This window comes from Schistocerca gregaria, chromosome 9, assembly GCF_023897955.1.
Source record: "Schistocerca gregaria isolate iqSchGreg1 chromosome 9, iqSchGreg1.2, whole genome shotgun sequence".
Classification (NCBI taxonomy): Eukaryota; Metazoa; Arthropoda; class Insecta; order Orthoptera; family Acrididae; genus Schistocerca; species Schistocerca gregaria.
In genome coordinates this window covers 208,512,569-208,656,747 of record NC_064928.1, presented here as the reverse complement: position 1 = coordinate 208,656,747, position 144,179 = coordinate 208,512,569, and the positions used below count along the sequence as shown (strand labels likewise).

Genomic DNA, 144,179 nt, shown 5'->3' with positions numbered 1-144,179 from the left:
AGCAGTATTCAAGCATTGGGCGAACAAGCGTACTGTAACCTACTTCCTTTGTTGTCGGATTGCATTTTCTTAGGATTCTTCCACTGAATCTCAGTCTGGCATCTGCTTTACCGACGATGAACTTTATATGATCATTCCATTTTAAATCACTCCTAATGCGTACTCCCAGATAATTTATGGAATTAACTGCTTCCAGTTGCTGACCTGCTATTTTATAGCTAAATGATAAGGGACCTATCTTTCTATGTATTCGCATCACATTACACTTGTCTACATTGAGATTCAATTGCCATTCCGTGCACCATGCGTCAATTCGCTGCAGATCCTCCTGCATTTCAGTACAATTTTCCATTGTTACAACCTCTCGATACACCACAGCATCATCTGCAAAAAGCCTCAGTGAACTTCGGATGTCATCCACCAGGTCATTCATGTATATTGTGAATAGCAATATCTCAGGATGTGTGCGTGTGAACAGTTGTAGGTGCCAAAAATACGAATACCAGTAACAGTAATCTTTTCCAGGGCCGGTTTGAACTGATCTGAATATTATGTGGGTAACTACAGCTCAGTAAAAGATCCTGATATGTTCCTGATTGTAAGTTATTATAATGAGGAAATTGCGAATATCTGTTTAAGCAAGTAAGTAATTCTGATCGATTCAGCTTTGGGAGAGAAACATTGTATGTTGTATTAACTAAACGAAACTCTTTTTTACCGCAAGTTTGTGAAATGTAGCTAAAAAGTGTTTTATTTAGTCAAGTAAACAATATTATGTCCTCAACTACTGTTTACTAGAATTTAAGTGACAGAGTGATGGCAGAAATGTTAAGGGTCATCCTTCAATTTCGTGTTCAGGAAATCGTTCACGCGGGAGAATCGTACAAACGTACCGTCATTTGACCATCGGATAGTCTTGTATAGATGTATAAGCACCCTTGGCGTAGAGAAAAACTGAAAGATTTGAAAGCAAGTAAGTCACCAGGTCCGGTTGGAATCGCAATTCGCTTTTACAAAGACTACGCTATGGCATTGGCCCCTCATCTAGCTTGCATCGATTGCGAATCTCTTGCCCAGCAGGAAGTCGCAAGCAACTGGAAAAAAAGCGCAGCTGACTACTGTCTTAAAGAAGGTTACTACAACGGACCCGCAAAATTAAAGACCAATATCTAACTTGGTTTGCTGCAGAATTTTTTGAATATATTATCAGTTCGTATACAATACATTTTCTTGAGACTGAAAAGCTTATGTCCACGAATCAGTATGGTTCTACAAAGCATCGCTCGTGCGAAACTGAGACTGCCGTTTTCTCACATGATATACCGCGAACTATGGATGAGGTCAGATTCCATATTTTAGATTTCCGGAAAGCATTTGATACGGTGCCCCATTGAAGGCTGTTAACGAAGTAACAAATGTATGGAATAAGTTCACAGATATGTATGAGTAATGGAACCCGGTATGATGTCCTCGAAGGCGAGAGTTCATCAGAGTACAGTACATATATTCGCAAATGGAATTCGTCATAAACAATCCATCAAAATTTGAGAACAGTGGTGTCCATAAGCACCAAAAATGCTCTTTATCACGCATTGTTAAAACTTGAGTTGTTCCGAGAGGAGTTAAAAGTGTAGCAACAAAAATTTTTGATAATTTGTCCAGTAACATTAAATGTCTGACGAATCGCGAAGCAAATTTTAAATCTAATTTAAAATCATATCTCTTCGACAACTCCTTCTATCCCATTGACGAATTTTCCTTAACAACTGGTGGGTAGTAAGAATGAATAAAAAAAATGGCGTAGTTGCATGAGTGGGACTAAATATAATAATTTGTTAATTAATATTAAATTAATCGTTCAAATGGAACATGTTGCTAATTGATTAAGGATGTAGCTTGTATCGACTAGTTCGATAGGGAAGCTTGATAAAAAAAGATTGCATAAATATTTCTTTATATTCGTACAAAAAACCTGTTTCGATTGACTTTTGTGTCATCTTCAGGTCTTCAAAAGTTTATATTATAAAATGTTGTGGTTTTGAGTTGGACCTTACGACAAGTTGTCATGTAGAAAAAATGTAGCACATTACATATGGGGCTGTCTTAAACAAAACATTTGAAACCAGAAAGCACCTTGTGCATAAGGCCATGTCCGTATACAGATAATTGTTACACTGTAAAAGAATACAATACACAATAAAATACACAGTAGCACATCTGTTAACGTTGGTTGCACACGTTATGATCGTTGAAATTCAACCTTAGACGGCTTATGGGGTACAATCGTCTCTACATTGACATGCCCACGAACACAAAAAGATTTACGATTTTAAATGTTTTATTTATGAAAATCCCTATATGATGCGCTACGTAGTTCAACCATGTCAAGACTGACAATACCGCGGTTCAATCACGTCCGCATTGTTACTTTGTGCCAGGAAGGGCTCTCAACAAGGGAAGTGTCCACTCGTCTCGGAGTAAACCAAAGCGATGTTGCTAGTACATGGAGGAGATACACAGAGACAGCAACTGTCGATGACATGCCTCGTTCAGGCCGTCCAAGGGCTACTACTGCAATGGATGACCGCTACCTACGGATTATGGCTCGAAGGAACCCTGGAAGCAAAGCCACCATATTGAATAATGATTTCCGTGCAGCGACGGACGACTCAAACTGTGCGCAATAGCCTGCATGATGCGCAACTTCACTCCCGGCGTCCATGGCGAGGTCCATCTATCCAACCACAACACAATGCAGCGCCTCACAGATGGACCCAACAACATGCCGAATGGACCGCTCAGGATTGGCATGACAGTCTCGTCACCGATGAGTGTCGCATATGCCTTCAACCAGACAATGGTCGGAGACTTGTTTAGAGGGAACCCGTCAGGTTGAAAGCCTTAGACACACTGTTCTGCGAGGGCAGCAAGGTGGAAGTTCCCTGCTGTTTTGGATTGGCATCATGTGGGGCCGACGTACGCCACTGGCGGTCATGGAAGGAGCCGTAACGGCTATAAGACACGTGAATGCTATCCTCCGAGCGATAGTACAACCATATCGGCAGGATATTGGCGAGGCACTCGTGTTCATGGACGACAATTCGCGCCCCCATCGTGCACATCTTGTGAATGACTTCCTTCAGGGTAACGACATCGCTCGACTAGAGTGGCCAGCAGACATGAACCATATCGAACATGCCTGGGATAGATTGAAAAGGGCTGTTTATGGACGATATGATCCACCAACCACTGTGAGGTATCTACGCCAAATCGCCGTTGAGGAGTGGGACAATCTGGACCAACAGGCCCTTGATGAACTTGTGGGTCGTGTGGTGTCACCGCCAGACACCACACTTGCTAGGTGGTAGCCTTTAAATCTGCCGCGGTCCGGTAGTATACGTCGGACCCGCGTGTTGCCACTATCTGTGATTGCAGACCGAGCGCCGCCACACGGCAGGTCTAGAGACACTTCCTAGCACTCGCCCCAGTTGTACAGCCGACTTTGCTAGCGATGGTTCACTGACTTCTACGCTCTCATTTGCCGAGACGATAGTTAGCATAGCCTTCAGTTACGTTATTTGCTATGACCTAGCAAGGCGCCATTATCAGTTTCTATTGATATTGTAAATCATGTAATGTCAAGAGCGACGTTCGTCATTAATGGATTAAAGTTAAGTATTCCACCAGCTACGTCCGTTTTTCTCAATCCTAACTCCCTTGTCATGTTCCAGACCTCACGCCAGCCTGCGTGAGCTAAAACGCGTGCATTTAGGCCTCCTTTATTGACCCTGTGTTGGCTCTCCAGCCAACCAAAACATTGGCGACGAGAGTAAAAGTGTTATTATCTAAATTGCCCTGATTTACTTGTGTAATGGCTTCGCCACAATCTCCAAATGTACTGTCCGAATTTTATCGCTTACAGAATCAGCAGATGCAGGCATTACTGTATGCCCTTGGACAGTTCGTCCAGGGTCAACGTGCGATGCAAAACGATGCGGCAGCAGCCACTTCTCCGCTAACGCAGCCATAACACGCGGTTGCTCCCACTTTTCGACCTTTTGATGCTGTACTGGAAAGCTGGATGGAGTGGTCACGCCAATTTGGATTCCATCTCGCTGCCTACAGAATTCAAGGTAACGAGCGGCAGCCTTTTCTCCTTTCTTCAGTAGGAGTGACCTCGTACCTTGTGATAGTCAAATTATTTCCCCGACGTGACGTAGCAACTCTGTCCTGCGACGAAATTTTATCTGCATTAGATGCATATTTCAAAGAATCGGTCAATGTAGTTGCGAAAAGGTGTACCTTCTTTCGTACAAAACGTACGGCAGGTCAGACTAATCGGGAGTGGGTTGCAACCTTGCAAGGCCTTACTAGGGATTGTGCTTTTGTCAATGTGGACTCCCTTATTCAGATGCTATGGTACGTGATGCAACTGCACAGAACGTTTCTGATGTTCCTATAAGGGAACAGATTTTGAAACTACTAAATCCCTCCCTTCAACAAGTGATGGACATATTGGATCGGCAGGAAACACTTGACTTTGCTCAGGAATCATTTGAAACTTCGCCAGCAGTGTGTCAGGTTAACCGGCCCGCCGGGCGAGCTGCACGGAGCAGTAAACAGCCCTCGCGCCCGGCCGCGCCGTTGCCGCCAGGCTCTCAGCCAGATGTGCCGCACAGGCAAGCAATGCAGTGATCAAATCATGGCCGCGGTGTGCTACTAAACATTCGAATGAGAACTGCCCGTCAGGCCAAGTTATTTGCTTTTATTGTAATAAAAAAGGACATGTTCAGAGTCTTTGCCAGAAAAAGCTCAGATCGGAAGCTCAAAACCACTCCAGGCCCTTTGCTTCGCGCCGGAATCGGAATCGAACCAAGGATACTCAGGCTCGCGAAACTTCGCCCATGGAAATTCATGTAGTTCATTCCACTCCGCGCAGTGCCACTCTCCCTACCAGTGACTGTATTCGTCCCTAAAATAGAGTGCGTCGACATCGCCGGAACTCCCGTCAAGTTGCAAGTGATTATGTACCAGTGTTAGTTCACGTTGCACGAGACAGTCGCTCTTGTCGTCAGCAGGACAATAAACTTTTTGTGGACTTGGACATTAACGGCAAAGTGATACCATTCCAGCTCGATACCGGAGCTGCACTTATAAGCTGCTGGGCACACCTCCGTTGCGTGCCGCAAATGTTAAATTACGTATTTATTAAGGTCAGGTATCCCTGTGTTAGGACAGTGCGCCCTTCTTGTAACATACAAAGGACAAACCAAACTTGTGTCATTTTACGTCCTTCGTTCTTCTTCTGCAGTGAACTTGTTTGGTTTCGATTTATTTCAGTTGTTTAACTTGTCTATAGTCAATCATGTCCTATTAGTGAACCAGACTGTGCCTTCAGACAGCGTTTCTCGTCTATGTGAAGAATTTGCAGACATTTTTGCACCTGGCCTCGGTTGCGCTAAGAACTATAAAGCACATTTGGAACTGAAAGTAAACGCGCAACCGAAATTTTTCAGAGCGCGCAATGTTCCCCACGCATTGCGTGATGAGGTCGCAAAAACATTACACGAATTGGAATCACAAGGTGTAATTGCACGTGTGCAGGCTTCTCTCTGGGCATCACCCTTAGTAATTTTGCCAAAACCTTCCGGAAAGTTGAGACTTTGTGTAGACTTCAAGGCAACAGTGAATCCACAACTAGTGATTGTAACTTTTCCTTTACCCCGTCCGGAAGATCTTTTTGTCAAACTGTGCCCGGGTAAATATTTTTCGAAGTTGGACCTCGCCGATGCGTACTCGCAAATACCGGTGGACGAAGAATCCCAACGCGTTTTGGTGGTTAATACGCATCTTGGGTTGTATCAATTCAAACGACTGCCATTCAGGTGTGCATCCGCCCCTGCATTGTTTCAGCAATATCTACAAACTGTTTGTGCGTCGGTCCCTACTGCAGCAAATTATCTGGACGACATTGTGATCTCCGGAAAGACGGAACAAGAACATTTGGCCAATCTACGAAAATCATTTCAGGTCTTGCGATAACATGGTCTTTGCTTGCGGAAGGACAAATGTGTGGTTTTTGATCGGGACTTTCCATACTTGGGACATGTACTCAATGTCCAAGGCATACATCCCAGTCCCAAGCACCTTCGTGCCATACAAGACTTAACGTCGCCGCCGAATCTAAAGGAGCTACAGAGTGTGCTGCGAAAAATAAATTACTACCATCGCTATGTGCCACATGCCTCTTCCATTTCAGCTCCGCTTCATCGCTTACGCCGTAAGGGTGTTCCGTTCGTCTGGACGACGGAATGCGAACGCGACTTTCGCCAGTTGAAATCGGTGTTGCTTTCCAATACTTGCCTTACCCCATTCGATCCCCAGAAGCCCCTTTTGTTGATGGTGGACGCATCGGATTTCGGGTCGGTGCTGTGCTGGCGCACAAAGATGGATCACACGATCGCCCTATTGCCTTTGCGTCCAAATTGCTCTCGTCTGCGAAAAGAAATTTTTCACAGATCGAGAAAGAAACATTGGTGTTACAAAGTTTCATGATTTCTTGTATGGTCGTCACTTTACCATAATCACAGACCACAAACCTTTGACATCGCTTTTTCATCAGACCAAGCCTGTACCTCCACGTACAGCGCAGAAATTCATTCGCTGGTCTATTTTCCTCTTGCAATACCGCTACGATATCTTGTATCGGTCCACTGCTAAGCACGGAAACGCCGATGCGTTGTCCTGCTTGCCTGTTGCTGAGGATAGGGCATTCGATTCCTCCGAACTTGCTTGCATGTTCCTTGATGCGGAAACCGATGATGTGGTCGAATCGTTTCCGATTGATTTTCGTCGTGTAGCTACAGCCACAGCTGCCGACACTGTCCTTGCTCCAGTTCTGCGTTTTGTTGCTACGCAATGGCCCTTGTCAAAGTCATTGATCGGGGACCCGTTGGTTCGCCGATTTTTTGCTCACAAGGAGAGACTTTTTGTACGACGTGGTGTTTTGCTGTTGCGTTCTGATAATGATCAGTCCAGGGTCGTGGTACCACGTTCGTTACAGTCCTCTGTCTTACAGCTTTTCCACGAAGGACATTGGGGTATAGTGAGAACGAAACAACTTGCTCGCCAGCACTGTACTTGGTTCGGAATCGATGCCGCGATTACGAATATGTGCTCTTCTTGCATGGTGTGTGCCGAGCAACAATCAGCACCACCGCGGAAATTATTTCCATGGCCAAAAGCCACTTCCCCTTGGCAACGCTTACACATCGATTTTGCTGGTCCATTCTGGAATGCTCGATGGTTGGTTGTGGTAGATTCATTCAGTAATTTTCCTTTTGTTGTCAGGATGTCTTCCACAACGTCATCTGCCATCGTCCAAGCGTTATCCGCTCTCTTTTGCATTGAAGGTTTTCCACAGACTATTGTTTCCGACAATGGCCCACAATTCATGTCCGCAGAATTTCAGTCATTCTGCAAGGCCCATGGTATTCAACATCTGACGTCCGCGCCGTTTTAGCCACAGTCAAACGGTGCCGCTGAACGATTAGTCAGGACTTTCAAGTCACAGATGTTGAAGTTAAAAGAGTCGCATTCTCGGGAGGACGCGTTATTGCTCTTTTTGTCCTCGTATCGCTCTCAGCCCCGAGATGGTCGCTCGCCGGCTGAGTTGCTCCACGGTCGTCATCATCGAACCTTGATGTCTTTGCTACATCCGCCGCATGAGGTTCCTGTGCAGCGCAGACACCTGCTTTTGCTCCAGGCGACGTTGTCTACTATCGCCACTATCGAGGTTCACGGCGTTGGCTCGAAGGGCACGTTCTTCGCTGCCTCGGCAGCGCTATGTATCTGGTTTTGGGGGGCCTCTGGTGAGGTGCGTCGGCATCTCAATCAGCTGCGCCTCTGTCGTCGCACGGGATCTGCCGTTCGCCGTCTGCTTTCATCGACGGTGCCGTCCGGTCAGCGCCCTGGGGACCCACCTACTGGCTCGCCTCAGCCCCAGGTGTTACCGACGCTGCCTTCCATTTTGCCCCATGGCGACGCGCCGCCGCCACCGCCACCGCCGCCGCCGCTTGTTCTCCCGCCGGCGAAGCCCGAAATGGACGCGTCGCTGCAACCGCCGGGCGCCTCCCTGGGTCACGCGCCGCCGATCGCTTCCCGTGACCGGTTGTCCTCCGACATGGAACTCTTGCCCGCTCCGGACCATATGTCGTCTTCGCCCGTCGGGTGCCCCGGCCCGATGGAGGTCGACCCTTCGGCCCCTCCTCTCTCTCTACGGTCGCATACACCACATGTTGGCGTGCACCCTGGAGCAGGTTTTCAGGCGTTTCCTAGCTCCCCGCGGTCCGAATGGCAGGGTGCGGGTGGCACAGCCTCACCTGTTGTTAGGCTCCCCACCTCGTCACATACGTCAACATGCGGTCCTCTCCACGGCGGGCGGAAGCCTTATGCCACAACCGTACGCCGATTTGCGGGGGAGGAATGTGGTGTCACCGCCAGACACCTAGGTGGTAGCCTTTAAATCGGCTGCGGGCCGGTAGTATACGTCGTACCCGCGCGTCGCCACTATCAGTGATTGCAGACCGAGTGCCGCCACACGGCAGGTCTAGAGACACTTCCTAGCACTCGCCCCAGTTGTACAGCCGACTTTGCTAGCGATGGTTCACTGACTTCTATGCTCTCATTTGCCGAGACGATAGTTAGCATAGCCTTCAGTTACGTTATTTGCTACGACCTAGCATGGCGCCATTATCAGTTTCTATTGATATTGCAAATCATGTAATGTCAAGAGCGACGTTCGTCATTAATGGATTAAAGTTAAGTATTTCACCAGCTACGTCCGTTTTTCTCAATTCTAACTCCCTTGTCATGTTCCAGACCTCCCGCCAGCCTGCGTGAGCTAAAACGCGTGCATTTCGGCCTCCTTTATTGACCCTGTGTTGGCTCTCCTGCTAACCACAAAGTAGAATGCCACGACGAATAGAGACATGCATAAATGCAAGACGTCGGGCTATTGGGTATCAGAGGTACCGGTGTGTACAGCAATCTGGACCACCACCTCTGAAGGTCACGCTGTATGGTACATCAGTATAAAGAGTGGAAAAGATGTTTATGTTGATCTCTATTCCAATTCTCTGTAGAGGTTTCGGAGCTCACAGAACCGAGATGATGCAAAAGTTTTTTTGATGTGTGTACGATGACTACTACGTGCCGTTACTTCCATCTCAAAATGAACACAAATTATAATGTAAATTTTTGAATACCTGAATACGACCAGAAAGCCTGTCGAAACTGATTGCTTTTAATGAAGAAAATATTTATGAGGTCTGGGATTTAGAAATATTTTAGCAAGTAAATAAATCGACATTTACATCTACATGATTACCCTGCAATTCACATTTAAGTGCTTGGCAGAGGGTTCATCGAACCACAATCGTACTATCTCTCTACTATTCCACTCTCGAACAGCACGCGGGAAAAACGAACACCTAAACCTTTCTTTTCGAGCTCTGATTTCTCTTATTTTATTTTTATGATCATTCCTAACTATGTAGGTTTGGCTCAAAAAAATACTTTCGCATTCGTAAATAGATCTCGCCGAGACGAAAAACGTCTTTGCTTTAATTACTTCCATCCCAACTCGCGTATCACATCTGCCACACTCTCTCCCCCATTACGTGATAATACAAAACGAGCTGCCCTTTTTTGCACCCTTTCGATGTCCTCCGTCAATCCCACCTGGTAAGGATCCCACACCGCGCAGCAATATTCTAACAGGACGAATGAGTGTAGTGTAAGCTGTCTCTTTAGTGGACTTGTTGCATCTTCTAAGTGTCCTGCCAATGAAACACAACCTATGGCTCGTTTCCCCACAATATTATCTATGTGGTCTTTCCAACTGAAGTTGTTCGTGACTTTAACACCCAGATAGTTACTTGAATTGACAGCCTTGAGAATTGTACTATTTATTGAGTAATCAAATTCCAACGGATTTCTTTTGGAACTCATGTGGATAACCTCACACTTTTCGTTATTTTCCAATTTCTCAGTTTGAGAAAATTCAATCTATAGGGAGTCATTTTTAGACTGCCAAGGAATGTCACCAACGACTCGCCTCAGAAGGAAAGGGGACAGTCCAGGCGCTGTGTCCTCTCGGTGGGAGGGAAGGCTGGACTGTGGAAATGCAGTGGCGGTGTCAGCTGAGGGGTTTCCCCGGGACGAGGAATCGCAAGGCTGCGGTCGCTGGCACGGCCCCGCCTCAGAGTCTGCACTGGCTAGCGTCCTCCAGCCGCACTGCGCCGCCTGCTGACCGCCCAAGGTCAGGCTGGCCAACCGCTCAGGGATCCCGAGAGCGGCGGACACTTCTTACTCAGACAGCAGTTAGTCAGCGGATTTCGTGAATCACGTTTGCGAAATCTTGGAATAGCTTCAAATATACCAAGCACGACTGTGATTGCAAAAAAATGGTCAGGGAAATTCAGGAACGCAGAAATACAAGTCACTTAGGAGCGGAACAAATGAGAAGCGCAGGGAAGCTAAAGCGAATTGGCTGCACGAAGAGTGTGAAGATATCGAAAAAGAAAAGACTGTTGGAATTACTGACTCAGCATACAGAAAATCCTAAATAACCTTTTCTCAAACTGAAAGCAAGGGTGGTAAAGTTAAGAATGCATTGGGAATTCCGCTGTTGAAAGTAGAGGAGACAGCGCCTAGCTGGACTGAGAATACTGAACATCTCTATGAGATGCAGAAGGGTTAGAGGATGCAGTATTAGAATCAGAAGTTAAAAGAGATTTGAACAATTAAGATCAAGTAAGTTGTACTTGAATGAAAAGAGGAAGCCGCCTGGTAGAATTTTGCACAGAGCAACAGCTAATACTTGGTTCAAGAATCATAAAAGAAGATTCTATATATGGAAGAATCCTAGAGATACTAGAAGGTATCAGATAGATTATACAATCGTAAGACAGAGATTTAGGAACCAGGTTTTAAATTGTAAGACATTTCCAGGGGCAGTTGTGGACTCTAACCACAATCTATTGGTTATGAACTGTAGATTAAAGCTGAAGTAACTGCAAAAAGGTGGGAATTTAAGGAGATGGGACCTGGATAAACTGACTAAACCAGAGGTTGTAGAGAGTTTCAGGCAGAGCATAAGGCAACAAGTGACAGGAATGGCGGAAAGAAATACAGTAGAAGAAGAATGGGTAGCTCCGAGGGATAAAGTAGTGAAGGCAGCAGACGACCAAGTAGGTAAAAAGAAGAGGGCTAGTAGAAATCCTTGGGTACCAGAAGAAATACTGAATTTAATTGATGAAAGGAGAAAATATAAAAATGTAGTAAATGAAGCAGGAAAAAAAGAATACAAACGTCTAAAAAATGAGATCGACAGGAAGTGCAAAATGGCTAAGCAGGAATGGCTAGAGGACAAATGTAAGGATGTAGAGGCTTATCTCACTACAGATAAGATAGTTACTACCTACAGGAAAATTAAAGGGACCTTTGGAGATAAGAGAACCAGTTCTATGAATATCAAGAGAGGGTCTATACAAGCGTGATGTACTTGAGGACAATATTATGGAAATGGAGGAGGATGTAGATGAAGATGAAATGGGAGATACGATACTGCGTGAAGAGTTTGACAGAGCACTGAAAGATCTGAGTTGAAACAAGACCCCGGGAGTAGACAACATTCGATTGGAACTACTAACGGCCTTGGGATAGCCAGTCCTGACAAAACTATACCATCTGGTGATCTAGATGTATGATACAGGCGGAAGTACCCTCAAACTTCGAGAAGAATATAATAATTCCAATCCCAATGAAAGCAGGTGCTGACAGATGTGAAAATTAACGAACAATCAGTTTAATAAGTCACGGATGCAAAACAGTAACTCGAATTCTTTACAGACGAATGGAAAAACTGGTGGAAGCCGACCTCGGGGAAGATCAGTTTGGATTCCGTAGAAATGTTGGAACACGTGAGGCAATACTGACCCTACGCCTTATCTTAGAAGGAAGAGTAAGGAAAGGCAAACCTACGTTTCTAGCATTTGTAGACTTAGAGAAAGCCTTTGACAATGTTGACTGGAATACTCTCTTTCAAATTCTAAAGATGCCAGGGGTAAAATACAGGGACCGAGGGGCTATTTACAATTTGTACAGAAACCAGATGGCAGTTATAAGAGTTGAGGGGCATGAAAGGAAAGCAGTGGCTGGGAAGGAAGCGAGACAGTGTTGAAGCCTCTCCCCGATGTTATTCAATCTGTATATTGAGCAAGCAGTAAAGGAAATAAAAGAAAATTTCGGAGTAGGTATTAAAATCCATGGAGCAGAAATAAAAACTTTGAGGTTCGCCGATGACATTGTAAAACAATGTTTTTCACCTTTAGTCCACAGACGCTTGAGTCAGTCACGACCTCGGACACACCTGTAAATATGTCTTGCCCCGCGAAATCCAGCTTTTGTCCCTCTTCCGGCCAGCAGGTAAACGGAGCGCGCTCGGTCCTACAGGCGGCCACAATGGGACGGACCGGTTCCGGCGGCGGGCTCTTTGTGGCCCACGCGAACGCGCAGTCGCTAACGGCTCACTTCGACGAGTTCTGTGACCTGTTCTGCCAATCGCTGTTCCATACTATCCTCGTCTCTGCAACTTGGTTGAAACCAAACATTTCTTCCGACGCTATCCGAATCGCTGGTTACTCTCTCCTAAGGGCAGATCGTGAAACACGACGCGGGGGTGGTGTGGGTGCCTATGTTCGCTCTGATCTGACACCTACTGTGCTATGCACATCGGATGCAAAGGGCGAAGGAGAAGCAGAGTTCTTGTTTTTCGAAATAAATACATCAAATCAGAAACTGCTAATTGGAGTAATCTACACTCCTGGAAATTGAAATAAGAACACCGTGAATTCATTGTCCCAGGAAGGGGAAACTTTATTGACACATTCCTGGGGTCAGATACATCACATGATCACACTGGCAGAACCACAGGCACATAGACACAGGCAACAGAGCATGCACAATGTCGGCACTAGTACAGTGTATATCCACCCTTCGCAGCAATGCAGGCTGCTATTCTCCCATGGAGACGATCGTAGAGGTACTGGATGTAGTCCTGTGGAACGGCTTGCCATGCCATTTCCACCTGGCGCCTCAGTTGGACCAGCGTTCGTGCTGGACGTGCAGACCGCGTGAGACGACGCTTCATCCAGTCCCAAACATGCTCAATGCGGGACAGATCCGGAGATCTTGCTGGCCAGGGTAGTTGACTTACACCTTCTAGAGCACGTTGGGTGGCACGGGATACATGCGGACGTGCATTGTGCTGTTAAAAACAGCAAATTCCCTTTCCGGTCTAGGAATGGTAGAACGATGGGTTCGATGACGGTTTGGATGTACCGTGCACTATTCAGTGTCCCCTCGACGATCACCAGAGGGCTACGGCCAGTGTAGGAGATGGCTCCCCACACCATGATGCCGGCTGTTGGCGCTGTGTGCCTCGGTCGTATGCAGTCCTGATTGTGGCGCTCACCTGCACGGCGCCAAACACGCATACGACCATCATTGGCACCAAGGCAGAAGCGATTCTCATCGCTGAAGACGACACGTCTCCATTCGCCCCTCCATTCACGCCTGTCGCGACACCACTGGAGGCGGGCTGCACGATGTTGGGGCGTGAGCGGAAGACGGCCTAACGGTGTGCGGGACCGTAGCCCAGCTTCATGGAGACGGTTGCGAATGGTCCTCGCCGATACCCCAGGAGCAACAATGTCCCTAATTTGCTGGGAAGTGGCGGTGCAATCCCCTACGGCACTGCGTAGGATCCTACGGTCTTGGCGTGCATCCGTGCGTCGCTGCGGTCCGGTCCCAGGTCGACGGGCACGTGCACCTTCCGCCGACAACTGGCGACAACATCGATGTACTGTGGAGACCTCACGCCGCACGTATTGAGCAATTCGGCGGTACGTCCACCCGGCCTCCCGCATGCCCACTATACGCCCTCGCTCAAAGTCCGTCAGCTGCACATACGGTTCACGTCCACGCTGTCGCGGCATGCTACCAGTGTTTGCGATGGAGCTCCGTATGCCACGGCAAACTGGCTGACACTGACGGCGGCGGTGCACAAATGCTGCGCAGCTAGCGCCATTCGACGGCCAACACCGCGGTTCCTGGTGTGACCGCTGTACCGTGCGTGTGATCATTGCTTGTACAGCCCTCTTGCAGTGTCCGGAGCAAGTATGGTGGGTCTGACACACCGGTGTCAATGTGTTCTTTTTTCCATTTCCAGGAGTGTACATTAAATATTAGTCAAACATAACTTTACAACAGTGTTTTGACTACGACTGCTAGCACTGTCCGTCAACTGCTGACCTCTGCCGCCTACTAGTACAGCTACGTGCACCTCTGTAACTCAGGTCCATGTCAGCTGTTGACATCTGTCGATGACTCATGCCTATAACGATATCGTCCTAACAAGTGACAGGAGCGATGCGAAGGCGCTACGCCTCAAGTCACTCGCGGATTCCATGGTGCTAGCAGCAGCCCGTTTATCACAGTGACTGAGCGTAGGGAGTTAGGATTAGTGAGTTATGATGGTCGAGGAGCTTAACGTGCTCTAAGGCTTGGCGCGACACTGGATGACTGGAAACGAGTGACTTGGAGGGATGAATCACGCTATACCTCGTGACGTCGAATTTAAGGGTTTGTGTTTGTAAAATGCCTGGAGCCCATTACATGGCATGGGGGTAGTTTTCGCTGTCAGGATGAAGTCCCCCTATTGCGTTTAAGGAAACGATATATCTGGGGCGGTGTTCATATATTTTACAGCATCGTATAGTTCGTTCAAAAATGGCTCAAATGGCTCTGAGCACTATGGGACTTAACATCTATGGTCATCCGTCCCCTACAACTTAGAACTACTTAAACCTAACTAACCTAAGGATATCACACAACACCCAGCCATCACGCGGCAGAGGAAAACCCTGACCCCGCTGGGAATCGAAGCCGGGAACCCGGGCGTGGGAAGCGAGAACGCTACTGCACGACCACGAGATGCGGGCGTATAGTTGGTACCGTAGTGTGGAGACGATGGTTGTTTATATTAGTATGACAATGTCGTAAAGCAAAATCTGTGGGCAATAGGATTCCTGAAATGGACTAGTCTGCCCACAATCCAATGGAACACCTTTGGTATGAGTTAGCACTTCGACTTGGCTCCAGATCGCAGCGTTCAGCGTGACCATCCTCTCTTGCTCTTGAGCAACAACGGGGAGCCATTCCTCCATAGACATTAAAACATTTCATTGAAAGTGTCCCAGCAGAGTTCAAGAGGTCACAAAGACGAAGGGTGGACACAGCCCGTATTAATTCCCAATAACAGGTGTGCAGATATTTTTCATCAGATAGTGTACGTTTCCGTGTCCTGTCGTATTCACCTGCTCTCAACGTTCTCGACTACAGTCTGTTCATTTCTAAATGGATCTCGTTTAGCACATCAGTGTTTCTATTTGGCTTCTATTTCCCCCTATTCTTATCGACGACTCACTTCCACTAAGCAATATAGGGACAACTATTACAATACTGACCTTGAGCTGCACGTGTTTCAATTTTTTTTATTGTCCTTATGGTGCCGTATATTTTCGGTAGAAGATGTGTTACAACCAGCTTCTTCATTTAGTTGGTTATTTATCATTATTTTGTTTTTTTGGGGTTTCTCCCAATGAAGTCTATCTTGTTTATGGAACTATTCAGTTTGTTTTGCATTAAGCACAAATGCAACTTATGTAATACTCTTTCAATCCATCTTCTATTTCGTTTATAACCAGCAGGTGGTCAACAGTTTATGAATTCACTTTGTGCCAGTTTAATGATTTGTAGAAGTGTACTTTACCATATACGAGTGGAATCGTCTATACGTACAGGTGTTTCCGTAACAGCGTGCAATAATGTAATAGCACATACAGAATGTTCCTCTGAACAATTTGAGGTAGGAAACTTGGGGTCGGAAAAGCCAGCTTAAGGAGATAAGGAGTAAACTTGTCTACCGCTTTGTCTAGCATTAACATTTTTCAGCTTATTGACAGCTAAGATACGTACAAGTTTACGTGCACTGTGCTTCTTTATCTTCTGCAAGTAAACAAGGAAGACGAGCCTGATTAGTAGGAAGTCATGAGGCAGGTTTTGTTTACTTTATTCGTCCATAAGGTGGCTCTTTTGTACCGTATTTACATTGTCCTATGAAACAAACGCTCTATGACACAACGACAGACCTATTAATCACTCAGTGCTACTCAAAGGCGTACAATGCAATACGATAGAGCAGTTCGGGTACAATATTTCGTCGTCGCTGGATTGGAAGAGAAGGTCTTATTCTTTATTATTTCATATGGGGTTATCTAAAATCAATTGTGTATCAGTCCCCAGTGAATACGGAGATGGAATTATTTGTGGGAGTTGTAGCTGCCTGTGATTTGATACGAAACACAACAGCCAAACACACCAGGGATATTAGTCAGGGTGAGTCAGAATCTTGTTCGCCGATGTCATGGTTTCATTGAGGTTGATGGCCGTCAGTTTCTGCACGTGTTGTAAGATACAATGAAAATGGTACGTTCATTGTGTCAGTGATGGTATTTTCAGTTAACTAATGTAAATAAAAAGTAATGTGATTTTATTCCTATTATCTCCTTAAGCTGGCTACTCCGACGCCGGGTTCCTTACCTCAAATTATTCTGTGGGATCTTCCTGTCATGCCCTCACCTACTGCATCGTACTGTCTCTTAACACGCGCCAATTGATACTGATAATTCTATCATTACTCTGTGCCTCAGGAGGGATATGACCTGTGTGAAGATTAATGACTAGTTAACTTCACTTCAAAGCATATTCTTCATTTTAATTATGTTTTTCTATTAAAATACTAACGCGAATTCTTTACAGGCGAATGGAAAAACGGGTAGATGCAGACCTCGGGGAAGATCAGTTTGGATTCCGTCGAAATGTTGGAACACGTGAGGCAATACTGACCTTACGACTTATCTTAGAAGAAAGATTAAGAAAAGGCAAACCTACGTTTCTAGCATTTGTAGACTTACAGAAAGCTTTTGACAATGTTGAATGGAATACTCTTTTTCAAATTCTAAAGGTGGCAGGGGTAAAATACAGGGAGCGAAAGGCTATTTATAATTTGTACAGAAACCAGATGGCAGTAATAAGAGTCGAGGGGCATGAAAGGGAAGCAGTGGCTGGGAAGGAAGCGAGACAGTGTTGAAGCCTCTCCCCGATGTTATTCAATCTGTATATTGAGCAAGCAGTAAAGGAAACAAAAGAAAAATTCGGAGTAGGTATTAAAATCCATGGAGCAGAAATAAAAACTTTGAGGTTCGCCGATGACATTGTAATTCTGTCAGAGACGGCAAAGGACTTGGAAGAGCAGTTGAACGGAATGGACAGTGTCTTGAAAGGAGGATATAAGATGAACATTAACAAAAGCAAAACGAGGATAATGGAATGTAGTCAAATTAAATCGGGTGATGCTGAGGGAATTAGATTAGGAAATGAGACACTTAAAGTAGTAAAGGAGTTTTGCTATTTAGGAAGTAAAATAACTGATGATGGTCGAAGTAGAGAGGATATAAAATGTAGACTGGCAATGGCAAGGAAAGCGTTTCTGAAGAAGAGAAATTTGTTAACATCGAATATAGATTTATGTATCAGGAAGTCGTTTCTGAAAGTATTTGTTTGGAGTGTAGCCATGTATGGAAGTGAAACATGGACAATAACTAGTTTGGACAAGAAGAGAATAGAAGCTTTCGAAATGTGGTGCTACAGAAGAATACTGAAGATAAGGTGGATAGATCACGTAACTAATGAGGAGGTATTGAATAGGATTGGGGAGAAGAGAAGTTTGTGGCACAACTTGACTAGAAGAAGGGATCGGTTGGTAGGACATGTTTTGAGGCATCAAAGGATCACAAATTTAGCATTGGAGGGCAGCGTGGAGGGTAAAAATCGTAGAGGGAGACCGAGAGATGAGTACACTAAGCAGATTCAGAAGGATGTAGGTTGCAGTAGGTACTGGGAGATGAAGCAGCTTGCACAGGATAGAGTAGCATGGAGAGCTGCATCAAACCAGTCTCAGGACTGAAGACAACAACAATTAAAAATGATAGAATCCATCTTAATAATTAAGCACAGGGAAGAGCAGAGTAACAAAATGTTGCAGATGGTAACATACTAACGTAGCCGGACTACTACTTGCTTGTACTTGGATATCGCAATAGTCGGCTGAGAAACGAACTAGCTCTGCTACTACGGGAACATACGATTCAGAAAACGGAGAAGTCTCCGATAAAATAAAAAGTAACGTGAAACGTGTTTCCTGTACTGCAGTACAAGGCTTATTTAAGCAAAACAACAGATTTTTCAGCATTTTGTACTGTCAGCCAAAAAAATATACTTGTGCTGATGCGCTCCACGCCACCTGTACACAGGGACGAATGGGTCGCACATGTTAAATTACCATTTAAGCTGTTCAATTTGGTTAGAGAGAGATGTGCGCGGGTTAATGGTTGTACAGGAAGGCGATGGCTTGACTACCGTAATCATTGTCCATATGCGTGTAATCTGCAGTAGTGAAGCAGATATCAAGAGACTTACACAAGACGGACTAACTTGGGGGACTGCAGCAGACCAATCTTCCTCCTGATAGTTACAACAACAACAGTGACAAAGACCAATTCGGAAGTATGCAAATCAGCAAAAGGTTACGTCAGAAGAGTGTAAAATAGGATTACTTGTTGTGCATATCATTTTAAAAAATTGATGCAATAATTTTCCGCTGGACTGTAACTATGTGACGCGGTAACTTTGATGGAAACTGTTGTTTACTAATTCAATGACGGAAGTGGATATGCTATATGTAGTATACAGTGTTCATCACTCAAGCAAAAAACGGATCTCACTGTCTTTCACGTTGTTGCAGCGCGAGTAGCTGAAAGAAGTGTCTAGACGGCTCTCCCCTGAGCACAGAATACATGATTAAGACCCGTGTCTATACCTTATAAGTGAAGTGTAGTATTGGTGAGAAAAGTTATTACCTCCGATTAGAATTGCCGAATATTCGAAAATATCAAATAATCGTTTCATAAGGCGTTTACGGTCCCCAAAGAAGAGATATCAATATCTAATGTGTAAAAGTATTCATGGAAGTAGCTGCAGCGACTAAATTTCAGGTATTGGAGGTCTCAATGCTTCGTGGGGAAACGAACTCGCAACTACGAGAGCATACTGCGTGTCACACGGGAATAGGATTTTGAAAATCTCTACCTAAATAAAAATTTATCTAAAATATGCTAACTAAAACAGACTACAGTGATTACGAAACCGGTACAACAGATTTTTCTGCAGCTTTTCTCCCTATACTAAACAATGTAAGTTCCTTATTTTTATTAATGCGCCACCATTAGGGGATCCAACGGAGCGTAGATATTCAGTGCACATTCCGAGTCTACAAAATGCTACAGATTCGCTAATGTTTGCAAAAGATAAAAAAAAAAATCGTAACTTGCAAAGGTGTTACATTCCTCGTTCGAATAACTGCATTGTGTGATCAATGGTACTGGGTCATACAGCGTGACTACTGTTGGCAATGTACTCCCGATACACCTTCGTAAAACGTAAGACGCTTCAATCCGAAGATATTCATCAACATGAACAGAGGCTTGGAGCTTCCCAGTTTAATTTTAGGTGGTCAATAGCATTCTGTTCTATCGCTTGCGCCTTGTCCCACGCTGACGCAGGATCGGCCATCGTTAACCGAAAAAATTTTAAGGGGTGACCAGATGCTCTTCCTGCCACCATCCCATACCCCCCAGGACGGAATTAGTGTACCCCAGCTGTCTGCGTCTAGTGTAAATCTTGAAATAGCGTGAATGTGTTTCAGATGCCTGCGACGTGGGGACCAGCCCGGTATTCACCTAGGAGGATGTGGAAAACCGCCTAAAAACCAAATCCAGGGTGACCAGCTCACCGGCTGTCGTCGTTAATCCGCCGGGCGGATTCGATCCGAAGCCAGCGCGCCTACCTGAGCCCACAAAGCAGCGCGTTAGCGCTCTTTTTTTTTTCTGTCGCGCTGACCACTTTTTTCCCCCCTGAAGCATCTAGAACCACTTTTTTTTCTAGCTGACCACTTTTTTTTTTGGCCGTTCACAAACACTAAATGAAATGCATCCTCTGCAAAAACAAAAACAAAAAAAATCATTGTAAAACAAATCACGAATGTAAAGGAACAGGGATACAGGGATGTTGTTTTTATTTATTATATTTATTTATTTTCCACAAAGATCACCCTGTTAAAAGGAACATGTAGATCATGTAGATCATTTCATGGTATAGTATGTGCATTACATATGGAGCGGTGAGAGAAGCGTGAGGTTCATTATCAGCTGTCAAATGTGCACACCGACTGCACCTGGCACATCCCAATTGCGTGGGGGGTCGAGGAAGACTGCCTGAAGATAGTTGGCAAAGGTTTTCCGATAGTGTGGGCTTGCTGCAAGAAATACCAAAAGTCGAGTCGTGACTTAGCAGCATCCCCATAGAGGTACGCGATCGTCCAACCTTTGACCCAGACGATCGAGTATGATTTAGTCTCCGGAAAGTAGTCACTCTCCGGATGTAAGAAGGAAGCAGGTGTAATATGTAGCGGGGTCACACGGAGGTAGCAAGCCACCATCTGTCGTCCTAGGAGCCATACGTCCTCCACCGCGATAAAAGTTAAGCGATGATGGTCGTCATCCACTTGGCGACATTTCGGGCACAGTGGAGTGTCCACTAGTCCAATTGCATGGAGTCGTTGGTTGGTGTTGAATTTTCCACAGATGACCGAGAACCACAGTGCCCGAACGAAGGTAGGAAAAAATTTTTGGTGCACATGTCTCCAAATCTTCGGTCAATGCAACGTGGGGTGTTTCAGTTCAATGACATTACGACTTATCCGTCGTAGCACCCAAACATAAAAATCCTTCGCGCATGGTGGGCTCGTGCGCGGAAGCTCGTCTCTGATATAACTAAGTTCCACGATAAATGTTGATAAATGCGCAAAATGTGGCGTAATGTTGCCCACCGCCACCGGAGGTGCGAGGGACGCTGGAACTAGGAGATCCAGTAGGCGGGATGTAAGGGAATCACGCCCACTACGCCATTGCTTGTACATCGCGGCTAGAAGGAGCGCCGTCGCTCGGCAGCGAACATTCGTAAGTCCGAGTCCCCCCTTGTCCGTAGGGAGCGTGAGCGTTGCGTATCGCACCTTGAGGGGCGACCCAATCATCACAAAAAAGCCTAGTGCTGATTGAAGTCTATGCCCGAGCGTGAGTGGTAGGGGCGAGATCTGCGAAATATGCACCATTCGAGAAATCACAGATATTCGACTCGCTGCAAAGGATCAATGCGCCGTAGGAGATGTTGGCGGACCATGGTACGTGTTGTCTGTAAAATACGTCTGTAGTTAACTGCCGCAGTATGTAAAGTCTATGTCGAGATAGCGGAATTGTTGCACAACTTTTTTTTTTCAAATTTTTGCAACCTACGTAACCCACTTTCTGACACTTTTGAGTGGGTGTTTTAAAACTAACTATCTCTGGTATTAGCGCTACAGAAGTGGTTTATACATGCATGGAAACAATCTGTTTATTCTGCTACTTTGTAAACTATATATGAAAAGTCGGCCTCTTAGCCTCTCTGGTATTTTGCCACGTGGAGGCGGGCCGCTACTACTAGAAGAAACCACTCCATTGTGCTACTCTTTTATTCCCCCCACCACCGTACTGAACTAACTACAACTACTAGCTACTACAACGTAGTATTTACATATTTACAATTGCGCATTACATCTGAAGCGCATTTACCCTCTCCCAAGGTAGGCTCGCTGGGCCTCCCTTGAGATTTTATTCACTAACTTTGCGAAATTTCTAAATGATTCGCCATTCGTTAGTATATCATTTATGTCTCTTGTCTGGAGAAGCTGTCTCTCAACTGAGACAGCCTGTTCATATATTGGACACTCAAACACTGTGTGTTCTGGCGATCCTACGTGGGCACCACAGTCACATTCCGGTGTTGGCCTTTTACCTATTTTATGCAGGTACGTGGGGTAGGGGCCGTGGCCTGTGAGGAAGTGGACTAGGCCCTGTGAGGGCTTCATTATCTTGTTCCTTAGTCTTTCCCTTACTGTGGGTAGAAACCCATGGACTCTACGGCCTGTACTGGACCCATCCCATTCGTCCTGCCAAATGTCGAGCATTTTTTCTCGGATGGATTTGACGCTAGCCAGAGGAGTGCCCATTATATTTTCCACCATGCCAATGTTTTGTTTGCGGAGCCAGTAGGAGGCTGCGTGCTGCCTTATTATCAGGTCTAGTGGACATAGACCCATAATTACCAACAGTGCATCTGTTGGAGTTGTGTTGAATGCACCAATGCATCTCAACAGAACATTCCTCTGTATTCGCCTGACAGCAGCCGCAGGCTTCACCAGAGCTAGCCTGTGGGCCCACACACTGGATGCGTGCCCTACTACAGGTGCCAATATACTGTTATGGTAGATGTTTATTGCCTTTGACGGCAGATGAAACCTTCTTTGTCCTATCGATATTATCTTGTTGAACAGGGCTAAGGACTTTGTCGCTATTTGTTCAATATGCGGAATGAAGCTCCAATTCTCATCTAGATATACCCCTAGGTAACGGGCATATCTCTGTCGCGACATCGCCTGGCCATTAATTCTGACTGTTGGGTCCCTATTTAACTTGCCTTTTAAGAGCACATATAGCGATTTTTCTGGTGCAATAGACATTTTAGTCTTCTCACACCAGTCAGCTAACAGTCCAACAGCCAGTCGTGATCTGTCTTCGATCACATTGCGAGTGTCACCTTCCACTAGAATTGCGAGATCGTCCGCATAAGCAACAACACCCAGAACTGCAGCCTCTCCCTGCAGAACGTTCAACAATGTTTCCATGGTGATATCCCAGAAAATGGGACCACACACCATCCCTGGGGACAGCCACGGGATACTCTTTTTGATACGACGGCTCCGGGGGCCGTTATTTTAGCAGTTCTTGCATCACAGTAGGCCACCAGACAACCATACAGCGGCTGCGGGCACCCAATCTCTCTTAGTCGAGAGAAGAGTGCCGGCCACCACAGGTTGTTGAAGGCCCCTGCGATGTCTATCATTATGCCAAGGAGATACTTCGATGTCGCAGAGTGAACAATCCGTCGAACCTCATTGATCGCATCCTGAGTGGAGCGACCCTTTCGGAATCCGAACTGCCTATCACTCATACCATGCAGTGTTCTGTGCCTCAAAAGTCGGTCAGCCAGCAACTTCTCAAATGCTTTGCCCATTACATCTAGCAGACAGATAGGCCGATAGGATCTCGGCATCGTTGGATCCTTATCAGGGCCTTTCCTGATGATTACAACTTCTGCTGTTTTCCACCTCTGTGGATAATAGCCCGTCTGTAAACATACATTGTAAATACGACTTAGTGCTGGGGCGACAAAGTGCGCGAGTCCCTGTAATATCTCCACAGGGATCCCATCAGGACCAGGTGCCTTCTTCCTTGCAAAGCTGTAGATGGTTGCTTCCACCTCCTCTGCAGAGAAAGGGCTCACGTTCGTATCGTTAAGATACGGATTCGAGAGCGCCTGACGTATTTCCCGCTGCTCTTGCGAATCCTGGTCGTCGTTGTCATCTGGTAGTAGTGTATCCAACAGCAGTCTTGCTGTTTCTACCCAATTCTTGGTCATGCCCCCATCCCCAGCATGTAGTGTAGACAACATCATGGGTGACCTTATTTTTTCTCGAACGATTTTGTAGGGAACTCCCCAAGGGTCTATTCCCAACTGATCGTTAACAAATCTTTCCCAGGATTGGCGTCTAGTGATGTCCAACTGATCCTTGTATCTCTGCTTCAGACGACGATAAATACCTAGGTGGTATTGTCGTTCGTCGTGGGAAAAGCTTCTTTGATAGTTGCTTCGCGCCCTTCTGACCGACCGTTTAAGCACAGTCAATTCAGGGGTCCATGGGGTGGACTCCCTGCAGATGTATCTCGCTATCCGAGGTACAGCCAGTGTGATAGCTGTTTGCACGGAGCTTACCAGCTCCTCCACAGCTTCATCATTGTTACCTGTGTCCTCCCCGAACTCTGGAGGACTGAACACCTGCACGAGACGGTCCCAGTCTGTTCGAGCATAGTTGAATAGTTCCACCCATTCGCCTGGCACATCCGTGATGGTTGTCGCTATTTCAAATGTGATACAAATATGATCACTGACAGTTAGGAGTCCCCTTACTTGTCAGTTATGGACGTGGGGTGCTGCCCTCTCGCTTGCAAGTGTGACATCAATATTCGATGTTGCACCCGCCCTCCCTGAATAGGTCGGGGGGTACCCAGGCAAGTTTAGCACATGCATGTGCGTTTCCATTATCAGATCAACAAGCTGCGCACCCCTACCGTCCTGTACATCACAGTGCCAGAGTGGAGATTTAGCATTGGCATCCAGAGGTACAATTATAGCCTGCCCGGCTAAAACTCTTAGTATCCAATGCAACTGTTCAAGATAGATCTCTATGTCATGTCTGAATTGACAGTAGACGTTAACAACGTACATACTGTAAGACAACAAATTAAGTTGTACAACTGTAATATGCTCGGTACAGAATTGGCTTAATATCGTAGTTTTTATTGTTTTGTTCAATATTATAATTGCACTCATAGGGTTCCCACCCGAGGAAATCACTTGTGCTGTTGCAGGAAAGCCAGGGACTCGACTCGCACAGGAGTTCGGTTCTTGTATCAGAAGAACATCTATTCCATCTCCTTCCGCTAGTTTCCTCAGCTCATGCGCAACCATCTGGCTGCGCATTGCGTTTACTTGTAAAACCTTATACATCGCCGTAATCTGTTCTTTGAATAAGTCTATCGAGGAACATGTTGTGGGTTGGACAATCTTTGGTTCCACCGCACTTACGGCCTCGTCTTCTGCACGGTACGCATACTCCTGCTTTGTCCTTATTAGGGCAACCTTTCTTAACATGTCCGGATAGGCCACAATGGCCGCATATGACTTCTGGTTCAGTACAATACTTATTAGTGTGGTTTATATCCTGGCATTTAGTGCATCGTGGCACCGCCAGATAATCTTTTATGTTCAATGCAGAGTAGCCAACATAAAACCGACCCATTCTCGTTAGTGATTTCCATAAACCTGGCGAGACTTCTACCACATGGTGTACTGTCAACTTCTCATGTGGTCCTACTTTGAAGCGCAGCTTGAAGTGTTCGTCAAATTCTCCTCTTGACATTTCTCCATCAAAGTTTTGTGTATATACTGCGTCCACCAGACTGTCTGTTGTCATGAATGTAGGCACATCATACAGACACATCAAAGGTCGACGCTTGCGAGGAGGTTCACACTTCACTTTATTACTGTGTTGTTCATTTCTTAAAATCTTTTGACAGTCCTCTTGTGAGGCTGTTTCTACTATCAGTACATTCTTTGCTGTACGTACATTGTTAATTTTTATCTTATCCTTCTTAGGATCAATGCACTTCTCAAAAACTGACTTAACAGCCTTAATGTCATCGCCTGGTTTAGGTTTTAAGAATACTGTGGGAGTAACTTTTTTGATATTGTCCTATATAGTTTGTTTCGCTGTCGGTGCTTTGCCAACTGGGGCTCTTGCAACCGCAGCATAAGTCCGGGTCGGTTGACCTCTGAGTCTTTCGTTTTCTTTCTCTAACTCAGTGACCCTACCCTCTAACTGAGAGTGGGCCATTGCCCAGTTGGCTACAAAGTCCCTAATATGGTTAATAGCATAATTGCTTATCTTACCGTTTTTTTATTCTGGTATCCAGTAATCTAAGGAATTTCGAGTGACGCTCAGCGACAGATACATTCTCGAGGCTCAATATTACGCCAGTATCCAACGCATTAACACTCTCTTGATTTTCTCCCATTTTAGAAGAATTAGAGAGTGAAAAAATGGAGGCCAGTTGCCCCGGACCGGCCTCTCTGGCATGGGGGGAGGCTATATGCAGCCCGCTCACCGTTCCCGCCCCTTGACCAAGAGCTATCAGTAACTGAGCTGCCATGTTTAGCACGCCATGGGTACAGCGCACTAGTCCTCCTCAACAGCCACACCACCGCAGTTTTCACCCGCTCCCTTATCGGCGAATGCCACCCGCATTCCGGGAGAGCGGATTCACTCTCCGTCCTTCGCCCCCTACTAGGCCAGGTTCCCACCAAAGGCCAGGGACCCGGTCCTACTCAGGTGCCGGGCCGGTCCCCCAGACGTTCGGGGGTCTGGACCCATCTAACCTGACCGAGGACATGTCACCACGCCCCGGCTTGGCAGAGCATGCCCTGGAGTCCAAGACAAGGCGAGTGGCCTTCGCCGACTTGGGGCAGGATCCCACCACAGCAAATGCAGCCATCAGAACCAGTGTACAAGTTGTGCAGCACACTGTCGCGCCCATACCTTTCAGTTGCCCGAAGGCTTAATAGCTCCACCTCAAGAAGGCAGGTAAGGGCACTTGGGAAGGAGAGGCTGTTTGAGACGCATCCTTCCCCACACTGCCTTTTACCAACCGAGAGCCCGCATAGTTTGAAGGCCCACAGTATGAGACAGCCGGAGCTTTAATGAAATGATCGTATGGCATTGCTGACCGGGAGGCCCCATTCAGGGGAGTTCAGCCACCGCATTGCAAATCCTTTTTAGGTGAAGCCGCATCGGCGACTTGCAAGTCAATGATGATGAGAATGACGATGAAGGACACACAACACCCAGTCCCCTGCCGGGAATCGAACCCGGACCCCCTGCGTGGTAGGCGGTAACGTTACCGCTACGCTAAGGAGGCGGACATAAGGAAACGGACTGATTTCTTCCGGCGAAAGGCCCCTTCCAACCGGCACTGCCGCCGATTTGTTCATGTTCGCTGCACTACCCGCCGTCACACTGTGGTCCAACCACAGTTCAAGGACCGTCTTCACCTTTCCTCAGAACGAACGAGCAGCAGGAGGTCGTCCGCATAGGCACGACATTTGAAGGTGTAGCCCCGCAGTTCCACCCCAGAGAGAGAATTTGTTAGCCTCCCAATTAATGGTTCCAACGCTATCGCGAACAGCAGCATCGAAAGAGGGCAGCCTTGGCGAATGGAACGTCGAATTTGAATGGGCCCTGCTATACGCCTATTAACTTGTACCAAGGATTGTGCGCTCCCATAAATCGTTCTAATGAGACCAGTAAAACAGTCTGGAAATCCCATTTGTTCCAGTACAGCGTACAGATAGTTGTGGCGCACCTTATCAAAAGCACTGTCAATATCAACCGCCACCATAGCCGCTTTAAGCCGGCACTCCTCCGCCAGCGCTATCACATCACGGCATTCGCCAGTAGCTGTTTGCACATTCACCGATCCACCCGGTGTCGTCTGTTCTGGAGAGAGAACGCTACGAATTAACATACGACATCGGGACGCTAGCAACCGTGCAAAGATCTTATAGTCTACATTAAGCAGGGTGATGGGGCGATAATGTGTGACCGTAATTCCTGGCTTCGGTTTATGTACTGGCACCAAGAGGCCTTCCATAAAAGCCGGTGGAATAGGCGCATCGGAATTTAACAACTCGTTGTACATTTCCGTCCATCGCGGTGCCATTTCGTTGCGAAATTCTCGATAAAATTCAGCGGGAAGTCCATCAATGCCTGGGGACCGATTCAACGCACCCTTTGCGATCGCATCATGTACTTCCTCACAGCTAATAGCTTCCAGTAAGGTTCCAGCGGCTTCCACCGTTAGTGTACGGGAGACGTATGTGGCTATACGTTCGAGGTCATCAACACGGGCTGCTTCCTCCCGATAGATGTGTTGGTAATGGTCGACGAATGCAGAGACAATGTCCGCTTGACGCGTCACTCTTCGGTCTTAGCGGGTAATTAATTCCCGTACCAAAACTCGTCGTCGGTGTTTTCGTTCATTCACGACGTGGTGCATGGAAGGAATCCCGTGCCTTACCGTATCGTGACATCTGGCGCTCACCATGGTTCCCTGACGATGTTTCCGAGCTAAAGCCACTAGTTTAGCTTTTATCCTTTTGCGTTAGATCCAGACGTCCGGTCCCGGCGGACCATCGTCCAGGTCGCGCAGCGCTGCAAAATAAAAGTCGGTCGTACGGCGGCGCCATTCTGCCATCTCCCTGCTATATGAGATGAACGTACGGCGAAGCGCTGGTTTAGCACAAGTCAGCCACCAATCAAACTTCGTCGCATACCTTCCAACCCTTCGCTCGCACATCGTCCATGTCTCAAGGGTTGACGGCATTCAGGATCATGTAGATGTTGAATGTTTAATTTCCACGGGGCCTTGCTGTTCCACACCTCTCTACGGGGAAGAAGCACCGTACAGATGTAAGCGCTGTGATCGGAAAATGCCAATGGCCAGCGTTCCGCGTCCTGGACATCATTTGCATGAGCCCGTGAGATATAAATGCGATCTAATCTGCTCGCCGAATGACTTGTCACATAGGTGTATCCCGGTGCAGCTCCATGTCGTAATTCCCACGTGTCACTAAGTACAAGGTCGCTGACAACGATTCGCAACTCCTGGCTGATGTTTGCTTGCGGCTATTGGTCTTTCTGGCTGAGAACGCAGTTGAAATCTCCACCAATTATTACACATTCATAACGTCCATGGAGAAGTGGGGCAATGTCTTCTGCATAAAATCGCGCCCTTTCCCCACCGCCGATTGTTTCCCGACGGTGCATAAAGATTGATGATGCGTGTCCCAAACGTCGTGAAAGCCATTCCCCTGGCCGACGGAAGATAACACATGTTTTCCACGGGGAAGCCATCTCGCACGTAAACTGCCACCCCACTCCCATTGTGATCTCCATGTGACGAATAGGATTGGTAACCTGCGATGTGTGGGAGTGCAGCTATGTGGACTTCCTGCAGCAAAACAATATCCACATCAGATGCCCAAATCGTTTCCTTCAGTAGGTGTATTTTGGCCGGTGAACGCACGTCATTTATATTTAATATAGCAATACGGTTCGCATGGCGTTGAATCCCACTCTGTCGAGGCGCAACAATATCTCCCTGCATCGGCGCTGGGGGCTGAGTTAGAAGACGTTCTCTCACCCCTCTCCCTTCACCTTCAGCAATTATTAGGCCGTCTTCGTGAGTGCCTGCTGCCTCTGTATGACGTCCGGCGCCTCCTCAATATCGTCATACCACATCTTTGCAGGCAGTGATATATTCGTGTCCATAGCCACAGCATCTGCGTCTGGAGAGCCAACTGGTTGTGATTCCTCTTCAGCATCACCACGACCCGCTACCGTCAATGTGACAGACCGCTGCGGGTCTGATCGAACAGTTTCCATTGCCTCATCCTGTTTCGTAGAGGCTGTTGTGTCGTCTTGGTCCACAGGCACATCGTCCTCGGGGCAAGGGGAGTCATCCCTAGGAGATGTCGTGCGACGATGCCGTTTGCTCCTTTTCGGGGAACGTTGTTGTGAATTAAATTAAAATTTATCTTAAGCTATTTGAGTTACTTTTTTTTCTTTTTAAGTGTGTGAATTGAATACCTATCTGAATTCTCTGAAATGATGCAATTAACTTCAGGCTTGGATATTTGAATGAAATGTCAAGTGTAATTTCAAGCAGTTGTTAAAAAAAATTTCTCAACTTTCATTTCAAGCCAGTTGGAAACGCAAGCACTCTCTGGTTTTAGAAAACTACGATAAGAGAGAATGATATTGAGTGAATTAACTTGGACTAGAAAGAAGTGTCTAATCCTTAAATACTTTGGTGAACTAAGCTTGAACTGCGCCCTTCTTTAAATATCTTGAGGAGAATAATTTTGGAGCAGATTTTGGTATACTGTATGAGGTCTAAGACTTTGACTCAGAAATGCAACCACACTGAGTTACCACTCAACTTCAGGATCCCTGATCAATTCTTGCCATGTGAATTTACTAGGAAGCCGAAATTAAAATATTGCATGTACATCTCAGGTTCCGAACTCACGTTAGTACCTTCAAACATGGAAATGGAGGGACATATTCCCTTGGTTGGATCCAGAGATAATTTGAGATTAAGTTTCAAACCAAGGTATTAAGTTTTATTGCGGACGCGGCATACAAATACACGTAAATCAAAAGTGATCGCAGGTAGCGATGGCAACAACGACAAGCAATATTACTATGACAGCGAACTGAACTGAAATTGAAGACTGATTTATCTCTTTCATCTCCATATGCTATTGACCACCCAAACTCGCCAGTGTAGCCGAGAGCGGCAGTTCGGCGCTAGCGGCCGTGCGGAGCGGAGGTCCGATACTTCGCCCTGTGCGGCGTGCGCGAGTGTTTGTTTACTTGTGGACTTAGTCTGCGCGCAGGCTAGTAACAACGATCATGGTGAACAAGTACAGGAAAACTACTTTACGATTCAATTTCTGCAAAGACTACGAAAGACCAAAGGCTTTAGCAGTGGAACGATTCATACGAGAGGACGTCAAGATACCGCCAAATGATATTGTCGGAAACTTCCTGGCAGATTAAAACTGTGTGCCCGACCGAGACTCGAACTCGGGACCTTTGCCTTTCGCGGGCAAGTGCTCTACCAACTGAGCTACCGAAGCACGACTCACGTCCGGTACTCACAGCTTTACTTCTGCCAGTATCCGTCTCCTACCTTCCAAACTTTACAGAAGCTCTTCTGCGAACCTTGCAGAACTAGCACTCCTGAAAGAAAGGATATTGCGGAGACATGGCTTAGCCACAGCCTGGGGGATGTTTCCAGAATGAGATTTTCACTCTGCAGCGGAGTGTGCGCTGATATGAAACTTCCTGGCAGATTAAAACTGTGTGCCCGACCGAGACTCGAACTCGGGACCTTTGCCTTTCGCGGGCAAGTGCTCTACCAACTGATCTACCGAAGCACGACTCACGTCCGGTACTCACAGCTTTACTTCTGCCCGTATCCGTCTCCTACCTTCCAAACTTTACAGAAGCTCTTCTGCGAACCTTGCAGAACTAGCACTCCTGAAAGAAAGGATATTGCGGAGACATGGCTTAGCCACAGCCTGGGGGATGTTTCCAGAATGAGATTCTGGATATTGTCGGAATTCACCTGTCCATCGTTAGTCCCACGGTGTATGTTAAGATGGTAAATGACGCGGCGTGTGAGAGAATTCTGCAGGCGACAAAAGCAGGTCTCCGATATTGCCATAGTGACGGGAATGTCGGCACGGTAACTGTAGAACATGCTGGTCTGGGTGTACGGACAATACGTGTTTTTGAGCTGCCATTTGAGCTCCCGGCTGACGAAGTTATTGAGGCTTTTAAGCCATACGGCACGGTACATGGTCACGCAGCAGAACGCTGGACACAATTCGCCATGTACCCCGTGCTTAACGGAGTGCGACAGATCACTATTGATCTTCAGAAGCATGTACCGTCCTATCTGACAATTGGTGGTTGTCGGGCGGTGGTGATTTACGATGGTCAACCACGTACATGTTCTGGCTGGGACGGACACCTAGGTCGAACTGTATGCAACGGCGGATTACGTAACTGCCTTCAGATGTGAGGGAGCCGTCGCCGGCGATGACAGTACTACCGATCACCTATGCCGAAGCCCTCACTGCGTCCGCTGATGACCGAAAGGACACAGCCCCGGTGGAAGATGCCGATGGCACTCTCCGAAACCTTGTAGCAGACGTCGGGATGACAGACGATGCTGCTCCACCGAGCATAAGTCTACGGTGACAACATCAGATGAGACCGAACTCCCACCAAGCACACCGATAGTACACGAAGCAGTTCCAGCCACTACGGATGCTGTTCCGTATGGAACGCACTCTGTGACGACAACATCAGTTTCGACCGAACTCCCGCCAAGTACGACGATGGAACTCGAAACACTTCCAGTTCCTACGGATGCTTTTCTGTCGGGCAACCGTGATTCCCTACAATCTGAGGACACGGAAGGAAGATCACGCAAACAACGTTCCCCGAAAAGGAGGAAACGGCGACGTCGCACGACATCTCCGAGGGATGACTCCCCTTGCTCCGACGACGATGTGCCTGTGGACCAAGACGACACAACAGCCTCTACGAAACAGGATGAGGCAATGGAAACTGTTCGATCAGACCCGCAGCGGTCTGTCACATTGACGGTAGCGGGTGCCATTGGTTACTAGTCTCGGTCACCTCTTGCTGGCATTGACGATGGGTTACGACACGTGGCTCTACCGTTCATTCGATCCCTGCGAAACCAAACATTTCAGCAGAATAATGCAAGACCGCATGTTGCAGGTCCTGTACGGGCCTTTCTGGATACAGAAAACGTTATACTGTTGCCCTGGCCAGCACATTCTCCAGATCTCTCACGAATTGAAAATGTCTGGTCAATGGTGGCCGAGCAATGGCTCCTCACAATACGCCAGTCACTACTCTTGATGAACTGTTGTATCGTGTTGTAGCTGCATGGGCAGCTGTACCTGTACACGCCATCCAAGCTCTGTTAGACTCAATGCCCATGCGTATCAACCCCGTTATTACGGCCAGAAGTGGTTGTTCTGGGTACTGATTTCTCAGGATCTATGCACCCAAATTGCATGAAAATGTGATCACACGTCAGTTCTAGTATAATATATTTGTCCAATGAATACCTGCTTATCATCTACATTTCTTCTTGGTGCTGCAATTTTATTGGCCAATACTGTAAATATGTTAAAAATATTTAAAGCGATTTTAATAACAGTTGGTACACATTTTACAAATTCAGTGAAAGTACGTCAGCATCGAGCGAATTTGATAAACAGAGAGAGATCAAAGATGTCTATCTCACTTTTGACTTGGCAATGAAAAAGTAGTCTTCGGAAAACAGGGACGTGCTGCCGTTATACCACGGGGAACCTGAAAAAGCTGACCAAGGGCGAGGAGAACTCGCGCACTGAGAGTTTCACACAAAGTTAATTAATCCGTTCAGAAAATTGAGCCTATCAATGTTTTTCACCTGTTATCGACATCGATACCGACAAGATACTGATCCCGATAATTCCAAGACTATATCAGTATCTCTACAGTAGTTCCTCAGTGCAAAAAGAAACGAGCGTGGAGACAGAAGATTTAATGAAACAGTTCTTATTTACTTATTAAAACATGGTTAAAACTTACATCTTATGTTTGTATACAATAGTGTTCGTCTGTTACGCTTTTGACGAATGATGAATGCAGCGTATGATCCAATGGCAAAAATATAATTTTATGTGATATAGTTAAAATTTACAAAGTTTCCGATTTTTTTAGCTTTCTTGTACTGTGAAACCGCCATTTTGTCAAATTTCTTGATTCCTATAGGTTTTGATGAGTGAGTTTAGAGTATGAAAATATATGACGTAAGTGATCGAATCTTCTGACTGCATTGACTTACAAGCTCAAATATCTTATACCGCCAAGAGACCATAGAAGTTAATATGTGATACAAATCTGAAATTGATACTCCAACCGGTTCGAGAGAAAGAGAGGTCTTAACAGACGAAGAAACTGGCAGACGGAGAAACGGAGAGTTAAAATGGGAAAAACAATTATTTTTTCGTATGAAATAATTACAAATTACGAGTTTTCGGGTATTTTCCTTTACTTGTACTGTGCAACCTTACTTCTTGCCAAATTTCATGATTCTAATTCAACAGAATGACTTTTCGAGAATCAAAATATGTGACATCATATCTTTTCATCACATTGAGTTAGAAGGTTAAAATTCTTATACTGCCAAGGAACAATAGACTTTAGTATATGACATAAATTTGAACTTGATACGTCTACACGTTCGTCAGAAAATGGTTCTTAACACACCAATAGACATACAGTTAAAAATTATAATAACAATATATTTTTTGATAACTGTTTAAAAATTAACAGTTTCCTGGTTTTTTCCTTAATTCTACTGTGAAACTTATTTCTTACCATTTTTTATGGTTCAAGGTCAACAGGAAGAACCCTATAGGTTTTGATGGGCTAGTTTTCGAGTATCAAAATACATAAAATAAATGGCTGTATATTTTGGTTTCATTGACTTAGAAGCTTAAAATTTACAACGCCATGGGGTCATAGATTTTAATATGTGACATAAATTTGAACTTAATACGTCTACACGTTCCTGAGAAAAACAGTTCTTAACAGTCGGACAGATAGAAAGAAAGGCGGACAACACATCCATCCTATAAGGATTCCGTTAGTACAGGCTGAGGCACGCAACCCTAAAAATAATAACAAAAGTGGAAAATGTTGTGGTTGGCAGGAGAGCCAACACCGTGTTACTAGATCCTCTTTTCAAGACACTGTCCATTCCGCTCAACTGCTATTCCAAGTCCTTTGCCGTCTCTGACAGAATTACAATGTCATCGGCGAACCTCAAAGTTTTTACTTCTTCTCCATGAATTTTAATACCTACTCTAAATTTTTCTTTTGTTTCCTTTACTGCTTGCTCAATATACAGATTGAATAACATCGGGGAGAGGCTACAACCTTTTCTCACTCCTTTCCCAACCACTGCTTCCCTTTCGTAACCCTCAACTCTTATAACTGCAATCTGGTTTCTGTACAAATTGTAAATAGCCTTTCGCTCCCTGTATTTTACCCCTACCACCTTCAGAATTTGAAAAAGAGTATTCCAGTCAACATTGTCAAAAGCTTTCTCTAAGTCTACAAATGCTAGAAACGTAGGTTTGCCTTTTCTTAATCTTTCTTCTAAGATAAGTCGTAAGGTCAGTATTGCCTCACGTGTTCCAACATTTCTACGGAATCCAAACTGATCCTCCCCGAGGTCAGCATCTACCAGTTTTTCCATTCGTCTGTAAAGAATTCGCGTTAGTATTTTGGAGCTGTGGCTGATTAAACTGATAGTTCGGTAATTTTCACATCTGTCAGCACCTGCTTTCTTTGGGATTGGAATTATTATATTCTTCTTGAAGTCTGAGGGTATTTCACCTGTCTCATACATCTTGCTCACCAGCTGGTAGAGTTTTGTCATGACTAGCTCTCCCAAGGCCGTCAGTAGTTCTAATGGAATGTTGTCTGCTCCGCGGGCCTTGTTTCGACTCAGGTCTTTCAGTGCTCTGTCAAACTCTTCACGCAGTATCTTATCTCCCATTTCGTCTTCATCTACATCCTCTTCCATAACCATAATATTGTTCTCAAGCACATCGCCCTTGTATAAACCTTCTATATACTCCTTCCACCTTTCTGCCTTCCCTTCTTTGCTTAGAACTGGGTTGCCATCTGAGCTCTTGATATTCATACACGTGGTTCTCTTCTCTCCAAAGGTCTCTTTAATTTTCCTGTAGGCAGTATCTATCTTACCCCTAGTGAGATAAGCTTCTACATCCTTACATTTGTCCTCTAGCCATCCCTGCTTAGCCATTTTGCACTTCCTGTCGATCTCATTTTTTAGACGTTTGTATTCCTTTTTGCCTGCTTCATTTACTGCATTTTTATATTTTCTCCTTTCATCAATTAAATTCAATATTTCTTCTGTTACCCAAGGATTTCTACTAGCCCTCGTCTTTTTACCTACTTGATCCTCTGCTGCCTTCACTACTTCATCCCTCAAAGCAACCCATTCTTCTTCTACTGTATTTCTTTCCCCCTTTCCTGTCAATTGTTCCCTTATGCTCTCCCTGAAACTCTGTACAACCTCTGGTTCTTTCAGTTTATCCAGGTCCCATCTCCTTAAATTAGCACCTTTTTGTAGTTTCTTCAGTTTTAATCTACAGTTCATAACCAATAGATTGTGGTCTGATTCCACATCTGCCCCTGGAAATGTCTTACAATATAAAACCTGATTCCTAAATCTCTGTGTTACCATTATATAATCTATCTGATAGCTTTTGGTATCTCCAGGATTCTTCCATGTATACAACCTTCTTTTATGATCCTTGAACCAAGTGTTAGCTATGATTAAGTTATGCTCTGTGCAAAATTCTACCAGGCGGCTTCCTCTTTCATTTCTTAGCAACAATCCACAATCACCTACTATGTTTCCTTCTCTCCCTTTTCCTACTGACGAATTCCAGTCAGCCACGACTATTAAATTTTTGTCTCCCTTCACTACCTGAATAATTTCTTTTATCTCACACATTTCATCATTTTTTTCATCGTCTGCAGAGCTAGTTGCCATATAAACTTGTACTACTGTAGTAGGTGTGGGCTTTGTGTCTATCTTGGCCACAATAATGCGTTCACTATGCTGTTTGTAGTAGCTTACCCGCACTCCTACTTTTTTATTCATTGTTAAACCTACTCCTGCATTACCCCTATTTGATTTTGTATTTATAACCCTGTATTCACCTGACCAAATGTCTTGTTCCTCCTGCCACCGAACTTCACTAATTCCCACTATATCTAACTTTAACCTATCCATTTCCCTTTTTAAATTTTCTAACCTACCTGCCCGATTAAGTGATCTGACATTCCACGCTCCGATCCGTAGAACGCCAGTTTTCTTTCTCCTGATAACGACGTCCTCCTGAGTAGTCTCCGCCCGGAGATCCGAATGGGGGACTATTTTACCTCCGGAATATTTTACCCAAGAGGACGCCATCATCATTTAATCATACAGTAAAGCTGCATGTCCTCGGGAAAAATTACGGCTGTAGTTTCCCCTTGCTTTCAGCCGTTCGCAGTACCAGCACAGCAAGGCCGTTTTGGTTAATGTTGCAAGGCCAGATCAGTCAATCATCTAGACTGTTGCCCCTGCAACTACTGAATAGGCTGCTCCCCTCTTCAGGAACCACATGTTTGTCTGGCCTCTCAACAGATACCCCTCCGTTGTGGTTGCACTTACGGTACGGCCATCTGTATCGCTGAGGCACGCAAGCCTCCCCACCAACGGCAAGGTCCGTGGTTCATGGGGGGTCTGTTGTCATTTACGGCAGAAATTCCTCTATTAAATTTACTGTGGCGTTTCTGACTATCTGGGAGGAGACTGAGCAGTGAAACGTGTTACATAAACAATACACATAAACAATAACGATCTGTCACACTACTACACTTAAAAACACAGTTTATATGTAATTCATGTCACACAGTCTCATACGGAACCTACATCCGCTCTCTTTTATATATTGTGTATGATAAGATAATGTCATCCCCCTTCCCTTCTGTGTGAGAGGATGAATGAGCAAATGTATTTATAGTTGCATGCTTGATGATAGCAGACAAGCCTGTCTGCTAGAGAACAGTAGGACCAACGTCGGAACAGGTAGCTACACTTTCTAAAAGCAAAGAGGTTTCTATTCTTAGTATGGTCCTGTCCATCCCTTGTCATGTTGGTATAGGAAGCTGCCACTCTGGTCACTTCCGTTTTGTATACGGAAGCACCCTTGATAGGAGCGCAGGTCAGTCTGTCGGTGGCGAACGTCTGAAGTGGTAAGATCTCCGGCTAAGCGCGTGTCTGCTAAGTCCGTAGGACAATGGATTTCTTAAGTTCAGCCTAACTGAAAATTTAATCACCTTTATTTCAGGTTTAGCTCTAAAATATCTAATGTTATCTTAAATTGCAACGCAGTGTAATTCGAGTGTGAAGTTCGAAATGTATTCCGGTAGTTGCTTTGTCACTACTTTGTGAGTAAAGTGGAACCACGTGTTGATCAGTAACTCTAACTAAGATCATCAATCTTAAATGCGAATGTGCGTGAGATTATAACGTCTCGTCTTGACAATATTTTTCTATATAGCAACTTTTCTTTATGTTCAACCCACGTGGGGTGTACTTTGTGATACCAGTACCACGTGCTTATACAGTTGTTTGACCCATCAGGTTAATAGTAAGACGATAGTAACCAGTTCGAGGTTTTTCTTTTGTTAATTGCTTTTCGATCTAATTTATTTTAATTATCAGAATTAGTGTGGAGTTACACTCTTTGTGTAAGCCAAGTCGACCACGTGAAGCATGTGGTGTAATCATCAAAGTAGCCCTCAGCTATTCTTTTCGGAAAGATTTCACAGAGAGTTAGTATGAATTTAGTATACCAGTGTGTGGTAATTACATGACGGACAGGATTGCGCTACGAACGTAACTTCTTTGGGTGAATATGGAATCGGTTGGTTGAGGTTAATTTCCTCTTGCATATGTTTCAACGTTCTTAGTGTGTTATTTTATGAATTCAGTGTTGTATGCAGTCTCCCAATCTTGGCTCCATATTTGATGTGTTCCGTAAGATTACAATCTCACATTTTCACAATCCTAAATAAGGCACCAGTTTAGTTATGAATCAAGTTTAATAAGCTGAAATTTCAGTGATAAAATAAATATCCAAATATAAAGTGATTTTTTTAAATTTAAATTCTCTTATATATAATCACCGGTTGTCGTATGACTATTAAAAGATTATAATTAATGTTAGTCTGGTTGAGAATTTGGTAAGCTAGACTGGATACCTGGTGAAACACTTGCGCAGTAATGCAAGGTTAACTAATCCCAGACAGCTCACAGCTTCTAACCCACTTTCATGGTCTTGAATAGCAGCACCGCTTTCAGATTAAATTAATGCAACAACGTTACAATAGTAAATGATAATGGCCTCTTGCTAGGTCGTAGCAAATGACGTAGCTGAAGGCTGTGCTAAACTATCTTCTCAGCAAATGAGAACGTAAGTAGACAGTGAACCATCGCTAGCAAAGTCGGCTGTACAACTGGGGCGAGTGCTAGGAAGTGTCTCTAGACCTGCCGTGTGGCGGCGCTCGGTCTGCAGTCACTGATAGTGGCGACACGCGGGTCCGACGTATACTAAAGGACTGCGGCCGATTTAAAGGCTACCACCTAGCAAGTGTGGTGTTTGGCGGTGACACCACAGAAAACTATATGAATAAGTGCGACAGAAGAGCTCTCGGAGATTGTGGAACGGTAGGAGACTGTTCTAGGCTAAGGCTTGATACGTACAATAATAATAGAGCAATATTTGTGAAATTTCGTCCTCGAGCTCATCGTCAGTAGCGTTCGGCAGATGGCAAGTGCGGCAGGTTTTGCACCCCCACTGGGGCGTTGATTCTACAGGCTGTTCTGGCCTAAGCCTTGAAAGTCACAATAACAATGACGGATACTGCTGTATTTTCGGCCTTGTTACTCATCGTCAGCAACCTATGCCTTATTGTCAGATGGGGATGGCGATAGCTGATGCACGTCCCGCCGGGGCGGTGGTTCTACGGGCTGCTCTAGTGTAAGCCTTCGAAGTCGCAATAATAATAAAACAGTATTGCTGAAGTTTCGGCCTCTTTACTCCTCGTCAGGAGCCTAGGCCTTATTGCCAGATGGGGAGGGCGGCAGCTGATCTAGCCTAAGCCTTGGGTGTCAGAGTAATAATAAAGCAGTAATTCTGAAATTTCGGCGTCAGTTCTCATCGTCAGGAGCCTATGCCTTATTGCCAAATGGGGAGAGCAGCAGCGAGTGCAAGTATCGGTGATCTAGCCTAAGCCATGGAAGTCGCATCAATAATAAAAGAGTATTGCTGAAGTTTCGGCATCAATACTCATCGTCAGCAGCCTATACTTTATTGTCAGATGCGAAGTGCGGGAGCGACTGCAAGTCTCGCTGATCTAGCCTAAGCCATGGAAGTCGCATCAATAATAAAACAGTATTGCTGAAGTTTCGGCATCAATACTCATCGTCAGCAGCCTATACCTTATTGTCAGATGAGAAGTGCGGGAGCGACTGCAAGTCTCACTGATCTAGCCTAAGCCTTGGAAGTCGCATTAATAATAAAACAGTATTGCTGAAGTTTCGGCATTGTTACTCATCGGCAGCAGCCTAAGCCTTATTGCCAGATGGGGAGGATCCAGCTGATCTAGCCTACGGCTCGGGTGTCACAGTAATAATAAAGCGGTATTTCTGAAGTTCCGACATCAATACTCATTGTCAGCAGCCTATACCTTATTGTCAGATGGGAAGCGCGGCAGCAAATGCAAGCCTCGCTGATCTACATCTACATCCATACTCCGCAAGCCACCTGACGGTGTGTGGCGGAGGGTACCCTGAGTACCTCTATCGGTTCTCCCTTCTATTCCAGTCTCGTATTGTTCATGGAAAGAAGGATTGTCGGTATGCTTCTGTGTGGACTCTAATCTCTCTGATTTTATCCTCATGGTCTCTTCGCGAGATATATGTAGGAGGGAGCAATATACTGCTTGACTCTTCGGTGAAGATATGTTCTCGAAACTTTAATAAAAGTCCGTACCGAGCTACTGAGCGTCTCTCCTGCAGAGTCTTCCACTGGAGTTTATCTATCATCTCCGTAACGCTTTCGCGATTACTAAATGATCCTGTAACGAAGCGCACTGCTCTCCGTTGGATCTTCTCTATCTCTTCTATCAACCCTACCTGGTACTGATGCCACACTGCTGAGCAGTATTCGAGCAGTGGGCGAACCATCGTACTGTAACCTCCTTCCTTTGTGTTCGGATTGCATATCCTTAGGATTTTTCCAATGAATCTCAGTCTGACATCTGCTTTCCGACAATCAACTTTATATGATCATTCCATTTTAAATCACTCCTAATGCGTACTCCAATATAATTATGGAATTAACTGCTTCCAGTTGCTGACCTGCTATATTGTAGCTAAATGATGTGGGATCTTTCTTTCTATGTATTCGCAGCACTTTACACTTGTCTACATTGAGATTCAATTTCCATTCCCTGCACCATGCGTCAGTTATCTGCAGACTCTCCTGCATTTCAGTACAATTTTCCATTGTTACAATCTCTCGATACTCCACAGCATCATCCGTAAAAAGCCCCAGTGAACTTCCGATGTCATCCACAAGGTCATTTATGTATATTGTGAATAGCAACGGTCCTACGACACTCCCCCTCGGCACACCTGAAATCACTCTTACTTCGGAAGACTTCTCTCCATTGAGAATGACATGCTGCGTTCTAAGCCTAAGCCTTGGAAGTCGCAGTAATAATGAAACAGTATTTCTGAAGTTTCGGCACCAATGCTCATCGTCAGGAGCCTATGCCTTATAGCCAGACGGTCAAGGCGGCAGCCCGCTGCGACGGCTGTTCGACATCGCGTGACCGGAATCCGCGTCGCGCCCCGGTGTTTTTTGCACGTTTCTCCCGTTGCCGCGGGCCGTAGGAGTGAGTGATATATCCTTGCGGGCGAATTGGCGCGACGGTCTCGCCTTTCACCCCGTCCTGTGCCGTGGCGCGGCGTCCAGCTCTGTGAAAGGATACGGCGCGCTCGTCCGGTCTCGCGAAACTCTGGCCGGTATATATAGCCACGCCGGTCAGCTCGCAAACATCAGTCCGCCACCACCAGTGACAGCAACACCTTACCTCACAGCCAACATGAAGGTCCTGGTGAGTAAACAACCGCGGAATTCTAGCGCTCTCGTAGGTTGTGGTGTACCCGCTGACCAGTATCGGACGGGCAGAATTCATTGTCCTGCAAAAAAACCTGTACCGTACTATCTAACATATATGGGTATAGCTGCCAACAAAAGTAGCTGCAATTCTTCAGGATATTTAGACTGACTTGTGGCAGGGTACGGCAGGTTATTTGGGACACATTTCTCGACTATCACAAATAGCCTAGTTAGTCCCCAGGTGATCATCTTGGGACCAATTCTACTAATGCTACATGTTGCCCGTTGCGGATATACATTACTTTCCTAGCCGCCCGTTGTGGCCGAGCGGTTCTAGGCGCTTCAGTCCGGAGCTGCGCTACTGCTACGGTCGCAGGCTCGAATCCTGCCTCGGGCATGGATGTGTGCGATGTCCTTATGTTAGTTAGGTTTAAGTAGTTCTACGTCTAGGGCACTGATGACTTCAGATGTTAAGTCCCATAGTGGTCAGGGCTGTTTGAACCATTTTATTACTTACCTACGAGGAAGAAGCGAAATACGTATCCTGATCTACTAGAGGCTGTCTCTCCTATAGTTCGTCAGGGGCGTGATCTCTGGTGTTTCGGCAGATATTTGCAATTTCGTTTTTCCTGCTTGTGGCTAATGTCAGCCCAAACAAATTCAGCTTATCACGTCTTCCCAGCGTCGACGCAATGAGTCGGTTTGTTTCCCGTTTCAAACAAAATTATTTTTGAAACGAAATCATGCCTGCACATTCGAGCGCTAGAGTTATCTAGTGCGATGTTCCTTTTACCGAAATGTATTAACAGGAACAGCAAAACACGAAGAATAATCAGTACTTTAGCAGAGACTTAACAACACGCTTCTGTGTGGCTATTGCATTACCATGGCTGCTGGAGTAATGATTATTCTTCATATTTTACTGCCCCTGTTAACATTTATCGATATAACAAATGCCGCAAAATATTAATTTTGAACTGCACTCTCGAATGGCACTTAAAATTCCACTTCAAAAATCGCTTCGTGTGTAAAACGAAACAAACCAACGCCTTTGTCCATCGACGCTGGACGTCGCATGAAAGCCGTGATGATCAGTATTTCTTTTTTTTTTGGGCTAAATCCAGCTGCGTGTTGAAAAAAACAAAACTGCACATATCTGCCGACAACTCTTAGGAGACACACCCTGTATAAGTTATAGCTAATTAGCTGCATATGGACGTAATGTGCTAATAATTTTCTGTTGGTCCTGTGCCTATTTACAAATACATTCAAGTCCCTTAAATAGGTAATACTTAAACATCTAGGATTATAAAATGCAAGAAAGTCTAGCCGTGGTTGAATCAAATGGCAGCAATTGGTTTATAAGGGAACTAGAAAGCTGTTGAAACTTCCTGGCGGGTTAAAACTGTGCGCCGGACCAACACTCGAACTCGGGACTTTTGCCTCTCGCGGGCAAGTGCTCTACAATCTGAGCTACCCAAGCACGACTCACGCCCCGTCATCACAGCTTTACTTCTTCCAGTACACCGTCTCCTACTTTCCACACTTTACAGAAGCTATTTTGTAGCAGAGCTTCTGTAAAGTTTGGAAAGTAGGAGACTAGGTACTGGCAGAAGTAAAGCTGTCAGGACGGGGCATGAGTCGTGCTTGGATAGCTCAGATTGTAGAGCACTTGCCCGCGAAAGGCAATGGTCCCGACTTCGAGTCTCGACCCGGCACACAGTTTTAACCCGCCAGGAAGTTTCATATCAGCGCACACTCCGCTGCAGAGTGATAATCTCATTCTAGAAAGCTGTTGTTCTCATATTAAAACAGATATCATATGGCTGACTGCTCTCACGGAGAGTAAGATATTTTTATGAGAGTCAATAGTAGATGGTACTCATATGTAAATAAGGGCTTGTTGAACAGCAGAATGGTTTAGTCATTAGGTCGACGCTGAAATGCAATTTATCCAAAAAGGTCGTGTCTGGTAAAAGGAATATGAACGAGTTTTGAAGATTGAACCTTTATAGAGGGAACTTACATGTAGAAAGAAAGGTCACGGGAATGGTTAATGGTTCATACGCATCAATGGAGATACTCGGAATAGCTGTGCTGACAGACAGAGCAATTAAGACACCACCTACCACCACAAAATAACGAATTTTCTAGACTTACGTTTGGCTGATGCACCTAGAAATATCGAGCAAGCTACCAGTATTCCTCTAAAGTATATATTAATTAGATATGTCAGAGAGGCATACAACCTGTTAGTCCTCTTAATTCATTGGCCGATGTAGCAGAAAGTATGTGTAACATGAGGAAAATGAAAAGTATCCTCATCCATGTACTTGACAGAGATTTGGAGGATGTAGATGTAAGGGCGACAATGCAAGAGCGCTACGTGGAGAGCATATCTGATTTTAAAAAGTTAGTTTTCTCCTAGGAATAGGCTTCCAATGCTAAAAGTTTTGACTTTTTTTTCATAGAACGTAGCACTATTTGGATGCGATCTGATTTCAATGCTTCAACTTATATTTCGAAGGAAGAGACTGGAGGCAAAGATACTGAATTGTGAAGCGGCTATAAATTTTTTGTTGTCGTGTGCTACATTTTGCAACACTACTTCGTGCAGACACAATCGGGGAATAGAGTTCCCCACTGTGTCATTGACTGAAACGCTGTGGTATTCACTTGCAGTGATAAGCACAGCCCACGAAAATCCTAAGCTTGATACCTCTTAGTATTTAAAATATCTCTTCGTTCTTCATCTTCAGTTCTAATTTCTCCGCCTTGTCCACCTGATATATTACCCTCTCTATAGCTAACTCCGACGTTTCTCAGAATTTAGGACATACATCACCATTTTACAGTGTCAAAGGCAGATTCTAGGTTGACAAATCCTCTGAACATGTCTCTATATTTCTTCATCTTACTTCCTATATCTTCCATAAAGCCAACCTGATCGTTACCTATCAGTTCCCTATTCTTATGTTCCATTCGTCCATGTATTGTTCGCTGTCAGCAGCTTGGATGCATGAGCTGTAAAGTATGAGTCCACCAGATTTCTCTCGCTTTGCTATCTCAGTCATTTCAGACAAGCACCGAGTGTTAACAATAGAGCGCTCCTTAGTGCACGCCGTCGTCTCACACTATTGCACGTGAGGCTTTATTCAGGGAAAAGTATCGTGCGAATTCTTTACAGCAGCGTGAGTTCTGCATACGAGTCCGTTCCACAAAAATCGAAATAGATACGCAGACATCACTCAAGGGAAAGCAACGCCCAGTCAAGTAATATGTAGCCTGGGTTTGGTACATTTGATGTGTGCAGCCTTTGTACGGAGCTTTCTTGGAATACTGTCATCGATCCAGAGCATCTGTACTACATACACATTCATGCGAAGAAAGGGCGTTATTCAGGGTAGGCGTTACATAACTGTTTTGAAACACAGCGCTAGGCTCACTGCAGGTTATATAAACTCATGCAGTCGCTGAGTTGCCGTAATACTAGTACCGTAGCAACAGTAAACACTTGCTTCAGTGAGAGTAAAAAGAGGCGAAGAGTGGACAATGTTTGTAGGCTTCCTCCCGCTATACCAGGCGTATTCGGATTCGTATACCGATTAGGCGCGAATTGGAAACCACTGTGAAAATCCGATGGAACTTCGCACAGACGTGTCGGGCAGTGTCTTTTGGTGTGCCTGCCGACTCGTTTCACGTCAGTTCAGAGCGCAAAGTGCTCACACAGAAATGCCTAAAACAAGTGTGTCCTCCGCCAAGTATGTGGATTTGGTGAGAGATTTTGCCTGAGACTACTGTTTCATCACCCACAATACAGCCCTTAATTGGCTCCGTTGTTCATCTCTACTCACGTGAAACGCTGGCTACGACGACAACATTTTGGCACAAACAACGAAAATCAGACCATTGTTGATAATTGGCAGAAAGCACAGGCGGCTGCTTTCTGTGAACGACAAATGTCTAAGTTAGAGCGGCGATTATTTAGAGGTAGCTACAAGGTGTAGCTAACTGTTGCGAATAAAAACTTCGGTTTTCATTTTGTGACCGATGGGTCCTTACTTTTCGAAGAGCCCTCGTATGTTGTTCTTTCTTCATTGCAACAATTTCCTTTGCGGCTATGGGATATGTTTAAGGGATGGATACTAGACAGAACACGATTTGTAAGAAACCAGACAGTGCTGCCTAAAACGAAAACTTGTGTCTTTTCGATACTGATGTCAATGTCCCTCAATTTTAAGTGAAAAAGGCTGTTTTGCATTTACTTTTTTTATTTACTTGATACTCAGCACACTTCCTCACAATGAACAGACCGAAGCGTCCGCATATTAAAACTTGAATTTAGTTCCACTATCAGACTCATGTTTGCTAATGCATTGTTGCTTTTCCTTCCGCCCCAATAACTGAGTGGCCAGCGTGACGGATTGCCGTCCTACGGGCCCGGGTTCGATTCACAGCTGGGTCGGGGATTTTCTCCGCTCAGGGACTGGGTGTTGTCTTCATCATCATTTCATCCCCATCCGGCGCGCAGGTCGCCAAATGTGGCGTCGAATGTAATAAGATCTGCACCAAGGCGGCCGGACCTGCCCCGTAGGAGGCCTCCAGGCCAATGACCCAAACGCTCATTTCCATTCCACTGCTTTTCCAAATTGAACTGTCGCATTATACACTGATGTGACAAAGTTATGGTATAGCTAGAGGTATATGGCTCTGAGCACTATGGGACTTAATAGCTGAGGTCATCAGTCCCCTAGAACTTAGAACTACTTAAACCAAACTAACCTAAGGACATCAGACACATCCATGTCCGAGGCAGGATTCGAACATGCGACAGTAGCGGTCGCGCGGTTCCAGTCTGAAGCGCCTAGAACCGCTCGGCCACAGCGACCGGCTGCCGACGTAGTGTCCGACAGAGAGACGCACCAGGCGACCGAACCACACGAAGTTATTGTGTATAACAGTAGTTAAGTTTTACGGAACCCTCAGACCACAATCCCTACTCGCGCCTGTCCACATTTCCTTTCGTGTCATCAGTAACCTGATTAAGACCGCTACGGTCGCAGGTTCGAATCCTGCCTCGGGTATGGATGTGTGTGATGGCCTTAGTTAGGTTTAAGTAGTTCTAAGTTCTCGGGCACTAATTACCTCAGAAGTCCCATAGTGCTCAGAACCATAACCTGATTAGTTTCATAGTTCCTCTCTTGTACCAACCCCTATCGTCTCAGGGTAGCACTTACATCCAACACTCTTGAGTTTTTGTAGGATGCATTACAGTCTCTGTCTTCCTGTACATTTCCCTCTGATACCACGGAAGTTCTTCCCTGATGTCTTAACACTCATCCTGTCGACCTGTGCATTCTTAATGTTTTGCGCATTTAATTTAGTTGCAACAGGGTCCAAAGCGGTAATAAAATTCTTGAAAGAAATAATGTTCCTGGATAAGCTGTTTTCCTCTCCCCCACAATTCTACACCTCCTAAACTCCTACGACTGCGCTTTCTTTTCTGCACACGTCAGTAAGAAACACTCCAGAATTGCCACGATTCTGTTCTTCTCCGTTTTTCTGGCCACAGAAAGTTATAACATGTGGGTGCAGCAGTGTTAATCATAGACTCCTTTAGCAAAATAGTGTCAAACATTTTCCTGTATTAATGAAAAAGTTTCTGTGCTTGTGCGGAAAACTGCGTCCGAGACCGCAAGCGATGCAGTAAAAGCGATTTTAAAAAATAATAAAAATCTTAAATTATAATTCTGAACGGAATTCTTTTGGGTATTAGGCGCTTCACTGAACCAGCTACGAAATTTGTCGAGGTGTCGCCTTTGCAGCGGTCCTTCTCAGGACGGTTAAATTACAATGCACAAGCTTTGATACGTAGGGTATCCGTAACTGAGAGAGATGATAATTAATTTAGAGAGATCCTCTTCAGTTGTACTGATTATTTATTCAAATAAATATTACAGCTGAAGCTGATTTCTCTAAATTAATTAAATTACAGTGGTTGAATGCTAATTAAGAGCGCGATTATCTCTAACAGTTTCTCACGTGTCGTTCACCGCTGACAATTTTCTCTTTAGTTTGTTCACGTCCACTTTGTTCTCTATCAAGGTACACTTACGGATCGGATAAATTCTTAAATATCCGTGTGTGGTTCGTTGATTCGGCGCCTCAAGTATAAATGCTCAGACTAAGCGCTTTCAGAAAAATGCGGACGCATGCCCTGGGCGTAAGAACTCAGCTGTGCAGAGTCTGGAAATATGGAACTGCTTCCAGCGCTCATAAAACGGAAACCGCTTTCTAAACCAACGGGCAAGTCCCAGAGAAAACAACGGAAGTCGAGGTAATAACCAATTCCTATCCTCCATCCCCCTTCTTCTCATGCTATAGTCCTCCCCTCCCCTCCCCCCCCTCACCTCCCCCCTACTCACCGTCGGCCGCTGCCACAGGAAAAGCAAAGAGCTGACCGTGACGTAAGAGCGAGCTACTAGCCTTGGGCTGTCTGCAGAGTTACCAGGCCATCCGCATTTCCGTCTTCCTTTCCTCGTGTAAAAGTTACCTATTTACTTTGTCTTTTATTTCTATACATTTATAACCCGTTACACCAGATTTGTGGTTAGGTTCAGGACTTCCTTCCAAATGAAACTCGGAATCGACGGATTGAAAGGTAATTTCGGGGCTACCTTAACGCCGTGTTACAGGGACGCCATTGCTTGGAACATACAGGGCGATTCCGTAATGAGAAACTATCAGAGACGATGGAGAACACTGAATGTACCAATTTGAGGCCTGGTCTGGAAACAACTGGTTCGGAAGTTAAAAGTGAAAATCGTTCTTATATCTCTGGCACTGTTTAACATCTACTTGTACTGTTGTTACTGGCTGGTTCAAATGGCTCTGAGCACTATGGGACTTAACAGCTATGGTCATCAGTCCCCTAGAACTTAGAACTGCTTAAACCTAATTAACCTAAGGACATCACACAACACCTAGTCATCACGAGGCAGAGAAAATCCCTGACCCGGCCGGGAATCGAAACCGGGAACCCGGGCGCGGGAAGCGAGAACGCTACCGCACGACCACGAGCTGCGGACACTGTTGTTAATAAGCATCTATCAAAAGCAGAAAACAGACAAAAGAAGAAAAAAAATGTGTAGGAAACATGGGCTCTAAAATGTATACCTGAAGATCTATGAGTATTTGTTAATATTAGCTACTGTGAAACACATCTCTGCTTCTGAACAAATGAACGTAGCTTTTAAACGGCGCATTTTAGAGTGCATATTTACTGAGCTTTTTTTCTTGTTTTGGTTCACACTGCCTCCTCCAAAAATTTGGGAATCAAAGTTATTGCCGTAGAAAAGATGTGTTTCACAGTATCGTAAATGATGAACTGCTCATAGCTCTTATAGTACGAATTTTAGAGCTGATGCTTACCAGACAGATTTTGTTTTGTATTGTTTCATACTATTCGACTATGAATGTTGTCTGTCCTAAAATCTTAGCACAAAGTACTGCTGTCATAGGAAGACCGGTTTCTTCTTTGTTACCTTCCTTGTACCTGTTTTTTCCTTTCCATCTTCTGCGATTGCCCTTTTTAGAGACGTCCTTTTCTATTAATCTTATTTGGTAGTGGCCACAGGCGGCTAAGTAATACTCAAGAATCGGTCAAACATGCGTTTCATGAACCACTTATTTCGGAGGTGTATTTCATTTCCTTTTCATCCACTCATTTCACCATGATATTGAAAACATAGCTATTTTGAATAAAATCATTTTGAGTATTAGGCACGTCGTTATGAAAACACTAAAAATACCGACGTCTCGGCCGTCTTCGCAGCGTTCCTCTTCAGGGCAACTAACTGCTTGGCCTTTCCCCATAGACACTGTTATTTCCAGTGTCAGGTGGCCACCGACGTCCTATTCTCGAATGCGATAGGAAAATTCCTGGTAAAGGTTGCTATGCAATGACGGCTGGAAAGTAAGCTATTACCTGTGCTACTATGGGACGTGATTGGTGAGCATCAGCGAATCGGCTGCTTGTACCCCGGAGTAGCGTTTTCTGACAGCGAGACGATGATGCTGAGCGGCAGTTCTGTTATGGCCATTTTCTTGCTGTCGAAACCGAGTCACTTGGAGCTGCTGGCTGGGGAAAGCCCGTGGCCCGCTGAACTGGCATCACTCGTAGCCATCCTCTCTATTCACGGTATGTGGCCGTCTGAGAAGCACAGGAAATAGCTCACTACCCTCCTAGCAATCTTCCAATTGTTCAATGGAATCTCAGAGTGTGGCGTCGGGAGCCACCTGACAACCGAAATACGTAGGGGAAGACTAACACCAGAATCCAGACGTTACTCATCCTGAAGAGGAAAGCTCCAAAGTCTGTCGAAACGTCGCTATTGCAATTATTGTTAAGAGTCTCATACTCAAAATAGTTTTATGGGAATGCAGATATTCACGACCAATTTCACTGACCAAATCTTATCGGTTTATCAGACTAGTCGTTGTGTGGTATTGTCGCAGAGTTTCGACGAATTTCGTACTCGTCATCTTCAGGTCATCACTTCACTTGAAGATGGTGAGCAGGAACTCGTGGAAACGTTGCGAGTACGCTGTGCCCCGACTTGGCTAATTACCCACAAAGAAAATGATTTTGTCAAATTGACTCTTGCCTTGGAATTCTACGAACGTATACCTATGGTTTCCTGGACGTATAACTGAGCTACCAACAACTTTGCCTTTGTCCCCAGGCTATTGTAGTGCTGGCTCTGGCCACCGTGGCCTTTGCTGAGGAGGAGAAGAAGCAGGAGAAGCGAGGCCTGCTGGGTCTGGGATACGGAGGCTACGGAGGCTACGGAGGCTACGGAGGCTACGGACACGGCCTGGCCCTGGCTGCCGCCCCCGCAGCCATCGCCGCCCCCGCCATCGCTCACGCCCCCGCTGTCGCTGTCGCTCCCGCCCCTGCAGTGGCCGTCGCCCCAGCAATTGCCCACGCCCCCGCTGCCGTCTCCACCGTCTCACAGGTACGTACCCTCCACTATCTAGCACTAGCGCCTAAGTTTCGATGCTCGTGGGTTCCAATCTACCGAGTATTCCAGATATACAAACTTACATGGCACATCAGGAATACAACAACAGTCAGTAATCACATAGGAACCGGGGGTTGCAAACGCTGCAGTCACAATGGGGTGTTGTTCTACAAACACGGGCAGAGAGCACGGAGACCTTCGCCATTCACACCGTCAAAGCGTATGGAGTAACACGGCTAGCTACACGTACCGCCAAATGGCTGAGCTGCATCTGACTTATGGCGCGGCCAACTGCAATGGACGAGCAGCTGTGCGAAATATCGCGATAGAAAGCTGCCTGCCACACATTATTGGTCACCCCCCATAGCCGATTGTGCGAAACCGGCTCGTTCCATGCGCACAAGCCGTGTGCTGCTTACCAACAGACAACACGGGCAGCTGACAAAGGAAGAAAGCATTCTGGAAAAGGTGCAGCGTACGCCGTCAAATAGTACACGGATTGCATCCCGCGCTGCTGATATCCTCCAATCCTCCATCAGGTGCATTATGCACGGCGAAGGACTGCACCCATTTTATTTCCAGTGCATCCCGGCATTGCAAGCAGGGGACTACACCAAGCGAAGGGGATTTGCGCAGCGGTTTCTGCAGAAATCCACTACATACCGAAGATTCACAGTGAATTTTCTCTTCATCGCTTATCCTTAACGTATGGACTGGCATCGTCGGAGACTGTTTAATGGGGCCGTATGTTCTCCCGGACCGTATTCCTGCGAGAGGTTCTGTCCGACATGCTGAGTGATGTTCTCATGTCTTTTCGTCGTCATATTGGATTTCAGCACTATGCAGCCCACGTAACATAAATGTCATTCGTTTATTTCTTCAAGGAAATTTTCAGCCGCGTTCTGTAGGGGCAATGAAGATGCTCCTGCAGCGTTTTAGACAGTAATGGTTTGATCACCCACAATACGGCCCTTAATTCGGCCTGTTGTTCATCTCTGCTCACATGAACCGCCGGCTACGACGACAACAGTTTGGCACAAACAACGATAATCAGACCAGTGTAGACAATTGGAAGAAAGCACAGGCGGCTACCTTCTGTGACGAGGGTGCTGGAAGGTTTGTACAGTGCCACTACAAATGTCTAAGTTAGAGAGGCGATTATTTAGAGAGGTAGCTGGAAGGTGTAGCTAACTGTTGCGAATAAAAAAATTTTGATTTCCACTGCGGTTTTCATTTTGTGACCGATGGGGCCTTACTTTCCGAAGGGCCATTGTGTGTTGTTCTTTCTTCATTGCAACAATTTCCTTTGCGATTATGGGATATGTTTAAGGGATGGTTAATTCCTAAGAAACCAGAGAGTGTCGTCTAAAATGAAAACTTGTGTCTTTTTGATACAGATGCCAAAGTCCCTCAATTTTAAGTGAAAAAGGCTGTTTTACGTTTACTTCCTTTATTGACTTGGTACTCAGCACACTTTCTCACATTGACTAGACCGAACCGTCCGCATACATAAGATAACATTCCATTGGAATTTCTAAAACCACTGGGGAAAGTGGCATCAAGTCATCAACACAATTCCGAAGACAACAAGAGTCGGCAAGTGGGAGAATTGTAGCACAACCTGTTTAACAGCTCATGCATCCAGTTACTGATAATAATATTATAGAGAAGGATGAAAAAGAAAATTAAACATGCGTTAAATGACGATGTGGCTGGCTTCAGGGTAGATAAAGGCACCAGAGAAGCAGTTCTGACTTGCGGTTGATAATGGAAGTAAGAACAAAAAACAGAAAAAGCTCTTTCATAGGGTTTGTCGACATAGAAAAAGCAATCGACAATCTCAATTGATGGAAGATGTTCGTAATTCTGACAAAAATAGGGATAAGTTATAGGGAAAGACGGGTAATATACAATATTTACCATTTCTGGAAAAATCCCGACCGAACCTTCACAGTGAACGTCTTCTTCATCGCTTATCCTTAACGTACGGACTGGCATCGTCGGAGACTGTTTAATGGGGCCGTATGTTCTCCCGGACCGTATTCCTGCGAGAGGTTCAGTCCGACATGCTGAACGATGCTCTCATGTTTTTTTTCGTCGACGCATTCGATTCCAGCATTCGATTGCAGCAGAGAAGTGAGGGCACATCTGCAGGCAACCTTTTCCGGCCACTGAATAGGTCGCGGTGGCCGAGTCCCATGGCCACCAAGATCACTCGATCTCTACTTAGTCGATTCTTTCCTCTGTGTGTGTGTCGGGGGGGGGGGGGGGGGGGAGGTTATGTATTTGAAACACCAGTCACCTGTTACATCGCCGGACGACCTAGAGGCTGGAATTGTTGGAACAACAGGGTGTCTTCGAGATACGCCAGGTATCTTTGTGAGGGTGCGCCGTTCAAAGCAGCGTCGATGTCAGTCGTGTCTCGATCGATCTGAACAAAACATTGATGACCTCCTGTAGGGGGTGAGCATTTGTAGCATATGTGCAAATAACTGCAACGTTATTTAATAGTCCTGAAAGGCCTCTGTGATCCCATTTTCCTATGTGACTAACTATCTTTGTTGTATGCTCGATGTGCTCTGCCAGTTCGTAAACATTTCTTACCATCTCACTTGCCCGGCGCGCCACCAGGCAACAATTAATGTTGCAGCGGACAGTGGTTATAACGTTTTGATTATTAAAATACACATTGTTTCAAAATGAATGTACAGATTTTAATGCTTTGTAGCATTCACTACTTTGAATTTACAACTATAACCAATACATCAAATGAAAGAGTAATTCAAACAGTTTGTCTTACAAGAGTTGGATGTGAGCACCTATAGTCAGTTACACATCGAGTCAACGGACGGATTCTTACCAAAGCTTGATCATTGTGTCTAGAGTAATTGTTGCAACAATGCTGTTTCTAGAGTTGGGTAGATAATCTGGCACATAAAAATAACGTTCTTTAGTTAGTGGCGTAGTAAGATCCGCCAGCGAAGTGGAGCACGAGCTTGCTGCCAAATAAAATTCCGTGATTCAACTCCTTCCAACTAACGAAAGAGCCCATCGAGATAAGAAACATCAGTTGCAGTTGCTTTACCGAAGAAGAAAGGCCCATGAACTTGCCACTAGGGTATGCATCGAGAAAAATTCAATTTAGATTAGTCTCGTTGCAACTATTTAATCCCATGGGGATTTTATGCCCCACACATTTTATGTACACATTTTCACTTAAGTGAAGTGTCAGTTCATCACTGAAGACGACACGGTCCAGAAAATCTTCATCCTAATGCAGCAACATTTCGTTTACAAAATTGGCATTTAAGCTACAGTCCATCGGGCTTTAGAGCTTGCAAAATTGGCATTTAAACTACAGTCCATCGGGCTTTAGAGCTTGTAACAACTACAAACGATAGTGATGTAGTTGTAAGGGTCCCCTTAAAAATGACCACAGAGTCGTCAGTGGAACTGCTAGTTCACGACTACCACTACGAACTGATTTCTTGTGGCTACAGGTCAATGATTCTCACTCGTTCAACACGTTCTGCCGTCACTCTTGGTCGTTCAGTACTTTTCCCTTTGCGTAAAGGTCAACAAAACTATTCCAGTTGCTCATTTATTCGAAGTATTGCTTTATAATTTTAAGCTCAATGTAATAAATCTTGAAACGCAAATATTCATTTTGAAACGTCCTGTATTTCATAGCGTCAGTAGATCTATCTATCTATATCTGGATCTCGCTCCAGCTACTGCCGGGTCTGGGTGCTGACGAGTCCTCTCCATTTGGCTCGATCCTCCCACCACTTTTCTTCCTCCAATTGCTGCCAGGTCACACCTCTCATTTCCACAGATATTCTCATTCCCGTTTTCCACCGTGTTCTTGGGCGCCCTCTAGGTCTTTTTCCATCCATCTTTAGTTCTTCCATAATTTTGGGGAGTCTCTGCCCACACATCCTCTTTTTCAGTTTCTTCTCTCATACTTTCTTGTTATTGTTTTTCCCTTAACTGCTCTGAGAAATTTCATTTCCCCTGCTTGCAGTCTGCTCCAGTCCCTTTCTGTCATTGTCCATATTTCTCCTCCACAGGTGAAAAGAGCGGGGTAGTAACTCTTATACATAAGGAGTTTCGCTTTTTCTGAAATTACCTTATTCCAAATCATCTATTTATTGTTTGGTGGAAATTGCCTCCTTTCTGTAACCTCCTATTATTTAATTAGTCATTCTTCCAGCACTAGATATGTCACTCACTAAATAAGTAAAATTGCCTACCACTTTGAGGGGTTCTCCATTAAAAGTAATATTTTCATTAATACCTTTGCCCCTCCAAATACCATTACTTCACTCTTATCTTTATTTATTTTTAATCCGTACCTCTTCATTATTTACTTCCACGCATCAAGTTGTAACTCTACATCTAACTCTTTATCGCCCCTTATTACCATATCATCAGCAAAAATCTTTTTGTCTTTTTCTTTTGCTGCTTCTTTAACTGCCCTATTCATTGCCTTCATCACAACATTAAAAAGTGCAGGAAATATAATACTTCCTTGTTATAGGCCTTGTCTTATTTCGAAGTATTCAGAGTTCTCCAATGATGTTCTAATTCTACAATTGTGTCCTTTGTACATTGTCTTTATTACATTAATGTATCAATCTTCTATATTTATTTTCTTCATTTTCGTCAGCAGATATAAGTCATATCTAAGTTTAATCAGGATTACTTCCCTGAACAGTAAGGTAGCAAGCGGCTGTCATTGCGCCGCTTATGCTGTATGATCGTACAAGCTTGTAGGAACTATTTTCTGTGCAGTGCACAGTTTGCATCGAACCCTGCTATAATTGGTTTTCCTCTGCTTGCTGTTACAGGTGAGCTACGGCACCACCCACTACGCCCCCGCCGTGGCTAAGGTGGCCGTCGCCGCCCCCGCGGTCGCCGCCCCCGTGGCAGTCGCCGCCCCCGCCATCGCAGCCGCCCCCGCCATCGGACTGGGCTACGGCCACGGTCTCGGCCTGGGATACGGACACGGACTCGGTCTGGGATACGCTGCTGCCCCCGCCATCAGCCTGGGATACGGAGGATACGGACACGGTCTGGGATATGGTGGTTACGGATACGGACACCATTAGGGCCTTAGGGTGCGCCAACACCATGACACGGCTTCCACAGCCACGAACATCGCCAAGCATCATCGTCCATCACTGCTCCCATCGAAACTGCACCTCACCCTCGAATTTCATGTGACACCACCAGAAAGTCAATAAAAACATTACTGTGATTAATCATCAAATTTTGAGTCTACATTTCTTTCACAACCCAGATCCCTGTTATCCTGCAACGGCTGCTGCATGTTGTCCAATAGAACAAAGTCATCAGCTCCAGACATCCAGTCATCATTCAGCGTCAGTAAAGAGACGGTGTGTTTGGAACATATTACTCACACAATGTCAGCCAGGGAGCTGTGGCCAAAGAACTACAATACCTACGAACTGTTACTCAGTATGGCAAACTCGTTTTCTATCTGCATCCAGTAACGTCTCTGGGCTGTGAATGACATGGCGGCCGGTCGGTCTCGTTTGACCTTCATGGTCTATTCGATTGTGATAAAATGACATCTACACTACTGGCCATTAAAGTTGCTACACCACGAAAATGACGTGCTACAGATGCAAAATTTAACCGACAGGAAGAAGATGCTGTGATATGCAAATGATTAGCTTCTCAGAGCCTTCACACAAGGTTGGCGCCGGTGGCGACACCTACAACTTGCTGACACGAGGAAAGTCTCCAACCGATTTCTCATACACAAACGCCGTTGACCCACGTTGCCTGGTGAAATGTTGTTGTGATGTCTCGTGTAAGGAGAAGAAATGCGTACCATCACGTTTCCGACTTTGACAAAGGTCGGATTGTAGCCTATCGCGATTACGGTTTTTCGTATCGCGACATTGCTGCTCGCGTTGGTCGAGAACCAATGACTGTTAGCAGAATATGGAATCGGTGTGCTCAGGAGGTTAATATGGAACGCCGTGCTGGATCCCAACGGCCTCGCATCACTATGCGCATCTTATCCGCTTCGCTGTACCGGATCTTGCAGGCACGTCTCGATACCTGTGTCAACAGATGGGGACGTTCGCAAGACAACAACCATCTGCACGAACAGTTCGACGACGTTTTCAGCAGCATGGACTATCAGATCGGACACCATGGCTGCGGGTAACCTTGACGCTGCATCACAGACAGGGGCGCGTGCGATGCTGTACTCAACGACGAACCTGGGTGCACGAATGGTAAAACGACATTTCTTCGGCTGAATCCAGGTTCTGTTTACAGCATCATGATAGTAGCATCCCTGTTTGGCGACATCGCCATGAACGCACATTAGAAGCGTGTATTCGTCAAGAATCACAAGAGGAGGAGGTATACTTGGGAAAGGCCGGGGGATACGGGAAGATTTCAATTAGATTACATCATGGTGAGACAGAGATTCCGAAATTAGATACTGGATTGTAAGGCGTACCCAGGAGCAGATATAGACTCAGATCACAATATAGTAGTGATGAAGAGTAGGCTGAAGTTCAAGACATTACTCAGGAAGAATCAATACGCAAAGAAGTGGGATACGGAATTTCTAAGGAATGATGAGATACGTTTGAAGTTCTCTAACCCTATAGATACAACAATGAGGAATAGCGCAGTAGGCAACACAGTTGAAGGGGAATGGACGTCTCTAAAAAGGGCCATCACAGAAGTTGGGGAAGGAAAACATAGGTACAAAGAAGGTAGCTGCGAAGAAACCATGGGTAACAGAAGAAATACTTCAGTTGATTGATGAAAGGAGGAAGTACAAACATGTTCCGGGAAAATCAGGAATACAGAAATATAAGTCGCTGAGGAATGAAATAAATAGGAAGTGCAGGGAAGCTAAGACGAAGTGGCTGCAGGAAAAATGTGAAGACATCAAAAAAGATATGATTGTCGGAAGGGCAGACTCAGCATACAGGAAAGTCAAAACAACCTTTGGTGACATTAAAAGCAACGGTGGTAACATTAAGAGTGCAACGGGAATTCCACTGTTAAATGCAGAGGAGAGTGCAGATAGGTGGAAAGAATACATTGAAAGCCTCTATGAGGGTGAAGATTTGTCTGATGTGATAGAAGAAGAAAGAGGAGTCGATTTAGAAGAGATTGGGGATCCAGTATTAGAATCGGAATTTAAAAGAGCTTTGGAGGGCTTACGGTAAAATAAGGCAGAAGAGATAGAGAACATTCCATCAGAATTTCTAAAATCATTAGATGAAGTGACAACAAAACGACTATTCACTTTGGTGTGTAGAATATATGAGTCTGGCGACATACCATCTGACTTTCGGAAAAGCATCATCCACACAATTCCGAAGACGGCAAGAGCTGACAAGTGCGAGAATTATCTCACAGTCAGCTTAACAGCTCATGCATCGAAGCTGCTTACAAGAATAATATACAGAAGAATGGAAAAGAAAATTGAGAATGCGCTAGGTGACGATCAGTTTGGCATAAGGAAAAGTGAAGGCACGAGAGAGGCAATTCTGACGTTACGGCTAATAATGGAAGCAAGGCTAAAGAAAAATCAAGACACGTTCATAGGATTAGTCGACCTGGAAAAAGCGTTCGACAATATAAAATGGTGCAAGCTGTTCGAGATTCTGAAAAAAGTAGGGGTAAGCTATAGGGAGAGACGGGTCATATACAATATGTACAACAACCAAGAGGGAATAATAAGAGTGGACGATCAAGAACGAAGTGCTCGTATTAAGAAGGGTGCAAGACAAGGCTGTAGCCTTTCGCCCCTACTCTTCAATCTGTACATCGAGGAAGCAATGATGGAAATAAAAGAAAGGTTCAGGAGTGGAATTAAAATACAAGGTGAAAGGATATCAATGATACGATTCGCTGATGACATTGGTATCCTGAGTGAAAGTGAAGAAGAATTAGATGATCTGCTGAACGGAATGAACAGTCTAATGAGTACACAGTATGGTTTGAGAGTAAATCGGAGAAAGACGAAGGTAATGAGAAGTGGTAGAAATGAGAACAGCGAGAAACTTAACATCAGGATTGATGGTCACGAAGTCAATGAAGTTAAGGAATTCTGCTACCTAGGCAGTAAAATAACCAATGACAGGCGGAGCAAGGAAGACATCAAAAGCAGACTCGCTATGGCAAAAAAGGCATTTCTGGCCAAGAGAAGTCTACTAATATCAAATACCGGCCTTCATTTGAGGAAGAAATTCCTGAGGATGTACGTCTGGAGTACAGCATTGTATGGTAGTGAAACATGGACTGTGGGAAAACCGGAACAGAAGAGAATCGAAGCATTTGAGATGTGGTGCTATAGACGAATGTTGAAAATTAGGTGGACTGATAAGGTAAGGAATGAGGAGGTTCTACGCAGAATCGGAGAGGAAAGGAATACGTGGAAAACACTGATAAGGAGAAGGGACAGGATGATAGGACATCTGCTAAGACATGAGGGAATGACTTCCATGGTACTAGAGGGAGCTGTAGAGGGCAAAAACTGTAAAGACAGAGACTGGAATACGTCAAGCAAATAATTGAGGACGTAGGTTGCAAGTGCTACTCTGAGATGAAGAGGTTAGCACAGGAAAGGAATTCGTGGCGGGCCGCATCAAACGAGTCAGTAGACTGATGACGAAAAAAAAGTCCTCAGAGCCATTTGAACTACAGAGACTGGGGAGAAATTGACTTTCCATGGGATGTATGCAGGATAACGAACGGAAGCCACATACATCTTTAGTTTATAGTAAGAAAAAACTTGATCTGTTTCGCTACAAAAAACGCTAAACCAGGCTCAATACATTCTTTCAATAAATTATCTGAATTTTTACAATTGTAAAGTGTCATTTGAAATAGATTGTGTGTTACGAATAAGAAACAAATGGAAACCTCTTGATATAAATTCAGGTTAGCGTCAGAAAGTATCTAGCTATGTGATGCGATCGCTTTTGCTCCTGTTGTATCAAAAGCTGTGGGGTAAAATGAAACTTGTGGAATTCGTGGCGGGTCGCATCAAACCAGTCAGTAGACTGATGAAAAAAAAAAAAAAAAAACAACGCTCACCTCTTGTTCGCATTGATGGCACTTTGAACAGTGGACGTTACATTTCAGATGTGTTACGACCCGTGGCTCTACCCTCCATTCGATCCCTGCGAAACCCTATATTTCAGCAGGATGACGCACGACCGCATGTTGCAGGTCCTGTACGGACCGTTCTAGATACAGAAAATGTTCGCCGGCCTGGGTGGCTGAGCGGTTCTACGCGCTACAGTTTAGAACGGCGCGACCGCTACGGTCGCAGGTTCGAATCCTGCCTCGGACGTGGATGTGTGTGATGTCCTTAGGTTAGTTAGGCTTAAGTAGTTCTAAGTTGTAGGGGACTGATGACCTCAGACGTTTAGTCCCATAGTGCTCAGAGCCATTTGAACAGAAAATATTCGATTGCTGCCATGGCCATCACATTCTCCAGACCACTCACCATTTGAAAACGTCTGGTCAATGGTGGCCGAGCAACTGGCTCGTCACAATACACCAGTAACTACTCTTGATGAACTGTGGTATCGTGTTAAGGCTGCATGGCCATCCAAGATCTGTTTGACTCAAAGCCCAGGCGTATCAAGGCCGTTATTACGGCCAGAGGTGGTTGTTCTGGGTACTGATTTCTCAGTATCTATGCACCCAAACTGCGTGAAAATGTAATCACATGTCAGTTCTAGTATAATTAATAAATTGCTATTAAAAAAGAGAGATATTTCACAAATTTTAGGAAAAAAGCATTATAAAATATTTTTTGGTGTAATAGTCCCAGCTGCAAATAGCCACACTTGATAATTAGTTCTTGTCACGTGTAATATTCATATTCTGAACTGATTAACCATGAGTTGTATATACAGGGTGTCCGTAATTATAGTTCCTGTTTCAAAACACAGTCGGAAGAGAACCATTGTTAACAATGACTTCAAATTTGAACAACATGTTACCACATTATTATAGGGAAATGTCATGGAGGAAAAGTTAACGGCAACTTGACCAATAGACGGCGCTGTAAGCGCCGAACGCGCTCACGAAGATACGCTCGACTCGCTGCTGTCCCTCAGTTTGAGTCCGAGTCACCCGACGTGACTGTGTGCGAGAAGGATCGCGCTGCTGGTAAAGCTCTTTCACAAGAACAGTGACTCTGCGGCACTACCCCTGTAGTAGTTGCGTGCTATGCCGTCTTTGGCCCTAGGAAAATAATAAACTGATGCCGTTTTATTCGCCTTACTACAATTAACAACCGATTTTTCCCATCCGATGTGGACGCCGTGGTGGGTCGCCTTCATTCGTAGTAGATCCTATTTACGATAAGCCTCTTTCTGCCCCATCTATTGGTAAAATTTTAGTTGACTTTTGTGAAATTTCTCTCTACGTCAATAATACGCTGTTCACATTTGACGCCTTCTGATGTGGTTCTCTTCCTACAGCGTTTGGAAACTGGAACTTTAACTATGGCCACCCTGTATACACTCCTGGAAATTGAAATAAGAACACCGTGAATTCATTGTCCCAGGAAGGGGAAACTTTATTGACACATTCCTGGGGTCAGATACATCACATGATCACACTGACAGAACCACAGGACCATAGACACAGGCAACAGAGCATGCACAATGTCGGCACTAGTACAGTGTATATCCACCTTTCGCAGCAATGCAGGCTGCTATTCTCCCATGGAGACGATCGTAGAGATGCTGGATGTAGTCCTGTGGAACGGCTTGCCATGACATTTCCACCTGGCGCCTCAGTTGGACCAGCGTTCGTGCTGGACGTGCAGACCGCGTGAGACGACGCTTCATCCAGTCCCAAACATGCTCAATGGGGGACAGATCCGGAGATCTTGCTGGCCAGGGTAGTTGACTTACACCTTCTAGAGCACGTTGGGTGGCATGGGATATATGCGGACGTGCATTGTCCTGTTGGAACAGCAAGTTCCCTTGCCGGTCTAGGAATGGTAGAACGATGGGTTCGATGACGGTTTGGATGTACCGTGCACTATTCAGTGTCCCCTCGACGATCACCAGAGGTGTACGGCCAGTGTAGGAGATCGCTCCCCACACCATGATGCCGGGTGTTGGCCCTGTGTGCCTCGGTCGTATGCAGTCCTGATTGTGGCACTCACCTGCACGGCGCCAAACACGCATACGACCATCATTGGCACCAACGCAGAAGCGACTCTCATCGCTGAAGACGACACGTCTCCATTCGTCCCTCCATTCACGCCTGTCGCGACACCACTGGAGGCGGGCTGCACGATGTTGGGGCGTGAGCGGAAGACGGCCTAACGGTGTGCGGGACCGTAGCCCAGCTTCATGGAGACGGTTGCGAATGGTCCTCGCCGATACCCCAGGAGCAACAGTGTCCCTAATTTGCTGGGAAGTGGCGGTGCGGTCCCCTACGGCACTGCGTAGGATCCTACGGTCTTGGCGTGCATCCGTGCGTCGCTGCGGTCCGGTCCCAGGTCGACGGGCACGTGCACCTTCCGCCGACCACTGGCGACAACATCGATGTACTGTGGAGACCTCACGCCCCACGTGTTGAGCAATTCGGCGGTACGTCCACCCGGCCTCACGCATGCCCACTATACGCCCTCGCTCAAAGTCCGTCAACTGCACATACGGTTCACGTCCACGCTGTCGCGGCATGCTACCAGTGTTAAAGACTGCGATGGAGCTCCGTATGCCACGGCAAACTGGCTGACACTGACGGCGGCGGTGCACAAATGCTGCGCAGCTAGCGCCATTCGACGGCCAACACCGCGGTTCCTGGTGTGTCCGCTGTGCCGTGCGTGTGATCATTGCTTGTACAGCCCTCTCGTAGTGTCCGGAGCAAGTATGGTCGGTCTGACACACCGGTGTCAATGTGTTCTTTTTTCCATTTCCAGGAGTGTATAATTAAGACCTTCCTGCGGAATTTTGATGCTCCATTGACTTCTGTTCCATTCTGTGACATCCAGTGTTAATCGATCTTTATCCGGTACGATGTGAGTTAGCAATGGTCTTGTACGGCGGTGTAATGCTTGTTACAGTCTCTCATTGTAGTCTGGCTCACAGACGTGGCAGAATGATGTATTTTAAGACCGAAAATAAGAACGTTTGTGGTAGATATTCTGACCGAGAAAGAACCTGAAAATACAACTACCGCTTATGTGCTTTTGCAGTCTCAAGAAAATATCCTGTGCAAACTCACCATCAAATGGGTTCCATTCTCATCATTAAAAGCGAAATTCCTTGTTCGCTGTGTTAACGGTATATGAGTGTTCAAAAAAGGCGATATAAAGCGCATTATATGCCAATAAGGCACAGTGTCAAAGCATTCACGTGGATTCAAGAAAGGCCAGTCTAGATAAAAACAGATATACAACCAATAAAAGCTGGTACCACCCACGTCTGGAGTAGACATGGACTGTGGGAAAAGCGGAACAGAAGAGAATCAGCGTTTGAGATGCGGTGCTACAGACGATTGTTGAAAATTAGCTGGAGTGATAAGGTAAGGAACGAGGAGGTTCTGCACAGAACCGGAGAGGAAAGGAATATGTGGAAAACACTGATAAGGTGAAGGGACAGGATGATAGGACATTTGTTAAGACATGAGAGGATGACTTCCATGGTACTAGAGGGAGCTGTAGAAGGCAAAACTGTAGAGGAGGACTGCAAATAATTGAGGACGTAGGTTGCAAGTGCTACTCTGAGGTGAAGAGGTTAGCACAGGAAAGGAATTCGTGGCGGGTCGCATCAAACCAATCAGAAGACTGATGAAAAAAAATCCCAATACCATCAACAAAAGCAAAATAACGATAATACTCGTAAAGGGCAGTCAAAATAAAGCTAAGGGAATTGTATTAGGAAAGGAGAGGCTGAAAGAGGCAGATGAGCTTTATTACTCAGGCAGCAAAACACCTGACGGTGACCGAAGTACAGTGGATGTAAGACGCAGACCTGCTAATAGCAAGGAAAGCTTTTCTGAAACAGAGCAACTATTTTTTTTAACTGCATATATAAATTAGACGTATATTCTAAAGCTTGACAAAAATATTATCTCTACCGAGGTTCAAGTCATCTGGTCGCTTGTAACAGCTGTAGGCGAAATCAAGTTATTTGTCGGAGATTTTTCACCGGGCATACGATAATAGGGGAGATGAGCAGTGACTCTGCGGTATGCCGTCCCCCTACCCTTGCAGTACAACGACACTCTCGTAGTTTCAGAATTTCAGCCGCTTGCCGAACTGCGTTTCTTCTCCGTAAGGGGGACATCCCCATCCTACCACCAGTGCATGACAAGCTAGCGTGCTGCTTCCCAATCTGACGGTACATAATCGGAACTGGTGATAGAAACTGTCTCGCCTAACAATACAGTTCTAGGCGCTACAGTCTGGAACAGCGCGACCTCTACGGTTGCAGGTTAGAATCCTGCCTCGGGCATGGATGTGTGTGATTCCCTTAGGTTAGTTAGATTTAAGTAGTTTTACGTCCTAGGGGACTGATGACCTCAGAAGTTAAGTCCCATAGTGCTCAGAGGCATTTGAACCATTTTTAGCTATACAGTTGACAGAGTAGAAATAACAATGTGTTCGTTATGCGGTCTTCTCCAGTAGCAAAGGTTTACGAAGTGAAATGAAAATCCGTCGCTTGAAAAAAAAAAAAATAATAATTAGAGAGTGTTTCACGTACGACGAAAACTCTGCCTCCAGCGTCGCTTGGCATTCGCTACAGCACAATGCACGTGCGCATGTATCCCGTGCCACCCAACGTGCTCTAGAAGGTGTAAGTCAACCACCCTGGCCAGCAAGATCTCCGGATCTGTCCCCCATTGAGCATGTTTGGGACTGGATGAAGTGTCGTCTCACGCGGTCTGCACGTCCAGCACGAACGCTGGTCCAACTGAGGTGCCAGGTGGAAATGGCATGGCAAGCCGTTCCACAGGACTACATCCAGCATCTCTACGATCGTCTCCATGGGAGAATAGCAGCCTGCATTGCTGCGAAAGGTGGATATACACTGTACTAGTGCCGACATTGTGCATGCTCTGTTGCCTGTGTCTATGTGCCTGTGGTTCTGTCAGTGTTATCATGTGATGTATCTGATCCCAGGAATGTGTCAATAAAGTTTCCCCTTCCTGGGACAATGAATTCACGGTGTTCTTATTTCAATTTCCAGGAGTGTACATATCAGTAAATTAGCTTACCACGCCTATTTTCATTCTCTGCTTTCGTATTGCATCATATTCTGGGGTAACTCATCATTGAGTAAAAGAGTGTTCTTGCACAAAAGCGTGTAATTAGAATAATTGCTGGAGCTCATCCAAGATCATCCTGCAGACACTTATTTAAAGAGATAGAGATCTTCACTGTAGCCTCACAATATATATATATTCAGGTATGAAATTTGTTATTAACAGTCTGAACGAATTCAAAAGTAATAGCAGTGTACATGGCTACAACACTAGGGGAAAGGATGATCTTCACTACTCAATGTTAAATCTGACTTTGACTCAGAAGGGGGTCAATTATGCTGCCACAATAGTCTTTGGTCACTTACCATTAGCATCAAAAGTCTAGCAGATAGCCGTATAGCATTTAAAAGGAAATTAAAAGAATTTCTTAATGGCAATTCCTTCTGCTTATTAGATGAATTTTTGGATATAGTAAGTGAGTAAATTCTCGAATCCCCGCAAAAAAAAGAATTAAAGATATTAATTGTCATGTAATATTTTGTGTAATGTAATATCTTGTATAGACACCTTTTATTAACCTGAAACGTTCCACGTCATTACTAAGTGTCGTATTCATTATCTATGGAACAAGTACTAATCTAATCTAATCTAATCTTTATACCGTTGTCGTTGTCTGTAGTTTTCCTTCGCAGAGGCATACGGCGAGTTGGGCTTGTTGTTGAATTATGCAAGGATAGAGTCGTACGCGGAATGGCGGCTTGCTTTCACGTGAAAATGTCTTGCTGCACGCATTCCCAACGATTAGGTAACTCAGGCGTATAATTTATGTACAACTGTTATATTGCTCTTTTATACCATTCTTGTGCTACACAGAACTGTAAAATTTTCTCTCTGTCAGGAGATACTGCAGATTTCTCTGGCAAATCGAGCTTTTTCTACCACTGAGAAGAGATGACTGACGGACACTCGGAAAATAAAAGTACCGTCGTAATCAATATTTTAAACATAGTTGCACAACAGCAACGGTTTCACGTAATAATTTTACCATCGTAATCGTAAAATATGAGAAGAAGATGTACGAACATATTGACGGCGGCAAATGTTGGTGAAACATGTAATGGTTACGTAGAAACAGGTACTGTAACCGCAGGTGAATCTATAAGCCCTAAAGGGCTTTCTGTAGAGATGGACCAGACAATAAGAAGAGCTAAAAGTGCTTATTCAGTGAAAAGGCTATAGTATAGAAATAGTAAAAGAAAATACCGGAGTCAATTATTGGGATAGAGGATCCTTTGGGGAAACTGCCTCGAATCAATAAAGGCGGTTTGACAGGAATTGTTTGAAGGTGTCAGCGATGCTATAGCCTCACTTTTATGAGGCGAACAGACTGTATTTTTAGTGAGATGGCGGTAGCCACCCTTTTGAGAAGAAAGCTGATACTGCAAGTGTTAAAAGCAAACGTCAGCGCCCTCTATCTGTTTTCTGTACTAACTAAATGGTAACTAAATGTCCGACTTCCTAGGTGGCTATGAAAACGCCCGAATACGTTAAAAGATAGTAAAAGTACTGTGATAGTTGAAATTTTGGCTGCTAGCTCGAAATCCAGTACAGAATAAAGCACAGTGTAGTACACATATACGGAAGAAATAAGAATTATTCTGGAATGAGTGAGAATGAAATATAATGAAATATTAGTGAGAGATCATAATATTAAAACGAGCACAATGAAAACAGAAGGCCTCTCCCCCACCCTCACCTACCTTGGACTCATCATTGACCGTCACCTCACCTGGATCCCTCATCTCCGCTCCATCCAATCCAAAGCCCACAACTGCCTCCGACTCCTTAAACTCCTCTCTGGCCGGCCTTGGGTTTGAAGCACTCTACCATCCTCCACACCTCCAAATCCTTAATCCGTCCCATCCTCTGCTATGGCAGTCCCATCTGAATATCCTCCCTACCTCCCCCTTCCCCAAATCCCCAAATCCCCAAATTCTATAAGTCCTTCCAGATCCTCAAGCACCATGCACTCCACCTCGCCTTCCGTATATGCCTCCCATCCCCCATGCAGTTCCTCTATGTCCTCATTCCTTTCCCCCATGTGTTCCCTTTCCTCGAACATATACATGTCCTCTACACCTCCTGCTACCTTGATCCCCCTCACCCCTTGGTTGCTCCTCTCCTCTCCCATCCCTGCCCTCTGCCACGTCTTCACTGTTGTGTCCCCCCTACCCTCCATGTCTACACCCTTCATCTCCTTTCCCAAGGTGACTTCCATCAACTCACCCTTCTGATGATGGCCTCTCTCCCTCCATTTATCCCTCCTGTGAACCCCCTCCTCCCTCCATCCATCTGTCCTTTTCCCGAGCTCCCTCTCTCCCTCTTCCATCCTGTTTTTTCCCCGCCTACCCTCTCCCTGACTCCCAAGTCTTTTTATATTCCCCTCCACTACCTCCCCCAATCCTTTCTACGTCCATCCGGTCCCTTCTTTTTGCTATGTCCTCCCCCTCCATCAGCTCCGCCCTTTTCCTCGCCTCCCTCCCTTTTTACTCTCTCATTGGTCAGGTGCTCCCCCAAACAGGGGGGGGATCGAAATCGAATAAAGGGAAAAAAAGGAAAATGGAAGTATCGAATTTTAATATTGATCATACAAGCAGGTCAGTGAAACTTATATAATTCGGAAGGTACTTTGAAAAGGTGTACACCAAACAATCATGTGTGTATATGTTAAGAAAAGTACAACTAAGCAGACATGCACACATGAGAAAAGTTTTCCTCTGTCTCTCACACTGCTACCAACTTCTACTCTGTGTATCGATGTATGACGGATTAACCTCTCTCTATCTTTCAGGATGAGAGATAAAATTGTATCCTATACTGTTACTAATATATATCATCGTTTAAATAATTTGTAGTTTCTCATTTTTTAAAATAACCGGGGCTCTAAACGCTTCGTGGTCTTCGCCCTTTTCCTTACGTCTTGCAGTGTGTAAAGACGTCATTTTCCTCGTTCTTTGTAATTTCGTATAACATGGTCTACCTACATTGCTTTTATAGTAAACACTTTTCGAAGGTTACTGTCAAAAGTCGTTAGGTCATGTGCAAACTGCGTATTTGAACAACCAGCTGTTTTCATTGTACACCCAAACATCTACCGGTTTCGGTCGTGTGTGAAGGGTTAAAATGGTTTAAGCCAGCAAATTGCATTAGTCATTACTTAAAATGTGTAGTGCGTGCCATAAATATAAGTATATGACACAGGACTTTAAAGGCAAAGATACGAATACTAAATGTATACAGAGCAGTACTGTAGTGCAGTTAACGAGTAGATATGCAGGATGTTCATGCAATCTCGGCATTACGTAGATCCGCAGCTCACAGCAATCTTAGACGTCGGAACTGGAGTTGGGGTGGCGAGTAGATATCAAGGCGAAGGAATGAGATTAAGAACTGGTTATGTGACGTATGATGATGGGCGTTGTAAGCAATAGTCTTTCGGGAAGGGATGGATTTAAGTCAGTAACAGACATTCAGGTTGATACGGATATGGGAGAAGTTAACAGAGAGATTAGAAACAAAACGTTATTGTTATCGATATTGGAAGAAATTGATTAGTCTGGGGTAATTATTCATTCACACTCGTTTCAAATGGATTCTGGAGCTTCGTACAAAAATAATATAGTGAACACCAGAATAACATGGTAGCCTCACCTACTTAATCACTGAGTGTTCACTGTCGGGGTTTCTTCTAATAAGCATGTTCAAAGGATAATGACGTCCCCGTGCCATGACGGCAATGTGGAGTTCGTGCGTTTAACAATATTCCTCACTTGACACCCATGCAGTGCATATATTTCGAGTTCATTAAACTTGACAATATCTTCATAATCCTAATTTTTCACAAGAGACTGAGAGCGGGCTTCAGTCATTCTTCACACTTGTTTTGGTTTTTCATTGTCCGCTACTTGTCACGCGTAAGTTTTGGTAATAGATGTGTCCAATGATATAAAGCACCTCAGTTGCTAGCACGAATGTCTCTATGTTTCAGTGAATGTACGTTTACCAGCTGATTTACACTGGAGGTACACCACGTGCATTTATTTAGAATCATTAGCTAGCAGGTTCCACCTTCGGACTCTCTATGCCTAAAATGCACTTATCATCAGGTATTTTTTTTTAATTGCCTTCTTTTGATTTCCATATCATAATCTGTAACATAGTCTGTCCAAGAACTGACGAGTGACATTCTATTCCATAGCTACCAATGTGCACACAAACAAACCGGTACTTTTGCCATATCTCTTTACACAACTGAGTAATATTAGTGTTTCTAATTAATATACACACGAGTTGGTTCACTTTCCATTGTACTCACGATGCGGTCATGTCTCCCATCCACTGCCCCCATGCAACAAGAAAAGTTTGCTGCATGTTCAAATGCATTTGTTATTGAACGTCATATTCCTTTTGTAAGAAGAACGTATGCACTATCTTTGCATACCATTCCACAATACTTGACGAACATCTCTGTTACTCTTGCTGTTGAGATTTCCATTCTGATAGAATAATGAAGATCGGTGAAATTATATCGATTTGCTAGACACCCGAAAAAACGAAAAAAGAAAATTAGTTTCAGAAGAAGAAATGAGTTATTATTTTGTATTTTTACGTAGCTAACACAGATGGTACTTTACTATTTTCCTTTTTAGGTAAGGAAGTGGTAGAAGTATGGATACATCTGCAAGGCCCCTTCGCTGAGACTGAAAATAGGACAAAATAAAGGAAAGCTAGTGGATGACAAGCTATCAAAGTCCGTATTTAACGACCAACTCCAGTTCCTAAAAAAATATGCGAAAGGAAAGAGACTTACAGAGAGTTTCAGCATTGAAGGAGAGGACAAACACCCTCCTCAGAACACGAGGTAAGCCTAACAAGTGGAACAAAGGAAAATCTTGTCTCCAGTAACCACCCACGAACCAAACAGAAAAAATTAAAGTAGATTTGAAGATTTTAAAGGAACTTGAGAAACCGTACACCGAAATGTTCTTCCTACCACGGTCTGCTGCCTCATATGGAGAATTTTACCAAGCCTATTGCCTTATACAGAGAATTTTGATAGCTATGAATAGTTTGAATTTTATATGGAGGCTTTCTCAGTCATTTCCAGTATTACGCAATACGTTTCCCAGTTCGAGCAACAGACCCAATAAACGCCACACATTCCCCAACCAAAAAAGCCTTTAACAATTACTATGACTTCGCACTGCTCACAAGCTCCACGTCTCTCACATTATGCCCCACCAATGACACCCTCAGTCTCAAAACGCACTGTCTACTCCTCACGCCAGCCTATGAAGGACAAAATGGAAAAAGCTGCGCGAGCTACAAAATGGTAAAAGCTGCACCAGATGAACACTATAAAAATTTTACTGAATATGTTGATGAAGAAGACTAAAGAATTTCTTCAGAACATTTCTACAGTTCGTCTAGTGCATCAGACGTCAATACATTTTAGTTTATTTGTGTATGAAGGTTATGGTAACATTAGTATTTTGTATATTCTTACATAATTTTAGCAATAAATACAGTTACCTTTACAACTAATCTGAAAATGGTTATCCTACACTTACCCCAATGTTATTGCCAGCGTTTCTACAGGCCGAACGCAATTCCTCAATTTTGCGCTTAATGGTATATTTCAACCACCCATAGAGTCTGTCGAAGGAAGTCGCTGACATTCTGAAGTAATTGAAGAATGTCGTGTCATCCTGACTCTATTCTTCGGACAACATGCAGAAAGATCCCGTCTCCCTCCGTGTTTCATTAATTGCATTACCTGAAATTAGTCGAGTTTTTCTTTTACTCTTCATTCGTCGACATAATCACAATGATCCTGGAATCCGCTCTGTTCTTTCCAAACAACATCGTGTGGTTAAATGTTACGAGTAATTTAAACAACATAATAAAATCAAGTGAAGTGGATTGCTGATGAACGTACGGTACCAATAGCTAGCTGACTTCTACAACGGCGATGGAGATCTTACCGCCGAGACTGTAAACGCAAGTTTTCTGTGAGCGGTGATGGTCAACAGACCACGACGGAAAAAACCTGCCGTGCGTTCAACCGGCTTATGAGCAAATGAACTAACTTTGTGTTCATTTCACATAGCTATTTCAGAATTTGGAGTAAGTTCCTGATTTTCAGTTTCTTCATTTTGAATAGGTACGATTTCTCTTATTATACGGAAAATATATTGTTTTGATGCTGTGTTCCGAAGAAGAAAAGTAACGGGTCTGACAGAAAGACAAAGAGCTTGAGAAACACAATTTTTAAGTAAACAAAGTAACAGGAGCGACATGGATATAGGTAATGATAATTCTGTTGTTGTTTGAAAAGTATATTTGAATGTGCACTGAACGTAATTCCAAATAATTTTGAGAGTTATAATTGCGTTTTGAAGAATTTGCAGATTTTCTAATGCAAAATATTTCGCATCTGTAGTTCGTTACTTCACCTGAAACAACGGCATTATCATTGTGTAGTATAAGAAACTAATTCGTCACCGTTAACAAAAAAAAAAATTATTTTTCAACCTATGTATCAAAGATTCGCTCCAAATCGTCGAACAAGTAAACAGAGAGCAAAGAATTATTTCAATAATACTCGTAGTTACAATGCAGCATCTGCTATCATCAGTTCTAAGGTTAAAATTGCTGACACAGTTTTACGTAGAGGCTGTTACTTTAAGTTATACGGCATTTTCTTTTGTCGTAGATTAAGTCCAATGTCTTCTATGTCGTTTACTATGTTATGTGCAGTTACATATTTATGACATCGACACAAGTGAGGGAATTTCCACCACAGACGATGCAAGTACATACATATCTCACAAAGAAGGGTATTCAAATAATTCCGTCTGAAGTCTGGAAGCAACAATAATTACAGATGAAGAATATTGCCTTACTGCTTTTTGTAAAGATACGTCTACCCACCTCTACCAATTCGATCTTTGAACAATTTTGGTTACTGTGTAGATTTCATTGTTAAAATAAGCTATAATATAGGATAGAAAGCAAACATCATGTCAAGTAGTCAGAAAATTTATGACGCTCCACAGGGTTCAACATTGTGGCTCTCTGGGCCTTGCTGTATATAAACAACCTTCGCTCTGATAACTCTAATCCGTGTGCAGTTTGCTGGAATCCTTTCATAAATTGACCGCGAACAGACTGTTGATTGTATTTGTCTGAAGTATGTAACTTATCATAATGTGACACGTATGTTAACTAAAAACTGTGATTGACGCAGAAAGCTGGTTTTTTATTGTTTCGAAACAATATTGGTACCATCGTAAACAGATGGTCTGCCCTTCATTTGCAGTTCATTTATTCACGTGTTTGACACACGTGTACAGCGCGTGTCAGGCTTGGATACTAAATGAATGAACAATATTTAAGTTTGGAAACATATAATTGTGTTTAAAATGAGAGTGACTGAAGCATAAATCAACGATTATGTAATGCATAGGTTTCATAAAGCGGCTTCACAGAATAATTTCTCAACAATTCTGAAGAAGGTAATTCAGTTAAGAATGATTGAGCATATGAGCATGAAATTCTGAGTGACAATTGCAATACTAGAGGGTATCTTAATTGAACACACCATATGCCACTTCACTGACCATGAAGTAAGACATTTTAATAACGAAAATGCAGCTTCTGGACTACTGTGTAGTTTGTTTACGTCGCTATACCTTCCACATCAAAACATTCTTCCGTGAAAATTTGAAATTTATGAATTTATGAGCTATAGTATAGGATAGGAAGCAAACATCACGTCACGTAGTCAGCAGCTTTCTGACGCTCTACAGGATTAAATATTGGGGCTCTCTGGACCTTGCTGTATATAAATAAACTTCCCTCTGATAGTGATAAGGCAAGAGTAGTGTTCTTTGCTCTTCTGTTATAATTGCGAAGTGGCTTATAAAAAATACGCGTTGCATGTATGATCACATGGAATATTTGGTCATTATATTGAATTACTTGGAATCCCTGAAACATCTTCGCATATTAAAACTGTCTGCCATACCAGGACTCGAACGTGGAACTTCTGCCCTTTGCGGGTAAGGCTGTGCCGGCTCAGCTATTCAAGCAAGAATCGCGACCCGACCATCTAATAGGCAAAGGCCCCACGTTAGAGACGCGGTCTGGCACGAAGTTTAATCTCGCAGGGAGTTTTAAATGAAGAAGAACGCCAACTCCCCAAGATTGGCAAAGTTTTACCGAAACTCGAAATTTAGCGCAATCTTCAATGCGAGATGCTTTTAATAGTCTCCACAGTGGAACTTTGTCTCGATATCTGGCAGTATATCCAAAGAGATCTTGGTCGTACGTAAAGCACAGCAGTTGCAAGACGCAGTCAGTACCTTCACTTCGCGACAGCAATGGAAATCTTAGTGATGACAGTGCCTTCATCAAAGAAGAGCAAGTGAATATTCCAGAATTCGAGTCAGGGACAACTGCCAACATAAGTAACTTAGACGTAGATGTCCTCGGTTTAGTGACGCAGCTTAAGCCACTTAATACAGGCAAACCCTCCGGCCCAGATTGTATGCCAGTAAAGTTCCTTTCAGAGTAAGCTGATACAATAGTTTCGTACTTGGAAAAAATGTACAACACCTTGCTCGAAGAGAGATCCGTACATACAGATTGAAAGCTTCGCAGGTCACACCAAAACTCACGAAAGGAAATACGAGTAATCTTTTGTATTACAGATCCGTATCACTAACGTGAATTTGCTGTACGATTTTGAAACACATAATGTGTGTTTAAACATTATGGGTTACTTCGAAGAAAACGACTCATTGACAGATAGCCAACATGAAATGAATAAACATTGTTCTATGAAGCAGCTCTTTTTCTCGCGAAGTAATGGTGCTATCGACAGATAATTTCAAATTAACTTGAGGGACTCGGTGCAGCACGTTGACGCTAATATTAAAACGATCTCAGTTCAATTTAAATGCAAAAAAGAAGTTGAAAAAATTGATACATGTTACAAACCGGACACAATAGAAAGGACCAGGCCCCTTTGCTTTTTTCTTTTATCACTCGTTTATTACATCAGAGAAATACACATTTTATGACAAAATTTAACTACACGATATATTGCTCCCAGTAAAGGTTAATATAAGCAGTGACAAAACATAGTTCTCGTAAGGGTTTCTACTAGCGACAAATTTTAAGGAGGAAATGTGAAGTTTATATCAATTCAGCTCAAACACGTAGCTAGTGATCGAATCAGGACACAGACACTTTAACAATTTTGGCAATCAATAAATAGCTTGAATTTGTACTCACAGTAACCAACTAATCAACAGCCTTGCCATTGAATGAGTAGTAGGCCACTTGGAACAAATTAGAAACACCCAGCAACTAGGGGAGTTAATACCAACAGTCTTTAAATGTCTTGCTCCCCATTAAATAAACAAACTTACAGTAATTAAATGAATAACAAATCAAACATACTACGCTCCACTCAAACGCTTCAGTGGAAGACAAACCAAAATGAAGATTCCATAAACAGACTAGCACTGAAGTCACACTAAAGCGCATCTCTGTGTTCCCAGACACACATGGGGCAAACTTATACAAGACAAGATTTTGAAGGAAGCCCATCAGTAAAACCGGTAGTGGAGCTAAATCGTGCCACTGAAAATTAAGCTACTAGATCGGGGCACAAGGTGGTATACAATGAGGTTGTCTTAGTGCTACACTGCGCTCCAAAATATTAATTCAAATGGCCAATTCAAAATTAAGTACACATAAGCGAGCATTAATTAACGAGGAGTGACACCAGGTCGCTCGAAGAGATGACAACACTTAATTGAAAAGAAGAATGCCGGAGGCGGCAGTAACATCAAACACCTTCTCCTAGTTTTAACCAGGAGTCACTTCCCGCTATAGAAGTAAATATTTAACCAAGCACAAGGAAGGAACCCCAAAAGAGAAAATTCAAATAAAACCCCCCAAAAATTATAAAGGACAGGGAACCCAAACTATTTAAATTTAAAAGAATTAGCTCTCCCCAAAGGCAGAGTAAACGCTAAGGCCGTACTTAAGAGGCCACCAAAATTGGTTACAAAAAGTTTATACATTTGCTCCTTTTCTTTAAAAGAAACACTGCTTAACTTCTGGTGGACGTCTGGTATGGCTCGTGTAGGATACACCAGGCAGCAACCCACGCTAGGTGGTCGCAAGGCACGGCGAGCAAAATCAGGAGAGCACACAGGCAGGCAGCCAGCCATCACATATCCTCCATCCTGAACCGGCAGACCGCGAACAACCAACTCCACACATACGTGGTTGCTTCCCACCTCGTACCTCGCGGCGTCTCAGCAGGTAGCCCGAACAAACGTCAACTGCCACTCGCCGTTCTACGCAGTGACTTAGCAACTGTATAATTTCACTTGTATTAGGCATTGTTTATACTGATGAGAGTTCTTATTTTGTCTGTCGCCCATTGCTTGCGACACATCATTGTAAATTCTCAAAGTTAAGTATTACACAAAAATTCATGGATACGATTTGCTTGAATTGTTCTCTAGCGATCCTAGAAAGCAGGTTTACTTGACACCCCATATTCGACGAGTAGGCAGGACACAGCACTTACAAGTTGAACTTAAATCTCACCGTATTTCCCAAAATCTGCAAAAACACAATCGGTATATGAATTTACATTGGCAGAATGTTAGATGCCTCGAAGAAAATTGAATTGTCTAGTTGGACGGGGGCTTCAGTTTGGTTTTCTGTGCCAGCCGAAAGCTAACGCTCTAAACCCCTTCTTTGTCAGTCCAAACCATCTTCCATCCATGTCTTTTAAATAATCAACAAGTTGTAACTCTTGCTCATTCTAGAAAACACGACGAAATTTTCCTCGTGAATTGTCAATTTCGTCCGTCATATTTTGAAGTCTATTCTGAACTGCTCTCTGAAGAGTTCTTTTAGGAACGAACTGAGTACTACCTTCGCTAAGTTCCATTTCCTTTTTTTCAACAGCTTTCACTGCCTCTTCCATGTTTTCTGTAGACAACATTTAGCTATTAGTCACTAGCATTTGCAAGAAAACTGTGAAAATATAGTAATGTGCCTTTGAAGTATTAGAATATATATGAATACTAAAAAGAAAACACTAGGAAAGAAATCCGCTTTAGAGTCCCAGTCTGCCTCAAATTTTCATATATCACCAATAATTTGACAGTCGAAGTGCAATGTTATTCGTAATTGCAAATGCCTTTCTTCTATTGTATACTGCTGTATATGGTAGCAGTGTCTGTGCCTTCACACATGGGCGCCTGTCTGAAGGAAATTGCATAGTACGCTATAAAACACACACACTGCAGATTAATAGTAATAATTCTGTAGAAAAGTTCCGACTAGCCGGCCGGTGTGGCCGAGCGGTTCTAGACGCTTCAGTCTCGAACCTCGCGACCGCTACGATCGCTGGTTCGAATCCTGCCTCGCGCATGGATGTGTGTCATGTCCTTAGGTTAGTTAAGTTTAAGTAGTTCTAATTTATAGGGGACTGATGACTTCAGATACCAAGTCCCATAGTGCTCAGAGCCATTTGAACCATTTTTTGAAATCAGCTATTATAAATGATGCTCTGGGTCTTATGCAATGTTACAATCGGTTTTCACGATTAAAAAGTGGTCATCAGTCAACTGAAGATGATCCTCGACGAGGAAGACCTTCGACTTCAGCTGATGACTCACACGTTCAGAAAATGAACGATCTGGTACATACAAATCACCGCTCGACTGTCAAAGAAATTGCAGAAGAGGTTAGCATCTCAACTGGGTCATGAGATGAAATTATGAGGAAAACATTGAACACGTATCGAGTTGCAGCGAAATTTGTTCCCCTTTTGATGACAAAACAACAGAAAGAAAATAGAGTAGGCATGTGTCGGGAAGTATCTGAACAAGCCAACAGCGATGAAACATTCGTGCAAAGGATCATAACAGGAGACGAAAGCTGGTTTATGGCAGAGCACTGAGACAAAGTTCAATCATCGCATTGGATTGGCAACAAATCCGCACGCACCAAGAAACCACGTCAGTCTCGGTCCAATGGCAAAGGGATTCTCAATAATTTTTTTTCGAATTTAATGGAATTGTGGATCTTGGATTCTCGCTTGAAGGTGAAACAGTGAATCGCGTGTGCTATCAAGGCTTTTTGCAGCGGTTACACGAAAGGGGACCTGAGTTGTGGCGAGAGAACTCACGATTCTTGCCCACAACACTGCCACCGCAAACTCAGCTCTGCCAGTTCGTCAGTTTTGCGCCAAAAGTCAGATGAATCCTCCCCCCCCCCCCCCCCCCCCCCACCACCACCCCCAACCACCGCGCAACCTCCTTTCTCGCCAGACCTGACTCCTTGCGATTTTTCAAAATTAAAACCCATGCAAAAAGTACACCGTCTTCAGTGTATTTATGACAAAAAAGCAAATCCCACCCCAGTCCTTAAAGGCTATCTCAAGTGCAGCCACGCATGACTGCTTCACAAAGTAGGAACGTCGCTGAGAAAAGTGTGTGAACAAGGGAGGGGAGTCATGTAGCAAGTACAGAGGCAACTAATATGGACGATAAACAGTGAATACAATATATCGTCCTTTTTTCTCTTGCAGTATAATGGCACTCGCGGAGTTTCCACATTCTTTCCAGATATGTTCATTTCTGGCACACCGCGTGTCGGTTTTCCTCTTCAGTAATTATGTAGCGTATTTGCTGTACCATCTTTTCCTTACTTTTTTTCTAGCCCAGGGAATAAACAACACGCTGTGCTTGATTGTACCAGGTGCTTACAATTAAAGTGCAGCTGATCGCGAGGTCCATTGTGGGCTGTAAATATCCTATGGCCGCGAAACTTAATAGATATGGTAATGCGCTAATGCGGAAACGATTTACTCTGGAAAAAAATTAGTTCCACGTTTGGTCACCAGATGCAAATTTGACGCTTACAGAGTTTCGTCAACGTCTCTAGTGCTCATACTGAACAAACTGAGTAAGCCAAAGTTTATAATAAAACCAACATCCTTTCTCACTTGTTTGACCTTTTGTGTCCACGTTCGTCTCCTAAACGACTGCAGAAGGAAGGATTTCTGTATGACTTTCTTGCATTCACAGCACCAGATCTGCACTTGGTGGCCAAAATTTGAACTCACTTTTTTCCAGCGTTAATCAGTTCCTCATTAATGCACTAGAATATCTATCAATTTCCACTGCCATACAATAATTACAGCCCATGCTGGATCTCAGTGAGAGTGGATACACTCAAATTTTAAACCACACGGTAGTATATATTTTACATCATGTGCTTAATATGAACCACTTCTTTTCGTTTGTGAATGTCCCCAGTAGCTTGCAGGATCTCCTTGAAGAAAGCTGTTTAATGCACTGTCAAAATGTCTTCGAGAAATAAAAGAAATTCTGTCTTTCTTAGTAATTTTGGACTAGAATGTGTTTAGAACGTGCCGCAATATGCTAATATACGCGCTCACGGGCATATTATCGCATTACCCGATTAGTAATGGGGAAGTTGCAAGAAATTAGGAGAGAAGAATTGTGACTCTCTCCCAAGTGGGAATGCCAGTAGATTGTGTACATAGTAGCCATTTTCGCAGACTGCTAGGTAACATTTAGATTAAGTACACAACAATGCTGCAAATGTTTAGAGGTGTAAACGTGAAACTATTACCGAAACAAATAAAGGAGTTACAAACTGGAGGGAAAGGGAGAGGTTGTACTATATGCCAGTTTGTAAACTGCAGTATAACGGATATGAAATCTTACGAGGGGCAATAGAGAACAGTAAAGAACATTTTCGCGGAGATAAGGCACAACAGCAGTTACGTGGGAACATATACATCCCGTAGCAACTCGTTGAAAGCGCGGTGGAACGTTTAAAGGGAACGAAAGGTAGTACTGTAAACTGTGAGAGCCGTGCTGAGAGAAGCGGCGAAACTGTAAAAGGAAATAAAGTCAGCAACAAAACAACAGAGTAGTTACATTACGGAGTATACGAACTACATTTCGGAAATGAAAACAATGAGATTATGTTGTAAGCGTTCATCCGTTGTTGGAACAATACCATCGTTAAAATTTCAGGAAGAGGCATGGCTGCACTGCAAAACCAGGAAATATTTATGTAATTGTTCAAACACAGAAACTGGAGATGGTTTTTGCAGGATAGATGGAACATAGCATTCGGTGGCATAGAATTTAATGTAATCAACTGACTAATGCAATTACTGTCAATAGCAGGACGGCAATGAACCAGTAGGTATGAGACCTGAGTTTCTCCTGGCGTGATTGAACGTGCGTTGCGCCATCGACCAACTGTACGTCGGATGATTGATGATAATTCTGTGTCGACACGTAAGTCTTCTGGCTTTTTGCCTTACGTAGGAAACACTTCCAACAAGATCGGTCGTATTTTACGGAAATACGATGTGAAAAGCGTAAACGGCGCACACGATTACAGAAGCCAAATAGATCTGCTATTGCCGAACATTGCTTGGATACTAGTTACCCCATGTTATATAGAAACAACAAGATATTGGCATGCACGTCCAGTTGTTGGGACAGTGTTATTAAGGAGGCAGTTGAGATTAAATTAGGGAGCAACCTCGTTAACAGGGATGGAGGTTTTTGTTTAAGCTCTGTTTGGAATCCGGCTCTCTCCCTTGTCAAACAAAGGGACAGAGTCACTGCTGCCTCACCTGCGAGTTCGTAGTCTCACTATGGATATCTCTGACTTTGGTCATCTTTGGTGGCTCTAGTGTTCAGTGTGTATGTTGTCATTCCTGCTTCAGTCCGGGAACCGAGGTTTTAAGTTTGCATGTACGCCGCCTGTCCGTTGCAGTTTGCCATTAAAATCGAGGGGTGTTGTCCCGCCGAAATATCGGCGGTCGCTGAAAGTGTTACTTGGCTCAATTCCCGGACGTTATTTGAACTAGTAGATAGGTTGGCTGATGAGCTGTTATTACAGTTTTAATCTTATAGTAACGAATTCGGAATGGAAATATTCTTAAAAAAAAAGACACAAGTACTTATGTTTTTGTAGTTTCTAATGTAAAGAATGAAATTTGGAATTAACGGCACCTAAGAGGGGGAGTCAAATGTAATACCTTCTATTTTTCACCTTAAATAAAGTTTATTAAGTGAAAAATTTGATTAGAGAGCAATTATGGCTTTGCAACATTCACAAGATTATTATGACAAATTCGGCGCTATTCCTCAAAGCTACTCCAATCCACTGCAGTAATAACTTTGTGTCAACAGAGGCAGTACTGCAATCTCATGCAAAATGGCCGACATCGATATTCGTATTAGATAGCGTTGGTGAAGTAATTTTTAACTACAGAAAGTGAAACGCCTATTCGCATTCATGAAAGAATAAAAAATGCGCACAGTGATATCAGAAATGTTAGACAATGGGTTAGTCATTGTACCGAAGCCGAAGGGAAATCATCTTTGGCTGACGAAACGAAGGGTGTCAGGCCGATGACTGCAATGAGTCCAGATAACATTCAACGAGTTGATGACATCAGTTGTGATGACTGCCGGGTGACTGTAGATTATTTGTGTCCCATTACCTCCCTCAGTAAAAGCCGTTTGATGACGATTATTCAACAACTGGAATACTCAGAAGTGTTGGAAAAAATAGTGACCGGAGATGGAACATGAGCTCATTTTTTAAAAACCAGAATCGAAGAGGCAGTCAGTAAAATGGTATCTACAACATCACCGAAGAAGAAAAAATTCAAAAACGTGCGATGGACAAGGAAAGTTATGGCTACAGCAATCTGGGAAGCAGAGGACGTGGTTATGGTTGACTCTTTTTGAGCGAGGATGCACAATAAATTCTGTGTAATGCGCCAGATTGTCTTCACCGAGTTCACCCAACAAAATCTAAGGCGGATGCTCTTCTCAGGCGTGACAGCACAAGACCACACGCCAGTCGTCACATCACCGGAAAGACTGACAAAACTGGATGAGAAACCTCGCCTCATACCCCATACAGTACTGACATGCCACTATCAAACTTCTGTCCGTTTGCTCATTGTAGGATTCACTTTGAAGATGAGGAGGTCGTGAAAACATCCGTGCATCAATGGCTTCGAAAGTAGGCCCGTGCTTTTTACCAAACTGGAATACATGCCCTTGTGAAAAAATGGACCGTAACTGTGGAAATGGATAGGGATTATGTTGAAAAGCCCTAAAGTATTCGCAAATGTTGTGGTTTTCAGTTTACGTAGTTGCATTTGTATTTCTGGACAAGGAGGCATTACTTTTTGACTGGTTCCTGGACGTGAAAAAACTATTAACACTACTGGCCATTGAAATTGCTACACCAAGAAGAAACGCAGATCATAAACGAGTATTCATTGGACAAATATACTAGAACTGACATATGATTACATTTTCACGTAATTTGGGTGCATAGATCCCGAGAAATCATTATCCAGAACAGCCACCTCTGGCCCTAATAACGTCCTTGATACGCCTGGGCGTTGAGTCAAACAGAGCTTGGATGGTGTGTACAGGTACATCTGCCCATGCAGCTTCAACATGATACCACAGTTCATCAAGAGTAGTGAGTGATTGACGTATTCTGACGAGCCAGTTGCTCGGCCACTATTGCCCAGACGTTTCCAGTTGGTGAGAGGTCTGGAGAATGTGCTGGCCAGGCTAGCAGTTGAACATTTTCCGTATCCAGAAAGGCCCGTACAGGACCTGCAACCTGCGGTCGTGCATTATCCTGCTGAGTATGGCGATGATGAATACACGCTTGCAATGTGCGTTCACCGCAATGTCACCAAACACGGATGCGACCATCATGATGCTGTAAACAGAACTTGGATTCATCCGAAAAATGACGTTTTACCATTCGTGCACCCAGGTTCGTCGTTGAGTACACCATCGCAGGCGCTCCTGTCTGTGATACAGCGTCAAGGGTAACCGCAGCCACTCTCTCCGAGCTGATAGCCCATGCTGCTGCAAACGTCGTCGAACTGTTTGTGCAGACGGTTGTTGCCTTGGAAACGTCCCCATTTGCTGATTCAGGTATCGAGACGTGGCTGCACGATCCGTTACAGCCATGTGGATAAGATGCCTGTTATTTCGACTGCTAGTGATACCAGGCCGTTGGGATCCAGCACGGCGTTTCGTATTACCCTCCTGAACCCACCGATTCCATATTCTGCTAACAGTCATTGCATCTCGACCAACGCGAACAGCAATGTCGCTATACGATAAACCGCAATAGCGGTAGGCTACAATCCGACCTTTATCAAGGCCGGAAACGTGATAGTACGCATTTCTCCTCCTTACACAAGGCATAACAACAATGTTTCACCAGGCAACGCCGGTCAACTGCTGTTTGTGTTTGAGAAGTCGGTTGGAAACTTTCCTCATGTCAGTACGTTGTAGGTGTCTCCACCGGCGCCAACCTTGTGTGAATGCTCAGAAAAGCTAATCATTTGCATATCACAGCATCTTCTTCCTGTCGGTTAAATTTCGCGTCTGTAGCATGTCATCTCCGTGGTGTAACAATTTTAATGTTCATTAGTGTACGTTGATATTGTGTGTGAAGATCAGAAATTATCATTTTTGTGTTTCCAAAAACAAACTTATGCTATATACTCTGTTTTAGGAAGGGGATTACTACTTGAAATCTCCTAGTGAAATAACAGCTTGTCTCTGCATGTGTTAATAAATGCTTAAGTTTATTTTTTAAAGTGTTTAAATTAGCTGCCTTGAGGTCAGATGGAACTCTGTTATAAAACATGGTTCCTGTTGTATGTGGGTAAGGTCTGCAGCCTTTTATGAAAATTTTCCCTTCCCTGTGTACTGTGCCTGTGTGTATTACTATTTGTTAGATTATATTCAGGATTATTTTTCACAAACATTATTGCCTACAGGTTGTACATAGAGTAGATGGTTAGTAGTATTTGATATTGTCTGAAGTTTCTCTTTTTACCTTAGCTGCCGCTCTTAGTTCCTTTTCTTGTAGTCTGGAGAGCCTGTTTGTATAGATAGCTGGTGCCCCACTCCAGAGTGCAACACCATACTCAAGGTGTGGATGTATCACTCCGAAGTACATTTGTCGGAAGCTGTCATGGTCCAGGAAGGCTGAGACCCTTCCCAGTAGAGATTAATTTGCACTGATTTTATTACAAATAGGGTCTATGTGCTGTTTCATGACAGTTGTTTATCAACAATTATGTCCAAAAATTTGTGTTTGTTTCTGTAGCTAAGGGGCAGTGGAGGTGTAGATAGAGTTCTGTTTATGTTCTGACTATAGCTAAATATCAGTCCCGTTGTCACTGTCTTATTCGCAGTAAGATAACTAGACAGATAACTATAACTGATTTCACTACTGTTCGTGCTGGTTTGCATGTAAAAGCCCCAGCTGACAACCTTGCAGTTTCTGGGTTCAATTAAATCGTATACGAACACAAGAAACAGAAAAGGACCCAGTGTACTTCCTTGGGACATACGTGACATTGAGGTATCTTATGGGCTGATTTGGATATTACCAACTGTTCATTGCTTTTGTAAGTTAGCTTGACATACTGTTTCCTGTCTTTTAAATAGGAGGTTAGTAGTTGTAAGGCTACCCTTCTGATCCCATGTGCTTCTAATTTATGCACTAGATTTGTATGGTCCAAAGTATCTAAAGCTTTACACATATACAGGAAGGTGCCGGTTACCTAGTGTCCTTCATCTAGCGTTTTTAATATTTCATGTATAAAAGTTGCTACTGCTGTTACAGTAGATCTTTCTTTTCTAAAACAAATTATGTTTGATGAAATACGCCTCAGATTGATTTAATATTACTTTTTTCCTCTACTAAGTTTCTTAAGTTAATCATATCGGCCTATAGTTTTTCATATCAGTATTTATTCCTTTCTCATACACCAGTACGATTTCATTGATTTTCAGAAGATCAGGGAATTCTCAATGGCACAGGGAGATATTTCGTGTGTGTATACCTTGGACAGTAAGAAAGTTGTCTGTGAATGGCAAGCATTTTGCCTTCGACTCACTGTCTACCGTACAGTTTTAATCTGCCAAAAAGTTACAAAACAGCGCACGCTCTGTGACAGGGAGATCCATTCCGGATGATTCCAGCTAAATTCTTGGATGGTTCCTTCAGGAAGGCCACGACCTACGCCTTTCTCCGTCCTTCTGTCATTCGGCAGACACTCCACGTGCAACGGCCTCGATTTGTCTGGCCGTTACACCCTGGTCCCTTCCCTTCCCTTCCCTGCCCGCAGCGGCTGAAAGCCGAGACAAAGGCAGGCGGGCGGGTCTGCGTCACAGAATGTCGCGTGGCTCAGGGTGACGTCACAAACGGCCGGCCACACGGTGTCCCGTCGCCTTTCACCCTGGAGTCTGCCGTTCTGTTCCTTACCGCCCCTCCGCAGCTGTGAAAGGTTTTGCTTTTCGTGGGTAATCCGGCGTTCCCCTCCAGCATATATATAGCACCCCTTGCAACCGCTCAGGACATCAGTCTGCAAGCAGCCACAGCAGCAAGCACAACAACAACAACAACAACAACAACAACATGAAGGTTCTGGTGAGTATACTGTGCTGTGGAGTTATCGCATAAAGTGTCGCTGTCATCGCTGAGGGCTGTCGACGAACGGGATAGAGTTTCCGCGACCATCGATTTTCTTAAAACCTTTTATTGGCAATTAGCTTACTTGCAATGCAGCTGGACAGACATGAATGGGAATGAATGGGAGTCAGTAAGTAGTAACGGGATGGGGCAAGACAGAGTTCCCAGACGCTATCATTGCGTACATGAAGCAAGGGAATCGAAGAGAAATTTGGAAACAGATTCGAAGTTGACTGGAAAAGAAGGACAACTTTGAGGGGATCGGATGACATTGTAATGCTGGCTAATAGCTTACAAGGGCAATTGAAGGGATTGAATGGTGAGTTGAAAAGAAGCAATAGCATGAAAATCAACAAAGTAAAACAATAGTAATAGAAAGCAGCCGAATTACGTCAAATTATGCTGACTGAATTAGATTAGGAAATGAGGGGCTGAGAATAGTACACGAACTTTGCTAGAAACGGGGATGTAAAATGTTGGCTGGAAATAGCGAGAAAAGCTTTGCTTTTGTGCTATGAAGACTTTTCGTAAAGTATGTTTTTGGACTGTAGCTTCATATGGAAGTAAGAAGATCGAGGAGGGGGAAAGGGGGGGGGGGGGAGAAATTGTTGAAGAAGACCAAAGCCTGAACACTGTAAACAGATACAAGTGGATGTAGGTGACCCTAGTTATGCAGAGATGAAGGCATTTCTAAAAGATACAGCAGCGTCAAGGAATGCATCGCAGTAGTTTTTCGAATGTATATCGCACCAACGAAGATCCACTTAAATCAGACTATGCGTCTGAGGATTTAGATCATTATTATAACATATAAATATGCAAAAAATATAGTTTTCTTAAGTAACTGATGAAAAAAAACGTAAAGAATATTACAAATACATTAATTCGTTCTCAAGTAATATCTTTACGTAAACCTGAACCAGACCGTATCCGATTACACGATAGGAAGTGAACTTCTGGAGCACATAAAATACTTCAAATATTTAGTGATAGGAACATACACCAAAAGTCTGTAAACGATCAAGGGGATGGGAGACTTGAAGCTGTTAGAACGGATCTCGGTAAGTGCAGTGCATTTTTAAAGAAAATCGCTTACAAAACGGTAGTGGGCGCAATTGTAGCTTATAACTTACAGTCTTGTAGCGTTTGGATTCCTCATCAGATATGTATGACAGCAGTTACCAGACAAAAACCGCAGTTATGATAATAACAGGTAGTATAGCAGTCATCACCAAAGAACGAAGGAGTGTAGCAGTGATAATCGAAGAACAAAGTAGGGAATATCTGGGACACCGAAGCCTTAATTGTTACGAAATCGTGTTGCATTTGAGGAAGACTGAGTGACAGTTGATTTTCCTGCATCGTCTCCTTTGTCGAGATCCGATCTACTGTAGAATCTAGTTTGTTTTCGGCCGAACACCAGGCAGCCCAGCAGAAGAGGGTGGGACCACTTCTGCGCAATGGCACCTCTGCAAAGAGACATTTATGTGGAATTTGACACTCTTGTTAGGCAGCCAATGAATCTGAAAAAACAATTGTTTTTATGACAGTCTGAGCTTAGAACAAGATCTACGTTAGTTCGAATATGACAGATTGGCTATGTCTTGAAAAGCCAGCGAATGTTACTGTATAAAACCAAGTTGTGGTGACAGATTGATCTGAAGCTTAGGACGAGGTCTAGGTTATGTGGGAATAAGACACTCTGATTGGGAGCTGGAAAGCTAACGAATATTATAGTAAGATATCTGGTATGGTAACAGACTGATCTGTAGCGTAGCAAGAGGTCTAGTTTACGGTGAAATTCGACAGTTTGGTTGTGACTTAGCGAGCAAACGAATGTTACAGTAAGAAACCTGGTAGTGGTCGCAAACTACTGTTTACCTTAGTCGGAGGTCTAAGTTAAGTTATGAGTTTGCGAAGTCTAAGTAATGAGAAAGCAACTATATACCTGAAGTGTCTTGAGCTCTGCAGAAACGTCAGCACAGCCGGAGTCTGCACAAATGTCATTATGCACAACTATCACAAACTGGACAGAAGGTGTCACAACAGAGAATAATTGCTAAAGAATACATCAATCAGACTTATTTATTGTACTTTTCATTCTCTACGCCCAGGAATGGCACAGGTTGTTTCAGATTATAGAGCCTCAGTTCTTTTCAGATATTTACTGAGGTAATTGGAAATGGGGCAGAGGTGTTCACAATTGGGAAAGAACTGCCTCTGATTATAGTTTCCAGCAATTGAATACTAATCAAGGGAAATCTCCCAAAAACCAGCTCCCACGAAACAGAAGACTGTAACTGTTTTTAATATGTTTTGCGATACTACTGTCCATGGTCAAGGAGGAAAATAAAACAAATGTGTTGTGTGAAACTGCTAGCAGGTTGTATATGAATGAGGCTACCCTGACATTTTTATGTTCTTTTCATTCTCTACTCCAAAGGAAAGAGCGTGATTTTTGACGTGCGATAGATTGCAGAGACTCGGTTATTTTCGGTCGAATACCAGGCGAGCTGCCAGTGGGACAGAACGAGGTCCAGGTGGTTGCAGGTGCTGGGGTTCTCTGGTGGAAGTGGGTGGGCAGCACAAGACACAGACAGCTTCAGGCAGTTGAATACATTGTTTACTTCCAAATAGTTTATTACAGAAGAACTGTGCCCACGTCTGGGAAGCATCGAAACCACAGTCCATGGTGAGACATAGTGAGCATAGCTATATCCAGCTCGGCCCAGTGATGGGGTGACTTTGCATGGGTAGTTTCGCTGGGCAGCGATACTGAGCTTGGTCAGCAGCCTGGTTAGGTTGTAGGTAAGGTGTCTAAGGTCTGTACTGGAGTATGGAAGATGCCTGATGGGCTGCTGGCGGAGGCCTCAGTTCTACACTCATCAAATAGATGCTGTGCCTGTGCGCCCAAAAAAGAGGTCTGGGGATAACATCTGAGCGATGGTGGCCTCACTGGGAGATCCCACACTACAACAGAAACCGACTCAATGACTCCCAGATTCGACGCCACAGCCTGCCTAGGTGACCAGTATTTATACTCGTCAGAGTGAGCACGTTGTTGAGAACATACCTGAGGTGTCATGAACTCCTCTGCCGAAGCCGCCATTGCTCGTTGAGTAAATGGTCATGCTGATGTATTGACAAGCAGGATGGTACAATGCTGAGTGGACTGGTTACATCCATCAGTATGAGTACTGACCTTGTCTCAGCTCACGCCGCTTTTTTTTGTCTACTCCTTTGTGAGAAGAGAGCTGTTTGAGATCTGTGCCCTTTACAGAGCCACACTTCGCTTCAGTCAAATACTGAGTGAGCTGTTGGTGGTGGAGATGAGTTCCCAATTGGAATAGAAGGGGGGTTACCAGATCTGGTGTTTAACTTACAGTCATGGGAATCTCTAGGTAGAGCCTACTGTCTGAGTACTGGCCCATGGCTGAATCAGGGCCTCTTCAGCTTAATGCCATACGAGCAGGTAGCGGAACTGCCACATGTGGTTGGGAATATTTGAGAAGTTCTTTCCATTTCCAGTATTTGTTTTACAACCAAGGGAAATCTTCCCAATACCTTGGTCAGTAGTTTGGATAAAATAATTTTTAATGTAATTGTGATACAGTATGTCCCAGACAAAAAATTTGAACCTAGTGCATACGAAGGTGTATTAGATTATGTGGGTTCAGAGTAAATTCAATGTTTTGTTTAACATCTGCAGTCTCACTGCAGTAACCTAATCTAACCCAATCTAAAATAATCTAGCCTACCCAATAGAAATCTAACCGATCTAACCTACACTACCTTAACCCAATGTAATGCAACCAAACCTAACGTAGCCCAACCTAATGTAACCAACCCCCCCCCCCCCCCCCAACCAAGTCTAAACTAAACCAATCTAATCTAAACAAAACCCAGCCTAATATCACCAAACCTAACACAACCCAATCTAAACTAACCTAATCACTGGCTATGCAACTGTTAACGAGATGCTGTGTGTGTAACCACCAAAGGATTTCCTTTTAATATATTTTCATTCCCTGCCCCTAAAGGTTGAGTATGCTACTCAAGTCTTGACCCTATGGAGAGTCAGGAGATCTGCAGCGCAGTGCCATAAAAACTGGTGGCGATGCATAGAATGTCCTAGGTTGCAATGAATGGATCTCTCCTCCTAGGAGAAAAGTGGCCTGTTTGAGATCCAGCCTATTGTAGTATCACGGTTCTTTTAAGCCAAATGCCAAGCGAGATATGGTGGTGCACAGCTATTGCCAATTGGGTACATATATGAGGGTATTTCATGTTCCAGCACTTACCTTACCATCTAGAGAAAACTCCTGAAAACGTTGGCCAGAAGTGGGCTATGGCAACTATGCTCTGTAGCAGTCTGGAACGATACGTCTGAGACAAAAATATGAGTGATTAATATGTTTGACTGTACAGTTGATTATTTAAATTTGCATATAGAGTAAAGTTGTTGACTTATCACCTATAGAATCTCAGTCGAAACAATCATGTAGGCTACTCTACCACGAAACACCTGCGAAACAGTTTCTGTAGTGGGACAGAATATTATCAGCTAGGGAATAAGAGTAACACTTGTTGTTACAGCAATTTTGTTTGTTAAGCCTCTGTCTGATTCACCAGTGGACGAGAGGACAATTCCTTAAACAGGACACAAGTTAAGGTAAAAGTTTTGTTGTGTAATGCCTTATTGTAAAATAACTGTAGCTAAATAAAACCTACGTTTTGGCCACATTTGTAATGACCTTCTTATGGTCAGTACACAAGTATTTGTTTGGAGTGTGCTTTATATGCAAGTAAAATGTGGAACATAAAGGATTACATCTATGTAAGACGCCAGCTTGTGTGGCCTAGCGGTTATAGGCGCTTCAGTCTGGAACCGCGCGACCGGTAACGTCGGAGGTTCGAATCCTGCCTCGGGCATGGATGTGTGTGATGTCCTTAGGTTAGTTAGGTTTAAGTAGTTCTTAATTCTAGGGACTGATGACCTCAGATGTTAAGTCCCATAGTGCTCATTGCCATTTGAACCATTTTTTCTATGGAAGAATACAGAAGAGGTGATGTAGAGGTACTGATTCGAATAGGGGAGAAAGAGGCTTTATATTTCCAATTAACTAAAAGAAGGAATAGGCCGAAAGTGGCACATCTTCAGACAATACATTGAAAAGATTTATGTCATCTAAATTTTTCCAGAGAAACCTACGCACTTACTGAACATAAAAGTTTCATTATCAAACTAATATGAAATACTAACCTCCTTCCCTTCTGTTTCACTATCTGGTACCTCCTGTATTCACTACATGCATTTGACGCAAACATTTAAATGCGGCGGAAAGAAGCCCTTTACTGCCGAGCAGCTGCTATGCCGAGGTGTATGAAAGCTGCAACTATTCAGCTTTTTCACAGGGCCAAATGCTTTTGGACAACAGCTTTAGTAAAAACATATGGAAACAGAGATCAGCAACATTTACAACGATTTATTGAAAGACGTTTTGCAGTATTTAACTGGAGTTTGTGTATGATCAATGTTTCCTTGCACTAATATGCGATAAAGCAGTGGTAAGGTCATAATAGATTTAACGAATGATAACTCACATTGCCTATATAAAGTCCATTTGGTCCTTCTTGGCGGCTATTGTAGCTGAGTTCTTTGTTACTCGCTGAGATATTGCCTTGAGGTACTGCCTTGTCAACTAAGTGCTGAGTGGAGCTTTATGTTCCTATAGTGTGTGCCATCCCTGGATTGTAACTTTAACAATATTGCGCCTGAGTCGTATGTATCTTAGCTCTCTTTTTTGTAAGCTGTGACCCATCTCTTCTGGAGGACACAGCAGTGCCGAAACATGTTCACCATCAAACGTTACTGATATCTTGGAGCTTTCAGTTAAGTTTCCTACCATCTCTTTGTCCCCAGGCTATCGTAGTGCTGGCTCTGGCCACCGTGGCGTTTGCTGAGGAGGAGAAGAAGCAGGAGAAGCGAGGCCTGCTGGGTCTGGGATACGGAGGCTACGGAGGTTATGGAGGATACGGAGGCTACGGACACGGCCTGGCCCTGGCCGCCGCCCCCGCAGCCATCGCCGCCCCCGCCATCGCGCACGGCCCCGCAGTCGCCGTCGCAGCCGCCCCCGCCATTGCTCACGCCCCCGCAGTGGCTGTTGCTCCAGCCATTGCCCACGCCCCCGCTGCCGTCTCCACCGTCTCACAGGTATGTGGCCTGTACACTCCACTGCTTACCACGTGAGTTACTGTCTGAAGTATGTGGGAGGTATATAACAATCGTATATCAAATATGAAAGAAAGCAAATATTCTTGGAGAATTTAATTGACGAGATCTTCTCGGATTATCAGTCGAGTCGTGGCGTCGTGTTCTCGTAACGTTTCAACGACGTTCCCACTCGTCATTTTCAGGCGCCTAAAACGACGGGTGAGACACTCATCAAAACATGGTGAAGACTGACGCCCTGACTTGGTTAATAACCCGAGAAGAGTTCAACAAGTTTTAATTATCAACAAAAAACAAAGATGAGTAATTAATTTGCTGTTTCATGATTAAAACTGTCTTGATCGCCAGTTAATACGTCATTACTTATCTCGACTTTTCGGCGTTTGTCATTATCAGATATCTACGATTAATATGAAGGGAACACGAAGAGTGACAGGTGTTTATTATACATCAATCATATAAACTGAGTTGAGTGGAACCTGCAGCAGGTAGGACTAACAGGGAATACTGAATGTATTTGGAGAAACTAAAGTCACTGAACTGGCAGACACATGAAGATAGATGCAAGCTATTTCAAGAAAGAATACTTACAATGTCTCAGGAAAAAGCTTTAAATGATGAATGTAGCAATATACCATAGTTCACCATATACTGCTGTCATAGAAATAGTGAGCACAGGGGTAGCATAACAACAGCACACACAGAGGCACTTAAACAGTCATTCTTTCCACGCTGGATGTGTGGCAGGAAATGGACGAAGCCATACTAAACGGTGCAATGGAAAGTACCCTCTGTCATGAACTTCACATTGGTTTTCAGGGTATGGATCTAGATGTAGAAAAAATAGACCTGAAGTCTTTGGGGGTGTGCTCTTGACCATGATGCGCTTGTAGCAACAATGGTTACCAAGTGCAGTAGGAAACTAAAACAAGTAGAGGAATTTTTGTGCTCAGTAAAATTCATAGGGAAGCGGCAACGACACTGCTCATGTTTTGATTCCAGATACACTTCTGCTAACTGGGAGAGTATTTCATATTGAATCTTGTGGTGGGTCGTGCCCACACGTTGGCAGATGCATCAAAAATGACTCGTCTGCGGGTCCATGTCAGAAGGGTTTTGGTTCTATTATTACTTTCACACGTGTCAGTTCCCACTATGTCAACCAACTACCACCATGGGTATCAACGTTCGGGTGTTTTCTGTCTGAGCAGGTGAGCTACGGCACGACTCACTACGCCCCTGCAGTGGCTAAGGTGGCCGCCCCCGTCGCTGTAGCCGCCCCCGCCATCGCCGCCGCCCCCGCCATCGCTGCCGCCCCCGCCATTGGCCTGGGCTACGGCTATGGACACGGTCTGGGCTACGGACACGGACTCGGTCTGGGCTACGCCGCCGCCGCCCCCGCCGTCAGCCTGGGATACGGAGGATACGGACACGGTCTGAGCCTCGGCTACGGCCACCATTAGGGCCTCAGTGGACCGTGGACGATTACACGATGCTAGAACCACCAACTTCTACCACCATCACCCATCATCGCAGCACTCAACATGGACACACACTCATTACCCTGCAGCTTCGCTATGCATCACCGCAACGCCAATAAAGTGTTATTTTCATTAAACGTTATAATGTGTTTCTTTTCTCTGGAATACCTTATCAACTTTAGCAACAAATACACTGAAGCTGCCTGTGATAAGTCAACAGAAGCGGCGGAACCGAATATCCTATTTGACGCACGTCATCCATTGCCACAGCAGTCTGTAGCACCCCTTATGCTTGCCAGTTTCCACTAGGATTTATGTTGTAAATTTTTAATACGATGTTATAGTAGTAATTCCATGGACAAGTTCGATCTGAGGTAACTTTAAGAGTCATTAGTGAGAAGAATGCGGAACTGGTCTACAGGGTGTCCGAAAAGTCTTTCCCTGATTACATACATTGATAACTCAGGCTAGAAGTAAGATACAAATATGAAACTGAGGCCTAATTGTTTACAAAGTATCAAAGTTTTTTTCACACATCAGTAAACTTCCACATGAGCACCCTTGGTAGCACGTAGCACATCTGGGCGATATTCAATTTCCGTCCACACATTAACCAACATCACTGTAGGGATCGATTCAGCGACTGTGGTTATCCGTTGCCGCATGGTTTCAAGATCTGGTACACGTCTTCGGTAGACCTCATCCTTGACATAACCAAATAAAAAGAAGTATAATGGGGCTATGCCACGAGAGCGTGGAGGCCAAACCGTTGGCCCATCAAGACCAATCCATCGCCCAGGAAAGGTCATATCGAGATAGGCACAGACGTCCAAACCCCAATGCGGCGGTGCACCGTCTTGCTGAAACAAGACATCGGGGTGATACTAAAGCAGCTGAGGAACAGCAAACAGTTGCAACGTGTACAGATACACTGCAGATGTGATGGTAGCTTCAGCGAAGAAGAATGGCCCCATACTTCGATCGTGCAATAGCGCACACCAACCATTCACCTTTGGACTGCCTCTGGTGCACTCCATGAGCTCGACAGGGGGTTGTGAACCCCAAACGCCCACATTATGGCGATTCACTACTCCACTGACGAAAAAGGTCGCTTCGTCGGAAAAGGCAATTCGTCTGAGATAACCATCATCGTCCTCAATATTTGATAGCATTTCGACCGCGAAGTCATATCGACGTGTACTGTCAGTGGGCTACAAGGCTGAACGATTTGCACTTTGTGCGCACGAAACAATAAACGTTTGTGTAAAATGTCACGGAGAGAGCTTTTTGGTGTCTGTAATTCACGTGAGGCCCTGCTCCCCGATTTCTTCGGACTTCGCAGAAAAGACTGCCTTACAGCTTCCACCCTGTCTGCTGAGGTTCTTGGTCGATCAGACCTCGGAATGTCAGCAACCGATCCTGTGTTCTTGAACTTCTCATACCAGGCTATAATGCTCTTGACACCAGGTGGATTCCTTCCAAATGTTGTCTGGAAGTGTCTCTGCACTTTGGTTGGTGATAATGTCGCATGGTAACACAGGACACACTGTGCCTTAACCTGATTGGTTAACACGGCTTCTTGGGCACTTCACCTAATCCACTACCTACGTGCTGCGAACCTAAAACAGAAAGAAAACCTTGATAGTTGTAAACAATTCGACACAAGTTTACTATTTGTATCTTACTTCTAGCCTGAGTTATCAATTTGTGTAATCGGCGAAAGTCTTTCCGGACACCCTGTATATTCCCCATTGTATCAGAATGAAGTCAGTGGACTTAACTAGCCTAAATTAAGACTGGCTAAATTAATGGTGTAAAAATTAGAAATCACATACTCACTTTTTGACAGTCAAGGAAAAAGTACAAATGGAAGAGATGCACAAAATATATTATTATCATTTTACAACCATTAATATTTCCATTTAATGTTATGTTTAGAGCTCCTGCCTCAACTGCACAGTTCAGTTTTTTTTTAAAGATCAGCTCCACATTTAGTTGACTTTTTTGAGGGCGAAAGTATTGCCATTTAGAGAATCAGTGGCGGATTTTATATCACAAGGCAGACACACACACACACACACACACACACACACACACACACACACACACACACACACACACACAAACACACACACACACACACACACACATACTCATTTCCCTCCATCTTCACCATGCGACACCACAAGCCCAATAAGTATTAATGAAAAAGTGTGTATTTTCTTTACAATATAAAGTCATTATTAAAAAAAGTTCATACACTGAAGCTTTCTGAGACAGCTCAGCTGAACCTTCTGAATCCATACGTCGACTCTGGAACGAGAGAGAGAGAGAGAGAGAGAGAGAGAGAGAGAGAGAGAGAGGACAGAGTACTAACAAGGCTTCTTTTGCTTCTACATTGTGAATTGTGATCCAGTACTTTACCAACAAAGTTTTGGATACTATTCAGAGATATTTCCTGTTTGGTATAAGAGGCTCTTTCTGTACGGTGGCTTGTTACAGAGTCGTAATGTCACTAGGATTTTAAAATTTCGTACAGGGCTGGAGGAGCAGCTGTAACACAATATCATGTTGCAGAATTTGTAAACAGCCAATCAGTTGGAAAATGGTTTATCTAAACCCTTTCACCATGGTTGCAATACGAATACTACAAGAACTAAGTATTCTGTTAGAAACTGACTAGGGCCAAACAGAATGTGTTAGTCAATTTGTCTATCTGGCAACACTTGTAATATCACAGAACGATAAAAATATGGAAATAAAGCGGCCCACCGCCTAGCTGATAAATGCTGTTATGGGCTGGCACCACAAATTAAGTCCAGAAGTCTGTGCAGATAAACAAAGTGTCAACTCTATAAAACATTACTGTTCCCAGTATTAACATATGACTCAGAAACATGGACACTGACACAATAGTGTAAAGAGTTAATTGGATGATAGAATGTTTTGAGCCGTCCCGTGTGGCCGAGCGGTTCTAGGCACTTCAGTCTGGAACCCCGCGACCGCTACGGTCGCAGATTCGAATCCTGCCTCGGACATGGATGTGTGTGATGTCCTTAGGTTAGTTAGGTTTAAGTAGCTCTAAGTTCTAGGGGACTGATGACCTCAGATGTTAAGTCCCATAGTGCTCAGAGCCATTTGAACCATTTTTTGAGAATGTTTTGAAGTAAAAAAAAAACTAAACTAAACTCCGAACAGGCCATGAAGGCCCAAAATGACCGACCGACCGCCGTGTCATCCTCAGCCCACAGGCGTCACTGGATGCGGACATGATGGAGGGGCATGTGTTCAGAACACCGCTCTCCCAACCGTACGTCAGTTTACGAGACCGGAACCGCTACTTCTCAATCAAGTAGCTCCTCAGCCTGCCTCACAAGGGCTGAGTGCACCCAGCTTGGCAGCAGTGCTCGGCAGACCGAATGGTCACCCATCCAAGTGCTAGCCCAGCCCGACAGCGCTTAACTTCGGTGATCTGACGGGAACCAGTGTTACCACTGCGGCAAGACCGTTGGCGTTTGAAGTGAAGGTACTACACAATGTCTATGGGGCAACTAATGAAGATGGAGCATGGTGTAGACGATATTAACTTTACAGATTATCTAAAGATCTTGAAATCTGAAATCATGAAGTTTATTCTGATTCACTATCTACTTTTCTTGGTGTTTAGGTTGCTCTAGGTCTATGTTTGGTAGAACAGTGACAGTTTCGTTGTGAGTTAGCCAGGTCCATTTTAAAATCCAAATCACACAAGGTGCCCCTTGGGTTGACAGGTTGAGATAAGCACCAGAGTTGCGCAAGTGCAGGATTTTTGTACAGAGTGTATCACAATTCGTATCAAAAAACCATATACGTGAAAGTGTACAAGGGAAAGGGGGAAGAACGGATTGGTGTCAACTGGTAAGTCGCTTTTGTGGAAAAGTGTTCTCGAACTGGCCCTAGAGTTGCCTTGGGTAACAAATATGTCTTGAAACTACCTATAATTTTTGTAAGGCGCCTATTTCACATATACAGGATTCAGATGTATTGTTTACATATGCCTTTATCATGAGGTCATGGGTCAAAAGCGTAGGACTGAGATAAACCGGATCAATATTATCCACAAGACTACTCACAACTACAATATGATGAGCGTAGGCCTATATTATTAGAAAATCGTAAAAAAATTACAAGAAGACTTACAGATGACTACTACTTGTTCCAAGGATCCGCCATTGCCCCTCAACATAAAACAAAGTGGTGCGATAGTCACAAGAACCAGTGGAAACATTCGAGTATCTCTGTTCAGATATTTTAGGCAGGACTAATCAATTAAACCATACAGTGAATTTACCGGATGTCTTATTGTAAATTGTTGGACGAATCGCAAGAAATTGTAACTCACACATGTAGGACTTCACTTTCAAAATCATCGCGCAGTCAAAATCTGGATATTGTTCAGTGCCCTGACGGAGCTGAATGACGGAGGTGACAACGAAGATTTCAAGAAGGGTTGCACCAGACGTAATGTATTTGCTTAGCCAGCGAGAGAGAATTACATAAATGTTCGAATAACTCCCTTAGGGAACGTACTGTGTATAACAGTGACCAATAATCTCAAAATTCTGATGACTGACATACGAGTACAAATGAAGAAAGGTGTTACTGCCTTCAAGTTCAAATATTCAACAGAGCACATAGGTCGCTTATAGAGAGCACAATCTTAATTTTCAATATAAAATTTATTTGTCTTGATCATACAGTGTTTCGACTGAGTTTATAGCCTTCAGATTTAAAAGAGAAAGTATTATAAGTAAAAAGTTCTACCTGCTTACAATATATATATATATATATATATATATATATATATATATATATATATATATATATATATAATGTGACTTACAATTAAAGCTTTAGTTAAAGTGAGTATTTCGTCACATGCAGTACGAACATGAACGGTGCCACTACAACTATTCTGTATTCTATGATGCTTCTGTTTAAAACAGAGACAAACTGCTACAGGACAGAGACAGACTCTGTTAATGTTTCACTGAAATTCGCATTATAAAAGTTAAAAAAGATCCAACAACAAATTCCAGTAACAATCTAAGGAAGAAAGTTAATACCAGGCGTGTTTTTGAAGTAAGTACCGTTTTGAAATTAAAAAAAGACCTGCAAAGAAATCTCAATAATTTTATTTTTACATCAAAGCCAGTACCTTAATCTACTTTTCTACATCATTACCGTCAATATTGAGGCACTTGTCATAACGTTGTACCAGTTTTTGAATACCCTTCTCATAGAAGTCTGCCGCCTGACTTGTCAACCACTGCATCACCTCTGTTTTGACTTCGTCATCGTCTCGAAGACGTTGACCTCCCAGTTGTTTCTTCAAGTGGAGGAACAGATGGTAGTCACTGGGCACAATATCGGGGCTGTGCGGTGGATGATCTACACTTTTCTATTGATAAGATGTGATGAGATCTTTGGTCTGATTCATCACATGTGGACGGCCATCGTCTTGCAGCAAAACGATGCCCTTGCTCAACTTCCGTGGACTGTTGCTTTGATTCTGGTGTGACGTTGGCCACCCACGCTTCTTTGCCCGTAACAATTTGGCTTAAGAAATCATCACCGTCGTTGTGGTACCGCTCAAGGAAAGTCAATGCACTGTCTAATCGTCTGGTTTTGTGCACATCTGTCAACATTTTCGCTACGCAACGAGCGCACAATTTTCGGTAATTCAAGTGCTCGGTCACAACCCCATACAAAACACTACGGGAAACATTAGGAAACTCAACTCGCAAGGAGGAAATCGTACAGCGACTGTTTTTTCTCACCTTATTGTCCACTTCCTGCACCAAACTTTCATTAACGACCGAAGGACGCCCTCTCCGTTGCTCATCATGGATATTTATGCAGCCATCTTTAAATTTTCTCACCAACTTTCTTACCATTCCATCACTCATAATGTTTTCTCCGTAAACTGCACAGATCTCACGATGAATATCGATCGCTTTTAGGCTTTTAGCACTAAGAAATCTTATAACAGCCCGTACTTCACAGTCGGCGGAACGCGATTATCGGAGGCATCTTAAACACTCAGGACACAACGTAAACAAGGAAGAATCAGACTGTAATAGCGTCAGTGCGTAGATTAAGGTACAGGCTTTCATGTAAAAATAAAATTATTGAGATACCTTAGCACGTCTTTTTTTAATTTCAAAACGGAACTTTAACTAGAGAAATACATTTGCCCCTATAGCGAATGCCATACCGGCGATCTTCGCAAAAGCGGTGGGCAACCCTTCGGGCATCTGGGTCACGCGTGTAGCCTGCACAGCCCCTGCACGCATTAGCGACGCAGACTCGGCCTTTCGCAGTAACGGACGGACACCAGGGGGCGGTACCAGCGGCTAGCAGAGGCCACCCCCTCCGAGGAACCAATCCGGAGCAGCCACGCAAGGGGCCAGGAAATGTGCCGCGAGTATTTCGCTGACGGCCACTATAAATGTCAACGTCACAGCTACTGTGGTGTGTGTACTTAAGACCTTCGGTACACACACCATCAGATTATTTGACTTGTGTCTCTAACGAAGTAGGCGAGTGTCAGCAATATGTCTCGTGGTCTTATCGTGGCGTGTTAAACTTCTGCCGTTAGGTCAGACGATAGAAATGCGGTGACCAACTTTAAACAGAAATTGATTAGTTTTCACACACATTTATTAAAATAATAACAAGCATAAACATTACATAACTTGATTCTGGATGATATTTACAATTGACAATCTGAAGTTCCTTTGGTCTTGGTGCGTTATTCTTATTCTCACATATCTCTGATACTTGACAAAAGTGTCTATACATTTATCTTCATGCCTATGAACAGGAATATGGTAATTAGGCGCAGACTGAAACTTCACTATCGACTGGTACAGAGTAATGCAGGCTGGTACAGACTGGTTCAGAGAAATGCAGACTGACTAATCGGAGGGCTGTACACTCATTACAATACCTCGCGCTTTCAGGTATCACTGCGCGAGTGTGGTCCATGAGCAGAAAAGGTTCTACGTTAGCAGCAATCTCATTGGTTGCGTTACATATTAATACGCGGATCGGCGGAAGCTGAATTTGGTCCGTCTCTAAGGCATCTCATAGTGCGGAGACGGACGAGCGCTGCGCCTGCGGTGTTGTGCTTAGTGGGGTTGCGCTCTAGTGGGAAAGTTGTGTATGCGCTGACTACGCGGAACTATGTACACAATAGCTACACAAGTCAGTTCTTCCGGCTTCGAGAGCCTCTCCTTCGGGAGAGGATGCTACGCATCCATCGTCACAGGACGCTCTCTAAATTCATCGTATGGACCGACGCCTCTGTACTCAGCATTCGTCATTTCCCTTGGTGCAGTCACACTGTATACAGAATGGACTCTTCTGCTCATTGTTGTTGTTGTTGTGGTCTTCAGTCCTGAGACTGGTTTGAGGTAGGTCTCCATGCTACTCTATCCTATGCAAGCTTCTTCATATCCCAGTACTTACTGCAACCTACATCCTTCTGAATCTGCTTAGTGTATTCATCTCTTGGTCTCCCTTCTCCATGCACTCTATCCTGTGCAAGCTTCTTCATATCCCAGTACTTACTGCAACCTACATCCTTCTGAATCTGTTTAGTGTATTCATCTCTTGGTCTCCGTCTACGATTTTTACCCTCCACGTTGCCCTCCAATGCTAAATTTGTGATCCCTTGATGCTTCAGAACATGTCCTACCAACAGGTCAAGTTGTGCCACAAACTTCTCTTCTCCCCAATCCTATTCAATACTTCCTCATTAGTTATGCGATCTACCCATCTAATCCTCAGCATTCTTCTGTAGCACCACATTTCTAAAGCTTCTATGCTCTTCTTGTCCAAACTATTTATCATCCATGTTTCACTTCCATACATGGCTACAGTCCATACAAACACTTTCAGAAACGACATCCTGATACATAAATCTATATTCGATGTTAACAAATTTCTCTTCTTCATAAACGCTTTCCTGGCCATTGCCAGTCTACATTTTATATTCTCTCTACTTCGACCATCATCAGTTATTTTGCTCCCCAAATAGCAAAACTCCTTTACTGCTTTAAGTGTCTCATTTCCCAATTCCCTCACCATCACCCGATTTAATTTCACTACAATCCATTATCATCGTTTTGCTTTTGTTGATGTTCATCTTATATCCTCCTTTCAAGACACTGTCCATTCCGTTCAACTGCTCTTCCAAGTCCTTTGCTGTCACTGATAGAATTACAATGTCATCGGCGAACCTCAAAGTTTTTATTTCTTCTCCATGAATTTTAATACCTACTCCAAATTTTTCTTTTGTTTCCTTTACTGCTTGCTCAATATACAGAATAAATAACATCTGGGAGAGGCTACAACCATGTCTCACTCCCTTCCCAACCACTGCTTCCCTTTTTATGCCCCTCGATTCTTATAACTGCCATCTGGTTTCTGTACAAATTGTAAATAGCCTTTCGCTCCCTGTATTTAAACCCTGCCACTTTCAGAATTTGAAAGAGAGTATTCCAGTCAACATTGTCAAAAGCTTTCTCTAAGTCTACAAATGCTAGAAACGTAGGTTTGCCTTTTCTTAATCTTTCTTCTAAGGTTAGTAATCTTTAGTAAGGTAATCTTTCTTCTTTCTTCAAGGTTAGTATTGCCTCACGTGTTCGAACATTTCTGCGGAATCCAAACTGATCTTCCCCAAGGTCCGCTTCTACCAGTTTTTCCATTCGTCTGTAAAGAATTCGCGTTAGTATTTTGCAGCTGTGACTTTTTAAACTGATAGTTCGGTAATTTTCACATCTGTCAACACCTGCTTTCTTTGGGATTGGAATTATTATATTCTTCTTGAAGTCTGAGGGTATTTCGCCTGTCTCATACATCTTGCTCACCAGATGGTAGAGTTTTGTCATGACTGGCTCTCCCAAAGCCGTCAGTAGTTCTAATGGAATGTTGTCTACTCCGGGGGCCTTGTTTCGACTCAGGTCTTTCAGTGCTCTGTCAAACTCTTCACGCAGTATCTTATCTCCCATTTCGTCTTCATCTACATCCTCGTCCATTTCCATAATATTGTCCTCAAGTACATCGCCCTTGTATAGACCCTCTTATGGTATTCATAGAACTGGTTCTTTTTTCTCCAAAGGTCTCTTTAATTTTCCTGTAGGCAGTATCTATCTTACCCCTAGTGAGATAAGCCTCTACATCCTTACATTTGTCGTCTAGCCATCCCTGCTTAGCTATTTTACACTTCCTGTCGATCACATTTTTGAGACGTTTGTATTCCTTTTTGCCTGCTTAAATTACTGCATTTTTATATTTTCTCCTTTCATCAATTAAATTCAATATTTCTTCTGTTACCCAAGGATATCTATTAGCCCTCGTCTTTTTACCTACTTGAGCTTCTGCTGCCTTCGCTACTTCGTCCCTCAGAGCTAACCATTCTTCTTGTACTGTATTTCTTTCCTTCATTCCTGTCAATTGTTCCCTTATGCTCTCCCTGGAACTCTCTACAACCTCTGGTTCTTTCAGTTTATCCAGGTCACATCTCCTTAAATTAGCACCTTTTTGTAGTTTCTTCAGTTTTAATCTACAGTTCATAACCAATAGATTGTGGTCTGAGTCCACATCTGCCCCTGGAAATGTCTTACAATTTAAAACCTGATTCCTAAATCTCTGTCTTATCATTATATAATCTATCTGATACCTTTTAGTATCTCCAAGATTCTTCCATGTATACAACCTTCTTTTATGATCCTTGAACCAAGTCCTGGCAAAATTCTACCAGACGGCTTCCTCTTTCATTTCTTAACCCCAATCCATAATCACCTACTATGTTTCCTTCTCTCCCTTTTCCTACTGACGAGTTCCAGTCACCTATGACTATTAAATTTTCGTCTCCCTTCACTACCTGAATAATTTCTTTTATCTCATCATACATTTCATCAATTTCTTCATCATCTGCAGAGCTAGTTGGAATATAAACTTGTACTACTATAGTATGCGTGGGCTTTGTGTCTATCTTGGCCACAATAATGCGTTCACTATGCTGTTTGTAGTAGCTTACCCGCACACCTATTTTTGTATTCATTATTAAACCTACTCCTGCATTACCCCTATTTGATTTTGTATTTATAACCCTGTATTCACCTGACCAAAAGTCTTGTTCCTCCTGCCACCGAACTTCACTAATTCCCACTATATCTAACTTTAACCTATCCATTTCCCTTTTTAAATTTTCTAACCTACCTGCCCGATTAAGGGATCTGACATTCCACGCTCCGATCCGTAGAACGCCAGTTTTCTTTCTCGTGATGACGACGTCCTCCTGAGTAGACCCCGCCCGGAGATCCGAATGGGGTACTATTTTACCTCCGGAATATTTTACCCAAGAGGACGCCATCATCATTTAATCATACAGTAAAGCTGCATGCTGTCGGGAAAAATTACGGCTGTAGTTTCCCCTTGCTTTCAGCCGTTCGCAGTACCAGCACAGCAAGGCCGTTTTGGTTAATGTTACAAGGCCAGATCAGTCAATCATCCAGGCTGTTGCCCCTGCAACTACTGAAAAGGCTGCTGCCCCTCTTCAGGACCCACACGTTTGTCTGGTCTCTCAACAGATACCCCTCCGTTGTGGTTGCACCTACGGTATGGCCACTTGTATCGCATCGCTGAGGCACGCAAGCCTCCCCACCAACGGCAAGGTCCATGGTTCATGGGTGGGGGGGGGGGGGGAAGGGGGGGGAGGGGTCTTCTGCTCATATGCTCATATGCTGGTGTTATTCAGGACAGCTTGTTCGTACTTAGAATATTTTCCGTGCAAGTTTATTTGTATATGAAGTTCGTAGTTATGTTACATTGTTAGACTCTGGAATCATCATAATGTCAAGTCTTCGTATTGTGGGACACTGTAATCGTGATTGTGTTATTATCGTGTAAGCAGACGTTCCTTTCTTTGATCAATAATCTTTTGTAAGCTTGATCACAGTTTTCCTTACGTCGGTGTGAGCGACACATCAGTGAACAAAGACACATGTCCGAACTATAAACTTAACAGTCCATTGAACAACAAACAACCTAATAGGTGCATACACATTACAGCAGCCTTTCAGCTCAACAAAGCAACTCTCAATCTGCTGAAGCAGTACAAAACATAAAAATTTCATACAATGCAACTTTAAGATTTTTAGACACCGCTAATTTATACACTAATGTTTAACAGAACGAATCTATTCAAGCAGTAAATTAAATTTATTAACACATAGAAAAATAGGTACTGCAAAAATAATTGACCTAATAGACTTTTAGGACTGTTTTTTTCTTTAAACTATTACAACTTAAATGGTAAATACTGTCACCAGAAGTAAGGCCCGCCTGTGGGAGTCAGCTTATCTGGCAGATTGATGAAAACATTCATGAGCGACCTGGGAAACATTTTTTTGAGAAATACGATGATTTAAAGTACCAACAATAAGTAGATGATACGATTCTCCTTTTTAAAGACAACAAGGCAGACAAACAAATTTGCCAAAAATATGAGTCCCATGGAACTTAAAATCAACTCACTCTTGAATTACAGCACTATAGCTGCATTAATTTCCTGGACCTCGTTGTAATCAGACAATAGAATAAAAATGTTTTCGGTATTTACAGTAAACCAACCTGCGCCGACGTTATGATGATATATGCCCATTCATGTCATCCACGTTATGAAAGGGCGTTTAATTAAGAAGCTTATATATTGAAACTAATTTCTGTAGCGAAATCTTATAAAAGCAGCGTTGATACCACAACTTATAGAGAAATTGAGAAAAGAATTGAATCGAAACGATGTATACAACTGAGGAACAAAACATAAGTGTAATGCTATGATATATAACGACAAAATATCAGAAAAAGTTAGCAATATTTCAAAAATATCAACCGTTACAACAGGTTTTCAAACAAACTTCACTTCGAGGTTACATCTTTGTCATGAAAATAGATCTAAACGTGAGACAAACTGCAGCGGTTGTAGTCAGTATTACGTCGGTCAAATAGGACGTTCACTGATAAAACAGTTTCCATAAGCATACATACAGCCAAAATGACTTACATGAAGTTGTCACATACAGAGCCCAAGGGAAGACTGGTTAGTCTGTAGGGGCAAATTGAAATCTCTAGCAACTAAAAGTGCTTTACAGAGCTAGTGTATGTGAAAAGTACGAGGTTATCCAGAATGATATTTTAATCAATTATTCAAAATTACAGTCACAATCGCGTAATTTATTTTGCCACCAACCGGTTTCAACCAGCGTTGGGGTCGTCTTCAGGACAATTTACACCATGTGGTCGCTCGCTCGAGTCGTCACCCTGCCTGTGCACGGTTGGTAACTGCCATTTTGAACAATTGATTATAAGTAAATTAATCGCTGTTTATCTCCATACAACTATGTTGTCTAAAAATTAACGATATTTTAACATTGCTAAGAAGCTGTTTTAGTTATCTGATATTCTGACATCGTGTGTGAAAATTTGGTGCGTTTGTACAGAATTTTTAGAAACCGCATGGAAAACTTATAACGGTGTTTTAGGATAGGTTGTGCTGAGAAATAACTGTTAGGAAATACGTTGGGTCATGCGTCATCCCCGAGTGAACTAGCATTGAAGTTAGCCTATCAGACTGTTGCGACTGCAAATTCGAACTGCCCGCCAGAGACGCTGTCGCCAAACGTGTTCGTTTGGTTTCCTAAAACCGTACATACTATTTAACATGGGACGGTAGCAAGGACCGAACGCAAGCCAAAAGTTGAGTAGTCTGGGGCGCTATCATCTACTCTAAGAGAACAACTGACACTTATTGTATTTGGCGAACAGCTTGAACTTTGGCGCGCAAAGGTCTGAATAACTCGGAAACGGCTGAACGTATCGAAATTTTTCTCAACAATTATTTCTCGGAGCAACCTGCCCTGCAACAGCCTCGCAAGCTCCTCAGACTGTTTCTGACTACCATTTTCACAGGAACGTGAGTGGTACTAACACTTAGTGCCTCGTGCGAAGTATACTAGTCAGCGATACAGCTTCCGCCTGCGTTCATCCACGGGAAGTCAGAGCGTGCCTGAAGAAAGTCTGCCGTGCCCTTTCAGAGGAACCATTCCAGCATTTGCCTGGAGCGATTTAGGAAAATCACGGAAAACCTAAATCAGAATGGCCGGACGCCGGATTGAACCGTCGTCCTCCAGAATGCGAGTCCAGTGTGCTACCACTGCGCCACCTCGCTCGGTCTCTTGCCTACATTCCTTGCAATATATTTGTTTAATATCTTCATATGTGATAGAATGAGATTTTCACTCTGCAGCGGAGTGTGCGCCGATATGAAACTTCCTGGCAGATTAAAACTGTGTGACGGACCAAGACTTGAAATTTAGACCTTTGCCTTTCGTGGGCAAGTGCTCTACCACCTATGGTACCCAAACACGACTTACGACCCGACATCACAGCTTCAGCCAGTAGCTCGTGGTAGAGCACTTGCCCGTGAAAGACAAAGGTCCCGAGTTCGCGCCTCGCTCCGGCACACAGTTTTAATCTACCAGGAACTTTCATATTTGATAATTACGTTGTGGAATTGTTTTACTGCAATCGGTTCTAACTTTCTTTTTCAGTGTGTTTTGTTTCACTTTCTTTAAATTTGAAAAATTAAATCATTAACTGTGCATACTAGATGCCCTCTAGCATTTGTCCTAAGACACTGAAATGAACTCTAGCAAAATTGATTTCATCTCTATTTTAAATAGAAGCACCACAGGACAGACTGTAATTTTTATTACACAACACGTGTTTGTACTGAATGTGGAGAGCTAATGTAATTGTCTGGTTGTCAGTCACATTCTTCTCTTTTCATACGGTACCTAATGTAAGTAGGCAGATATTTTTTACTAACAACATTACTCGAGCAATCGGAATCATCCATCATGTTACAAATGAGTTATCATGACATACACTGGTGCTCAAAACGTAAGGGCGAAAGCAACTTTTACATGATGGTTCACCGCCAGTAACACGGACCATTCATATACGGTAGAACTACAGTACAATGATGTACAGTACCGTAAATGAAAGAAGGTGCGACAATAAAGTAATGAGACTGATGTGAAAAAAAGTGTTGCTTAACGTTTAGTGATGTGTCCTTCAAATTAGTTCCCTTCAGATTGCACATTCTTTTTCCAGCGCTTCTGCCATTGATAGTAACATTTCTGGAAGACATCTTCTGTAATATCCTCCAAGACCCTCGTCACAGCTTTTTGGACATCTTGTGCTGTTTTTAAATGGTGTCCCTTGACCGCCGTTTTGACTCTTGGAAATGGCAAAAAAGTCGCACGGAGCGACATCTAGTGAATAAGGTGGCTGTGGTAGTACTGAAATTTGTTTTGAGGTTAAAAATTACTGCACTGACAGAGCAGTATGGGATGGCGCATTATCGTGATGCAGATTCTAAGTATCAGCAATGTTGGCACGGACACAAAGAACTCTTTTATGAAGTCTCACTAAAATTTCCTTGTAGTAATGTTGGTTAATTGTTTGTCCAGGAGGCACCCAGTCTTTATGAACAATTCCCTTGGAATCAATGAAGCACAAAAGTATGCTTTTCACTTTTGACTTTGACATGTGAGCTTTTTTTGGTCTCTGGATTGTATTGAAAAAACCAACTTTCATCACCAGTGATAACATGGCTCAACAACTCTGGATTGATTTCCGTTTGCTCTAACAAATCTGCTGCCACATTTTTCCGTGTTTCACGGTATTGTGGTGTGAGATTTTTGGGGACAATTTTTGCACAAATCTTTCTCATACAAAGATCTTCAGTTATTATTAGAGGAACCGTTTATTGACTGAAGTTCAGTTCTTCTGCAATCATTTTCACAGATTATCTTTGATCAGATCGTGGGAGTTGACGCACCCTGGCCAAGTTGACATCTCTTCGTGAGGTTGATGGTCGTCCACTGCGGTCTTAATCTTCAACATTTGTTGTGCCTTCACTAAACATTTCATGCCAATGAAAAACTTGAGCTCTTGACATAACCTCCTCTCCAAAAGCCTTCTGAAGATTGCCGTAAGTTGGCATCGCGACTTCGCTCAATTTAACGCAAAAAGAAATGGCTTACCATTGCGCAATATTATGCGGTTCCATTTCCGTGACGAGAGACACAAACACGTGTTAACTTATTACAGCACAACTCACGACTGAGCAGTGGCATCGATGTGACGCCGCTTCAGAAAATATTGGGGCATCAAAGATCGCCCAGGCTGAAAATAGAAGTTCAATCCATGCGGCTACGCCTTCAATAATAAAAATTGACATTAAAACAATAGCTTTTTGGTTGTCATGTTTTGTTTCTGCTTTTAAATGATTTAAAAATACAATGGCTGAATGATAGTTTTTTAATTTAATTTAATTTTATATTTTTACATTTTTTTATTTTATTTTTATTTCATTTTTTATTTTTTTACTTTTTTATTTTTTATTTATTTTTTCATTTTTTCTTTCCATTCCCTCACACATTCACACAATATATACACTGTACACACATACATATTACAGTTAACACATTGTCACACTAATTCATTCCCCTTTTTTATATATAAAATATTAATAATAATAAATAACTAATACAATACAATAAGATTTAAAATATAATTAAAATAAAATAAAATTAAGATTATAATAAAATTAAAATTAAAATAAAATTAAAATTAAAATTAAAATTATTAAAATTATATAAAAATATACACACAAGATGTGTAGTGTTGTTATTCACGTAGATCATCGGGCCATCTGGCGGAGGCCAGGTAGTACACCCTGTGTCCAAGTTCTCGTACAAGTTCGTTATCTGACTTGTGTGTTTTAGTAAAAGGTTTTGGCAGTCGTTCTGAATCGGTCTTTCAAATAGGGTACCCCTGCGAGGTGGTGAAGTTCATTCGTTGGGAACCGGTATGGCAGATGGAGTGCTCTTTTCAGAGCACGATTCTGAATTCTTTGTAGCCATTGTATGTGGGTTGGAGCAGCATTTCCCCACACAACAGCGGTCGATGTGACGCTTGGACTATAATCATCTTATAGACCAAGGTCAAAGATATTGTGCCTACACAAGCCTGCAGGGTTGCCACATCTTGCAAAGAAAATCAGTCTCATTACTTCATTGTCGCACCTCGCACATGCTGAGACAAACAGGACTGTCAGTCCATTTATGATGGTCCTCTGGACAGAATAAACGGCGGAACATGGTTCTTAACTGTGTGTGTGATCGTCACGTTCGGCAGTTCATACTCTCAAACGTGTACGGCTGACAAGTGCGAGATTGAGATTTTCACTCTGCAGCGGAGTGTGCGCTGATATGAAACTTCCTGGCAGATTAAAACTGTGTGCCGGACCGAGACTCGAACTCGGCAAAGGTCCCGAGTACGAGTCTCGGTCCGGTAGACAGTTTTAATTTGTCAGGAAGTTTAAAGTGCGGGATTGTCGATATGCTGCAATACGTTTAAGCAACGCGTCTTACATGCTCTCAATGAGATTTCAGCCGAGATAACGGACAGGCCAGTCCATTCGCCGAATACTCTCTCGTTTGAGTAGCTCCTCCAAATGCGTTATTGGATGCGGCGCGCAAATTCAACCGCCCCCCCCCCCCATCCCAAAAAAAGGAAAAAAATTCAACAGCCAATTTTGCCTAGAATATTTCTTTATTTGGGACAATCTTTTTGAGCAGACTTTCCTGTCATCTTCAGATATTAAAACCATTTTGTTGTAAAACATGATCATTTTACGCTGAACCTCAAGCACAAGATGTCAGTTGGATAAAAAAATAGCACATTACAAATGTTTCGTCATCGCTAGAATATTTAAAAGAACATAAAGGAGCTTTACACATTTTAGAGATGACAAACCATTTATAATGTGTTGAATTTTATCTATCTTGTGCTTGGGGTTCAGCGTAAAATGAACATGTTTTACAACAAAAAGATTTTAAGGTCTGAAGATGACAGGAAAGTCTGTTGAAACCGGTTGTCTTAAATACAGAAGTATTTTGCTATCTTTAAAGTTAACGCAGGTAGCCCGATGGAAAGACCCGCAAAGGGAAAGTAGGACACTGTCACAATAAAAGTGAACGGTGAGCGTGTCTTCGAAGATTTGAAGGTCAGTACGCCCATGTGGCGTTATATTAGGCCTACTCAGAAAGTAAGGTACGCGAAATGGGAACCACCGTGAAAATCCGATGGAACTTCGCACAGATGTCTTGGGCAGTGTCTTTAGTGTGTCTGTCGATTGCTTCACTTCGCTCTTTTCCGTTCAGAGCGCCAATTGATCGGGTAGAAATGCCTAAAACAACAGTGTCTCCCGACAAGTATGTGGATCTGGTGAGGGATTTCGCCGGAAGCTATGCAGCCCACATAAAAAAATGTCATTCGTTTCTTTCTTCAACACAATTTTCAGCCGCTTTCTGCAAGGGCAATGAATACACTCCTGCAGCGTTTTCGATGGGAACTGATCACCCACAATACAGCCCTTAATTGGCTCCCTCTGTTATTCATCTCGTCTCACATGAACCGCCATCTACGAAGACAACATTTTGGCACAAACAACGAAAGGAAGACCAGTGTAGAGAACTGGCGGAAAGCAAAGGCGGCTGCTTTCTATGACGAGGCTACTGCAAAATTTCTACAACGCCACCACAAATGTCTAAGTCGGAGCGGCGACTATTAAGAGAGGTAGCTGAAAAGTGTGGCTAACTGCTGCGAATAAAAAAAAATATTTATTTTTCACTGTGGTTTTCAACCGATCAGACCTTACTTTCCGAACAGCCCACGAACCTGCACACATGGACCACCAGAACGATTATGTTCGACAATGTTCCTGAGTACATTTCCTATTCCCACCACTCACTCTAAGGAGGTATTTAATGCAGCCAGGAAAATGATTAACAATGGTGGGTCAGGTGCTAGGGCGTGGGAGACATGATCTTGCATGGGGGTACTGATCTCCAAATCTTTGAACGTGGTAAGCTCACCGGTCATAGTGGTAGTGAGACTGTAGTTCTTCCCTAAGCGCGTCTTTTGCAGGGTGCATTGGACCCCGAGTTCATCTTTATGGATGACGATGAGCGAGTAAATTGACAAGTGCAGATGGACGACATCTTGGAACGAGAGGATGGACTGGATGCCCGTTCCACCGCCCACTCCCTCCTCACTGTGACTTCAGTCCCGTTTAACACGTGTGGGATGCGTTGCGGAGACCTATTGAAGCACGTGCACGTGTACCATCGACCATCCAGCAGTTGGAACTTGCACTGTTGGAGGAATTTTACGGCCTACCACAGGAACTCATTACAGACCAACCGCGAGGCCAGCATACAAGCGAGTTACAGGTCATGCTTCACCGTAGTTGCTGATCACACATCGTGTTGAGAACAGTATCCCACAAGTGAGCTGAGACAAAGGCAGGCGACCAGGCCTGCGTCACAGAATGTCACGTGGCTCAGCGTGACGTCACAGACGGCCGGCCACACGGTGCCCCGTCGCCTTTCACCCCGGAGCCCGCCGTTCTGCTCCTTACCGCCCCTCCTCAGCTGTGAAAGGTTTGGCTCCCATGAGTAATCCAGCGTTCCCCTCCAGCACATATATAGCACCCCTTGCGACCGCTCAGGACATCAGTCTGCAAGCAGCCACAGCAGCAAGCACAACAACAACAACAACAACATGAGGGTCCTGGTGAGTATACTGTGCTGTGGAGTTATCACATAAAATGTCGCTGTCATCGATGAGAGCTGTCGACAAACATCGATTTTCTTAAAGCCTTTTATTGGTATTTAGCTACGTGCAATGCAACTGGACAGACATGAATGGGAATCAGCAAGTAGTAACGGAAAGGGGTAGGACAGAGTCGCCACACCTTCCCAGATGCTATCATTGTGTACATGAAGCAAGGGAATCGAAGAGAAATTTGGAAACAGATTCGAAGTTGACTGGAAAAAAAGGACAGCTTTGAGGGGATCGGATAACATTGTAATTATGCCTAACAACTTACAAGGGCAATTGAAGGGATTGAATGGTGAGTTGAAAAGAAGCAATAGCATGAAAATCATCAAAGTAAAACCAGGATAACGGAATGCATCCGAATTAAGTCAGATGACTCTGAGTGAATTAGATTAGAAAATGAGGCGCTGAGAATAGTATACGAATTTTGCTAGGAAATTAGTTGGAGACGCCTGAAGAAACGAGGATATAAAATGTTGGATGGAAATAGCGATAAAAGATTTGCTTTTGTGTTACGAAGACTTTTCATAAAGTATGATTTTCGACTATAGCTTCATATGGAAGTAAGAAGATCGAGGAGGGGGAAGGGGGGGGGGAGAAATTGTTGAAGAAGACCAAAGCTTGAACACTGTAAACAGATACGAATGGATGTAGGTGACACTAGTTATGCAGAGATTAAGGCATTTCTAAAAGATACGGCAGCGTCAAGGATTGCATCGCAGTAGTTTTTCGAATGTATGCCGCACCAACAAACATCTACTTAATTCTCTTTTGCATAGACCGTGCGTCTGAGGATTGAAAATATATGTACAAGGTCATTATTGTAATATATAAATATGCAAAAAATATAGTTTTCTCAAGTGACTGAGGAAAAAAACGTAAAGAATATTACAAATACATTAATTTGTTCTAAAGTAATATCTCTACGTAAACCTGAACCAGACAGTATCCGATTATACGATAAGAAGTAAACTTGTGGAGCAAATAAAATACTTTAAATATTTAGGGATAGGAACATAAACCGAAATCTGTAAAAGATCAAGGGGATGGGATACTTGGAGCTGTTAGAATAGATCTCGGAAAGTGTAGTGCATTTTTAAAGAAAATCGGTTACAAAATGATAGTGCGCGCAGTTGTAGCATATAGTCTTGTAGCGTTTGAACTCTTTACCAGATATGCATGACAGCAGATAGCAGACAAGTTAAGAACCGCAGCTATAATAATAACAGGCAACATAGCAGTGATCATCGAAGAACAAAGGAGTGTAGCAGTGATCATCGAAGAACAACGTAGGGAATATCTGAGACACCGAAGCCTTAATTGTTACGAAATCGTGTTGTATTTAAGGAAGACTGAGTGATAGTTGTTTTTCCTGCATCGTCTCCTTTGTCGAGATCCGATCTACTGTAGAATCTAGTTTGTTTTCGGCCGAACACCAGGCAGCCCGGCAGAAGAGGGTGGGACCACTTCTGCGCAATGGCACCTCTGCAAAGAGACATTTATGTGAAATTTGACACTCTTGGTAGGCAGCCAATGAATCTGAAAAAAAACTTGTTGTGATGACAGTCTGAGCTTAGAACGAGATCTACGTTAGTTCGAATATGACAGGTTGGCTATGTCTTGAAAAGCCAGCGAATGTTACTGTATAAAACCAAGTTGTGGTGACAGATTGCTCTGAAGCTTAGCCCGAGGTCTAGGTTATGTGGGAATATGACACTCTGATTGGGAGCTGGAAAGCTAACGAATATTATAGCAAGAAATCTGGTATGGTAACAGACTAATCTGTAGCATAGCAAGAGGTCTGGGTTACGGTGAAATTCGACAGTTAGGTTATGACTTAGCGAGCAAACGAATGTTACAGTAAGAAACCTGGTGGTGGTCGCAGACTACTGTTTACCTTAGTCGGAGATCTAAGTTAAGTTATGAGTTTGCGAAGTCTAAGTAATGAGAAAGCAACTATATACCTGAAGTGTCTTGAGCTCTGCAGAAACGTTAGCACAAATGTCATTATGCACAAATGTCACAAACTCGACAGGAGATGTCCCAACAGAGAATATTTGCGAAAGAATACATCGATCAGACTTATTTATTGTAGTGTTCATTCTCTACGCCCAGGGATGGCACAAGTTGTTTCAGATTATAGAGCCTCAATTCTTTTCAGATATGTACTGAAGTAATTGGAAATGGGGCAGAGGTGTTCACAATTGGGAAAGATCTGCCTGTGATTACAGTTTCCAGCATTTGCAATGTAATCAAGGGAAATCTACCAAAAACCAGCTCCCAGAAATTAGCAGACTGGAACTATTTTTAATTTATTCTGGGACACAGCTGTCCATAGTCAAGGAGAAAAATAAAACAAATATGGTTGTGTGAACTGCGAACATGTTGTATATAAATGAGATCAACCTGACATTTTTATGTTCTTTTCACTCTCTACTCCAAAGGAAGAGCGTGATTTTTGAGGTGCGATAGATTACAGAGTCTCGGTTAATTTCGGCCTAATAGCAGGTGAGCAGCCAGTGGGGCAGAACGAGGTCCAGGTGGTTGCAGGTGCTGGGGTTCTCTGGTGGAAGTAGGTGGGCAGCACAAGACACAGACAGCTTCAGGCAGTTGAATACATTGTTTACTTCCAAATAGTTTATTACAGAAGAACTGTGCCCACGTCTGGGAAGCATCGAAACCACAGTCCATGGTGAGACATAGTGAGCATAGCTATATCCAGCTCGGCCCAGTGATGGGGTGACTTTGCATGGGTAGTTTCGCTGGGCAGCGATACTGAGCTTGGTCAGCAGCCTGGTTAGGTTGTAGGTAAGGTGTCTAAGGACAGCACTGGAGTATGGAAGATGCCTGATGGGCTGCTGGCGGAGGCCTCGGTGTTACACACAGCACCTCAGTGCAGTGCCTGTGGCCCCAAAAAGGAGGTCTGGGGATGACATCTGTGCAATGGTGGCCTCACTGGGAAATCCCACACAGCAACAGACACCGACTCAATGACTCGCAGATTGGAGGCCACAGCCTGCCAAGGTGACCAGTATTTATACTCGTCAGAGTGAGCTTGTTGTTGAGAACATACCTGAGGTGTCATGAATTCCACTGCCGAACCCACCATTTCTCGTTGAGTAAATGGTCATGCTGATGTATTGACAGGCAGGGTGGTGCAATGAAGAGTGGACTGGTTACAGCCATCAGTATGATTACAGACCTTCACTCGGCTCACGCCGCTTTTTCTTTGTCTACTCCTTTGTGAGAAGAGAGCTGTTTGAGATCTGTGCCCTTTACAGAGACACACTTCGTTTCAGTCAAATACTGAGTGAGCTGTTGGTGGTGGAGATCAGTTCCAAATTGGAGTAGAAGGGAGATTACCGAATCTGGTGTTTACCTTACAGTCATGGGCATCTCTAGGTAGAGCACGCTGTCTGAGTAGTGACCCATGGCTGAGTCAGGGCCTCTTCAGTTTAATGCCATACCAGCTGGTAGCCGGATTTCCAGATGTGGTTGGGAATATTTGGGAAGGGCTTTCCATTTCCAGTATTTGTTTTACAACCAAGGGAAATACCTTGATCAGTAGTTGGGGTAAAATAATTTTTAATGTAATTGTGATTCAGTATGTCACAGACAAAAAAAATTGTAACCTATTGCATACTAAGGTGTACTTGATTAAGTGTGTTCAGAGTAAATTCAATGTTTTGTTTAACATCTGCGGTATCACTGCAGTAACCTAACCTAACGTAATCTAAAATAACCTAGCCTAACCCAAATGAAATTAAACCAAGCTAACCCACAGCACCCTAACACAATGTAATGCAACCAAACCTTTACGTAGCTCAACCTAATGTAACCAACTTCCCCCAACCCAATCTAAACTAAACCTATCCAATCTAAACCAAACTAAACTAAACCAGCCTAACCTGAACCAAACTAATGTAACTCAACCTAGTGAAACCCAGCCTAATATCACCCAACCTAACCCAACCCAATCTAATCTTACCTAACGTAATCCCTGGCTCTGCGACTGTTCACGAGATGCTGTGTGTGTAACCACCAAAGGATTTCCTTTCAAGTATGCTACTCAAGTCTTGACCCTATGGAGAGTCAGGAGATCTGCAGCGCAGTGCCATAAAAACTGGTGGTGATGCACAGACTGTCCTAGTTGGCAATGAAAGGATTTCTACTCCTAGGAGAAAAGTGGCCTGTTTGAGATCCAGCCTATTGTAGTGTCACAGTTCTTTTAAGCCAAACGCGAAGCGAGATATGGTGGTGCAGAGCGATCGCCAATTGGGTACATATAGGAGGGGATTTGAAGTTCCAGTACTTACCTTATTATCAAGAGAAACCTCCTGAAAACGTTGGTCAGAAGTGGGGGATGGCAACTATGCTATGTATGTCTGGAACAATATGCCCGAGACAAAAATAGGAGAGATTAATGTGTTTGACTGTGCAGCTGATTATTTACATTTACTTATAAAATTTATGACGTATCACCTACAGAATCTCAGTCGAAACAATCAAGTAGGCTACTGTACACGAACCAACTGCCAAACAAGATTATCAGCCAGGGAATAAAAGTAACACTCGTCGTTACAGCAAATGTGTTTCTAAAGCCTCTGTCTGATTCACCAGTGTACGACAGGACAATTCCTTAAACAAGACACAAGTTAACGTAAAAGTTTTCAGCCTGTTGCGTCGCGCCATATTCTAAACTAACTGTCGCAAAATAAAACCAACGTTTTGGCCACGTTTGCAGTGACTTTCGTATGCTCAGTACACAAGTATTTGTTTGGAGTGTGCTTTATAAGCAAGTAAAATGTGGAAGATAAACAGTATAGACAACAAGAGATTATAAGCTTTTGAAATGCGGCTCTATGGAAGAATGCAGCGGAGGTGATGTACTGATTGGAATAGGGGAGAAAGCGGCTTTATAGTTCCAATTAACTAAAAGAAGGAATAGGCTGACAGCGGCACATCTTCAGACAATACATTGAAAAGATTTATGTCATCTAAATTTTTTCAGGGAAACCTACACACTTACTGGACATAAAAGTTGCATTGTCAAAGTGATATGAAATACTAACCTCTTTCCGTTCTGTTTCACTATCTGGTAGCTGCTGTATTCAACAAATGCACTTGAAGAAACATTTAAATGTGGCAGGAAGATGCCCCCTACTGCTGAGTACCCGCTGCACTGAGGTGTATGGTTGCAACAAATATACAGCTTTTTAACGACCGAAATACATTCGGACAACAGCTATAGTAGAAACAGATGGAAAGAAAGATTAACAAGAATTTACGACTGTATTGAAAGAAGTTTTGAAGTAATTAAATGGAGTTTGAAGACTGTGTATGACTATATTGGTCAATGTTTCTTTGCAGTAATCTGTGTTAATGCACTGGTGAGGTCATAGATCTAACGAACGATAGCTCACATCGCCTATATAAGATCTAACGAACGATAGATCACATCGCCTACATAAAGTCCAGATGTCCCTTCTGGGCGGCTATTGTAACTGAGACCTTTGTTACTGGCTGAGATACTGCCTTGAGGTAGCGCCTTGTCTAACTAAGTGCTGAGTGGAGCTTTATGTTCTTATAGAGTGTGCCATCTCTGGAGTGTAACTTAAACAATATTGCGCCTGAGTCGTATGTATCTTAGCTCTTGTGTCGCATCTCTTCTGAAGGACACAGCAGTGCCGAAACACGTTCACCATCAAACATTACTGATACCTTGGAGCTTGGAATAAATTTCCTACCATCTCTTTGTCACCAGGCTATCGTAGTGCTGGCTCTGGCCACCGTGGCGTTTGCTGAGGAGGAGAAGAAGCAGGAGAAGCGAGGCCTGCTGGGTCTGGGATACGGAGGCTACGGAGGTTATGGAGGATACGGAGGCTACGGACACGGCCTGGCCCTGGCCGCCGCCCCCGCAGCCATCGCCGCCCCCGCCATTGCTCACGCCCCCGCAGTGGCTGTTGCTCCAGCCATTGCCCACGCCCCCGCTGCCGTCTCCAGCGTCTCACAGGTATGTGCCCTGTACACTCCACTGCTTACCACGTGACTTACTGTGTGTAGTATTTGAGAAGTGTATAAAAGTTGTATATCAAATATGAGGGGTAGCTATGAAAGAAAGCAAGCATTCTCTGAGAATTATATTGACGAAATCTTGTCGGATTATTAGCCGAGTAGTGGCTTCGTGTTCTTGTAACGTTTCAACGACATTCCCACTCGTCATTTTCAGGCTCCTGAAAATGACGAGTGAGACACTCATCAAAACATGGCGGAAAACTTGACGCCATGACTTGGGTGATAATCAGAGAAGATTTCATCAAGGCTAGCTATCAAATTTTATTTATCAACAAAAAACAAAGTTAAATAATTAATTTACTTTTTCATGAATGAAACTGTCTAGATCGCTAGATAATATGACGTTTTGTATTACGACTTTTCGGAATTGGTCATTATCAGATATACGAAAGGAGCACAAAGAGTGGCAGGTGTCTACTATACATCAATCACAAAAACTCAGTTGTGTGGAATCCACAGCAGATAGGACTAACATGAGATATCTGATGTATTCGGAGATGCTAAAGACACTGAACTGGCAGACACTTGAAGATAGATACAAACTATTTCGCGAAAGAATACTTACAATGTCTCATGAAAAAGCTTTAAATGACGAATGTAGTAATGTACCACAGTTCACCATATACTGCCCCCGTAGAAATCATGAGCACAGGGGTAGAACAATTAGAGCACACACAGAGGCACGTAAACAGACATTTTTTCCGCGCTTGATGTGTGGAAGCCTGTGGAAGAAGCCCTATTAAATGGTACAATGGAAAGTACCCTCTGTCATGCACTTCACATTGGTTTTCAGGGTATGGATGTAGATGTAGAAATAATAGACCTAAAGTCTTTGCTCTTGACCATGATGCGCTTGTAGCAACAATGGTTACCAAGTGCAATAGGAAATTAAAACAAGTAGAAGAATTTTGGTGCTCAGTAAACTTTATAAGGAAGCGGAAATGACACTACTCATGTTTTGATTCCAGATACACTTGTGCTAACTGGGAGAGTATTTCATATTGAATCTTGTGGTGGGTCGTGCCCACACGTTGGCAGATGCATCTAAAATGACTCGTCTGCGGGTCCATGTCAGAAGGGTTTTGGTTCTGTTATTACTTTCACACGTGTCAGTTCCCACTATGTCAACCAACTACCACCATGGGTATCAACGTTCGGGTGTTTTCTGTCTGAGCAGGTGAGCTACGGCACGACTCACTACGCCCCTGCAGTGGCTAAGGTGGCCGCCCCCGTGGCTGTCGCCGCCCCCGCCATCGCCGCCGCCCCCGCCATCGCTGCCGCCCCCGCCATCGGCCTGGGCTACGGCTATGGACACGGTCTGGGCTACGGACACGGACTCGGTCTGGGCTACGCCGCCGCCCCCGCCGTCAGCCTGGGATACGGAGGATACGGACACGGTCTGAGCCTCGGCTACGGCCACCATTAGGGCCTCAGTGGACCGTGGACGATTACACGATGCTAGAACCACCAACTTCGACCACCATCACCCATCATCGCAGCACTCAACATGCACACACACTCATTACCCTGCAGCTTCGCTATGCATCACCGCAACGCCAATAAAGTATTATTTCCATTACACGTTATAATGTGTTTCTTTTCTCTGGGATACCTTATCAACTTTAGCAACCCATATGCTGAAGATGCCTGTGATAAGTCAACAGAAGCGGACGAATCGGATGTCCTACTTGACGCAGCGTCATCCATTGCCACAGCATTCTGTAGCACCACTTATGCTTGCCGCCTTCCATTGTGACTGGGAATCATGATGTAAATTTTTAACAAGATGTTAAAGTAGTAATTCCATGGGCAAGATCGAGCTGAGGTAACTAAGAGGGAAAGATTGATTCCGTCATTAGTGAGAAAATGCGGAACTGTACGAGGGTTGTAAAAAAAGTGAGTTCCGATCGGTTGCAAAATGGAAACCACAGTGAAAACCAGAAACGTTTTGTTTCCAACAGTTGGGTACACCTTCCACCTACTTCTCTACATAGTGTCGCATCAACTTTCCAATATCCTCGCCACAGAAAGCAGCTGTCTGTGCTTTCGGCCAGTTACCTGCACTGGTCTGCAGCTCGTTGTCTGTGGAAAATTTTTGTCTTCGCAGCCAGCAGAGATGAGACTCAGGGGGAACCAATTACGGACTGTATTGTGGGTGGTCAACACTTCTCATCGGAAACGCTGTAGGAGCGTCTTCATTGCCCCTTCAGTGTGCGGCCGAGAACTGGCAATAAGATGGAACTGCTCGACAGTTGTGTTATGTGGGCTGCATGACACAGGCGAAATCTCTAACCAGGCCTTCATATTTGGCGGGAGACGCTGTTCCGTACGCCTCTATACGTGCTCACTGTTCACTCAAAACTGCAAAGAGCGACGCGACACGATCGACGGGCGTACTAGAGACGCTGCCCATCTGTGAAAGGCTTAGCCGGACACTCATAGTGGTTTTCATTTCACGACCGAACGGAACTTACTTTCTGGACAACCCACGTATCAGAACGAAGTAAGTGGACTTCATTGGCCTAAATTAAGACTGGCTGAATTAATGATATAAATATTAGAAATCACATACTCACTTTTTGAGAGTCAAGAAAAAAGAACAAATGGAAATGATGTACAAAATATATTAATATTATTTTACAACCATTATTTTTCCATTTAATGTCATGTTTAGAGCTCCTGCCTCAACTGCACAGTTCAGTTTTTTTTAAAGATCAGCTCCACATTTAATTGACTTTCCTGAGGGATAAAGTACAGCAATTTAGAGAAGCAGTGGTGGATTTTATAACTCAAGGCAGACGCACACATACTCACTTCCCTCCATCTTCGCCATGTGACACCACAAGCCCAATGAAGTATTTATCTCATTACGTGTTGAAAAAGTGTGTATTTTCTTTACAATATATAGTCATTATCAAAAAAATTCATATACTGAAGCTTCCTGAGACGGCTCAGCTCAACCTTCTGAATCCATACGTCGACTCTGGAAGATGATGTAATGTAGTAGTCCCGTGTGACGTCTTACATACTGAAGCAGAGAGAGAGAGAGAGAGAGAGAGAGACGACAGAGCATTAACAAGGATTTGCTTCTGTGTTGTGATCCAGTACTTTACCAACAAAGTTTTGGAGGCTATCCAGAGATATTTCCTGTTTTGGTATAAGAGGCTCTTTGGTGGCTTGTTACAAGTCGTAATGTCATTAGGATATTAAAACTTTGTACACGGCTGGAGCAGCAGCCGTAAGATAATATGTTGTAGAATTTGTAAACAGCCAACCAGTTGGAAAATGGTTTATTTAAACCCTTTCACCATGGTTGCAATACGAATAATATGACAAGAACTAAATACTCTGTTAGAAACTGACTAGTGCCAAACAGAATGTGTTAGTCAATTTGTCTATCTGGCAACATCTGTAATATCACAGAATGATAAAAATATGGAAATAAAGCGGCCCACCTCGTAGCTGATAAATGCTGTTATGGGCTGGCACCACAAATTAAGTCCAGAAATCTGTGCAGATGAACAAAGTGTCAACTCTATTAACATATGACTCAGAAACATAGACACTGACAGAATAGTGTAAAGAGCTAATTGGATGATAGAATGTTTTGAAGTAAAAAAATCTAAACTAAACTCCGAATAGGCCATGAAGGCCCAAAAGGACCGACCGGCCGCCGTGTCATCCTCGGCCCACAGGCGTCACTGGATGCGGACATGTTGGAGGAGCATGTGTTCAGAACACCGCTCTCCCAGCCGTACGTCAGTTTACGAGACCGAAGCCGCTACTTCTCAATCAAGTAGCTCCTCAGCCTGCCTCAGAAGGGCTGAGTGCACCCAGCATGGCAATAGTGCTCGGCAGACCGAATGATCACCCATCCAAGTGCTAGCCCAGCCCGACAGTGCTTATCTTCGGTGATCTGACGGGAACCAGTGTTACCACTGCGGCAAGACCGTTGGCGTTTGAAGTGAAGGTACTACACAATGTCCGTGGGGCAACTAATGAAGATGGAGCATGGCGTAGACGATATTATTTTTACTTTACAGATTATCTAAAGATCTTGAAATCTGAAATCATGAAGTTTATTTTGATTCACCATCTACTTTTTTTGTTGTTTAGGTTCCTCTATGTCTATGTTTGGTAGAAGGGTGACAGTTTCGTTGCGAGTTAGCCAGGTCCATTTTAAGATCCAAATCACACAAGCTGCCGCTTGGGTTGTCAGGTTAGGACAGGCACCAGAGGTGCGCAAGTACAAGATTTTTGTATAGAGTGTATCACAATTCTTATCAAAAAACCTGATACGTGTACAAGGGAAGATCCAACAACAAATTCCAGTAATAATCTAAGGAGGAAAGTTAATAGTACAAACGTTCTACTTTCAGAATATGGAAAAAATATCTTCCAAAGTACTGAATCCACAGATTCCGGAAGTGAGATCTGAAACTGAAATCCGCAAACAAGAGAAATCCATTTGCCCCTATAGTGAATGCCATACCGCCGATCTTCGCAAAAGCGTTCGCAACCCTTCGGGCACGTCGGGCACACGTGTTGCCTACACGGCCCCTGCACACCTCACCGTCGCAGACTCGGCCTGTTGCAATAACGGACGGACACCAGGCGGCGGTACCAGCGGCTAGCAGAGGCCGCCACCTCCGAAGACTCTATCCGCGGCCGCCCCGCAAGTGACCAGGAAATGTGCTACGAGTATTTCGCCGCCGGCCGCTATAAATGTCGACGTCACTGCTACGCAAGTCCTCCAGTACACCTCTTGCAATAGCCGATGACACTACATTCCTCGCCATCGCTCCTACCGTCCAACGGTCCCAACGTCTTTTCCAGAATCACCTTGACCTTTTTGCCGCTTGGTGTCTTCCAAGACCCAGGCAATCATCATAGGTCGTATTACTCGCTCCTTCCGGCTCCTGGATTTGTCCCTTACTGTCTGCGCCCGTCCTGTCCACCTCAACTCCACCCTCACCTACCTTGGCCTCACCATTGACCGTCACCTCACCTGGATCCCTCATCTCCTCTCCATCCAATCCAAAGCCCACAACCGCCTTCGACTCCTCAAACTCCTCTCTGGCCAGACATGGGGGTTGCACCCCTCTACCATCCTCCACACCTACAAATCCTTAATCCGCCCCATCCTCTTTTATGCCAGTCCCGCCTGGATATCTGCTCCCCCCCCCCCCTCCAAATTCTATAAGTCCCTCCAGATCCTTGAGCATCCTGCACTTCGCCTAGCCCTCTGTATACACCTCCCGTTCCCCATGCGGATCCTTTATGACCTCATTCCTTTCCCCCATCTGCTCCTATTCCTCGAACATATCCTCATACTTTACACCTCCCACTGCCTTGTTCCCCCTGACCCCAGGTTGCTCCTCTCCTCTCCCATCCCCACTCCCTGCCACCACTGTTGTATCCTCCCTACCCTCCATCTCTATACCCTTCATCCCCTCTTCCGTCTTCCCGCCCTCCCCACTCCCTGTCGCGTCTGCTCAGCAACCCCCACCCCTCTGATGGGTCCTCATCCTGCATTGGCTCCTTCCCCCACTCCCCCCTTCGCTTTTCCTCACCTTCCACCTTTTTTATTTTCCCATCATCTGCCCAGTTTCCCCCCGCCTGCTCTCGGTTGTGGTATGTCATATTTTAGATTTTAGTGCAGTGTTCCAGTGTCTGTTCAGTGTTGTTTCGTCTTTCCCCGTGTTGTGAATAGAAACCATGCCGTCGCTGGGTGTGAATTTTATGTCTTTTGCGAACAGAAACCAGATTGTAGCTGTGTTTTTTAATTGTCTGTCTATTATTTTACCTGTCTTCTTCATATGTATTTTATTAGCATCATCATCCCTTTGTTCTCTGTTTTAAGTTCTTCGATTTTTTTCGCCATGTTACCTTTTGTCTCCGATTTTGTTGCCTGTTTTTTTTTTATTATTTATTACCTTCATCTTTTTAAAACAAAGTCTGTTGGTCTGATGAGCGGCATACTAAGCTGCTGCCAGCCCGCCCCCTTCGGGGGGAATCGAAATTTAATAAAGAAAAACAAACTATACAAGTCAGTTCTTCTGGCTTCGAGAGCCTCTCCTTCCGTGGAGGCTCTACATTCATCGTATCGACCGAGGCCGCTGTATTCAGCATTCGTCATTTCCCTTGGTGCACTCAGACTCTATCCGGAATGGACTTTTCAGTTCATGTGCTGGTGTTATTCAGGATAGCTTATTCGTACTTACAATATTTCCCGTGCAAGTGTATAAATATGTTACTTTGTTAAACTCTGGAATCATCATAATGCCAAGTCTTCGTACTTCTGGGACCCCATAATCGTGATTTTGTTATTATCGTGGAAGCAGACGTTCCTTTCTTTGATCAATAAACTTTTATAGACTTGACTACGGTTTTCCTTGTGTCGGTATAAGCGACACATGAGTGAACAACGTCACATGTTCAAACTACAAACTTAACAGTATGTTGAATAACAAGCTAATATGTGCATACACATTACAGCATTCTTTCAGCGCAACAAAGCAGCTTTGAATTTGCAGAAGCAGTACAAAACATAAAAATTTCAGGCAATACAACATTAACATTTTTAGAGATAGCTAATTTATGCACTAATGTTTCACTGAAAGAAACTCTTCAAGCAGTAAATTAAATTTATTAACACATAGAAAGATAGGTACGGCAAAAAGAATTGATGAAATAGACTTTTAGGACTGGTTTTATCTTTAAATTATTACAACTTACATGGTAAAAAGTGTCACCAGAAGTAGGGTCTGCCTGTGGACGTCAGTTTATCTGCCAGATACATAAAAACATTCATGAACTATCTGCAAAACATGTTTTTAAGAAATACAATGATTTAAAGTGGAAAACTATTACCAGTACTAAGTAGATGATACGATTCTCCTCTTTAGAGAGTCCGCTACCATAGCAGAGTGGTCAACGCCGCGGTCTTGCAAGGCAAGGGACCCGTGTTCGATTCTCGGCTGGGTCGGAGATTTTCTTTGCTCAGGGACTGGGTGTTGTGTTGCCGTGATTATCATTTCATCATCACTGGAAGGCAACGGGAACCCCCACTGGACGCCCATGCGGTGGACCTCTCTGACGAGGCTTCCCCCATGACAAGACCTGCCATAAGGCAGAACACAAAGAAAGTTTCTTTAAAGACGGCAAGGCAGACACACAAATCTGCCAAAACTATGGGTTTCATGCAACGTAAAATCAACTTTACTCTTGAATTAGAGCTCTATAGCTGCATTATTTTCCTGGACTTCGTTGTAACCAGACAATAGAATAAAAATGTTTTCCGTATTTATGGTAAACCAATCTGCACCGACGTGATGATATATACCCATTCATGTCATCCACGTTATAAAAGGGCATTTAATTAAAAAGCTTATATACTGAAACTAATTGCTGTAGCGAACTCTTATGAAAACAGCGTTGATACCAAAACTTGTAGAAAAATTGAGAAACGAATTGAACCACAGCTAGGTAAACCACTGAGGAACAAAACATTAGTGTAATGCTATAAACTATAACAGCAAAATATCAGAAAAAATTAGCAATATTTGAAAATATCAACCGTTATGGCAAGTTTTCAACAAACAATACTTCGTGGTTACATCTTTGTCAGGAAAATGGATCTAAACGTGAGATGTTCCTCAGCTCAGGTATGTGTATATGATTAACTGCAGCGGGTGTAGGCAGTATTACGTCGGTCAAACAGGACGTTTACTGAAAACAAGTTTCCAAAGCATACATATAGCTAACATAAAACGGCCTTTAGTACACGCATTTCTCCAAAAATCACTTCCATGAAATGTCACGTACAGAACCCAAGGGAAGACAACTTAATGTGACGGAGTAAATTGCAATCTTCAGCAACAAATAGATGCGATTGCTAGTGAACAGTACGAGGTTAGAATGATATTTTAACATTACTGAGAAGCTGCTTTAGTTATCGGGTACTTTGACATCGTGTGTGAAAATTTCGTGCGTTTATACACGGTTGTCAGAAACAGCATGGAAAGCTTATGACGGTGTCGCAGGGTAGGTTGTGCTGAGAAATAAATGTTAGGAAAAAAAATACGTTGCTTCATGCGTCATCCCCGAGTTAATTAGCATTGAAGTTACCCTTTCAGGCTGTTGCGACTGCAAATTCGAACTGCCCGCCAGAGACCCTGTTGCCAAACGTGTTCGTTTGGTTTCCTAAAACCGAACAAGAGATCGATACAAAAATTTAACATGGGACGGTAGCAAGGATTGAACGAAAGCCAAAAGCTGAGTAGTCTGGTGCGCTATCGTCTACTCTTTAGAGAACAACTGACACTAACTGTATTTGGCGACCATCTTGAACTTTTCCGCGCAAGGGCCTAGTAGGCTAACTTTAATGCTCAATAACTCGCAAACGGCTGAACTTATCGAATTTTTTCTTAACAATTAATTCTCATGGCAACCTGTCCTGCAACACCCTCCCAAGCTCCTCAGACTTATTCTGACGACCATGTTCACAGGAACGTGAGTGGTACTAACGCTTAGTGCTTCGTGCGAAGTACACTAGTCAGCGATACAGCTTCCGCCTCCGTTCATCCACGGGAAGTCAGAGTGTGCCTGAAGAAAGTGACCCCTGCTGCCTGCATTCAAATGAGCTGCAGAGCAACACTTCCTCTCTATCCTCTTGCGTACATTCCTTACATTTTATTTACTTAATTTCATATTTGATAGAATGAGATTTTCACTACAGTGGAGTTTGCGCTCATTTGAAACTTCCTGGCAGATTAAAATTGTGTGCTGGACCGAGACTCGAAGTCGGGACCTTTGCCTCCCGCGGGCAAGTGCTCTACCATCTGAGCTATCCAAGCACAACTCACGAACCGTCCTCACAGCTAGAATTCTGCCAGTACCTCTTGGTAGAGCACTTGCCTGTGAAAGGCAAAGGTCCGTAGTTCGAGTCTCCGTCTGGCACACAGTTTTTATCTGCCAGGAAGTTTTATATTTGATGCTTACGTTGTGGAATTGTTTTACTGCACTTGTTTTTTTTATTCAATAAATTTAATCATTAACTGTGCGTACTAGATGCCCTCTAGCAGCTGTCCTAAAACACTGAAAGGAACGCTAGCAAAATTGATTTTAGCTCTGTTTTAAACAGAAGCATCACAGAACAGACTGTAATTTTTATTACACAACACGTGTTTGTCCTGAATGTGGTGAGATAATGGAATTGTTCGGTTCTCTCTCACATTCTTCTCTTTTCATACTGTACCTACTGTAAGTAGTCAGAAGTTTTTACTAACAATATTACTGGAGCCCTCGAAACCGTTCATAATTTTACACCGAGCGGTCTAAGGCGCTGCAGTCAGGGACTGTCAGGGCTGGTCCCGGCGGAGGTTCGAGTCCTCCCTCAGGCATTGGTGTGTGTGTTTGTCCTTAGGATAATTTTGGTTTAGTAGTGTGTAAGCTTCGGGACTAATGACCTTAGCAGTTACGTCCCATAAGATTTTACACACATAATTTTACAAGTGAGTTATCAATATATACACTGGTGCTCAAAACGTAAGGGCGAAAGCAACTTTCACATCATGATCCACTGCCAGTAACACGGACCATTCATATAGGGTAGAACTACAGTACAGTGATGTATAGCACAGCAAATGAAAGAAATATGAGGTGCGACAATAAAGTAATGAGACTGATGTGAAAAAAAATGTTCTTTACCGTTTTAGTCAAGTTTAGTGATGTGTCCTTCAAAGTAGTTCCCTTCTGATTGCACATACTTTTTCCAGCGCTTCTGCCATTGATGGTAGCATTTGAGGAACTCATCTTCTGTAATATCCTTCAAGACCCTCGTCACAGCTTTTTGGACATCTTGTGCTGTTTGGAAATGGTGTCCCTTGACGGCCGTTTTCACTCTTGGAAATGGAAAAAAGTCGCATGGTGAATAATGTGGCAGTGGGAGCACTGAAATTTGTTTTGAGGTTAAAAATTGCTGTACTGAAAGAGCAGTATGGGATGGAGCATTATCGTGATGCCAAATCTAAGTATCAGCAATGTTGGCACCGACACGAAGAACTCTTTTATGAAGTCTTTCTAAAACTTCTTTGTAGTAATGTTGGTTAACTGTTTGTCCAGGAGGCACCCACTCTTTTTGGATAATTCCCTTGGAATCAAAGAAGCACACAAGCATGCATTTCACTTTTGACTTTGACATGCGAGCTTTTTTTGGTGTGGGTGATCCTTTGAGCACCATTGCAAACTTTGGCGCTTTGTCTCTGGATCGTACTGAAAAAACCAACTTTCATCACCAGTGATAACACGGCTTAACAATTCTGGATTGATTTCCGTTAGCTCTAACAGATCGGCTGCCACATTTTCCCTTGTTTCTCGCTGTTCTGGTGCGGGATTTTTGGGGCCCATTTTCGCACAATTCTTTCTCATACCAACATCTTCAGTTATTATTAGACGAACCGTTTCTTGACTGAAGTTCAGTTCTTCTGCAATCATTTCCACAGATAATCTTCTATCATATCGTGCGAGTTGACGCACCCTGGCCAAGTTGACATCTCTTCGTGAGGTTGATGGTCGTCTACTGCGGTCTTCATCTTCAACACTCGTTCTGCCTTCACTAAACATTTTACGCCAATGAAAAACCTGAGCTATTGACATTATCTCCTCTCCAAAAGCCTTCTCAAGCTTACCGTAAGTTGGCGTCGCGGCTTCACCCAATTTAACGCAACAAGAAATGGCATACTGTTGAGCAATATTATGCGGTTCCATTTCCGTGACGAGAGATACAAACACGTGCTAACGTATTGCACCACAGCTCACGAGTGAGCAGTTGCATCGTTGTGACGCTCGGACAATAATCATCTTATATACCAAGGTCAAAGATATTGTGCCTACACAGACCTGCAGGGTTGCCACATCTTGCAAAGAAAATCAGCTTCCTTACTTTATTGTCGCACCTCGTACGTGATGAAATGAACAGGACTGTCAGTCGATGTATGATGCTCCTTTGGACAGAAGAAAAGGCGGAACATGGTACTTAACAGGGTGTGTGATCATACTGTCCAACGTGCACCCATGCTGGCCATAAGATTGGTCTAGAGTTCTTCTGGTATGGCGTTCCATGCGTCCACTAGCACGGTTGGCAACTTAGGGATTGTCGTTGGCGGACTTCGTCGAGCTGCAATACGTTCAAGCAACGCGTCTCACATGCTTTCGATGAGAGTTCAGCCGAGATAACGCACAGGCCAGTCCATTCGCCGAATACTCTCTCGTTCGAGTAGCTCCTCCAACTGCGATTATGGATGCATTGCACATAGTCACCTCCCCCTCCCCCCCCAAAAAAAGGAAAAGAATTCAACAGCAAATTTTGCGTAGAATATTTTTTTATTTGGGGACAATCTTTTTCAGTAGCCTTTCCTGTCATCTTCATATCTTAAAATCTTTTTGTTGTAAAACAAGTTCATGTTACGCTGAACCCCATGCACAAGATGTCAGTTGGATGAAAACAAAAAAAAAACAGCTCATTACAAATGTTTCGTCATCGCTAGAATATTTATAAGAACATAAAGCAGCTTTACACATTTTAGCGATGACAAAAAATTTATAATGTGTTGTTTTTTATCTGTCTATCTTGTGCTTGAGGTTCAGGGTAAAATGAACATGTTTTACAAGAAAAAGATTTTAAGGTCTGAAGATTACAGGAAAGTCTGTTGAAACCGGTTGTCTTAAATACAGAAATATTTTGCTATCTTTTCAGTTAAAACGGGTAGCCCTTAGTACTCTTAAAATAAGAAAATTCCATAAAAATGAAGTCTGACAGCAGTACACTGTCACAACAACGGTGAACGGTGAGCGTACATTCGAAGATTTGAAAGTCAGTACGCCCATGCGACGGTATACGAGGCGTACTCAGAAAATAAGGTACGCGAAATGGAAACCACTGTGAAAATCCGATAGAACTGCACAGATGTGTTGGGCAATGTCTATAGTGTGGCTGTTGATCGCTTCACGTCGCTCTTTTCAGTTCACAGCGCAAAGTTATCATGTAGAAGTGCCTAAAACAACAGTGTATCCCGCCAAGTATGTGGATCTAGTGAGGCATTTCGCCTGAAGCGATGCAGCCCATGTAACTTTAATGCGTTTCCTTCTTCGAGACAATTTTCAGCCGCTTTCTGCAGGGGCAATGAAAACACTCCTGCAGCGTTTACGATGGGAACTGTTTGATCACACACAATACAGTCCTTAATTGGCTCCCTCTGTTGTTTTTCTCTGCTCACATCAACCGCTAGCTACGAAGACAAGATTTTGGCACAAGCAACGAAAGGCAGACTAGTGTAGAGAACTAGCGAGAAGCAAAGGCGGCTGTTTCTATGGCGAGGGTACTGGAGAATTTCTACAAAGCCACGACAAATGTCTAAGTTGGAGAGGCGACTATTTAGAGAAGCTAACAGTTGCAAATAAAAAATATTTAATTTTCACTGTGCTTTGTACGCCAGTGTACAAGTGATATCAGATTTTGTGGTATTAGCACAGTATGATGAGGCGACTTGGGGACGCGACAGAATGGTAAAAAGGAGCTGTAGTGTTTGGAAGCACTCATGACCACAATGTGAATGTAGGTGCTCCATTCATGGCTACATCAGCCTGTCTACATCAGGAATTCTACACATTTCGCGGCGCCGCTATGGTCGAGCGGTTCTAGGCGCTTCAGTCCGGAACCACGCGGCTGCTACTGTCTCAGGTTCGAATCCTGCTTCGGGCATGGGTGTGTGTGAAGTCCTTAGATTAGTTAGGTTTAAGTAGTTCTAACTCTAGGGGACTGATGACCTCAGATGTTAAGTCCAAAAGTGCTTAGAGCTATTTGAACCATTTTGAACCATTCGCAGCCATGCAACACTGCCTAAAAACGGTGGTCTTAAATATGACCTAACAAACTAAAACACGTCGTCGGTGACAGTCGGTTTCAAATATGACAGGAATTGCCACTGTCACTGAGTGCATGTCCATCTCAAATAATTTCCGAGTGAGAAGTGGGGATGAAGGTCATGCAGTGAACATTTGAGTCGGGTACCTCACCCAGCGTCATTGACAGCGGCAAATAAACTGCAGTCTAATGGGCGAAGGAACGGACGGTAGTTGACTGTAGGTGCGTAGTGTGGTCCGACGACTTCGGATTTCGTCTCTTTTTCCAAATGACGTAAGGATATCAACTATAAGACTCGCTGATGATATTGCTATCCTCAAAGAAAGTCAAGAACAATTACAGGATCTGTTGAAGGGAATAAATATCCTACGATTACGTAACATGGACTAAAAGAAAATCTAAGAAAGGAGAAAGTAACGAGCAGTAGTGAAATGAGAACAAGGAGAAACTTAACATCCGGATTGGTGATCACGAAGTAAGATACGGTAAGAAGGTGTGCTAATTTTAATGCTGAATAACCCATGAGATACGGAACAAGGAGGACATCAAAAGCAGACCAGCACTGGCAAAAAGTACATTGAAGGCAAAGACAAGTCTGCTAGTATCATTTATTTGAAGAAGAAATTTAGCAGAAAGTACGTTTGGAGCACAGTATTGCATGGTAGTGAAATTTGGATTCTGGGGAAACCGGAAAAGAAGGAAATGGAAGCATTTCAGATGTGCTGCTACAGACGAATGATGGAAATTATATGGGCTGATAAGCTAAGGAATGACGAAGTTCTCCCCAATCAGAGAGGAAATGAATACATGGAAAACACCGGTAAGAAGAAGGGACAGAATGATAGGACACCTGTTAAGACATCAGAAAGTGATCCCCATGGAACTAGACGGAGCTGTGGAGGGTACGTACTGTTGAGGAAGACAGAAATTTGAATAGATTTAGCAAATAATTGAGGACGTAGATTGCAGGTGTTACTTTGCCGCAGAAGAGGAAATCATGGCAGGCGGCATCAAAACAGTCAGAAGAAAACAAAGGCGCCGAGGGCATATGTGGCACAGTGCGGTGTTTAACGCACAGGGTGTTGAGGTCCAGAAGTGGTTCTGTGACGTTTTGTAGGTCTTCTTCGTACAACAATATGGGACCGCCTGTTCCGGTTCTCTGATCGTGACCCAGGATGTTAATTTCCACATCCTCGATGAACAAGTCTTGGCATTTCTTCTACATCTCTACAGACAATATTCTGAGGGCACTCATATTTGTATGTACGTCTACATACACACTCCACAGACCACCGTGCTGTGCGTGGTCGGGGATACACCGTTTCACTAGCAGTCATTTGCTTTGCAGTCTCATTTGCAAATAGACCAAAGGAAAATCAACTATGTACACTGAAGAGCGGAATAACTGCCTCCCCCCCCCCCCCCCCGAGCACGCAGAAGAGCCGCAATTCGACGTGGAATGGGGTGTATCTAAAGTAGTGCTGGAGGGAATTGACACCATGAAACCTGCGCGGATGTCCATAAATACGTGAGAATACGATGGGAAGGAAATCTCTTACGAACAGAACGTTGCAAGACAACCCAAATACGCTGAATAATGTACAAGATTGGCGAGTTCGGTGGCCATTGGAAGTGTTTAAACTCAGAAGAGTGTTCTTGGACCCACTCTGTAGCAATTCTGGACGTGCATGGTGTTACATTGTCCTGCTGGAATTGCCCCACTACTTCGTAATACACAATGGACATGAATGGATGCAGGTGATCAGACACGATACGTACGTACGTATCACCTGTCACAGTCGTATATAGACTTATCAGGAGTCCCGATCACTCCACCTCGACACGCCCCAGGCGGTTACAGAGCCTTCACCATCTCGAACAGTTCCCCACTGATATGCAGCGTCCATGGGTTCATGAGGTCCTATAAATACCCGTAAACGTCCATCCATTCGATACAATTTGAGAGGAGACTGTTCCGAACAGGCAACATGTTTCTAGTCATCAACAGTCGAATGTCGGTGGTGACGGGCCCAGGCGAGGCGTAAAGCTTTGTGTCGTGCAGTCATCAAGAATAGGCGTTCGGCTCCGAAAGCCCATATTGATGACGTTTCGTTGAATGATTCGCAAGATGACACTTGTTGATGACCCAGCATTGAAATCTGCGGCAATTTGCTGTAGGGTTGCACTTCTGTCATGTTGAACGATTCTCTTCAGTCATCGTTGATCCTGCTCTTGCCGGATTTTCTTACGGCCGCAGCGGTGTCGTAAATTTCATGTCTAACCGGAGTCTTGATATTCCCCGTACACTCATGAAATGGTCCTACGGGAAAATCTCCACTTCATTGCTACCTCGGAGGTGCTGTGTCCCATAGCTTATGCGCCGACTATAACACCACGTTCATACTCTCTTAAATCTTAGTAATCTGCCATTGTAGCAGCAGTAAGCGATCTAACAACTGCGCCAGACACCTGTTCTGTTATATAGGTGTTGCCGAGAGCAGTGACGTATTCTGCCTGTAAATATCTCTAAACTACTGGCCATTAAAATTGCTGCACCAAGAAGAAATGCAGATGATAAACGGGTATTCATTGAACAAATATATTATACTAGAACTGACATGTGAACACATTTTCACACAATTTCGGTGAATAGATCCTAAGAAATCAGTATCCAGAACAACCACCTGTGGCCATAATAACGGCCTTGACTCGCCTGGTCAATGGTGGCCGAGCAACTGGCTCGTCACAATACGCCAGTCACTACTCTTGATGAACTGTGGCATCGTGTGACGAAAAAGGCGATGAGCTGTCTTAATCTCAGTTTTTGTCACTTGGCTTATTTCTAGGAGCATCTCTAGCAATGATGCGGATATCCGACAACGCCTTACCGCGGTGCTTCGAGGAATTACACAAAAAGCGTTTGCTGACAGTTGCCAACAGACCATTCACCGACTAGTTCAGATGCACCTTGTGTGTCGCGCAACCGCATTATGCGTACAACTTCGTGGCGCCCTCCATAGGTAATGCTGGAATTCAAAATGGCGTTGGTCCACCCTTAGCCTTGATGACTGCTTCCACTCTCTCAGGCATACGTTCAGTTAGCTGCTGGAAGGTTTCTTGGGGAATGGCAGCCCATTCTTCAGGGAGTGTTGCACTGAGGAGAGGTCTCGATGTCGGTCGGTTAGGCTTGGCACGAAGTCGGCGTTTCAAAACATCTCAAAGGTGTTCCTCAGGATTCAGGTCAGGACTCTGTGCAGGCCAGGCTGTGCATTACGAACAGGTGCTCGATAGTGTTGAAAGATGCAGTCGCCATCCCCGAATTGCTCTGCAACAGTGGGAAGGAAGAAGAAGCTTAAAACGTCAATGCAGGCCTGTGCTGCGACAGTGACACGCAAAACAACATGGGGTGCAAGCCCCCTCCATGAAAGACACGACAACGCCATAACACCACCACCTCCGAATTTTACTGTTGGCACTACACATGCTGGCAGAGGACCATCACAGGGCATTCGCCATACGCACACCTTGCCATCGGATCGTCTCATTGTGTACTATAATTCGTCAATCCACACAACGTTTTTCCACTGTTCAATCGTCCAATGTTTATGCTCCTTACACCAAGCAAAGCGTCGTTTGCCATTTTCCGGGGTGCTGTGTGGCTTATGAGCAGCCGCTGGACCTTTAAATCCTAGTTTTCTCACCTCTCGTTTAAGTGTCATATTACTTTCAGTGGATCCTGATGCAGTTTGGAATTCCTGTGTGATGGTCTGAAGTCTGCCTATTAAACATTACGACCCTCTTCAACTGTAGCTGGTCTTTGTCAGTCAACAGACGAGGTCGGCCCGTATGCTTTTGTGCTGTACATTTACACTTCTCTATGACATCGGAAACAGTGAACCTAGCGATATTTATGAGTGCGGAAATCTCGCGTATATACGTATGACACAAGTGACAGCTGACCACGTTCGAAGTCTGTGAGTTCCGCAGAGCGCCCCACTCTGCTCTCTCACGATGTCTAATGACTACTGAGGCCGCTGATATGGAGTACCTGGCAGTAGGTGGCAGCACAATGCTCCTAATATGAAAAAAAAAAAAAAATATGTTTTTGGGGGTGTCCGTATACTGTTGATCTTACAGTGTATAACTCACTCTTTGGATGTCTCACCAGAACATTAATCTTGTTTTCTCTTCTAGTTGTTAATGGGCATGCGTTGCTATGGCTCACTGGTTAAACGGAAAAGAGAGAAAAGAGAAAGCACACGTCCAATATTTATGGGAACTGGATATGCGTTCTAGTCTCCTTCTCCCGTTGTCTCTGTCCATCTCCTCCGTGCCCTTCTTAGCCTCCTTCCCCCACTTATCTAGCACCTTCTCCCCCTCTGTCCATCTACTCCCACCTATCTCTCCATCTTCCCTACCCTCTCTCTCTGTCCATAACCTCCTTTCCCATTTCTCTGTCGATACTCTCCTCCCCGTCTCCCTCCATCTCCTCCTGCACGATCTCTCTTACCTTACACCTTGTTTATTGTTATTTAAAATTCAGATTTTGTAGCAGTAGTCCAATCACAGGCCAATACGCCAACGTTTCACAACTACTTATTTTATTGGCGTGACTTACCGAGCTGCTTTGCGTCGCGGACTGTTCCCAGCCCCTGATGCATAGGCTGCTCTGCATCATAGGACTGTTGTGTTGGAGTAGTATCAGCCTGGCTGGAGTGATGGACAGGAAGATAGGGAGACAAGAGGGGATGGATAGACAGAAGGGGGAAGGTGAGGATGGAGAGTGACAGGGAGAGGAGGAGCAGGCCAAAGTGTGAGGGGAGAGGAGGTGGACAGTGAGGAGAGAGGCAAAGGAGATGACAGAGAGAGGAGTTGAAGGAGTTGCACAGAGAACAGGGTAAGATTATAATGAGGGGGAGTCAGGTAGACAGGTATGGAGGGGATAGACAGAGAGAGGAGGTGGAGGAGACAGAATGAGGGGGAGGAGGAGATGAAGAGAGAGAGGTGGGAGGATGAGAAGGACTGAGTGATGGAGGAAGAGGTAGAAACAGACATGGGGCGAGGAGGTGTGGGCGATATTGTGTCCAACGCATAGGTGGGCAAAGCTGCAGGGGAAACGCGTTTTTATACAGAGCCCATGTGTGTTCATGCGTTTATTAAACTGCAAAAATTTTAAACTAAATCGGTCAAGTAGTTTTTTAAATTATTGATAACAATATCACCTTTATATGTTACATGTATAATAATAATAATAATAATAATAATAATAATAATAATAATAATAATGTCGTGTGACGAGGGCTTCCCGTCGGGTAGACCGTTCGCCTGGTGCAAGTCTTTCGATTTGACGCCACTTCGGTGATTTGCGCGTCGATGGGGAAGAAATGATGATGATTAGGACAACACAACACCCAGTCTCTGAGCGGAGAAAATCTCCGACCGAGCCGGAAATCGAACCATGGCCCTTAGGATTGACATTCCGTCGCGCTGACCACATTAAAAAAAAAAAAAAATCTCATTTTGTTCGTTTCCGTTCGTTGTATCTGCTCGGGTCGGACGTCGAAAGACACCCGTTTCAGTTCGTTTTTGATCCATTAACTCAGTTTTTTTTATTACAGAGGTCAGCTAGCCCTCTGACCGAATACGCTGAGCTATCGAGACGGCTTTTTTTTTTTCTCGAAGCGTTTGGTCTGGGCGGACGTCACAAGACATCCGTTCAGGTGGATCGTTGATTCTTTGACTCAGATTTTTTTTTATTGCAGAAAGCATGCAGCTCTCTGACCGAACACGCTGAGCTACCGTGTCGGCAAACCACTCAGCTACCGGGGGCGGACGTTACATATATTAAGGTATATAGCCTGTGTCTGTCCGAATATTCGACTATTTTACAAAAATTTGAAGTAAGCCGGTACAGAACTTCTAGAGATTTTTGACAATAACGTTTCCCCTTTTCTATTAGATATTTACTTACACGATATGTTTTATGTACTAAAATATGTTTTCAAAAATAGGTACGTATTCGAATGAAACGTTGTGTCAAAATTTCAAAGCGGTAGGTGAAGAACTTTCAGAGATATACGATTTGGAGCCAACGTACATTTACATTTTTCTTTGTATAGATTACGAAATGGATTAGCATTTTGCAAATCCGGACTGACGCCAACCGTCTGTGGCAGGTGAAATTTTTGCCGGATGAGGGCTCGAACCCAGATTCACCACTTTGGATATCCGAGTAAGCCTCCAGGACCCACTGGTCGTTATTCCAGCACGGGGGGAGGCAAATATCATCATTTTAGCCCGTCGAGCCACTGATACTCCGATGATAGTTACAATGTCTGTGTTTATCCAGTGTCTGTATCTTCAGCGTATAATATCCCTCAGCCATGCGTGCCTGTCTGAAGCAACGGACATTGATCGTTCTGACGATTACAGCCGTGGTAATCATTATGAAACGGATTAGCATTTTGCGAATCCGGATTGACATCAATTTTTCCGAGATAAGCGGGAAATACAGATTCGAATCCCGGGCTGGCAAAAATTTATATTTGTCATAAAAACGAGACGTCAATCCGGATTCACAGAATGGCAATAATTATCACACCTCCTACCATGCTCAATTTTATCCTTGAGAAGATAATGTATGAGACTTTTAAACAGAACTTTGAAGGGATTCAAGTCGAAGGGCAGAACCTACCGTATCTAGTTTTATCAACAGCCCTGAAGAGGTACTGAAACAAATGACCAACGGCACTGGAAATGGCTGCCATCAAATTTGTTCTACCCATAAACGAAGCCTCGTTATGATTTGCCTACAAGACCAGGATACTAAACTGCGATTCTCGTAGTACCGGTGCTACAAGAGAGTCCGCAAATTTAAAAAGTAATAAATAGTAAACATATTAAGTACGCAAGTTTTCGCTTGCAATTTGATTCAGACACTGTATAATCAAAACATTTGAGACAATTTTAAGATTCTTATTTTTTTTTAAATTCTCTCTATTATTAAATGAGCGTTTTATTAATGTGATTGCGTATTATTATTAATTTATTTTTATTTATGGTTTGGTTTAGCGACTTCTAATTACTGTTTGCTCCTTTTGATAAATTGAGTCCTTTCAATTATGTTTGCGGTGGTAATGAAGTCTATGTTGCTAACTGTTTTCCGTAAGTTAAAGAATACGGTAATACCGTATGCGTTTCGCAGCAGCAGATCTCGTTGAGTCTCCTTGCTGGAATTTCTCCACCTGAAATCGCTAAAGATAATTTATAGTTCTATGGCACAGCCAAGTACTATGCCGTGTCATGTGTATGGAATGTGGCGTCCAACTTTAGTTCGTGAAATTATTTAGGTCTTCAGAGAAATATTCTCGACGAATCCCAAAACGGTGTAAATCTGCAGGTTTGCACCATCAAACCACACAACACTTCAGAACGACTTGCGTCTTTATAATCACCGAATATTTCTTTTGAAATGGTTAAGGATTATGAATTCTACGCACCTGAAACTCCTTTTGTGTTTTTATATGAATTTATTTTCTTCAATACCATAAAACATAGATTACTGCCTTAATGGTGGGTTCCCACAATCTCCTCTCCATCCGACATAGCACATCTCTCCTCCAATGGCCAACAAGTAATAATTATCTCTTTGCCGTAGCTTAATACAGTCTGCACGGTATATCTTTGTTATCGAGTTCGTGGAGATGCTTAAATTCCACAGAGTATTTATCTCTCGCGCAGGTATTTTATATTTATCGTCGTATTAATATTTGTTCGTATTTTTTTTGTATCACGTTATGTTCCACATCATTGGCAATTTTCCTTTTACTTCGTCACTTCACATAATATGAAGTGGCCCGATCGGTTCTGATGAAACTTTACGTGTATATTCGCTACCTCTGAGAATCGGTTGCAATCTGTTTTTCATACCCCCAAGTGATAAGGGTGGTCTACTGCAAAAAATTTTATCTTTACTTTTGGACAAAACTTTTTGTTTTTTTTAAAATGTAGCAATACAAAATACACGCAACCATAAATTTTCACCCTTCAACTACCAACCCCTAGTTTTGAACAGCGATTTTAGTAATTTCATAATTTTAAATCCGGTCGATAAGTGATCGATTATCACTTGATCAGCTAGCCCCGCCAGGTGTCTACCGGTGATAGACTTTCACTATTCGATAAATAGGTAACTGAGGAAAACGTACCAAAAGCAACGACTCGGATCCCTCTTTGAACTAGACCGAGAAGTTTAACTAGGTAGCACGCGTCATTCACCAAACCGACATTTAGGAGTAGAGCAAACGTATCGATTTTTATCGAACGATCACATTCTCTTCGTGGAACAAAGAAGTTCTTATGCTCTCCTTTGTTCCTATAAAAGAATTTTGTGGTAAAATATTTTTACATACGATAAAAATCGATGCGTGTGCGCTTGGCCTTATTCATAACACGTTTCGACACGAAACTGCCGCGATGTTTGTGTGCTCATGGACGAGCCGTGTATCGGCTGCAATTATTAAATCCGCGCGGTCTACCGTGGAAACGCTACAACTAATGGTGGCCGATACTGGCCTACTTCCCCCTAAGCCTTCTCTCACTCCCTACACAGTTTCCGGCGATAATTATTTGTGACACGAGCTCCCGCCAACAACGCCTATTGTGTTACACGTATACATTATTCTTATACGCTAGAGATAATTTATATCGCAAAACAACGTTTGCCGGGCCAGCTACGACATACAGGGTGTCCGAAAAGTCTTTCCCTGATTACAAAAATTGATAACTCAGTCTAGAAGTAAGATACAAATATGAAACTTGTGTCGAATTGTTTACAACCATCAAAGTTTTTTTACTGTTTTAGGTTCGCTGTACGTAAGTAGTGGACGAGGTGCAGTGCCCAAGAAGCCATGTTAACCAATCAGGAGAAGGCACAGTGTGTCCTGTGGTACCACGAGACACGATCACCAACCACAGCGTAGAGACAGTTCCTGACAACGTTTGGAGGGAATCCAACTGATGTCAAGAGCATTAAAGCCTGATATGAGAGGTTCAAGAACACAGGATCGGTTGCTGACCTTCCGAGGTCTGGTCGACCAAGAACCTCAGCAGACAGGGTGGAAGCTGTAAGGTAGTCTTTACTGCGAAGCCCGAAGAAATCGGTGCGCAGGGACTCATGTGACTTACAGATGCCAAAAAGCTCTCTCCATGAAATTTTACACAAACATTTATTGTTCCGTGCATACAAGTTGCAAATCGTTCAGGCCTTGTTGGCCAATGACAGTACACGTCGATATGACTTTGTGGTCGAAATGCTATCAAATATTGATGACGATGATGGTTATCTCAGACGAATTGCCTTTTCCGACGAAGCGACCGTTTTCGTCAGTGGAGTAGTGAATCGCCATAATGTGGGCGTTTGGGGTTCACAAGCCTCTGGGGAGGTTATGGAGTGCACCAGAGCAGTCCAAAGGTGAATGTTTGGTGCACGCTATTGCACGATCGAATTATCGGGCCATTCTCCTTCGCTGAGGTTACCATCACAGTTGCAGTGAATCTGGACATGTTGCAACTGTATGCTGTTCCTCAGCCGCTTCAGTATCACTCCGATGTCTTGTTTCAGCAAGACGGTGCACCGGCTCATTGGGGTTTGGACGTCCGTGCCAATCTAGATATGACCTTTCCTTGGTCGTGATGGGCCAACGTTTTGGCTTCCACGCTGTCCTGACATTACCCCATTAGACTTGTTTTTATGGGGTTATGTTAAGGACTAGGTCTACCGAACACTTGTGCCAGATCTTGAAACCCCACGGCAACGGATAACCACAGTCTTGAATCGATCCCTCCATTGATGTTGGCTGTGTGGACGGAAATTGAATATCGCCTAGATGTGGTATTTGCTACCAAGGCTGCTCAAATGGAAATTTACTGTTGTTGTGGTCTTCAGTCCTGAGACTGGTTTGATGCAGCTCTCTATGCTGCTCTATCCTGTGCAAGCTCCTCAAAGTACCTACTGCAACCTACATCCTTCTGAATTTGCTTAGTGTATTCATCTCTTGGTCTCCATCTACGATTTTTACCCTCCACGCTGCCCTCCAATACTAAATTGGTGATCCCTTGATGCCTCATAACATGTCCTACCAACCGATCACTTCTTCCAGTCAAGTTGTGCCACAAACTCCTCTTCTCCCCAATTCTATCCAGTGCCTCCTCATTAGTTATGTGATCTACCCATCTAATCTTCAGCATTCTTCTGTAGCACCACATTTCGCTAGCTTCTATTCTCTTCTTGTCTAAACTATTTATCGTCCACGTTTCACTTCCATACATGGCTACACTCCATACAAATACTTTCAGAAACGACTTCCTGACACTTAAATCTATACTTTTCTTCTTCAGAAAGGTTTCCTTGTCATTGCCAGTCTACATTTTATATCCTTTCTACTTCGCCCATCATCAGTTATTTTGCTCCCCAAGTAGCAAAACTCCTTTACTACTTTAAGTGTCTCATTTCCTAATCTAATTCCTTCAGCATCACCCGACTTAATTCGACTACATTCCATTATCCTCGTTTTGCTTTTGTTGATGTTCATCTTATGTCCTCCTTCCAAGACACTGTCCATTCCATTCAACTGCTCTTCCAAGTCCTTTGGTGTCTCTGACAGAATTACAATGTCATCGGCGAACCTCAACGTTTTTATTTCTTCTCCATGGATTTTAATACCTACTCCGAATTTTTCTTTTGTTTCCTTTACTGTTTGCTCAATATACAGATTGAATGACATCGGGGAGAGGCTATAACCCTGTCTTGCTCCCTTCCCAACCACTGCTTCCCTTTCATGTCCGTCGACTCTTATAACTGCCATCTGGTTTCTGTACAAATTGTAAATAGCCTTTCGCTCCCTGTATTTTACCCCTGCCACCTTCAGAATTTGAAAGACGGTATTCCAATTAACATTGTCAAAAGCTTTCTCTAAGTCTACAAACGCTAAATACATAGGTTTGCCTTTCCATAATCTTTCTTCTAAGATAAGTCATAGGGTCAGTATTGTCTCACGTGATAGTTTACTGATGCGTGAAAAAAAACTTTGATAGTTTGTAAACAATTAAACACCAGTTTCATATTTGTATCTTACTTCTAGCCTGAGTTATCAATTTGTGTTATCAGGGAAAGACTTGTCGGACACCGTGTATAAAGATTTTTAGAGGCGGCAAGAAGTTTGCCTGGTATAGCTAGTTTCTCAATATAACTGCCAGAAGTGTTGGTTACCTGGTTTCCTGATTTCTCCATCTTTGGGGTTTTTTAATGAGCGGGTACCCAATCTGTTAAGACCTGAGCCTCCCCCTGTCCCCCCCCCCCCCCCACATGGGCGGAAAGCGGAGACAGACGCCGACTACTGTGCGTCATCGCGTTGCGTCGCGTGGCACCGCGTGACGTCACAGGCGGGAAGTCGCTCCCGTCGCCTTTCACCCCGCGGGCAGCCGCTCTGTTCTGTCTCTGACGCCGACGCCCTCCGCGGCTGTGAAAGGACGGACACTGGCCGCTATGGCCCACTATATATACTCGCGCAGCGTCCACCCTGGTCATCAGTTCGCCAGCAGCCGCCGCAGCAACCACGCGAGATCGACATGAAGGTCCTGGTGAGTACGCTACCTCTCTCACCGTGCCAAGTGCTGATAGCACAGCACGTGACTCAATGGCCCAGTGCAGGCCTTCCAACTGGACACCACTTCGAAGATTAGCGTGTCCCTGCAGCTTTCCACCTGGGGAAAGAGATCTAACGTGGTATCCGAACCATGTGCAGTGGAGACTCCTCACATCTATGAGAGGTGTTTAGATTAAAGATAGAAAAAATTCGCTGTCCGTTCAGGATTCGTTTTCCCCGTACACACTCTACAACTAGACAACTTGGACCAACATTACTGATCAGTGCAGCAGAGATTATTTTCAGTCTACCGATGCCTTTTTTTCCTGAAGCCGGCCCCAGTGGCCGTGCGGTTCTAGGCGCTGCAGTCCGAAACCACGGGACTGCTACGGTCACAGGATCGAATCCTGCCTCGGGCATGGTTGTGTGTGATGTCCTTAGGTTAGTTAGGTTTAAGTAGTTCTAAGAACGCAGCATGTCATTCTCAATGGAGAGAATTCCGAAGTAAGAGTGATTTCAGGTGTGCCGCAGGGGAGTGTCATAGGACCGTTGCTATTCACAATATACATAAATGACATTGTGGATGACATCGGAAGTTCACCGACGCTTTTTGCAGATGATGCTGTGGTGTATCGAGAGGTTGTAACAGTGGAAAATTGTACTGAAATGCAGGAGGATCTGCAGCGAATTGACGCATGGTGCAGGGAATGGCGATTGAATCTCAATTTAGACAAGTGTAATGCGCTGCGAATACATAGAAAGATAGTTCCCTTATCACTTATGTACAAAATAGCAGGTGAGCAACTGGAAGCAGTTAATTCCATAAATTATCTGGGAGTTCGCATTAGGAGTGATTTAAAATGGAATGACCATATAAAATAAATCGTCGGTAAAGCAGATGCCAAACTGAGATTCTTTGGAAGAATCCTAAGGAAATGCAATCCGAAAACAAAGGAAGTAAGTATTAGTACACTTGTTCTCCCACTGCTTGAATACTGCTCACCAGTGTGGAGTCTTTAGCAGATAGGGTTGATAGAAGAGATAGAGAAGACCTAACGGAGAGCAGTGCGCTTCGTTACAGGATCATTTAGTAATCACGAAAGCGTTACGGAGATGACAGATAAACTCCAGTGGAAGACTCTGCAGGAGAGACGCTCAGTAGCTCGGTACGGGCTTTTGTTGAAGTTTCGAGAACATACCTTCACCGAAGAGTCAAGCAGTATATTGCTCCCTCCTACGTATATCTCGCGAAGAGACCATGAGGATAAAATCAGAGAGATTAGAGCCCACACAGCATACCGACAATCCTTCTTTCCACGAAAAATACGAGACAGGAATAGAAGGAAGAACCGATAGAGGTACTCAAGGTACCCTCCGCCACACACAGTCAGTATGGATGTAGATGTAGATGTAGATTCGTTTTCCCCGTACGCACTCTACAACTAGACTACTTGGACCAACATTATTGACGGTCAGTGGGGCAAAGATTATTTTAACTCCACCTATGCCTTTTTTCCTTAATTATTATTAAATTTATTTATTTACTTTTTTGTGATCCAGATTTCAGCTATTCTACCGTTTTAAATTTATAATGTTTCTTTTTCAAACTGTTTCCTGTGTAAGACAAATTACTTCCTAAGCACAGTCACTGGTAGACATCTTCAATTATAACCGCTTGGTTGCACTTGCAAATTATTTCTTCGTACATCCATATTTAAACTGGACGAATCTGCGACACAACTGGTACAATTTTTATTAATAGTGAAATTCCTCCAACTGTACTTAAGATTTTATATTCACTTCGCTACTAGTTTCGACGTTGCGTCAACGCCATCTTCACGCCCTTACACTTCGATGAAATCAGTTGTGTGTGTCTGTCTAGAATTGCGCGGTGAGACCAACACTTGCTCCACATGGATGGCGGGCAGTATCTGATTATTTAACGACCGATTTTGTAACCTAGAATGTTAAATATGGTGAATCATGATATTAAAATGCAACGTGGATGGGACTGAACATTCCTTGTGTGTGAACAAACGACGTTATATGGTACACTGGTGCATCCAAGCCGTCTCACGATGAAAGTGTAAACACGAAATCAGTGCTTTTTCAGTAAAGTAAATCAAAAAATCAAATTGGTCCGCTAATTGTTTCATTTATTCATAGACAAGATATGCTTGTTCCCGTCCATGTTGGTATCCAGTGTCACGATGCACGATATTTAACTTTATGAGGCTTGTAGGCTATGAACCCGGTCATAAAATAAATTTCTTACAACAACATCCACTCGGTTATTATTCAAGATGTCTACTTCATGTATGTTTTACTAATTTCAGTCCCACTGTGAAGTGGGTCCGCGCGCATTCATTCCTGTCAGGACAATATTATTTCCGTGTCAACCACGTTTTTATCAGTAACAAACCAGGGACTTTATTTCTTTATTGTTGTATCCCCCTCGCCCATGTGGGGGATGAGATAATTACCAACGTTTTTAAAATATATGCGGATGGATGTAATGAAAGTTTTCCATAAACTAAATTTGATTTTCTTCCTTCCTTTTTAAATTTAAAACAGGAAATCTGATAGGTAAAACGATAACGATAAGAA

The 144,179-nt window shown here is 43.8% G+C and overlaps 2 protein-coding genes and 1 pseudogene across 2 annotated transcripts in view; 2 read left to right on the top strand and 1 right to left on the bottom strand.

Annotated features, from left to right (window-relative positions):
• The first annotated feature begins 41,287 nt into the window (after positions 1-41,287).
• Positions 41,288-118,581, top strand: LOC126291615 (cuticle protein 65). The gene is made up of 3 exons (XM_049985152.1): positions 41,288-41,446; positions 90,334-90,624; positions 118,180-118,581. The coding sequence occupies exons 1-3, from the start codon at positions 41,435-41,437 to the stop codon at positions 118,426-118,428; spliced, it is 552 nt and encodes a 183-aa protein (XP_049841109.1). The 5' UTR covers positions 41,288-41,434; the 3' UTR covers positions 118,429-118,581.
• LOC126292347 (5S ribosomal RNA) lies at positions 95,519-95,636 on the bottom strand (annotated as a pseudogene).
• Positions 118,582-141,463: 22,882 nt separating the features above from the next.
• Positions 141,464-144,179, top strand: part of LOC126291614 (cuticle protein 65-like) — a 7,294-nt gene continuing 4,578 nt past the window's right edge. The window contains exon 1 of the mRNA XM_049985151.1: positions 141,464-141,567. Within this exon, the coding sequence (XP_049841108.1) occupies positions 141,556-141,567 (12 nt within the window). The 5' untranslated portion in view covers positions 141,464-141,555. The remainder of the gene's footprint in view (positions 141,568-144,179) is intronic.

Excerpts from the sequence above, each read along its gene's own strand:
- LOC126291615 (XM_049985152.1), top strand. Across the intron at positions 90,625-118,179 it reads CCGTCTCCACCGTCTCACAG|GTGAGCTACGGCACGACTCA; the intron begins GTATGTGGCCTG and ends CTGTCTGAGCAG.